At 46.5% G+C, this 118,449-nt stretch overlaps 1 protein-coding gene and 1 long non-coding RNA gene across 3 annotated transcripts; one reads left to right on the forward strand and one right to left on the reverse strand.

Annotated features, from left to right (window-relative positions):
* Positions 1-5,014: 5,014 nt before the first annotated feature.
* LOC140711530 (uncharacterized) lies at positions 5,015-15,777 on the reverse strand. Its single transcript, XR_012092815.1, has 3 exons — positions 15,597-15,777; positions 8,958-9,110; positions 5,015-5,159 (listed from the first exon to the last, which is right to left on the reverse strand). It is a non-coding gene; the product is annotated as an uncharacterized lncRNA (long non-coding RNA).
* On the forward strand, positions 15,430-92,085 carry DAP (death associated protein). Of its 2 annotated transcripts, XR_012092814.1 has the most exons (5): positions 15,454-15,799; positions 28,517-28,613; positions 88,359-88,401; positions 90,086-90,743; positions 90,780-92,085. XR_012092814.1 is itself a non-coding variant. In XM_007961216.3 (4 exons), exons 1-4 carry the CDS (start codon positions 15,745-15,747, stop codon positions 90,197-90,199), a joined length of 309 nt encoding a protein of 102 aa, XP_007959407.1. In that variant the 5' UTR covers positions 15,430-15,744; the 3' UTR covers positions 90,200-92,085. The 2 variants fall into 2 exon arrangements, 1 of the variants encoding a protein (XP_007959407.1); XM_007961216.3 differs by having other exon boundaries at positions 15,430-15,799; positions 90,086-92,085.
* The last annotated feature ends 26,364 nt before the right edge of the window (positions 92,086-118,449 follow it).

A 118,449-nucleotide genomic window follows, 5' to 3' on the forward strand; every position in this document is an offset into this window, starting at 1 on the left:
AATTGGATTCATGGAGATATGTTTCTTTTTCTCACACTTGTTTAGTGTTGCTGGTGTTAGATCAAGTCTAGCCTTTACTGTTCCATTAAAAAGTGACCATTTGTGATTACATATTTACAAAACTATATTCAGAAGGATATGTTTCAGATATTACATTTTTTCTAACAGTTCATTTCAGTTTTGAATAGAAGCCTTAAAATAGTTGGCCGGGCGCAGTGGCTCACACATGTAATCCCAGCACTTTGGGAGGCCGAGGTGGGCGGATCACGAGGTCAGGAGATTGAGACCATCCTGGCTGACACAGTGAAACCCTGTCTCTACTAAAAACACAAAAAATTAGCCGGGCGTGGTGGTGGGCATCTGTAGTCCAAGCTACTCAGGAGGCTGAGGCAGGAGAAGGGCGTGAACCTGGGAGGAGGAGGCTGCAGTGAGCCAAGATCGCGCCACCACACTCCAGCCTGGGTGACAGAGTGAGATTCCATTTCAAAAATAGATAAATAAATAAATAATTGAAAAAGAAAGGGTTAAAAATAAATCATGGAAAATCATAAAGTGATTCATTATCTGAAATACTTTCTCAATACAAAGCACTTTGTTTCCACTTCTTTGCTGGTACCTGCAAGTGAGCTAAAATGTGAAGGAAGGCATTTGTGATCTGATTTTGTGTCTACAAATGTTTATGCCTAACCTTGAGCTGCTGCCTTTGTTGGTGTGTGAAGTGATGCAGCAAAGCAGGGGTTGGCAAACCTTCCGCAAAAGGTCAGTCAATTTATTTTACTTTGGGGGCCAAATGTGTCTGCCACGACTCCCCAACCCCACCATTGTAGTCGAAAAGCAGCCATGAATAATATGTCAAGAAATGGGCATGACTGCGTTCCAATAAAACTTTACACGAATAGGCACCAGGTCAGACCTGCCTTGCAGGCTGCTGTTTACCAACCCTGTAGTAAACAATACTCAAATGTACTCTAGTTGAGAACAAAATGAAAATTAGTGATAATGGTACAGTACAGCTAGAATATTATTATTTCTGACACAGCAATAACGTGCCATGTATATAAAATGCTTCAACACAAATATGGGCAGATTATATTAACAAGTTGTACTGGCAATCACCATCCAAGTAGTGACCCCTGACCTGTGACTTCTCCTGTCATCTACAATCACTTAAAAAGCTGTCGAACCACTGGGGTGAGAGTGGTAAGATGTGAAATCTTCCCTTTGTCACCCTAATGATGAATTTCTACCTAGTCAGTTGGAACAGTGATACCATACATTTATTTGAGTTGATAATATGGCAAAAAAAATAATCATGGGGCTGCCCATGAAAATCCTATCTGTTTAGGAGATACAGGCAATATAAATGAAAGAAAAAGCTCCTAATAATAATTACCAAACCTGAAATCAAGGTAGAGGAAGACGCTTGCCCATGAAGATGTTTTAAGTCTGAATGTCCAGAAACAAGAGTCAGCCAAGTCGAAAGGTTGAAGAAGTCTGTCCAAGTCTTCTCATTCCTAATCCACTCACGGAAGCAGAGAAGTCTATTATTTCAGGCCTCGGGCTGACAGCTGCCAGGGCTTGCCCTTCCATTCTGTCCTTTACACCGCATCTCAGATATCCCAAAACTGAAACTCGACTTGGTGTGTGCCCTGCCTGCCGGCCTTTTCCTCCTTAAAGGAGAGTAACAGTGGGCAAGAGGCAGCAACCTCCACTAGCAGCATCACAACTGACCCCAGCCAAGAAGGACACCATGACATTCATGTTCTTCTTGTGCCTTTCAGGGAATCCATAAATCAGACCCATTCATGGCCACCTGGGAAAACACCAGGAGCTGTTTGTAATCACAGCACACGAACACAGCACCATCAGTCAATGTCTTCTCCTCAACTGTGATCAAAATTAATTTAAAGAGATTTAACTTTAAAAAGGAACATTGATGCGATGTTCATAAATCAATGAGCTAAATGTTAGTCCTCATAACTGTTATAAAATCAGTTAATGATCCTTTCTGCTGTAAGCACAATTCTTAATCATTAGCACCATTACACATAGCTTCTCTTGAAATGCATCACCCAATACATCACAACACACAGCACTCACTCTCTAAGCAATCACGTAAAAGAATAAGGAGATATCGGTAATTCAAAACTGCTGCAGGCTTCTGACTTCCTAGTAGGCAATAGTCCCCTAGAAACTATAGATTATGTGATAGTCAGCAGTTCTCAAACTTAAGCATGTATTCGAAACACCAGGAGGGCTTATGAAAACACGGATTGCTGCGGCCCAGCCCAGAGTTTCAGGTTTAGTAGTTCTATGGTAGGGTAAGAACTTGGATCTCTTTACAACCTCTCAGTGGTGTAGATGCTACTGCTCCAGGACCACACGAAGAACCACTGTTCTAGAGAAGGGGCCTACACACTCTCTCTAGAGGGTCAAATTAATACTTCCGCTTTACAGCCCATGTCACCTCCATTGCAACTACTCAATTCTGCTCTTGTAACACAAAAACAGCCACAGATCATACTTAAGTGAGTGATGTGGCTGTGTTCCATTAGAACATTATTTACAAAAATAGGCATGGACTGGACTTGTCCCTTAGCCACAGTTTACTGACACCTGCGAGAGAGAATGAAGGACTATCTTCAGAAGACTTGCCCGAATAACTGAAAGGGATAAGTGTTGCAAGCTAGCCTCTCCCTACCCCAAATTTCTTCTTGAAAGATCTTGCCTGCACATAACATAAAGCATGAATGCCATGGCACCTGACTTTTATCTTTTAAAATGTGTTCCAAGGAACTGTCCAGAAACAACACATTATATTAATATCAGAAAGCTTTAGAAACTGGATCATTATTCAGCATTTCAGTCTGTTTTAGAGGAGAATTCCAGAAGCCTACCTCTGTCACTTGTCACCATGTACTGTGTCAGCCTCCAATGGACTAGAGTATAAGCTCTGAGAGAGCTGAAACTTTATCTTCACTTTATAGAAAGGTGCCTGGAAAAAGGAAAGTGCTCGAAAATATCTTGTTGAATAAAAGAAAGTATGAAATCAACAAATCCCTTCCTGGCCTTTAGATTTCTAGATTTACCTTCAGAGCCTGGTAGACAAGTGTGCCTCCCTCCTCTCCATCACTACAGCCCTGGGACCGTAGGAACAGAAAAGAGACCAGGAGGGAGGCTCAGGGTCAGCGGATGTCTACCGAGACCACCACACTTGGGCTGATGATAAGGACAGACTTCCTTTGAGTCTCTCAGTTCCTGTACTTTGCTGTTTGGACCCTCAAGGACCACTCAGCTCTCCAGACACCTACGTGAAAGTTGGAAGTGGAAACAAACACCAGGGAACTGAGATCAAACAAAGCAGAGAGCCTAGGGCTGTTGATGGAAAGAGCTGGCTCCATGAGACAGGCAGACTTTAGTATCAGAAAGGCCAGCAAGGTAGGTAGGAGTTGAGGGGGAAAGGAGATGGAAAGCAAAACTTCCTGTTTTAATGAATTTGTTAGAACAGAAGCAACCTAAGTGTCCATTGACAGATGAATAAAGAAAATGGGACATCTGTGCACAATGGAAAACTATTGGGCCAAACACTGCAAGACCCCACTTACATGAGCAAGCCAAAACAGTCAAACTCATAGAAACAGAGTAAAATGGTGGTACCAAAGGCTGGGAGAGGGCAAGACATATCTCTTGGTATATTTCACAGTTTGCAAGACGAATACATTCTAGAGATCTGCTACACAGAGCCGTGCCTGTAGTTAGCAATACAGTATTATTCACTTAAAGATTTGTTAAGAGGGTAGATATCTCATTAAGTGTTCTTACCACCATAATAGAGAAAAAGCCATTAGAGGCTCTGTTTTTTATGTGCAGTTTTCAAGTTAGAACGGAGAAAAACTAGAACTGAGGTCTGAAAATCAGATTAGCAAGAGAATTTATATAAGATATAATCTGTGATGATGAACTAAATTAGTACGAGGTCATTTTGCAGCTGAAGTCTTTAACAATAGGCACAATTTATGAACACTATTCCCTACAAGGGGGAGGTTTAGGAACAGATGCAATTATCTTAAATGTGTTTTACAACTTGGAGTTACACAAGGTATGAGGTTAAGGGGTTACATTCCCAATGGGTAAAGTTAGGCTCTGGGGTAAAACACTGGATAATAGGAGTGCCCTCATCTCTTGAAATCAAATTTCAGAAAAACTTGGCAGGAAGATCAGTAACTTATGATAGATAACAGAGGCTAGTCAAATGTGACAGGGCTACTTGGTTAGCTCACTAAGTCGTAAAAGTTCTCTCCACTTCAGCTTACACCCAGGAAGGTCATGTACAGGATAGCACCTGAATCACAGTAGGTTCAGGCCCAAGAATGTTGCATGCTCTCTGCACCAGGTCTGGAATGGAGATCCAGAAGAGAGGAAAGTCATGGCTGAGCATGTCAGTCAGGGTGCTCCAGAGAAACAGAACCAATAGGGTGTGTGTGTGTGTGTGTGTGTGTGTGTGTGTGTGTGTCTGTGTGTGTCTGTCTGTCTGTATGTCTATCTCTGTGTGTGTGTCTGTGTGTGTGTGTGTCTGTGTGTGTGTGTCTGTGTGTATGTGTCTGTGTGTGTGTGTGTTGGTCTGTGTGTGTGTCTGTGTGTGTGTGTGTGTCTGTGTGTGTTTGTCTGTCTGTGTGCATGTGTGTCTGTGTGTGTGTGTGTCTGTGTGTGTGTGTGTGTGAGAGAGAGAGAGAGAGAGACAAAGAGATTTATTTTAAGGAGTTGGTTCCTGAGATTGGGGCGCTTACATTCAGTCTTTTTTCTACTAAGTTCTTCACCTAATTGGACGAGGCTCACCCACACTATAGTGAGTGCTCTGCTTTACTCAAAGTTCACCAATTTCAGTGTCTATCTCATCTAAAAAAGAGCTTCACAGATACATCTAGAATAACGTTTGACCCAATACCTGTGCCCCATAGCCCATCCAAGCTGACACATGAAATGAACCATCACATTGAGTCATCCACCGGCAGCGTCCTAGGAGAGGTCGTTTATTGGTGTTTCCAGAGCTTCCCTAGTTTTCTTTCTTTCTGAGGCTGCCAGAGTCCTCTCCTTAATTCTGTGAGCCCCTCCAGTACCCTGTAAATATTCCAACAAGAACTTGGAGTTGGTTTCTCCTTCTGAAACAAAAAGAGAAGGGAAAAGAAAAGGAGAATAACAACATTGTTAAGGGACAGAGGAACAGTAAATAAGCCAAACCCAAACTAAGCCTGACCCAGCATGTTATTCCCCAATATTTGTGCTGAGGGATGTCATGTCAAGCTATACCTTTGCCACAACCTTGCCTGGAATGCAAAGTGCAGCTTTTCTTTACCCAAATGCCCTGTGGTTCTTTGTTAAGGCCATGAATAGTCATGTTGTTAAGTCTCCAGTGAGCTACTGAAATTGTATATTTTCTTTTATTTTTTCCATGGTCAAAGGCATTTTATTAATTTGTGTCAGAGAAAAGCTTGTGGATGGTGCCCCAGAGGGTCCCTCCAAACCTGAAGGATGGCTTTGGGATTTGTTCTTATCTGGATTAATAGCAATCGTATTTCCCAAGCTTGGACCTTTTCTAAAACTGAGCAAGAACAGAGCGGGCTTTTCTGCAAACATACTGAGGACTAGGATCCAACAGAAGTCATTATTTACAACCCTCTCAAGCCTGCAAAGTCACACACACATACTTCACCCTGAATGGAATAAGTAATCAATTATAGGAAATCACTTGCTGAGAAGGAAGATGGTCTAAAAAGAAAATCAAGTAATTTCAGCAGGAAAAAAAAGGCTCTAAATTTTTTTAAGGAAATTACTTGCCGTCTCTAACCCTACAACAGTGAGAGCCAATAAAGCTGAGATGGCAAGAGCCCAGGGGTATCTTCCAGACTCATGCCCAGGCATAGGTTTGTTAGTATAGACTCAGCAATTATTGGGGAACTTTAAGGTATGATACAAAGAATTTAGCCCATGTTCATATTTAGTCCTATTATAGAGCTGAACTCACCAATAAATTAACTTAAATCTAATAAAGTGGCCATGCTTAAAAACCCTTTCTATCATGAGGTGATCAGGTTGACATCTTCAGTGATTAGACATGTTAATAACATGTACCCTTAACATAATGTGATTTAAAAAAAAAAAAAAAAAAAGGTCGCTATGGTATTCCTTCCAAAAACCTGTAACTCCTGTTTTTAACTATGAGAAAAACAAACACAAATTAAGGGACAATTTACAAAATAAGATAGCTAAAAAGAATCCTTGTCTGTCTTTGTCTGGAAGCCTGGAGGAACGTGCAACAGAATGTTACAAGTGGTCAACTTCACGTGCTGGTAGGATTGCTGATAAGTGGTGACTTGCTTTTTCCTTTGGACGTTAATCTGTTATTTAGATTTTCCAAAGTGTATTATTTTTGTATTTTTAAAAAAATATATTCATAAAAATTAATTCTTTCTTGAATGTAGTCAAAACATCCACATGGCCAGTGACAGAAGATACAACATCCTCCTTTGGAGGAAAAAATAACGCAGGCCAACAGCCTCTTCTTCGAGACCTTCTTCACTTCAAAGCCTGTGAAAACAGCCCTTCTAAAAACTGGTGTCACTAATGCTACCAAAACTCTGAGGTTGCCAAAACTACATTTAGGAGGCACATAGTACAGCACAAGGGCTGAGTGGTTCCCAGACAACGGGGGCTGCTGCTCTCTCTGGGGAGGACAAAACCCATGCATTCTTCCCATCTGAAGGGGTTAGCCCTGCACCTGTGAGTGTGCCTAGAAGAGGGGAGCCGAGAGCCCACCCGCTGAGCAGGCCACTGCAGGGGTGACGCCCACTCACCTTGCAGCCCCTGCCTATTGCAGGGCTGACATCCCCACTGCCTACAGGGTGGAGGTTGTTTCCTTAGTACAAGTCCTTTTTTATTCTTCATCTTAAATTAATAAGTGTCCAAGGAAGGAACTAGCACAGCAGTTTTCAAAGTGTGGTCTAGGACCCCTGGAAGTCCTCTAGATGCATTCAGGGTGTTTAGGAGGTCAAAACTGTTTATGATAATACTAAAATGTTCTTTGCTGTTTTTCACTCTCATTCTTTCTCCAGTCTATAGTGGGGTTTTTCAGGGCCTACACAAATGGCTATGGCAACAGACTGCAGATGCAAAGGCTGCCTTCTGTCAGCCAGTCTTAAGGTGGCACTTCCAGACCTTCCATTGCCTTTCTACACACAGCCTGCCTGTGAGTCAGCCTGGAAGAATTGGGATTTAGAAACCGTGGGCCACTGTCCCTCTTGTCTTCTCTAGTCCTCCCTGTGAAGGCCCACCTCCTGCTGCCTGTCAGCTGGAAGGCTGCCATCCACACTTCCTATCCATGAGACCTGCCCATTGTCTTCCACAAACAAGTGGGAATCTCTGTTCTAGAACATTTACCATGTTCTGCTTTGTAATATATGTTTACTTTGCTGTTTCTCTAAAATCTCTAACAACAAGTTATGTGCTTTGAGATCTGTATTTAGTTCTTTAAAGTTTACAAAGCATTCTCAACAGGCCATCACGTGTACTTCTTATATGCCTTCCAGAGGGGTGCACTATTGTGCCTGTCTCAAGGGAAGGGTGCTGAGACTCTGAGAGGGTGCAGTTTTCCCAAGGTAACACATGTGATGTGTGGTCAGGCTAGGGCTCAAACCTAGGTCTCCAGACCTAGAAGCTCTGTCATTTATAGATTGTACTTCCTCAACTGATCCCACATGAAAAGTCTGAGCAGAGGCTCATGGTCCAGGTAGAGGTGACCCCCCTCACCACACTTCTGATATTTGTTGTCTCACTTAATATGACATTCTCACACCTGAAGAGCCTTTTGAAAGGTTTTTATGCATTTTTAAGAGTAACAGAGTAAATCAATGTCCCAGTACCACCAAATTCTGTATCGTTTCTTTTTTTTTTAAATAAAAAAAAAGGTAAAAAAAAGTTCTTCAATTTCAAATTTCAAGCTCCTTTGAGATTATTTCATCTTGCTGAAAGGCTCTTTATTCTTGATGTTTGTCATGTTTATCTTTTAGACTTAGAGCAATTCATATACCTTTCTTAAAAATGTTATACAAGAAGATAAATGCTAAGACATAATATTGAATAACTATTTGAATCCTCAAGTAAGATAGGTGTTGTGGCCTCCAATATGGAAATGTAATTACAAAATGTGTAAGTAGCTTGCACAGGTCAAATAATGACTCAATGCAAGAGCTAGACATAAAATTATCCTTACCACTCCCCATTTCTCTGCTAAAACACATTTTTTTTATAAATAACTTACAAAGCATTTGAAATTGCCTAGAAAGTCAATATTCATGGTTGTATTACTCTCATCTTTTTTTTGCAGTTTCTATTTTCTAACTTTTAAATAAAGATAAGAGGAATATTTTGCCAAGGTTCAGACTGGTTTTTTTTTTTTTCTTGAAATACTGTTAACTAAAGTATAACCTCATATGTGACTAAAATTGATCTCCATGCTCTTTATTAGCTGTTGAATTACTTTTGAAAAATGCCTGAAAGTGTCACTGAGTGATAAGTTGAGGCCCAATGAAATTCCAAAGATCCCTCACTTGTGTGTGTTTGTGTGCATGCACACGTGTGTATATGTGTGTGTAAAATATATTCTATCATTTTTATTTGATTTTAAGATATGAATATCCTCTTAAAGTATTTTATGTTTATGTGTGTATGCAAATAAATTATGTTAAAATTAATTCAAAGCCTACACTACATAGTATAATAAGAAATATCCTGGATATTACAAAGCAAAGTCAAGAATGACTGATGCTCTTCCCTTATGAGCAAAATTAACAACGGAGGAGAAATCAGAGAAATCCTGGGTCATTGTCTTAGTCCATTTTATGCTACTACAACAGAATACTGGTGACTGCATAATTTATAAAAAACAAATATTTATTTCTCACAGTTCTGGAGGCTGGGAACTCCAAGGTCAAGGGTCCCGCATCTGGTGAAGGCCTTCTTGGTGTGTCATCCCATGGTGGAGGGTGGAAGGGCAAGAGAACACATGAAAGAAGAGGAAGGAGGGCTTAATTCATCCTCTTATCAGGAGCCCACTCCTGCGATAACAGCATAAATCCATTCATGAGAACAGAGCCCTCACGAGCCAGTCACTTATGAAAGGCCCCGCTTCTCAACACCATTGCATTGGGGATTAAGTTTCAAACACATGAATTCTGGGGGACACATTCAAGCCATAGAAGTAGTAAATAAGAATCCAAAATTCTCATCTATCAGACAACAGCACAAGAAGAAAGGAAATAGAAACCAGCCTGGAATAAGAAAGCAATATTCATTGAAGTGATTGTTATGTGGGATTATTTTAATACACACTGGGACTATTCTTGTATTTCATGAATGCTGATAAAAAGGAACTCCCTTTGCAGTAATAACAGTACATTCTCTATGGCTTACAAAACACTTTTAAATGTACAACGGATAAGATAGCAAGAGCTGGGTTCTCTTGGGTCTCGTCACACTAGCTACCAATCCTTGCACCAAGCTTAGAAAATCCAGCTACAGATCCAGTTTCTCCACTAAAAAAGGGCAGAGAACTCCCTGTGTCTCAGGATCCTGTGGGGGGTAAATGGGGTGACACGGAGCTGTCCAAACATAATCAGATTTAGTCAAAGTCCTTCATTCTCACAACCCTCCTGGGAGAGGCATTAGCATTCACATCTCTGACTTGCAGATAAGGAAACTGAGGCTCAGAAAGGTTTAGTGATGTAGCCACAGACTCAAAATACACACCTGGAGAAGAGAATCTGCATTTTCAGTTTCTTCTTCAAATCCTTTTTCTAGTGTTTTCAGCATTCGCAATAAGTGAATTCACCACCATTTGGGATTAGAAAACAGCCTATTTACAGGCGGATCATCTGAGCTCAAGAGTTCAAGACCAGCCTGGGTAACATGGCAAAAAACCCATCTCTATCAGAAATACAAAAAATTAACTGGGCATGGTGGCATGGGCCTGTAGTTCCAGCTACTTGGGAGGCTGAGATGGGACATCACTTGAGCCTGCGAGGCAAAGATTGCAGTGAACCGAGATCATACCACTGCACTCCAGCCTGGGTGACAGAGTGAGACCCCGTCTAAAAAAGAGAGTGAGAGAGAGAGAGAGAGAGAGAGAGAGAGAGAGAGAGAGAACAGCCTATTGAGAGAAGAAAAGAAAATGTTCCCAAAACTCTATTTAGAAATCAGTCCACAGCTGGAGGGAATGGAACTAGGGCTTAGAAAATCCAGCTTTGGGTCCCAGGTCACACTCACCAGAGTTGCATCCCACATAAGTCCAACAATCCTTCTCTTTTCCATTTTGTTTGTTTGTTTTTGTTTTCCTTGGTGCATGGGTTAACCTGCCTTACTCCTATTGTTACTGTGAGATTCAAATAAGATTATTCATTCAACAATTCTCATCCTATCTACTGAGTATGTACATCTACATAGAACATCTACATAGTACATCTACACCACCAGTGGGTGATGACTGATATTTATCCTCAGCATCTAGGACTGGAGGGGCTGGACACTCTCATGCATTCGTGCACACGTGTGCACACACATATGCACAAAGCATTTACAAGATAAAGCAAATGTCAGAAAAGATTAGTGGCCATGTGCCATCTACATGCTACATATATTTTTCATTCTCTGTTTAGTCATCATTGGCTACTCTTCATTTAGGTAGCAGTTGTGAGAAATTAAATGCATCTATGTTCTAGAATTACATGGAGAAAATATCTGTTGAATGCTTCTTCTGTGCCCACGATGGTTTTAGGTGCTGGGAATACCTAGTGGGCAAGATGGATTAGGTTTCTCCCTTCATGGAGCTGACATTCTAGTCAGTGGAGAAAAACAATAAGCCAGCAGACAGATAAATGAGGAATTTCAGATGAGGATGGAGTGCTATAAAGACAGGAAGACAGAGAGTGTATGAGTTGAGTGCCCAGGTTCTTCACATCTGATGGTCAAAGCAGGCCCCTTGAAAAGCTGATTCCAGAATGAGAAGGAGTTAACCACGCGAGGATCTGGAAGAGACGGCTCTCGGCGGTGTTGTGGGACTTTCTCCTTAGCCTAGCTAAAAACAGGGTCCTTGTCACATAACCATGAAAGATTAGGCTCCCAGACACTTGGAAGGGTGAGGAAAATGGAGTTTATTAGGCAAAAAGGAAAAAAGGGAAACAGGGACTCTCAGCAAAGCAAGAGTCGTGCTAGCCGGTTTCCCATCTCACAGATTGAATCCCAGGTTCCACCCGGGAACAGAAGACATCAGGCTCCTCTCCTCTGCAAAGGGCATGAATTTCTGTGACTCCACCCCATTCTTCCGGCGTGCAGGTAGTCAGAGTTTCTCTGGGGACCCCTTTATGCTTGGCTGTCTCAGTGGGAGTGGCTAATGCAGAGGCCCAAGGGGAAGAATTGGCTTGTCCTGCTAGAGGAACCTCAGAAAGGCCAGTGTGGCCAGAGGAGCCAAGAGGGATGAGCTCACAGTTGGGTAGGACCCCCGTCATGCAGGGTCTGGTACACTGTGTGTGCTAGGGGTTGCATTTGGCTGCCCATGAAGACACCAACCACAAGGACTTCATTTAATAGAAATTTGTTTCCCACACAACAAAAGAGTCTAGAGGAGGAGTCCATAGCTCTGAAGAGCCTCCATGGACCCTCAGATTCCCACATGCCTTTGACCTTTCTGCTGTGTTACCTTTAGCATGTGATTTTCATGCCTTTGATTGCCTCACAGTTGCAATATGATTGTTCTACCTTTGGCTCTCTGTCTGAATTCAAGGTGGTACAAACGATGAAGTCATCAGGAGAGGGGTGTCCCCATATTAAGAATGCAAATTTCCTCCAAAACCCCTCAGCAGATTTCCATGGTCAGAACGGTGTCACTTGGCCACTCCTAGCTACAAGGGAAGCTGAAAAATAAATGTCTTTTTTTTTTTTTTTTTTTTTTTTGGTCTGCGAAGTTCACTACCTTCTTTACAGTATTTCCTTCATTAGAAATGCTGTTGAGTAGGCAGATTATTCCATACTGCAATGAGTAGCTTGGATTGTATTCTAGAGAAGAAGCTATTTGCTGGTAGGTGGGAGAATCAGGAGTTCTTTGAACATGTGAAATTAACTTGGCTGTCACACTGTCAGGAGCAGACTGTACCTGAATCACATAGCACCCAAATATAATATGTTAGTGGCAGTGAATCTGTATGGGTCTGCAGCAACCTCCATTCTTGCCTCTTCAGAAGAATTCAACTGAGGGGTATAAAGCAGAAAGAGAGACTGAGGCAAGCTTTGAAGAAGTAGTGAATGTTTATTAAAAAGCTTTATATCTGGAACAAGAGGAAAGTACACTTGGAAGATGGCCAAGCAGGTAACTTTAGAGATCAGGTGCATGGTTTGACCTTTGACTTAGGGTTTTATACATTGGCATACTTCGGGGGCCTTGCGTCCCTCGTCCCCTGATTCTTCCCTTGGGGTGGGCTGACCACACGCGCAGTGACTTGCCAGCGCTTGGAAAGTGAGTGGGGGCTGTGTGTTTACTGGAGGTGTACACACCCTCACTTGAGGAAATCTTTCCTTACCAGCCCAATGCTCCTAGAAGGTCATATACCAGTTATGATATATATGCCATTTTGCCTCTTGATGTGTGGCAAAGAGATCTTATCAGGAAGCTGCTGATCATCACTTTCAGGTTTTTTCTATCTACTGGGCGACTGCCTTTCCCTGGCGCTGACTGCAACCGATTATTATTTTAGAGAAATGGTGTAACAACTTCTTGACCATCACCTGATGGTCACACAACATTTCTAGTGGTGTGGGTTGTGGGGAAGAGTCCTCTCCTGCCCTGCTCAGGCTGACTGGCTACCTACTGTACCACCACCAGAGTTTCCCAATCAGTACAACCCCGGGGAACAGGTCACAGCCAAAGATACACAACCTGGCAGACCTCAGGGCAGTCCAGGGGCCACCAGGGGCCCTCTGGAGCTCTGCTCCTTCCTGCGAAGGCTTCCCCCCACCCCCATCCCCCAGGGTTCCTTACCAATAGCGTTTGAGTCTAAGATGCTGTCGCTCATAACATGCAACTTTGTTTTAGGTGCCACTAAGGGTAAAAACACTACCAATGAAAGGACACCACCATGTGCTCTTTCAACTTAAAATTTTCATTTTATACTTCCAAGAAATAGTTCTTTAGGCTTAAGACGTAAGACATGAGTTTTTAATTATATAGCACCTTTGGACATACATAAAAAGGAAATTACTCATGAAATTAATCGGTTAGGTACCCTTAAACCTTCAAGAATGTGAGTGACGTGGTATCTCTTTAAAGAGGACCCCAGTATTAACTTCAGGATTCTCTTCCAAACTGCTGGCAAGTTTGGATGTGAATGCAAGACAATGACAAGCATGTCATGACTGCAGCCTGGCCAACAATTATCCTATTAGTGGTGTTGAAATGTGTGTATGGAGTGGGGAATGCAAGACCAGTGTATGCTATGTGCATTTCCACGTGTGCCCTGATGCATAAAGAGTTGCGCAGCACTGAGTTAGACAACAAATAGAGAAGCCAAGGTGGTGGTGGTGAGTCTGGAGTTCAGTGGAGGGGCAGAGAGAGAGAAATGAGGTTGCAGTTTTGGCACCAGTAAGCATCTGCAGGTGGTGATAGTGGTGAGTCTGGAGCTCAGTGTAGGGGCAGAAATAAATGGGGTTGCAGATTTGTCACCCGTAAGCATCTGCACGAAAGTTGTCCACACGGGGCTCCTCGTGACTATCTAGGGGAAGTCTGGATAGAGAAGAAGGCCAATGCTGAGCTGTGGGATACTCAAATGTTTATAAATCTAGAAGAGGGCGAACCGCCAAGCTGACAGAATGAGCAGCCAGGGTGGCCAGAGAACTGGAGGGTAAGGCAGTGATGTGGCACCTCTGGAGGAGCAAAGGAGGAGGCGATGGCCAGCTACATCAAGTGCCACTAAGAGCTTAAGTAGAATGAAAGTGGAAAATGACAGTTGGATCTGGCAGCACAGAGGTTCTAAGTGACTTCCACAAAAGGACCTCCCACGGTTGAGGGCAGCGCTGCAGAGCTTGATGAAAACCAGACAAACTGGACTGGAGGGAGTGACAAGAGATGAGCTCAACCTCCTTGAACAGTTTTGTTGTCAAAGGGAAAAGTACAGTCAAGAGAGGGGTTGTGTTTCCTTCGCTAGGGAGATTAGGCCTGTCTGAATGCGAATCCAGCAAGGGCAGTGTGCAAGTTAACAGCAGTTGCAAAGCACTGGGGCAGGCGGGAAGAACATGATCCAAGACACAAGAGCCAGGCATCAGCCACGGCAACAGGATGATGATGGTGAAAACCAAAAGCGTCTGAGACTGGTCTCAATTTAGGAAGTTTGTTTTGCCAAGGTTGAGGATGTGCAGTGACACACCCTCAGGAGGTTCTGATGACATGTGCCCAGGGTGGCCAGGTAACAGCTTGGTTTTATACATTTGAGGGAGACATGAGACATCAATCAATACATAAGATGTAGGTTGGCTCTTTAGGAGGTGAAATGTGAAGTGGGGACGTCCGGGTCATAGGTACATTTAAAGGTTTTCTGATAGGCAATTGGTTGAGCCTTATCTCAACACCTGGACTCAATAGAGGGGAATGTCCGGGTTGCATTAAGGAGTTCTGGAGAGCAAGGTGTTATCATGCAGATGAAGCCGGGAATACACTGCAAATGTTTCTTATCAGACCTAAAGAGTCGTCTATTATAGGGTCTCCGCGCGAATATTTGTGAGGCCATGTTTGACTTCCACTTCCCAGCAAGGCCTGAACTAGTTTTTCACGACAACTTAGAAGGCCACCAGCGGAGGGGAGGGTCCATCCGTTGGCTGCGGCGCTTACAATTTTATTTCTGGTCCATACCGGGGGAGGACAGGGCACAGAAACCACCCTCTGTTCCCCAGCGCTGGCCCTCACTCAGAAGGCAGGATCTCCGCTCGCATCCTCTTTTTACAAATTCCTGCTCTCTTGGCCCCCGTCGCTGGCATCTGGGCTGGCCTTTCCGCGCTTCATTAGGCCCTGCCGCGGCGGGGACTGAGGGCCTCGGGGACGGTTGCCTCCCCGCAGGGACGCCCCGGCCCTGGCCCGCATGTGGGGCGCCGTCACCCCGCCGTCGCTGCATAGCCGGGAGCCAGGCTGAGCGCGTTCGCTGCAGGAGGTATCCTCAGCTAGATCCTGCTTAACTTCCCGCAGCCAGCCGGGGACCCCGCCTCCCTCTGCTTCCTTCTCCCTCTCACTCCCCGACCCCTCTCTCCCTTCCCCCCGCCTCCCCCGCCTCCCCCGCCTCCCCCGCCTCCCCCGCCTCCCCCGCCTCCCCCGCCTCCCCCGCCTCCCCCGCCTCCGCCCTCGGCCACAGCGTCCGACGTGGCGCTGCCGGCTGCGCAAGCTCCGTATACGTGACTCGCGGCCCGGCGGGGCGGGCGGGCCGCGGTGACGTTAGTGCGCACGTCGTGGGTGGGCTTGGGTGCGCCACGTCGGCGCGCGGCCGCGCCCCCTTAACGGCAGTGGAGCTCGCTCGGTTCACGCGGCTCCGGCACCCCACACGCGCGCGTCGCTTTCCCGCCCGCTCGCTTCCCGGAGCTCACACCCGCGCTCACTCGCGCACTCCCACCTGGCCCGAGAACCGCGCCGCCGCCTCGGCCCCGCGGAAGCCCCGCCGCGCCATGTCTTCGCCTCCCGAAGGGAAACTAGAGACTAAAGCTGGACACCCGCCCGCCGGTACTGACTCGTTTCCCCTTTCTCTCCACGCGCGGGTGCCGGGGGCGGGCTCGAACCCGGGGGCGCCGGGCGGAGGCTCCGCGGGGAGGGCCCCGGCGGGCGCTGAGACTTGGTCCGCGCCCTGATGTCCGCCCGAGGGGCGCGGGTCGCGGAGAGCTCGGGCGCCCAGGCCCGGGACGAGCCCGCCTGAGCTTCGGCCCGGCTTGCCGGCGGCGGAGACGCGTTTCTTCGTAAGGCGCGCGGGCCGCCGCGTACCTGTGCGATTGCGCGCAGGCTCCGGTGCCTTGGGCGAACCCAGTTGCACAACTTATAACAAAGTTTTGGCGGATAATATTTACTTAGAAGGTACAAGTACAGATGTCTAGAAAGAAAGGAACAGGAACAATGAAAAGTCAGTGGTGTTAATATCATGGTAATGATTAATTAGAGGCTGCCAGCGTTTCATACCGATTCAAGAACCAAGGAGCGGAAATAATTTTTATCATTTAATCACTCAATATGACTTTCACCACCCGTTTCTTCCACATCCAGATTTTTTTTTCCCAAAGGTGCTTTTTCTCTTTTTGAGCAAATCCTAAACTTCTGAGCCAAGGAAGTTAACGCCAGGAAAGAGCGGTCTTTCTTAGAACCTAGGGATCTAAGCAGCCTTCATGCTCCTGCGACCACCTCTTCTCTCTGGGCACAGTTCCTGTTTGCACTTTGAACTCTGTCCAGACGGGTCTGTTTCCGTTTCTACTCTCCTTTCCAGTGGCATTCGGCCCATATGGAGGGACACTGGTGAGAAGATCAAAGGCCTTGGGTCTCAGAAGCCAAGTCACCTCAATGTGTGGATGCGTGGGGTTCTTTTAGGGTCTTAATAGCACACCTTAGTGTCATAAACTCAGTCTTCTAGGAACAGAAGTCTTTGAGAAACATGGCTTCTTTCGGTGGCACATTTGTGCCATTTTCTTGTTACAATAAAGATTCTTGGCCGGGCGCGGTGGCTCACTCCTGTAATCTCAGCACTTTGGGAGGCCAAGGAGGGTGGATCACTTGAGGTCAGGAGTTCAAGACTAGCCTGGCTAACGTGGTGAAAGCCCGTCTCTACTAAAAGTACAAAATTTAGCTGGGCGTGGTGGCGGGCGCCTGTAATCCCAGCTGTTCAGGAGGCCGAGGCGGGAGAATGACTTGAACCTGGGAGGCAGAGGTTGTAGTGAGCCAAGATTGAGCCAAAGCACTCCAGCCTTGGCGACAACGCGAGCGAGACTCCATCTCAAAAAAAAAAAAAAAATTACCATTATCCTTCTCTGCTGTCCTTTACTGTAGGGCGGGAATTCCTTGCCCCAGCACAACGAATAGGAGCGGTTCTTTAAATATGTTGCAGTCTAGAGTAGGCAGTATTTTTCGGTGGTGATGGAAGCTCTCTACGACAAAACTAACTGGCACTAGAAAAGAAAAATGTCTAACTGATGCCAAAGAACTTAAGAGGCATGGGGTTTTAGAAAATCATTCCACTGGGTGGAAAATGGGCTGTGGGGGAATTTGTGTTGCATTGGTTTTAAGGAAAAAAGAAAAAAAAAAAAGTACCTCAAAGGGAGATTTTTTTTTTTTTTAATGGGATTTCCTTTAAGGATAACTGACTTCCATTCTACCACAGCGGGTTCCTGGCCACCGTGGGGAGGAGCGCCTTGATTTCCACCTGGGGCAGGGCTGCCTCCAGGAACTGCCCTGGCCCTCCGCTCTCCAGGACCTGGGTTACATTAAAGCTATCTGTTGGAATGATGCAGAACCAAAGTACAGTAATTAAATTGTATACAGAGATATACCCATATGGAGGATTTTTTTGTTTTTTGTTTTGTTTTATTACTTTTTTTTTTGAAACAGAGCCTCAGTCTGTCACCTAGGCTGGAGTGCAGTGGCATGATCTTGGCTCACTTCTACCTCCGCCTCCTGGGTTCAAGAGATTCTCCTGTGTCAGCCTCCCGAGTAGCTGGGATTAGAGGCACCTGCCACCACACCTGGTTAATTTTTGTATTTTTAGTAGAGACCGGGTTTTACCATGTTGGCCAGGCTGGTCTCGAACTCCTGACCTCAGGTGATACACCCGCCTCAGCCTTCCAAAGTGCCCATATGGAGATTTTTAAGGTCAGAGGTATAAACTGTACATACTCACTCCCTGGGAAAAATTTCTTGCTGGACTCTGGTTCTCTTTGGATTGCAGAGTAAACAGCTAGGCTTTGTGGATTACAGAGTAAGTAGCTTATTTACCCCTCAGGAGGGAAGAGGCAGCTTATTTGTGCTAGTGTAGCAGTGAGCTTGGGTTCTAAGTTTGAGGACATCACTTCACGCTTCACTGGGACTCAGTTTCTCTCCTTTATGAAATGTGAGGTTTGGGCCTCGGGGCAAGTTGCAGGGAGGGGCTGCGTTTGCTGCAGTGACTCTCCTGGCCCTCTTCAGCGTCAGGGTACCAGCGCTGTTCATCCCACAGGTAAACTCCTCTAGTGACTTCAGGGCAGCTCCTTTAGACTTATGGGGTGAGCTCCTGGCTTGTGGCTGTCACCATCTGTCATCTGTCTCCTAGACTATAGTTAGGAGGAGGGTCCTGACAGCAGCACCCCTCAAATGTACTTTCCCAGGTGTTACAGAGGACTGTGTGTGAACCTTTTTTGGCAGGAAGCTCCGGTGTTCTTGTTTAGTCTGGCATTGCCAGAGAGTAGGCAGCTCTGAAGGGTAGATAGTTTAAAAAAAAAAAAAAAAAAAAAGCGGTCCATGGCAATAAAGGATAATCATCAAGGATTGCCAAGAGCACAGTTCATAAACCAAAATCACTGCCTTAAAAATGTTGAGAATGCTTTCATTAAGTGCTTAAATTGAATAACAGACTTGTGCCTCAGTGCTCAATCAGAAATAATAAAATTCTCTTACAGTGACTATCTTAATGTTCTTTTGTGTCTTCTCTTTATTGCTGTCTGGCCCATGTCTCCTGTACATTCCTGCAATCCCCTTGTTTTCCTTCGTCTCTAACCTTTGCCTGTCTGTCTGTCTTCTTGCTTCCAGGGTTGGGTCTTCTCCATCTCTTTATTCCCTGGGGTGGCACAAAATAATAAGCGCTCCTGAGTTTCCCCAGGGCCTCTTCTCACCCCTCACTGCCCCCATAGCATACCCGGCCCACACGTTCCTCGGCTCTGAGCGCTCTCTGCTGTGCACAGGGATGCAGGTGGTCCTCTCGGCCGGTTCCGGCAGCAGACTAGTGGGAACACTAATGAAGTTTGTTCAGTGTCACAATGTGCTGACACACTTCTAAGCACTTGGCACATTTAACTCATGAAATCAGCAGTCATCTTACTGTTGAGATACCGAGCACAGTGCCATTTAAAAACGTGACCCAGAGCCGAGTGCGGTGGCTCACGCCTGTAATCCCAGCACTTTGGGAGACCCGGGTGGGGAGAGCACTTGAGGTCAGGAGTTCAAGACTAGCCTGGTCAACATGGTGAAACCCCATCTCTACCAAAATTACAAAATTAGGTGTGATGGCTGCCTGTAATCCCAGCTACTCCGGAGACTGAGGCAGGAGAATCTCTTGAACCTGGGAGACAGAGGTTGTGGTGAGCCAGGATCACGCCACTGGACTCCAGCCTGGGCGAGAAGAGTGAAAACTTAGTCTGAAAAAAAAAAACCTTACCCAACTGTTTGGACTATCTGTTGCCAACTCACCTGAGCTGGTGACCTAGTGGGAGCAGCTAGAAAGGCTGTTGCCTTTTGGAACTTCAGCAGCCCGTCGGACGACTCCATCACTGGCCAGGTGCCTCCTCCCAAGGTGGGAGACAAATGAGGCAGTTTGTAAAGGCTTCTGAAGAGTGTTAGAGAAAGGTGCCATGCAAATACAGGTATTGTTATGTACAAGTGATGGATGGCATTGCATCACGTCCTGGCAAATGTGCTGTCGTCTGCAGTCCTCTGTATAAGTAATCCAGCCTTAATGATTTGAGACCTCACCGCTGCTCTTGACTACAAAATCTTTGCAGAGAAATGGGGTGAGACTGCTTGTTTGATTAGTTATTGCAAATGCAGATTAGCAAAGTTAGAATTTGCGGGATTCTTTCTGTTTCATCTAACAGCAGTCATAGCATTCCATAGCAGAAAGGGGGACCTAATTATAAGCCCTGCTATTACTCATTTCTGCCAGTCTTTGTGAGTCTGTGGCAGTGAGATGGGTAAAATTTCTTTGTTAAATACATTTTGCTGGCCCAGTTCCCCTCCATTTCCCAGTGGAGCTAAAACCATGTGTCAGTAGAGTTCTCATAAATCTGCTACATGATAGCTTTGAATGTTACTAATCTTACATATGGTTTTCTTTGAAAAGCAGACTCTACATCCCCTCTCAAAGTGAATTAAATGGAAATATAAGCACAATTGTATTTGTTTCAAGTAAAATGGAAAATAGACCGTGTTACTTTTTTTAGTAACTTCAAAGTAACTTAGTTCTTATACTAATTGATCCTTCAGACATGAGTTAAGGATGCCTTTCAAAACTCGAGTGTAATTCCCCCTGAATTTTCTCCCTGAATTATCTCCCTGCAGAAGGACTTTCAGATTATCGATCGCTAGAAACGGAAGACTAATTTGTCTTCTATTAACCCTGCGGTCACAGATTTGCTAAGCATAGTCCCAGTGTCAACCAGTCAGGACCATAGATTGAAGGGTCCAGATAAGAGGTCTGCTCTTGTTCCCAACATGCCAAGGAAAACAAGACCCCTTAGTTACCATGGTTTTTTTTAGAAGTTTTCTGTCAAGGCGGCCCCTGACATTTCACCTCTTCCCTAGCCTTTTTTTTTTTTTTTCCTCCAGACAGGGTCTTACTCAGTCTTGAGTGCAGTGGCATGACCTTGGCTCACTGTAACTTTGGCCCCCTGGGCTCAAGAGATCTCGCCTCAGTGTGCTGAGTAGCTGAGACTACAGGTGTGCACCATCATACCCAGCTAATTTGTGTATTTTATGTAGACACAAGGTTTTACTACGTTGCCCAGTCAGGTCTCAAACTCCTGGGCTCAAGCGATGTGCCCACTTTGGCCTTCCAAAGTGTTGGGACTCCAGGCATGAGCCACCACGCCCAGCCTTCTCTAGCCATTTTTGGTTATCTGTGCCTTCTCACGTCTTTAGTGAGTGTCCTTTTCATTTCAGCCAGTGCCCTGTGCATTCTTACTTGGTTTTGTGACTGCTTTCCCCTTCCCAGCTTCAGAAATCTTTTTTGTTTCTATAGAGAATATTCACTTTTGTATAAAGTACTAGATTAGGTATAGAAAATGGTACTTCGTCTTGTAACAAACAACCTAAATTCTCAGTGGCCGAACTAATCCAAGTTTATTTCTGTCCTGGGGGGCGGTCTTCTTAACAAAGAACAATTCAGAGGCCCAGACACCCCCTGCTGCATAACACTAGCTTTTCAATGTGTGGCTGCTGCAGAGGGGACGAGTGTAGGTCACCGTGCTGGGGTCTGTATGGTGTGGCCCGCAAGTGGTGTGTGTCATCACATCAGTTTCCTATGGCTGCTGTACCAAATCACAATACACTTAGTGGTTTTAAACAACACAGTTTTATTATGTTACAGTTCTAGAGGTGAGACGTCCCAGATGGGTCTCACTGGGCTAAAATCAAGGTATCCACAGGGTGACTGGTTCCTTCTAGATGCTCAGGGGAGAATCCATTTTCTTGCCTTTTCCAGCTTCTAGAGGCCGCCTACTTTCCTTGGTTCATGGCCCCTTCCTCCACAAGCCAAGGAAAGCTTCTTCAAAGGCAGCAATGACCAGTCACATCCTCACATTGCACACTCGAATCCCTGATTCCTCTGCCTCCCTCTTTCACATTTAGAGACCCTTGAGATTACATGGGCCCATCTGGGTAATCCAGAATAATCTCCTCACCTTCACAGTCTGTGATTCTAAGCACAGAATAGCAGTTTCCCTTCTTTCTTCCTCAGCTTAAGGTCAGGTGATTAGCAACCATAATTCCATCTACAACCTTCATTTCCCCTGGCCATGTAGCCCAGCACACTTACAGGTTCCAGACTGGGGGAACATGATGACATGATGCTCCCCACCAAAGTCACTTTTCCCCATACTGTTGGGCAGGACCCAGTTTGATGCCCCCAGTCCAACTACAGAGAAGCCGGGAGTGAGACTGGCGAACACCTAACTAGTCCTTGCCTCAACCAATTCCCAATGCCAGCTTTTCCAAAGCACCTCCAGGCAGCAGATCCTACTTTCCCCTAAACTTTCTGAAATCAGCCTCCCTATACTCAAGGATATACATGTAGCTGCTCCATGTACCTCCCAGCTTGAAAGGGGCCCAGTCAGCTGTCCGGCAGGGTGCCCATCCTGGGCCAGTCAGTACTGAATTTGTCCTTTGGGTCAAAAACCATGTCATGGATGGAACACACACTGCTGTGGAAGATGGAGTCAGGCATTACTACTTCAGACTTCAGAGTCAAAGCTCCATGGCCCAGGGGGGTCCCACTATGTCTCTGAACTTCATTCTTTAATGGGGTTGCTCCATGTAATTTAAGAGCCTTTTCACCTTCACAGTCTATGATTCTGAGCACAGAATAAATAGCAGTATGAAGCCAACAAGAGTGTAAATTCAGGAATGTATCTGGGGCTCCGGCTCATTTTTTAGCACAAACCATTACTTCTAGCTTATATGTGCACACGTGAAAGCTCCTATAAGGGCTCCACTTGGTCTGGGGGCAAGGTTCTCATTGGGATCTTCAATAACTTGTATCTGTTACTGGGCCAGACTGTCAGCACTCACTCTCTGCGTACGTTCTTACCGCTTCTCACCTGTTTATCCTCTCCACTTTTTAGGGTTCCCACCTTCAGGTGCATGGGCTTCCATAAACGTGAGTCTCCACTTGCCAGTGATTTTCCTCTCTCCTGGTGGAGTCATTCTTTTAACTAAGATAGGTCATAGTCTCTTGCTCTGTTCGCATTGGGAAGTTCTACCCACCTAATCTCACCTACCCCTTTGCTTACCTCCCAATACGTTGCTCTACCTAAAATCCTGTGGTTTAATCATAACCTGCAGCAGTGGTGGTTTTCTGTTTTGTTTTGTTCTTTCCACCAGAACAGTCCTCAGAACCTTTCATCTCTTCTTTTAGGTAGAAGAGCTTCCCTTTGAATAATATTTCAATAACTCTTCTCAGGCAAGAACAAAGGTAGCATATACTTGCGTGTCATGCTCCAGTACCTGCAGTGAATGCTTTTGGGACATTTGTGTGAATTAACAGCCCTTCCTAGCCCCCTGCTGTAAACCGCTCCCTGGTTCATGGGACTCTTCCAGTATTTCCCCTTTCTTCCCGCAGTAGCATTTTCTAGTGTGCTATTGAGCACTAGCAGATAGCAAGCCACCAGTGACTCCATCTTACAGCCAGGCATCCTGACACCTGAGGATGGATGCTTGGCTCAGGATCCCATGTAGTCATTTGCTTCCCTGGTGTTTGCTTACCTCCCGGATGTGACCATGGGTAAAGCTTCCTCCACTCCCCTTCCCATTTGGGCGGGCAGCTGCTCTGTAGAGAGCTTTTCATTTCAAATTCACCTTCCCTTATCTAGGTAGTGTAATAACCTGGCCCTATCTGTAGGCTGTTCCTTTGAGTTACTCTCAGAAGCCATGGTGCTCTGTTTCCTGGAAGGAGTCTGAGTAAGGAAAGGCTTACCTATGATTAAGGGTGGAACCCAGTCTGCTGCTTGCCAGCTGTGCGATTTGGGGCCACTGGCTTCTGCTTCTCCCTGCCTCAGGATCTACTCCGTGGGGCTGCTGTACAGTGGAAAGATGCGTGGACTCCACGTGGTTAGAGCAGTGCCTGGCACAGAGTGGTGATGAAGAGAAGTTGGATCTGTAATTCTCCAGAAGCTTCCTCACTTAGGTGCTGATGTGGTGACAGAGGTCCTGGTGGTGATCAGCACCACGGTGGGCAGGTGCTTTACAGGGCATGGCCTTCATTCCCCAGCAACCCATAGGGCAGTGCTCTTTAAGGAACTGCTGTGAAGAGAGGGTGAAGAACTGGAAAAGCACCAATGATTTGAGGACTCTAGAGGCCTCTCTAAGTACTAAATGTTAAATTAAAAACCCGTTTAATGAGACTAGCTAACAGTCGAGCACATCCCGTGTGCCAGGCCCTGTTGGAGGCATTTCATGTGTGCTAACTCATGTAATCCTCAGTTGGCCCTGAGAGAGGGGAACATTGTTACCCTTTCTTCATAGGTGGAAGACCCTGAGGCACAGAGAGCTTCAGCAACTTGCCCACACACAGCCACACACACAAGCACATATGTAGGCACACATGTGCATACACTTAGCACAGGCACATGCACACACAGGCAGAACTGGGATTTGAACCCAAGATTCTGGCTCCAGCATCTGTGTTCTTAGCCGCTGCACAGCATTTCTGCTAAGAGGAAGCTTATTCTTTACATTTGAAGCTCTCATTTGAATAACAATCACCACAATAAAAATCTGAGGTTTTTCTGTTTCTCCTAAAAATACTGATTTGCAAATCATTCTGCAAAGATTTCTGCAAAAGTAATTCTGCTTTTGTAGTTTTACAAATGAAGAGTTCTAGAGACAGTGATGCAACAATCACAATAAATATGTGCTGTCATATTTTTTGGCAGTATTGCAAGTTAAAATGAACCTGTCTCAGCTGTGAGTTATTATTATGATTATTGCCACTTTTTATTGCTACATTAATCACCAAACATACTGAGAGGGTTTAATGAAGTTAATTGCTTTTAGAAACTAAATTAAATGCAAGTGCTAATGCTGGGTGACTGAGCCCTGACATTGTGTGCTTATTTCAGTGGAGGAGTGGACAGGCTGCTCTGCAGGAGCTGCGGAAGACTTGATCATTTCAAATGTCACCTTGACATTCATCATTAGTTTTCTTTGTAGTTAGTTGCACAGCTCTTTTTATTTTTACTTTATGAACACATCTGTGAGTTATAGTTTAAAAGTTTTACGTGTGCCAAGTTGAAAAGATCCAGAGATCATTTTTAAATGGGCATCTGTATTATTGGTTCATCCTGCCTTAACAAAATACCACAGACTGGGTGGCTTAAACCACAGACATTTATTTCTCCCAGCTTGGGAGGCCGAAGTCCACGATCAAGGTGTGGGCAGCCCTGCTTTCTCCTGAGGCCTCTCTACTGGTCTTGCAGACGGCACTTTCTTGCTGTTTCCTCACAGGCCATTTCTTTGCGTGTGCACATCCCCGGTGTCTCTTTCTCTTATAAAGACACCATTTCTATTATATTAGAGCCCTACCTCAATTCCTTATTTTAACTTGATTATCTTTTAAAGACCCTCTGTCCAAATACAATTGCAATTTAAGGGTATGTCAGGACTTCAACCTATGAATTTTGGGGGTATAGTACTCAGCCCATAATAGCATCTTTCATCCATTTCTGATGAGCATGGGAAAGAGGTGGGATAGAGCGGGGAGGAAAGTTAATTTTTAAAGAGCATTTAGTGGGACAGTTCTTCTAAGCTCTTCCTTGGGCCCGAAACATTCATAACTCTGAGATCCTATGCTTCGAGAGAGTGGAAAATGGCCCTAAGGTGTGGATAATTGTATTTTCAGTCTCCATTTCTGATTGGGAGGCCAACTACGTAGGCTGGGAAATCTTAGATTAAAAAGCTGCCTGCAAATGGTAGTTCTCTTCTGTTTTGTCTTTGACTTTTTGCTTTTTTAAAAAAATTTGACCTTGAAGTGAAAGGAATTCCTAGAAACTCAAAACGAAGAAAGAACTGAAATTCAGACCTTTAGCATGAGAGGTGGGCCCACAGGAGGCAGGGAATAGCCAAGGCTGGATGCTCAGAGGCCACACCCCTGGGGAAAGGGTGGAAGAGGGAAACCTGCCGAGTGGCCCTGGGAGAGCCAGGAAGCTGGGCTGTGTCAGCCTGGGCTCCACATGGGGACAGAAGTCTCTTTGAGAATTTGTAAACAAAGGTTTGCGTTTACATGAGTTCTGTTCATATTTGCACTGTTTGGCAATTTGTCTTCTGAGAAATCTGCCTTGAAAAGGATTTTCAGACACCCATACTCCTGACTTGACAAAAATACATGTAGCATCTCGCCAGAGGGTTGCTGTCATCACAGGCCCCATAAGATCCTTACTGGTAAAGCCCAGTGAAGACAGATTCCTCCTCCACAGTCTCCCAGGACAAGAGCAAGAATCCACAGACAAAAACAGACAGCAGAATTAGACTCCAGAGGACTTTAGAAAATCAAATAATTGGATATATAACTAAAATGATTATATAAAGGAATTGAACGCACAAGAAAAGAATAAGACCCCATCAAATACAGACCTAGTGAATTTGAAACAAAAGCTCTAGGAATGAAAAATACAATGATTAAAAATCAATTGATGGGATATAGAGCATATTTTTGAGAGAATTACTGAACAGGATTCTGTTTCCTTCTGCCCCAAGTAGAATCTCCTCTCTGTTGATAAGAGGTATAGGCAGCGGGGAGATGTTAATTCTAAACCCACGCCAGCAGAGGAATGGTTTAAACACAGTTCTTCATTTTCCTTGCTCTTTTTTGCCCTTTTCTAACAGCCAGCTGCTGGGGCATTGCTGGTCCTGGGAGCAAATGTCACCATCTCCCTCCAGTCAGGGGCTGACAAAGTCTTCCAGGGAAATGGAAGACCAGTAAACCTGAAGCATGTAAGCCCCAGGCTGCCTCTCCCATTCTCCTGCCCGTTCATCAGCAGCATAAAGAAACTTGGCCTGGACTTTTGTGACTCAGCAGGGTCCACCCCAATTTAAAATGCCAGAGGACATGGTGTGGCAAGTTGACTGTATCATGATGTTAGCCATCTTGTGGCGGAGACTTGAAGGGTAAAGCTCAGTAAGGCCTACACCCAGAGCCTCGGGGGCCAATGACTGCAAGGAAAACGGCCCTGCTTTCTAGCCAGCACGCCACTCTCCCGAACACCTCTCTCTCAACAGTCTAAGGAGGTTTATCTCCTTTCTGCAAATGAAGCAGGGAATCTTTGAGAATCTGAGACTCTAGTCTGAGACCACATAGCTAAGGGCGTGGAGGAACGTGCTGACCCCAAAACACATGCTGGTGGCTACCATGTGAGCCTGGCTTTTTGGATATAGGGTCAGCCAGCTTTTCCAAATTCTGTTCCATGGAACACTGTGGTCTTGATGGAGGATAACTGGTATTATACCAAAAAAAAAAAAAAAAAAAAAAAGTTGTGTGGTCAGATAGGCTGGGGAGAGCCGGCATGCTCTATGCCTGCCGTAAGTCTTCCTCATGCAGGGTAGCACACTAAGGGCCAAGAAGGTCTCCCTTGGGGAAACCTATTTAATTTTGTTCAACCTAGCATTTCCCACTCTTATTAGATCCTAGGTCACCCTACCCCTTACAACACAGTATTAACATATTAGCCATAAAGGAATTGCAAATCAAACCACAATAAGAGACCATATCACACCCATTAGGGATGGCTATAATTAAAAAGACACACAATAGCAAGTGTTGGGAACATGTGGAGAATTGGAACCCACACACTGGTGGGAATGTGAAATAGTGTGGAGGCTTTGGAAGACAGCTTGGTGGTTTTCAGAAGGATGAATTCAGAGTTACCATGTGGCCTGGCAGTTCCATTTCTCGGTATATACTCAAGGAAATGAAAACATATGTCCATATAAAAACTTGTGTATAAGTTCTTCATAGCTGCATTGTTCATAATAGCCAAAAAAGTAGAAACAACACAAATGTCTAATTGACAAGTGGAGAGATACAATGTGATATATCCATGCAATAGAATATTATTTAACAAGAAGAAGAATGAGATACTTACATGTGCTATAACATGGAGGAACCTTGAAAATGCGCTAAGTGCACGGAGCTAGTCACCAAAGGCCACATATTTTATAATTCCACTTATATCAAATGTCCAGAATAAGCACGTTCAGGTGACTGGCGGCCTGGAGTTGGGAGGGGTGGAATGGAGGGTGACTGTTCATGGGTGTGGGGTTTCTGTTTGGGGTGATGAAAATCTCCTAAAACTGATTATGGCAATGGTTGTACAATTCTGAATGCACTCAAAGCCATTGAATTACACCATTTAAATGAGTGAATTGTATTCTACATGACTTACGTATCAATAAAGCTGTTTTTTGAAACTAAGTTAACATTGGCCAGCGGTAGGCTTTCACAGCACAGTTTGGGTAAAGCTGCAGTAGAAGTTTTGTTGCCAATTGCCTGGGCTCTGTGAAGGCACAGTAGCTGTCCCATGTCACCCATCACCATATCACCCCATCAAAAACATGTTCGATATTTGAGAAGGTAAATTTCAGAGGGGAGGGTTGAGGTGAGCCCTTGTGTTGAGGCTGTGGAGAACTGAAAGCAGCAGCCATGCTCTTTGTGTAGTTTGTGCCCTGGTTACATGGCTGCTCTTACAAAATACTTGAAAGGTGACCAAATAGAAAAGCAAGAGCCTTGGAAAGTTTCTGAGCAGATCTATAGTAAGAGATTATGTTGAGTGCTGTATCATTTTGAATTTACCCCGACAGCCTTGACCTTCCCTAGTTAATCATTGTCATTGCCAGATTCTCCAGACTAACTTGTGGCTATTGAGCAACCAAAACCTTTCCAACTGGTCCCCCTGATCCACAGGCAGCCCCATTTCCACATTAATCCCACTCTGTCTGTTTTCATTTCAGTGAAAGCTGGTGGAATGCGAATTGTGCAGAAACACCCACATACTGGAGACACCAAAGAAGAGAAAGACAAGGATGACCAGGAATGGGAAAGCCCCAGGTGGGACGATGCTGGTGACTTGAGCATGTTTCCCGAAAACCGTATTCAGTTAAACATTAACATTTGTTCTCTGTTCTATGATTCTGTTAACTCCTGGGCTATGTGGGGCCCTGTTCTGTGTATTTTTCCCTTCCTAATCAGGGAGGAGGGGGCTTTGTTCTCAGGGGAGAAATAGAGCCCCTAGAGGTCCTCTTCCCTGACCAGTTCCCATGAGCCCACCCTGTTCCCACCCCACATCCAGGGCTGGTGCCCCGTCTGTCTGCACAGTTAGAGACCTACCTCCACCTGCCCAGGTGCCTGGGTGTAGCCAGTGTGCCTTCCTTCCCAGAAGCCAGGGCAGGCCAAGCCAAGCAGGAGCAACTGCCTGTGGCCCCTTCGTTTTCTGATGGTGGACACAGCTGCGCGCCACCCTCTCCCCAACGCTAGACCACCAGAGTGGACAAAGTAGGCAAATTCTTGCACCTGTGAGTCTTTTGTACTCCAGGTTTCTGTTGTCATTCCAGAGAAACAAATACTAACAACTTCTGGGCAGTAGTTTGCAACTTAGGCTTCCATACTGAAATCACATGGAGACCCTTGAGAATTGCCACACTGGTTGAACCTCAGGGGTGAACCTGTCTGTCTGTGGAGCTGGGGCAAAAACTTCTGATTTAAGAATGGTTAAAGCATTTCTGCCCTCGGATCATCAGCCAGATCTAGAATTACAAGGCCATGCCCTTATGAGGACTGGGTGTCCTTATATGATACCTCTGCTCCCAACCCTCCTGGGGCCTGCACAGGGGTCTCCTTGCAGACCCCTCCTCCCACATTCAACACCTATTTTACTTAAAGGTTCAGATTTCCAGTTGGGTTCAGGGAGCTTGAAAGGAATCCATTTCCCTCGACTTTGCAATACGCAAACAGGCACCACTAACACACCTCTGCAGGAACTCGTCCACATAGAAGAAAGCACTAAGCTCTCTACTTATAGCTTGTCTCCAGATGATGTCTCGGCCAGAAGAGGAGAGGGTGTGGAAAGGGAAAGAGGCTGTGGAAAGAAGCTAACCTTGATTCCTGCGGATTAGGTGCATGCTTTTATTTCATTTCATTCCAGCAATCCTGAATAGTAGGTGATATTCTCCCCAGTTTGTGCACGAGGAAAAAGAACCCCAAAGAGGATATCAGCTTGCCCGTATCATGCATCTTGCTAGGTAATGGAGCAGGAATTTCAACCCAGTTCTCATGCAGTGCTCAGTGGGCTGGGCTTCCAAATGGGTACTTGCCAGGAGCAGGCACCCACATGAGGAAGTGGTGCATGTTCTTGGTAACCCTGCCTGTCTGCTTCTAAGTAGCCTTCCCCATTGAGTATTGTCTATAAAACCTCAGACAGTATGAGTTATGGAGCGGCCATGTGAGGGAAGGGCAGCATTTTGGGTGACGTTTCTGAGTGATTATTAGTGATTATTGTCCATTTTAAATCATGAGATTAGCAGTGTAAAGATTCAGTCCCAGTTCTGGTTTTAAAAGAAGGCAGTTTAAAGAAAGTGCTAGAATTTTCCGGGCATGGTGGCTCACACCAGTAATCCCAGCACTTTGGAAGGCCGAGGTGGGTGGATCACTTGAGGTCAGGGGTGCGAGACAAGCCTGGCCAACATGGGGAAACCCCGTCTCTACTAAAATACAAAATCAGTCAGGTGTGGTGGCATGTGCCTGTAATCCCAGCTACTCGGGAGGCAGGAGAATCACCTGAACCCAGGAGGTAGAGGTTACAGTGAGCCAAGATCGTGCCACTGCACTCCAGCTGTGGCAACAGAACGAAACTCCCATCTCACAAAAAAAAAAAAAAAAGAAAACACTAGAATTATTTTTCTCATTGACTATGTTCACAAAGCTGTGTTTGGAACATAACAGCATCAGCAACTCTCCTATAAGTTCACAGTTGTATATCTGAAAGACTTACAGCCTGGCTTATTTTGGAATGGAGAAATTTGGGGGTTTAGGAGGATAATACTGCTTTTAGGAGAATAAAACCTTGCACATACCACATAGCACCCCCAGTGGGGTCTGAGGCAGCATATTGTAATCTGTATGTGATGTTCAAACCGAATTAGATAATTTTTTTTAATTTAGGGACTCATGTCACTTAAGGTTAAGTTTTGCCTCAGTATAACTTATTAGGAAACCTTCCATTTTCCGAGCATTCTTGAGTTTGGGAATTGAAGCTAAGAGTGTGTAAGCTTGTAGTAATTTCCCTCTAAGAAACCTGGGGTGTCGTTGCCCTTCTTCAGAACCACCTGTTTCCCTAAGGAAGAAAGAGGGCAAGAGATAACGCCTTGCCTGGAAGAAAGAGTCCTGGAAAGTTAATGAAACACATGCTTTTCTTGGTGAGTTTAAGTGGAATAAGGTCCCAACAGCTAGTTCCCTGCCTAAACACAGTGTCAATATAATGAGAGGTAGCAATTTATTAGCAAGTTTAAAAATAAGGACAGAACAGGCCACTAGTTTTCTTTGTATTGATTTTTTTCATGAGTTGAAATGTAGCTTTTCTAGAAGATGAGCAATTTAAATAAATAAGCCAGAGGATGAACGGTTGAAGAGGAAAGATGGAGCACCCCAGCACTGTAGATTGTAGCATCTTATTTACCTTAAAGATTTGTTCTCTATCTCTAGAGAACCAGATATTTTGAAGCAGGCCCACTGCAGGATATGGTTTGCAAAGCACATGAGCAAGGCTTTTGTTGATATTGTTCCCTGCAGCCAAATTGCTAGGATACATTCCTGATGAGTGTGTTAGCACTTGTCCTCTTGACTTTGGCTTGGCTGTTTACTGCTGTGGGTTAAACAACTTGACACAGCATTTACAGAATGGGGTAAGCCTGTGTATACTCTTCAGCTATTGATGTAAGGTGCCAAAATAGCCCTTTCTAACACACTCCACCAGGCCTGGTACTCTGTGTAATAGTTTACTTTTACCACCGTGCACTCCCACTCCCCATTTCTCTGGTGGGCTGATTGAATAATCATAATGAATAATCATCATCACTTATTCTTCCAGAGTGCAATGAGCTTGGCCCTGTTCTAACTGCTGTGTTCATATTAATTCATTTGGTCTGTGCTACTACTCACTTTGTCATCATCCTATCTCAGAGCCGGTTATTATTGGCCATTACTCCCATTCTGAATTACTACTCTCTCTTCAACAGCTCTGAGAGTGAAGTGACTTTTCCAAGGGCACATGGTAAGTGGCAGCGCCAGCATTCCAGCGCTGGTGGCAGTTTCCGGATTCCCTACGCTCCTCTACAAGGCTTTGCTTACCCATTGAGCTCTTGTTTTGTGCTGGACACTTGCTAAGTGCTTCACGTTGGATTTAATGCTCACTGCACCCATAAGTTGGTATTACTGTGCCCATTATAGAGATGAAGAAAGCAAGGCTTAGGGAGGTTTCCAACCTAATGATATGTAATCAGTCATTGGCCTGGCCAGGGTTTAGCCTTGAGTCTGTCTTGATTTGGAAGCTCTTGCCGCTGATATGACATAAGTCCCTGGATCCACAGAGACTACAATCCTGATCTCTGTGTAAATGAAACTTATTGATTCTGGGGTTGCCCATAACCTTGTCTATGCTCCTGAAACCCATAATCCTACCCTTTTCATGCCTCATCATCAGTAGATGCTCTAATTATCACTTTACAGTAAGGTTTCAGGGGACTGGACTGGTTTTACTTTCGGTATGGAAAAGCCTACTTACTTGCAGAATGTATAAAACACTTAATTATCCTCTTGGAAATGTCTTATGGCATATGTGACTTTCCTATCCACATTACGCTGATCCTAAAGTTTTATATTTTGTAATTTTGATCCCAGTGTTGTTCAGATATGAAAATGAGTACCTAACACCAAATGCCAGTTTCCTCCTTAGCCGTAGATGTACATTTGCAACACTTCCTTTTCCTTGCCAGACATTTAAGACTAGTTTTAAATTTACTGAATCATCTCTGGTGGCTTCCTTCCCCATTAATTGGAAAATCAAATATGGATTACAGAGAAAAGGGACAAATGAAAGATTAAAGATGTTATTGTGTTGACAGGAAAAAAAACCCTGAAACTTTTACTAGTAGTTATTTTTCTTGCAATTGTTTATGCAACTCTTATTCCCTTGAATCTTGTAGTTTTCCACAGACTTAAACATAATTTCTTATACTTCCGAGTTGTTTTGAGATGCTGTGTTAAAAAAAAAAAAAATAGAGCCAAAATGTGAAAATGCTGCCAAAGAATTTCCATCAACCTGAGTTCTAGTTACTGGTGGCTCTTCATGTCCAGGAAGAGTAATAGCCTTCATTATTATTAGCTAATACTTCCCTGTGTGGCTGCTTGGTTCCATCTCAGAGCTGACCCAATTAAGGAAAGTGGTGGTTTTCAAGCCTTTTGTCAAGTGTCATAGATGAAGTAGCCAGTTTCATTATGTAAAGGAGAGACCGCAGACATAGAATGGACTTCAGGAGTCAGGGTTCACTACAGAAAACAGTTGAATGTCAAACAGTTACTGACATTCTGCCATAAACTGGGCTTGGTACAAGATATTAAGAAGGAATGGGTAACAGAAGGGGTAAACCAGAAAAGAGCAGGTTTGGTCACTGACAAGTGGTGGATGGGAAAGGGGTGGAAGGAAGGGAGAAACTGGAATGGGGAATAAGGAACAGTTCTTCCCTGAGCTTGGCTTTTTGCATAGTTCTGACCTAGAACCACGGCACTGTTTCACATACCTGACGGAGTAAGCCAACAATTCACATCAACCAAGAGGTGGGAGGGACCCAAAATGGCACACAAGCACTGACGGATTGAGGGGAGTGGGAAATGCAATTGCTTGATGTAACCAAATTGAGGGGAGTGGGGAGTTATTAAGTAACTTTGGAAAACAACATTTTTAAGTGGTTACTATAAGGCCAAAGACAATAAAGAACTATGCATAAATGGTGTATTTCAGTTAGTAAACAGGCTTCTTAAAGGGCATGGTTTAGCAATTCTGAAATTGCTTTATGTGAATACTAGGATTCAGCAAACAAAGAGCCAAGTTCCTCACTGTCAGAGAAAGAGGTTACAAATAGGAAAGGGAGAAGATCAAAATGAACTTGGTGCTGTTGGATGGGAACTGGAAGTATCTGTATGAACATATGGTTTGGATAGATGGACGGATGGATGGATGGTAGATACAAACATACCTATACAGATATACAGAAATGAATATGGATGAGAGGGTTAGTGTCATACCTGTATTTCCTAGCTTTGTTCACTGAGAGGGCCTGAAGAACTGACACCCATGCAGCCATAAGCATCCCTGGGGCCCAGATTGTGGTGTCTAAACACCATTCCCCAGTCAGAGGAACCAGGGTTCCTTGGAGAAGTAGTTGATTCCAGGCCACAACAGGAAAATTACTAGATAAGCCTGGAATACACTGTAGTGCCAGAACATAAGGAAGTTCTCCAGAAAGGTTTGGGGTGGGGCAGAATGTTACAGAAGCCCAGCTGAAGGATCTCCTTATATGGCCTTAGCTGGAATAATTTGCAACAAAGTCATAGTATTGGTTTTTTTGTTTTTGTTTTTGTTTTTGTTTTTGTTTTGAGATGGAGTTTCACTCTTGTTGCCCATGCTGGAGTGCAGTGGTGTGATCTCAGCTCACTGCAACCTCTGCCTTCCAGTTTCAAGCGATTCTGCTGCCTTAGCCTCTGAGTATTTGGGATTACAGGCACCCGCCATCACGTCCAGCTAATTTTTTTTGTATTTTTAGTAGAGATGGGGTTTCACCATGTTGGCTAGGCTGGTCTCGAACTCCTGACCTTGTGATCCACCTGCCTTAGCCTGCCAAAGTGCTGGGATTACAGGCATGAGCCACCAGGCCTGGCCGATAGTGTTAGATTTTAACCGATACGGTAAAATAAATATCCATGAGTCCATACTGATATAAATAATTGAATTAATAAGCCAGGAGAACAGATAGCTATTTTTTGTAGAAGAACTCCAGTTACTTAATGTGTAAGAAAGGAGGTAACTAGAATATCACCAGGAGGCAAACAGCACAGTAATTGTTGTAGACAGATCCACTGATGGATGTCAGAATTAATGGGTAAAAGTTTGAGGAAAAACACGGTATTTATGTAGTCAACAGGATATTTGCATAGTCTCAAAGTATCTTCCCCAATATATTTGTTAATTACAAAACAAAATGAAAAGAGTGTCTTTACCATGGATGCCATGAGAAGCACATTGTGTACAGTATGAAAACGGAAACAAGGCAGAGCACCACCTTCAGCCTCAACTGTGAAAATGCAGGTTGATTGTCACAAAAAATCCTATAAAAAGCCTTTGCTGCTCTACCTGTGTCTGTGAATGACCATGAAGGTGCAACGTGTGTTTGATTTTGGGGTTACAAATAAATTTTAGCAAGTAGGCAAGTTTACAAAAATGGAATACATAAATAGTAATGATGGACTGAACTTATTGTCTCGCCCTTTATAGAACAGCTTTGCCAACCCTCATTTTAACTTAGTCTGCCTTCAAAAACTAGTCTACTACTTTATAAACAACTTAAGAAACTTACAACAGTATACTTCTAATTACCACTCTACCCACTTTGTGTTTTATCATATACTTCTACCAGTACTATAAAAAATAATGTGCTGGTGATTACTTGACTCCTGGCCCTCCAAGAAAAAAATGTTAAAAGCCCCAATTTGTAGCATTTGTTATTTTTATAGTGTGAATACTCCTACTACAGCCGCCCCTCCCCCCCCCACAACCTGCTTTTTTTTGAGATAGGGTCTCATCTTGCCACTCAGGCTGGATTGCAATGGCATGATCCTGGCTCACTACAGTCTCAACTTCCTGGGCTCAAACGGTCCTCCCATCTCTGCCTCCCAAGTAGCTAGGACTAGAGGTGTACACCACCACACTCAGCTAACTTTTAAATTTTTTTTGTAGAGACCAGGTCTCACCACATTGCCCAGGCTGGTCTCAAATTCTCAAGCTCAAGCAATCCTCCTACCTCAGCCTCTCAAAGTGCTGGGATTACAGGCATGAACCACTGCACCCAGCTACAGCCAATTTTAAACTAACAACATGACATCACTAAACATAGACTTGTGAAGGCATGTATGTGAACAGTCAGCTCTCCATGCCAGTGTCAGCTCCAACACACCGCTGACTACAACTTCCACTTATATTGTTATTGTTTTTAATAGTAGCCTTTTAAAGATGTTTAAAGAAAGATAGATATGAAATATCTTTTAAAGATTCATTGTGTGCATCTAGTGTTCATTCTGTCTGGTGTCCTTTCTTTCTTCCCACCAGGTTTCTATCTGTTTTATTCTCTTTCTGAAAATATTTGTGATAGTAAATGTCTGCTGGAGATGAATTCTTCCGGGTTTTGTCTTTCCAAAAATGTCTTTGTTTTGCTTTTACTTTTGAAAGATGTTTTCACGGCCGGGTAAGGTGGCATTCCATTTTTTTCTGGCTTCCATTGTGTACAGTGAGAAGTCAGCCGTAATTCTTGTCATTTTTCTCTGTACGTAATGTTTCTGTTTACCTATGGTTACTTTCAAGATTTTCTCTTTATTTCTGTTTTTCAACAGTGTGTTTGTGATGCACCAAGTTTGGTTGTCTTTGTATGTATCTTACTTTCACTGAGTATTTTTGATCTATGATTTGGGGTCATCAGCTTGGAAAAATTGTTGGCCATTGTCTTTTCAAAAATTTCTTTGCTTCATTTTTCTCTTCTTTTTTTGAGACTCCAATTATACCCGTATTAAACCATTTGATATGTTCACAGGCCTCAGATGCTCTGTTTTTCTCCCCTTTGCCACTGACTCCTTTTTCCTCTTTTATTTCAGTGTAGATGGTTTCTTTTGAACCTGACTCTTTTCTCTTGTGCCTAGTGTGGTGATAAGTCCAGTGAAAGAATTCTTCATCTCTGATATCCTGTTTTTCATTTCGACTTCCATTTGGCTTTTAAAAATACATAGCTTCCATTTCCATGCTGAAATTTTCTGTCTTTTCACACATATTTGTCACAGTTACTTTAAATCTTCATCTGATGGGTCTGACATCCAGGCTTGGTCCTTTGTTCTGTTAACTGTTTGTTCCTTTACAATGGGTCACATCACTTCTTTGAGGGTCTTTTAATTTTAACTAAAGTAAAACCTGGTATGTAAAAGAATGACAGAGACAGAAATAACACTAGAAGCTGAAGTAAATAATATTTACATCAGTCCAGAAAACAGCATGCTTTTCTGTTCAAACCCATTCGTGTGTGTGTGTGTGTGTGTGTGTGTGAGAATTCAGTATTTATCGTTGAACCGGGTCTGGGCTGTGTTTCTGCTTTAGTTAGACTGAAGACTTCACAAACATCAAATTAATTGAAGGTAGGATTATAACCTTCCCACTTGTAGTGGCTTAGGATATGAGTGCCTCGAAGGTGTGTCTATTTTCCTGCCCTGCCGTTGGACTTCAACAGGCTCTGTGTGTATGCTGAGCCTTGTGGGTAAGAGCCTTTCAATTCCCCCATCCCTTTCCAACCAAGGTGGGCCTCTGCTTAGTCCTGGGTGAGGCCTAGAGTGCCAGTGGGAATCATAGTATTTGCCTCATGTGATTATAATTCACTGGTCAATTAGACAACATGTAAAAACACCTCAACCATCTCAGTCACATATTAAGTGATAGCTGTTATTACATCTTTGGGAATTTTTAAAACTTTTTATTTTGAAATAACTTCAGACATACAGAAAAGTTGCCCAAAAAAAAAGTACTAAAAAAATCCCATCTACCTCTTACCATATTCCCCATATGGTAGAATTTCCTCCCATTTCTTACCCTCACATATGCCTAAATCTACATCTGTCTGTTTATACGAACTTTCTTCTGAAGAGCCCTTTTACTCTGGAATACTTTAGTGTATGTTTACTAAAAGCAAGTACTGTATAATTATCAAAATCAGGAAACTAACATTGAAATAGTAGTGTTGCCTAATCTACAGACTCTTCAGACTTGGCCTGTTTTCCCACTACTGCCACAAATTTCAGTCCAGGATAATACCTTCATTCAGTGATATCTCTTTAGTCGCCTTTAATCTAGAACAGTTGTCCAGCTTTTTAAAATCTTTCATGACCTTAACATGTTTGAAGAGCATAGGTCATTTATTTGTAGGATGTTCCTCAGTTCAGTTTTTCTGATGTACCTCCACGATTGAATTCACATCCTGCTTTCAGGGCAGGGACCGCACGAAGCGAGGTCTTGTCCTCCACTCCCCATCTCATGGCCAGTGATGCGAGCTTTGATCATTAGGTTAAGATGGCATCTGCCAAGTTTCTTCTCTATCAGTTTACTATTTTACCCTTTGTAATTAATACGTATCTCACGGGGGAATACTTTGCAACTCTATTAATATCGTGTTTCTTATCAAACTTTCGCCTGCTACTTTGAGCACTCACTGATGATGCTTGCCTGAAACAGTGACTACTGTAGAGATACTGTATTTATTTCCCAGGGCTGCCTTAACAAAATGCCACAACCTGGGTGGCTTCAAATAACACATTTGTCATCTCAGTTCTGGAGTCCAGAAGGCTGAAAGCAAGGTGTTGGCAGGTTGGTGGCTTCTGAGAGCTGTGGGAAGCATGTGTTCCATGCTGCTCCATTGCTGGTGGTTTCCAGCAATCTCTGGCATCCCCTGACTTGTAGATGCGTCACTCCAGTCCTGTGCCTTTACATGGTTTCTCCCTTTGTCTCTTTACATCGTCTTTCCTCTTTGCATGTCTCTGTGTCCAAATTTCCCCTTTTCATAAGGACGCTGGTTATACTAGATTAGGATGCATCCTGATGACTTCATTTTAACTGGATTAATAAAGATCCCATTTCCAAATAAGCTCACATTCTGAAGTGCTGAGAGTTAGGATTTCAACATGCCTTTTTTGGAAGACGCAAGTCAACCCGTAGAAGATGCCAAATGGTGATCTATGGCAATTTTTAATGGTTCTCATTATTATCATTGTTAAGATAATAAACAGAAAATTTTAAACTTCAGTTAAAAGATGGCCCAGCCATGTGCCAGCTTAAATCTCAGGCCTGTATGCCTGGGAATTTTTATCTTTGAGCCATGATTTGCATGTTTGAACTTTAAGCCGTTTGGTGAACCAATTTCGACATCACCCTTAAGTTCCAATGTCACCTTTTGTATCCAGGCTAGTTGTCAGCTGCCTTTTAAAAGGGGCGTGTCCCTGTTCTCTATGATGCGGGTGGAGATTTCAGCAGACCAGGGATGCTGAGCACCGGCCAGCTGTCAGCTCCAGTGTGTGTTTGTTTGTTTGTTTGTTTGTTTGTGTTGAGACAGAGTCTCGCTCTATTGCCCAAGCTGGAGTGCAGTGGCATGATGTCGGCTCACTGCAACCTCCACCTCCCAGGTTCAAGTGATTCTCCTGCCTTAGCCTCCTGAGTAGCTGGGATTACAGGCTACGTGCTATGCCTGGGTAATTATTGTACTTTCAGTAGAGGCGGGGTTTCACCGTGTTGGCCAGGCTGGTCTCAAACTCCTGACCTCAGCTGATTGCCTGCCTCAGCCTCCCAGAGTGTTGGGATTACAGGCATGAGCCACCGTACCGGGCTCAGCTCCAATATTGTGAGTGCCCCGTGCTGGCAGGCAGGGTCCACCACTTGCCAGCAGCAGCTGACCCAGGTGCCGGAGTGCCGTGGGCCACAGAGCCCTGCCCTGGCCAAAGGCAGAGCCGCAACATGGCCTGGGCCCTGAGTGACATGGAATGTCTGTTTGAGGGGGAAGTGCTTGTCACTTCTTATGGACTGAGATGCCTCTTCCAGGGAGAAGCTGTATGGAAGGCACAGCAAGACCCCCAGAATAAAAAGCAGTCCTGATTTCATGGCAGCATAAAATAGTAACAAATAGCGCATCTGCCCTGGGAAGGAGAATCAGGAAGATTCCCGTTGCTTTTGGGCAACTCTTCCTGTCGGGTTTGTCAGACTGAGACTCAGAGACCAAGGCTGCAGGCAAAATGGGGCATTGCTGAAGTGTCACAGATTATGTGCCAGCAGGGGAGTGGTAAAAGTAAGTGTTTTGCCTGTGGCAACTTGGGCAGCAGAAAGTTGACAGAACAAGCACAAGCCCTCAAACCCCCTGACGGCAGCCGAGTCTGCTGGCAGCATCCGCTGCATGCGAAGCCCCATGCAGGATGACATCTGCGCGAGCGAGGCTGCCCAGGGAGAGCTGGCACCTGGCACCTCTCCAGAGGCTGCAGGCTGTCCTAATGGCAGCATTGAGATTGCCATTAGGACAAACCCACTCTCATCTCCACCCAGGTTAGAGTGGGCAGAACTTCCGGGCAGGCTGGCTGCCTCTCCGCCGAGAAGCAGCACATTTGTTTTCCTAGGGCTCCCATAACAAAGTTCCACAAACTGGGTGGTTTGAAAACAGGAATGTAGCGTCTCACAGCTGCGGAGGCCAGAAGCTTGAGATCAAGGTGTCGGCAGGACCACACTCCCTTTGCAGGCGTTGGGGAAGGTCTGTCGCGGGTTCTCCCAGCTTCTGGTAGTGCTTGGCTGGTGGCAGCCTCACTCTGCTGCCTTTGCCTGACGTTCTCCCTGTGTGCCTGTCTGTGACCAAACTTCCCCTTTTTATAAAGACACCCGCCCCATTGGATTAGGGGCCTACCCTTCTCCAGTATGACCTCTTCTTAACTAATTACATCTGCAACAACCTTGTCTAGATAAGGTCATGCCCTTAAGTACTGAAGCCTAGGATCTCAACCTGTGTTTCTTGGGGAAACGTAAATTCAACCCACAACAAGCAAGCAGACCTTGTGACACTAGGCATCAGCCGGCAGTTCCCGGCTCTGTGGGCATCCCAACAGCAAAGACAGCACGGTAATTTGTTAACTGTGATGCTTACACGGTAAATGATTCTCTCTTCCCCTGCGCCAGTGTTTACTGTTGCCCAGGCTGAGCCCTGCAGCAGCCGCTTTCCTGACCAGGGGCATGCTGTGTACGGTGGTGTAGCCCCACATTTGATCACACACTCCATCAATTAAGAAAAATGTTTTCTGGCCGGGCGCGGTGGCTCACGCCTGTAATCCCAGTACTTTGGGAGGCCGAGGCGGGCGGATCACGAGGTCAGGAGATCAAGACCATCCTGGCAAACACGGTGAAACCCCGTCTCTACTAAAAATACAAAAAAATTAGGCGTGGTGGCGGGTGCCTGTAGTCCCAGCTTCTAGGAAGGCTGAGGCAGGAGAATGGCGTGAACCCGGGAGGCGGTGGAGCTTGCAGTGAGCCAAGATCGCGCCACTGCACTCCAGCCTGGGTGACAGAGTGAGACTCCGTCTCAAAAAAAAAAAGAAAAATGTTTTCTGCATGCATCCCCAATATATGTATATTCATTTTAAAAGTATACATGTGCACTACACTGCCATTAGATAAGTTATGAAACATACACAAAATGGATGGTAAGATATTTGATAAAGATGAAATAAGCAATATTTTAAATGTCTTGCTATTTCTAGTGACTATCATTAACTAATCTCAAGGTCCAGATACCCTGGAGATGGGATTTCTCCTTAATAATTCAGGATGTAAATCTAAATTTCGAATGGGCTTCCAGGCAATTTTAGGTTTTGTGGGGCAGAGCTGCTGCTTGTCAGATGTGATTGGGTCGTTGACATTTGTAACATGGAGACCAGTGACGACAGGTAGGAGTGCTTCTCTTTGCTTATGTTCACTTGTGCTTGTATTGCGATTAACTTCAGCCTCCAGAGGTTATTTTTTCAGGAATTTTGTTTAAGCCACTTGTCCATTTGTAAAAGTCAGCTTAAATTCATTCTTAATTCAACATCTGAGCACAGTTTGAGGCACTTGGGATATATTCAGGATGATACTAGAGAATTGAACTCATTACCCCGTTAACCAGATGGAGTCATGGATATGTTGCAAGACACTGAAAGCAAGTGAAAGGCATGGAGGCTTGTGGGTGGCGGCCCCGCTGCTTCCCTGGGAGCTCTCAGGACCAGGAGGCTGGTGAGGGACAGTCTGCCTGGGGGCCACATAGTAAATAGTGGCAAAGCTTAATTCATTTTGTTTCTTTAGATAAAAAAATAAATATGAATAGAATATATCTTCATGTTTAGCTCATTTTCCCAGCTAAATAATTGCCTTCTTAAGCACAAGGGACTGCCTTAATCATAGATTAATTCATCATGGCCCAATACCACTTTTGCTGTTGTATATAATAGAAATTAAACATTTCTCCCAACACCTGTGGATATGTGTATTTTAGCATGATCAGTAGAAATTATACTGTGAGCATTTTAAGGAGTTTTGCCCAGAATCGCCCTATGAACACAGAGTAATAGCACTGTCAGGATTCCCAGTGAATCTAGCCTGATTCCTCCTCTCCTGGAGGTGGACGCCAGAGAAAGGCTTGAGGCTGGCAGGCAGTGAATCAAAGCCTCGCCACGGAGAGATGGAGCATATGGGTACCCATATGTCACGAGATCCTGGCTGAACTCCTTTGATTTGGGAATGAGAAAGAAAGTGCGGGCGGCCAGGCTTTCCTCCGGGGCCAGTGGCTGCTGGTAATAGGCTTTGAGACAGTGTTTGTACACCATCTGGCTACAAAACGGATGTGGAAACCAGGTGTGATTTATGAGCTTCCGAATGGCCCCTTCCTGCTGTCTCTCCTTCCACAGGTCCCAGCCTCCTTCGAAGATTGTCATACTCCCATCTACACCGGCAGGGCTCTTTTGATCTGATGGGAGGAGGGAAGAAAGGAAATGGGGCTCTCAGTTCTCCCTTCCAGGCTCTGCTCTGTGCGTCTGCACTGCAGTCAGCCTGTTGGAACGGACAGCTCTTTTGTTTTTATGGTGTGACTCAAAAGGTTGCACTATTTATCAGGAGTGTTTTCTTATTACATAAACATATGAACTGAATTTAAATCAACTCTCCAGTGCTTGGATTTTATAGAATGAAATATGTAATAATAACCACATCAAAGTAAGAGCCCTTATTGAGTTTATTACATTAAAATGACTAGGCCTCAAGTTTTTAAGTCCTTTTTATCTAAATAAGCCCTGTTGACTTCAATTGTCTCAGAAGGCATAGCACTCAGAAAACACTTGGTGAATCAGTAATAATCATCTTGGACTTTGATTCTGTAAAGATAATATAGTCAATTAACTTTATTACTTCTTATTTTCCAGTTGGTGAAAAAAAGTGAATGCAGTAGTAATCATGTTGGGGAAGAAAATTCTTTATCCTCACATGTTCTGTTGGGCCTTCCCTTCTCTCTAGGCAGGATGTTTACTTTGATTTTTGTGCACATCCCCTAAGGCAGGACTGTAGTCATTACTGTAGAATTAATATGGGCTGGAGTATCAAGGGTGGTGTTCTACTCAAGGGATTCTCATAGAATCAGCAGCTTTAGAGTTGGACATAACGTGAGGATCACTTAATCCAGGTGCTCCTAAGTGGGGGCCTTGAGAGGTGAGATGTCAGATTTTGCTAAAGATCCAGAAGGATCTAGATGCCAAAAGTGAAACATATATCGGGTAGCAATCTACAAAGTGTTTTGTGTTAAAAATTAGCCCTTGTCCTCTTCTGGGCATATATCGAAAGCAACAGGGTCACCAAGAGATATTTGTACACCCGTGCTCATAGCAGCACTGTTCACAGTAGCCAAGAGGTGGAAGCAACTCAACGTGCCCATCAACAGATGAATGGAGAAACAAAATGTAGGGTACACACGCGCACACACACAGGAATATTATTCAACCTTAAAAGAGGGGGAAATCCTGTCATATGCCACATCATGGGGGAATCTGGAGGTCATTATGCCAAGTGAAAGAAACCAGCTACCAAAGGAAAAATACTGCATGATTCTATGTATGTGCGATATCCAAAGTAGTCAGACTCATAGATACAGAAAGTTAGAATGGTGCTTACCAGGGACTGGGGGAAGGGGGAATGTGGATTAGTGTTTAATGTGTACAAAGTAGCAGATTTGCAAGATGAAAAAGTTCTGGAGATCTGTTTCACAACAATGTAAATATACTTAACACTACTAAGCTGTACACTGAAAATGGTGAAGATGGTAAATTTTGTGATATATATTTTTTAACCATAATAAAAATATTTTTAAAACAAAAAACAAGGCCCTTGCTGCTGTGGTAAGCAGTTTGGTGGAGCCTCAGAAAGCTGAACAGCATTTCCATGTGACCTGGCAGTTCCCTTCCTAGGTATATACTCAAGAGAACTGAAAACAAGTGCTCAAACAGAAGCTTGTACATGAATGTTCATCCCATCATTATTCACAATAGCCAAAAAATTGAAACAGCCCAAATGTTCATCAGCCGATGAGTGGAGAAACAAAACATGGTATCTTCATACAAAGAACAGAGTGGTTGATTAATGGTACGGTCACGGAGGAACTTTGAAAACATTGTGCTACTTAAAAGAAACCAGACACCAGGCCACATATTCAACAAGGCCATTTATATGAAATATCCAGAATAAGCAAATGCATAGACACAGGCAGCAGATGACTGGTTGCCAGGGGCTGAGGAGAAAAAGGGGAATGGTGAGTGGCTGCTTAATGGGTATCGATTGCTTTTGAGGATGATGAAAGTTCTGGAATTAGATGGTGGTGGTGGTTGCATAACATAGCGAATGTATTAAAAGCCACTAAATTGTACAGTTTAAGGTGGTTAAAATGTTCTATGAATGTTACCTCAATAAAAAGGAAGTCCTTATGCCTGACAATTGGGAACCATGGCTAGGTTCAGCCCGCACATTGTCATTGCTGAGAAAGTGGAAGCTCACTGTGGTGACAGGACTTTCTGGAGGGCCATGGCTGAACTCCTCAGGGACGTCAGGCCCCTTCAGGGTTGGGGAGAGAAGCATCTCATGCAGCCAGGCTGCAGGCCCAGGCAGCAAGGACACATTGACTCTTTGAAGAAGTCTCAGGATGGGATTGACCACAGGAGAGGTGGGTCCCTGGGACTCTTCCAGGGCCACTTCTCTGCCCTCCTCCTGGAGCAGCTGCCTCCACAGGCTGGCAGAGGGTTGGCCGTAGCGGATCCATGCTTCATACCCAGACAAGTGGCATTGAGAGGGAGAAACAGGCGTCTCCTCTTTCATCTCTTTTTAGGAAGAAGTAAAGCTTCATCAGAAGCCCCCTAGCAAACTCCTTGGCCAGAATCAGGTGATCTGACTATCCCTAAGTCAGACATTGCTACAGTTGCCTTAGATGTGCGGTTTGCAGTGGCATGGAGGTTGGGAAGTGAGGCACAAAGACCAGCACCACAGGCAGTGTGGCCGGGCAGAAGCCAGGCTCGGGAGGTCTCCTGGAGTAGTAGGGATGAGGAGGTGGCCCAGGTCTGTACAGAAAAGGAATGAAGTGCAGGGAGCACCGCTGAGCCAAATGTTAGGACCTGGAGCCTGGGCATTGAGGTTCAGGAACCCTCGCACAGGGCTTGGGATCTGAAGCCAATGTGGCTGGTAGCAAGAGATCAGAATCCAGGTCCAGGTTCTGAGGTACAACTGGCACCAGCCAAAGCTATGGAGAGATTCCTCCCTTCCCCCGCAGGACTCTCCATAGAGAAAAGATTCCCCCCCGACCAGGGCTCTCAGTAGAGAAAGATTCACCCCGACCCGGGCTCTCAGTAGAGAAAGATTCCCCCCGCCAGGGCTCTCAGTAGAGAAAGATTCACCCCGACCCGGGCTCTCAGTAGAGAAAGATTCCCCCCGCCAGGGCTCTCAGTACAGAAAGATTCCCCCCGCCAGGGCTCTCAGTAGAGAAAGATTCCCCCCGCCAGGGCTCTCAGTAGAGAAAGATTCCCCCCGACCCGGGCTCTCAGTAGAGAAAGATTCCCCCCGCCAGGACTCTCAGTAGAGAAAGATTCCCCCCGGCCAGGGCTCTCAGTAGAGAAAGATACCCCCCGCCAGGGCTCTCAGTAGAGAAAGATTCCCCCCGCCAGGGCTCTCAGTACAGAAAGATTCCTCCGACCAGGGCTCTCAGTAGAGAAAGATTCCCCCACACCAGGACTCTCAGTGCCCCACTCTTGTTGTAGACTTGTATAGGACAGGGTTTTGTGTCCTCATAATTTTTTCAGCAGCAGCCCTTGGCTATTTTCCCTGGCACGCACATCTGAGCACCTACTCACTGCACGTGGGCATTTGCTGATTCCCCTGATGTCCGTAAGTGCCTTGTCTGTGCCGGGTACTCTCTACACAGTGGGGACACATTGGTGAGCAAAATAAAATCCCTCTTCTCACAGGGCAAGCAGGCCACTGGGAACAACAGATGATAAGCACATGGACAGCTGAAGATGAGCTGTGGCAAGCAGACTTAGCAATGCTACAAAGAAAGCACAGAAGGCAAGGGGCAGTGAGGGGTCTTTATCTCCTGAGAACACCGCCCGTGAGGACAGCCTGATTGAATTTTTGTAACCACTGTTAATCGTAGCCAAGGCCCTCTGCAGAATGCATGTGAAAAAAGGAAATTAAAACAGATGCTAGGATAGCTGCCCCAGGACACAGCTGTGCAGTCAGTGTCCTTGTGGGCCCACAAATGCATGCAGAAGCTCACCAGGCAGGCTCTGGCAGCACCCGGATGTCCGAGCACGTCTGCTCCACTGTTAACTTGGGGTCGCCGTAAAGATGAATTTTCTGCTAAGGGGGACGAGAGTAGCATCTCTGTTGGACATGGCTTCAGGATGTATGGGCAAGCCTCAGGCTAAGGATCCTGCAAACTAGGCACGACCGAGAGTGTTTGGTGTGCTAGTCAGAATGTGGTTGGCTGTAGTTGCCCTGGCATTCTAGGTAGGACAACCGAAGAAAGAACACTGGAGAATAGGGGATGTCTTTGGTATTCCAAGAATTTGGCAAAACCTCTAACTAGATCACTTTGAATTTATGTAAGTCAGGAATAAAGATTATAAATGACGTCTGTTGAGCATTCCTTTGTTGCAGTTTCGGAGTGATAATGAAATTTAGGGCAATTTTGGCCAATCTAAATTAAGAGAAGTAATTGCTGTTTACTTTTTGGGGGAACATCGTGGGAGGTAGGAAATGAAGGGGAGGGAAGCTAAGATGATGGAGTAGAAATATACATGTTCTGATATGGGAGCCTATTTTCAAAGATGGAGGTTGGGTATAAAGTTTGTTTGATTATAAGAACACGAATTCGTTGCATTTATCTAACATTCCTACCTACAGAACAGCAGAGCATGACCTCTGTAGCTAAGGTTAACTTTCAGCCATCCTTCAGTGGGAAGTGGACATGAGGGAATTGTTTTGACATTTTTGAAACCTATACTCTTTGTGGGAAAAGTGTGGTTGATACCCTGCAATATTAAATAAGTTCTGTGGGTTGAGAAAAAAACTAGGACAATTAACAACATGGATGTTGTCAGTTATAACATGCTGTTTAATTAACATGAGAAAGTTGATACCCTTTGAACCTAAAAAATCACATAGAATTTTGACAGGTGGAAATATGGCGAGTCTGTACTGATTGGGGGAACAGCATCAATGTTCATTTTGAAAAAAGCACAATAAATGATGTCACTGATGCTGGGAATGGTGCTGGCTGGCCCTCTCCCCCTACCTTTTCCTCTCTGTATCTCTCCCCCCAGTTCACTCACACTTTGACACAAGGGTGCCACATGGGAGTATCTCTCCAGACCTTCTTCATGGGTTAGCCCCACAGCCCAGCCCTCTGCCCAGTGCTGTGGTCATGATCAAAAGTTGTGTCTAAGGCAAGACATGTTTTTCATAGTGTGTGATTAATTTGAACCCAGGAGTTTGGTGATTATATCTGTTTACTTGAACTTACTGGAAGGTCAGGTTTTCTCAAGAACAATAACAAATCAGTAATATCATCAATTAGTAGCACTGCTTTAATTTCTTAAACTCAGAATTGACTTGTCCATGCATCTGTTTATATTTAATTTCCCTGAAGCTCTGAAAATAGGGCAAAATAACATAGTCTTGGTCCATCAGAGGTCTTCTTCGCTGTCTTTTTGGCCTATCCCTTGGGCTCAGTCTAAATCTTTCCCCCAGCATTTTAAGTAACTCTACACTTAAGGATTCTAAAAAGTAGCAGTGATAGCAGAAAACCTAATACAGACTAAAAATGAATGGGAAGTTCATATAAGTCAATAATAAACACATCAAATTCCCAATGGATTAAAAAGAAGATTAACAAATAATTATCAAAAGAATAAATATTTATAAACAATTATTAGTAAATAAATACAAAAAATAAAATTTCACTTTCTGATGTCCAGAAAAAAAAGTAAGTTACGACTGCCTTCATGTTCTTTTCTTTGCCTATTAATCATAGCCAGTCAGCCTTCTGTATCTGTGGGTTCCCCATCGAAGGATTCAACCCACTGCAGAGTCAACCAACTGTGAACTGAAAACATTCAGGAAAAAAAATATGGATTATTGCATCTGTACTGAACACGTACAGACTTTTTTTTCTTGTCATCTTCCCTAAACAATACAGGGTAACAGCTTTTTACATAGCATTTACATCTTATTAGGAATTGTAACTAACTGGAGATGATTTAAAGTATATGGGAGGATGTGTGGAGGTTATACACAAATACACTATTTTATATCAAGGACGTGAGCATCTGTAGGATTGTGGTCTCCACAGGAGTCACTCTCACATGGATGCCAAGGGATGACTGCATAGATTGGATATCTCAATTTATACTCCCAGAAACATAGCAAATTGCCTACACACAGCACACCATTTTCATCCCTCAAACTCTGCTCCCCTTTCCATCTTGTTACTAGGCTCTCCTAACTTGGATACAGAGTTGTCCAAGCCAGAACCAGGGAATCAACATGTATTTCTCCCTCTCCCCAGTCCCCCACATCCAAACCCTCAGAATGAGGTCAGGCCCTTTAACATCAGGAGCAAGGCAGCAGGCCCCATCCCCACCACCCTGTCACGGCCGACTGTCAGGGCTCCCTGCCTGGCACTCAGAACCAGCCAATCTAAACATCAGGTCTCAGCTCGGAAGTCAGCCCCAGGAACGCTTTCCTGACAGCCCTGCCTTCATCAGGGTATGCTGACCTCTGTGTGTTCCCACAGGCACCTGGGACTTCCCCCTCATGACACTGTGGTTCCGCTGTGGGTAGTTCTCAGACTACAGGCTCCCCCGGGACAGTGGCCAGGTACTGTTGCCTGCTGTGTGCCAGCCACCCATTCTGACACATGGGCACATTGAGAGACCGTTCCCACGAACATCTCATGTTTCTGCACAGTCCAGGTCCTCTGAGCAAAGACATTTACAGCCAAGTTAATAATGTTTGTATAAGGAGGCATTTTAGGACAATACAGCTTACAGAAGTCTCCTTTCCGCTCCCCTGAAACAGTTGCTTACATTCCAGGATCAAGCTAAGTCTCTGTCTCTCCCTCTCGATAGTGGAGAGGGAAGGTCACCAGCAGCCCCGTACAAGGTCAGTGTTCCCTAATTCTGGGGTTTCTCTTCTGTGATGATTCCACTACATGTCTAGGTAACACTTGGCCCTCACCGTGTCACAGCACTGTGGGGACTGGCACTTAGCAAACTAGTGCCAAGATGTTCTTGCTGCTCTCTCTGACTCAGAGGTCTTGCACGTTCTGTTATGAACACCCATACACACGTGCACACACACACACCCACCCTTCCACACACACGCACACACAGTGACAGGCTGACGTGTTAGCTGACAAGTGGTATAAAACCTCAGGCCCTTCATAGTTTTGGGTGTAACGAGGGTAAGCTTGGAGGGTGATGTGACTTGCCGATTGTCCGTCAGCTAAGCCAAAGTGGCAGGGGCTGAAGAGCAGTCAGAACCCAGCCTCCTGCGCCAGGGCCAGCACCTTCACCGTCACATGTCTGCCTCCGCTGTGTGACCAAGGAGCCTCCCAGACTTTAATGTGCTTGCAGATCACCTGAGAATCTGGTCAGAATGCAGATTCTGCCTCAGCAGGGCTAGGGTGGGCCTGAGACTGTTTCTCCTGAGCTCCCGGAGTTCACGGTGCTGCTTCTTCCCCACCATGCTGTGAGCAGTGCTCATCTGAGACACGCGCGCCATCCCAGTCTCTGCAATGCAAGTGAAGCCTACACATTTCAGAAATGTGTGAATACTGTGTTAAAGGAGGAAAATGGTTCATGAACAGTTTATTCTTTCACTGTGGGTGAGTAATGATAATTTCCTAATTGGCCACCATATTTATAAGGACTCCAGAGTATAAATGACAACTGTCCAACAGGCAGAATTGAAGGTTTTTTTTCTCCATGGGACTTGAATCTATTTTGAAAGTATCTGTGATGTGTCCTGTTGAGTTTATGATTATGTCTCATCTTAATCGGGCCCTGGAGAATGAGAAGTTTAGAAGATTGTCCCTGGTATGACTTAAGCAATTCAGCAACATTCAGGAAGTCTAATAGCCAAATAACAGCAAATACAGCTATCTTTAGACCAGGTGCTTTACATACTTTGTCTTATTTAGTCTTCACATCCTACAAGGTAAGTGGTGGGACTCTCTTATGGTCAAGGACATCTAGTGAGAAAGACTAATGACATACCTGAGGCCATTACCAAAGTAACTGACAAATAAGATGTGAATCCAAATGTGTCTGACTCCAAAGACTTCCAGTCTCCTGCCCACCGTTTCTGCTCTGTTAACTAGTCATCTTTCCCCAAAGAGTTGTGGGGAAATTATTCAGAAGAAAGCCTAAAATCCTACTTCAAACGTTTAAACTGAGAGTCATCTTTTCAGCACTAGGGTTGTGTTATTAGGTACTGATTTGCATCAAACTCATTTAAGACAGAGGAGTTTCAGTGATTTTCCTTTTACCCCAATTGTCAACTGAAGCTTTGGGGCTTTACAAGACGCCCCGGCAGTGTTGGAGCAGCTCTGCAGTGGCACCGGCTTCTGCGGAGGCTCCCTGCCTCCACCGGAAGGTCAGCTGCTGCCCTGGTGAGTCTTCAGATCTTGCAGGCAGGAGCCTCAGAACCAGGAACACCATTGAACTCTCAGAAATCCCTGGCCCAGCGTGCAGGAGCCCACGCACCTCAGGACTAGAGATAGCCCAAGCTCAGGACCCGACGTAACTATGTCAGAGGCTAGCAATTGGAGACTTTCAAGGCACTGCAAAGAAAGGAAATTAGACTGGAAAAGTACAAATAAGAGGAAGCTGGAGACAGGGTAAAAACCAATGACTCACCTCTACCAAATTAGTGATGACTATCAGTGGAAAAAAAATAAGCCTGAAATGGGAAGGGTGGTGCCGAATGGGCCCAAAACAAACACAGCTGAAGAATGGAAGGTTTGTTTTCACTTTGCCAGGGATTCCAAATGTGATCAGAGATAGAAACAAATGCAGCCGTTTCCCAGCCTTAGTGAGGCCAAGCCCATGGGGTGTTGGGTCAGAGGGGAGCCTGAAGGGGAGAGAGGTGAGCAAGAAGCTCAGGTCAGCACGCAGCTGCAGAACTGCGCCTTCTCCTCCTGGGGGGAGGAGAGAGCTACACCCCCTTGCAGCTTTCGGGTTTTTGAGAGCTTGACTCTGTCCAGATGGCTGCGTACCCCAGTGAGAGGCCTGGGGGAGCACCAGCACTCTGCCCTCCAAGTCACTGGAGCCCTCATCCCTTAGGGACACAGAAACAGAAAGGAGGAATGTTTCCTCTGCGGCTTTAGTTTGACCCCACCCAGGCTGAGCCTTTAGTCTGTTAGTTCATTTACTGGTTATAACTTTTTGAAAATCCTGGACCACATTTATGACTCCTAAATCAAGCAATTTAGGTACACAGAGTCTGCAAGAGCCAGCCTCCCCTGGTCTATCTCGAAATGTGTGTAAAGCATTTAGTCTAGGAAAGCCCTAAGCTGATGGGCCCTGGGGTGCTGGCCCATTGCTCCTGGGTGGCCCCTGGTAAATCATGAACCTTTGGTGCCTGTTTCCTCATCTGTAGCACAAGATTTGTGCATGTGTCTTTCTCTTATGGGATTTTTATGGAGAAAAGAAAATGAGGGGAAAATAGGAATATCTGTAAGCTTTGAAAAGAACTAAAAGCACAGCACGAGTTAATAGCAGTCCCATATTCATGGGGTTCCTGTTATAGAGGTGGAACCTTGCTAGACTCTGAAGAAAATAAGAAAGTATAGGTCAGTCCTCAAGAACCTTCCAGAGATTGATTAATCCTCACCGAGGCCATCTGCATTCCTTTGGTGGCAGAGTAGTTCCTGGGTAGGTATTTATAAATCATTTCAGGCTTAAACAGGATTAGAGGTGCTGTGCTTTTAAATCGTTTTAATTTAGAGTTTTTACCGGAAATTATCTTATAACATTTTGAGGGTAGCACAAGGAAATGGATTGCCTTTGCTCTATGGTGCCTTGAACACATCCCAAAGGTTTACTTTTTTGCTATATGTTTTTTTCTGCACCCAAACGATGCACCATTTGTATTTTGGCATTTACTTCAATAATCTTCCAAGTAGACACCTGGCAAGTACACTTGGATAGCAAACAGTCCTCTAAGATGCAGAGCAAGATGTGCGAGTCTCCTTCTGTATCCTTAGGAGTTCTGTCAACACAGAAGTTGTCACAACTCAGCATTGTAATGAAGATGAAGATTATGGCATATAATAACATGTAGGACCGACTCAGACCGGAGATCTTTAATGAGGTAGGAGCTTGGTTTCACACGTTCTTTTGCTTTAATATCTGGCCTGGAGCCTGTGATAGAATCTCTCCTCAGAAAGGGCTACGTGTTAATTAGTGGCTGTAGCATACTGCCTTTTTCTTTACTTAAAATGCTCAAGAACTGTTTTGTTCCTTGCCTGGGTCGTCTTAATGATAGTTTCTGTATGTGCCTACATTCCTTCTCTGCTATTTCTTCCCCCGATATCCCAATGAAATGAGCTTCACAAGAGTAGTTTTGCTCGGATGACCCGAAGGAGCTAAGCACTATTTCCAAAGTTTTGCAGCCACTGAATTGTTCTTACAAGGCATCATGCTGCAAAACAAGGACTGGCCTAGAAGACCTGAGCTGACCACTGCACTGATAGCCAGTTGAGCGGCCCTGTGCACATCAAATTATATTTACAGGATAGACTATGTATAGGGAGTTGAATTAATTGCCATGGCTTTTACCATTCTTCTAATTTTTTTGACCTGATGGGCTATTATTACAGTATCTTCCGTCTCTATCAGTGTGAGTTTGTTATTTTAAGTGCAGTTTTACAGGGACTGAACGTTTAGCTTTTCTTTTTTAATTGCTTACTCTTTTAGAGGAGACAGTGACGGCAAGAGGGAGGAGACATGGCAAAATACATAAGGCATATCTGTCTATATTTCTTTGGCATTGACATTTCATCAAGGGACATGACTCTGAAAGATGGCTGTCCCTTCTAATGGCTGGACTTTGCAGCTGCAGTGGCCAGAAGCATAAAGACGTGTAAAGAGGATTTTTCGGTACATCGAACACTGAATGTCTTGCTATGCAGCTTCTGTGATTGATATTCGGTTCTGTGGGCTCCTTCCTTCCTAAGTGCAGTCTGTAAAGGATGGTGGGGAATAGTAATTTCAAGAAAGATTTGGCATGAGTATCAGTCGTTGGGTGGTGGGTGTGAGAAGGGCGTTGCTGTTGGTGGGTAGAGTGTCGTCACTTAGGTATTGTCATTTTCCCCCATATAGTTTTCATTAAGGTGACATTCTTGTGGCATCTGGGTCCGGGCACAGTATAGCAGCCAGCATCTGACCATCTGCAGTCGTGAATATATATATATATATGGCGAGAGAGAGAGTGTGTTTATTAAGTATTAACTTACACAATCACAGGGTCCCACAGTAGGCTGTCTGCAAGCTTCAGGGGCAAGAAGAGCCAGGTCCGAGTCTCGAAACTGAAGAACTTGGAGTTCGATGTTCAAGGGCAGGAAGCATCCAGCATGGGAGAAAGATGTAGGCCAGGAGGTGAGGCCAGTCTCTCGCTTCATGTTTTTCTGCCTGCTTCATATTTGCTGATGGCTGATTAGATGGTGCCCACTAGATTAAGGGTGGATCTGCCTTCTCCAGCCCACTGACTCAAATGTTAATCTCCTTTGACAACACCCTCACAGATGTACCCAGGATCAATATTGCATCCTTCAATCCAATCAAGTCGACACTCATTATTAACCATCACAAGTCCATCCCTTGTCAGCTTGAACCCATACACATTTCCTGAGATCATACATCTTCAAATAAATACAGTAATAAGGTCATAATTACACCTAACATAATACAGCTATCCTTTGTACAACCAGAAATGCACCGATCCCTGACCCAAATACTATTACATAAGGTTAACAATACTTAAATGCTGATGAGGTCAATAAATCTTATGTCACATGATAAAAGGAAAAGGAAATAAAATAAAGATATTTTCTTCGTACAAGCATATACATGCACAAACATGTTTTTAGCACAAGAAGGAGGAAATACTCATGACAATTACAGTCCCCATTTCTGGAGCCAGTCACATGGTCGTAGCTGGTATTGATGACTACCTTCTTCTACCCAGTCTGTATTCCCTTTGCCTTCAGCAAGCACCTCAGCAGGTCATGGTTTTTACCCTGGTGGAGTGACCCAAACCTTCATTCTTGAGGGGTCTGAGCCATTTGTAGTCCTGCCTGGGCTGTTGTAGTTTCCCATCGACCTTAATCACAGGGCATGGTAAGACTAAGAGATGCCCTAATAGATCTCCTGTGTTCCATGCATACTCTTCCTTACCTCCATTGTGGAGTAGTAGACTGATTTCATCTAGAGAGTCTAGGTCAGTCACCCCAGCCAACACTGTAACTCTCTTCTTAGCCTGTTGACTTAAGGTAAGAAGAGCCTAAAGTGTCCAGGCGGCAATCTTAACTCCAGTTGAATGAAATCATGGTTGTGTCTCCTGGTAGCAGCATTCCTCCCTTTGGAACTAAGACCTCTAGGCTAGCAGAACGTAATGTTGTGGAAACAGGAAGCAAAAATTTTGCCAGTGGATCATTAGGGGTGATGGTGAATGGTGCCACTCCCACTTCCACCCCTTAATTACTGGACCCGTGAATCCTGGCTGTGGGAGAAACAGTATCATATATTGGAGGCTGATTGAGAGCATACACAGCCTTCTGGAGAACTTTGCCCCAGCCCTACAAAGTATTGTCACCTAGTTGGTGTTGTAATTGTGACTTCAAAAGGCCATGGTGCCCACCCAATTAAGGGTGGGTCTGCCTTCTCCAGCCCACTGACTCAAATGTTAATCTCTTTTGGCAACACACTCACAGACAGACACACCAGGATCAATATTGCATCCTTCAATCCAATCAAGTTGACACTAACCGTCACAGTTAGTATAGGGGCCTATCCACAGATATCTAGACTTCAAAAGAGTGTACTTTGCACGATAGATGTGTTCCTGAAAAGTTTATTGTAAAGCACAATTTCTCTTAGTTGCATTTTATCTTCTTACCAACAGTTTCAGGGCTTATCCAGCTTCATTCTGCCCACTCTTTCTTCACCAGTGGAGCTCAGTTTCTGTGTCCCCTGTCACGTTCTCATCACCTTGAAAATGGGAAATAATTGGCAGGCAACCCTAGGACACCACACTTCTAAAATTGACCACAGCTATCAGCTAAAGGGAGCAATGGCAGTATGAGGTGGGCCCACACTGAGCGAGGTGGACATTAATGAAAGCAGCCCTGGGTTGATACTCACATCCTCTGCTGGAGAAATTAACAGCAGTGTTTATCTCTGCTAAATCTGGGCATGGTGTATCATTGAGAGGTTTCCTGTCAGGTCCAATTTGGGATCATCAAATTAATTGTTACATGTGATAAGCTGACATGCAAAGAAAGCGATAAGTACCTCAGTGCCTTGTTGGAATTCCATGGTGAGTTCCTAGGGCCGGGGGCATGAACGATAAATGAGGCTGATGGCCTCTCTGCCTACAGCAGCCTGTCCATTCTCTCTGTGGCATCGGAAAACTCACCCCTGTTTTCCTTGAGACCTTAGTTAACTCACTCACTTCCTAACAATTGTGTTAATTCTTCTTAGCATTTTTCTTTTCCTTCCGAGAGGTGCTATGTATCTAGAAATGACCCAGCAGCTTCTTCAAAAGTACCTTGCTGGGTCCTCAGGAACTGCCTGGTAATTGACCCACAAGACATTGCCAGTGTGCCTGTGTTTCTCAAGCTCAGAAGATTTTGCTGTAGGAACCCACTGGCAGCTCAGGCTTCTACTCCATGTCCCCAAGGGTGGAATGGTGCAAAGTGTGGCCAGGAGCTGTTTAGACCCGGAGTGAGTGGCACCTGGAGGTGGGTGGGGCATCAGCCTGATGGTTGGGAAGTTGCTCCTGTTGCTGTCCTGGGCCCTGTAATCTGGCTGCCATTCCTATTACTTCACAAATACTCCCTAGTGCAGGTACAGCAGCATCCTCCCAAGGACCAAACCCAAGGGACATCAGGCTACTGTGTCTTTAACCTCTCCAACATTCTACGTTTGGGGCCTCCTCCTCTCCTCCAAAAACAGGAACTCAGCAACTGTCCACATAACTCCCTGCACTTTGGGCACAAGCAAATTTAAGTCACATTCGTGGCACAACTCTGGAAGACACGGAGACCCTTATGGCCTGCATATTTGTATATTCATATGTGTTAATCCATTTTTGCACTATAGCAGTGTAAATACCTGGGAAATACCTGAGACTGGGTAATTTATAAGAAAAGAGGTTGAATTGGCTCATGGTTCTGCAGGCTGAACAGGAAACATGGCAGCTTGTGCTTCTGTGGAGACCTCAGGGAGCTTCCAATCATGGCAGAAGGCAAAGGGGGAGCAGGCGTCTCACATGGTGCGAGCAGGAGCAAGGAGAGCAAGAGGGGAAGTATTGCGCACATTTAAACAACGAGGTCTCACGAGAGCTCACTCACAACCACGAGGACAGTACCAGGGGGATGGTGCTAAACCGTTCATGAGAAATCCACCCCCATGATCCAGTCGCCTCCCACCAGGCCCCACCTCCAACCTTAGGGATTACGATTCGACATGAGGTTTGGTGGGGACACAGATCCCCATATCGCCGTGTATCTGAATATCTGTGCTTCCTCACTTTTCAAATCCTTTTGAATTTTTTTCTTTATATTTTTCCTGACTTTGTTTTTATTTGTATTACCTGTTTTCTTGCCGGAAGAAGTATGAAGTACAAATATCAAAATGTTACTTTAAATTGTAATTTTTTAAAGATTTAATAACAAGGTCTCCTGATAGGTCTGATCACTGCCATCACTTTAGAGTAGTGGTGAATGTCAACAGTATTTCTAGGTATCTGCAACAACAGGAATGTGATATAAAACTATGAATATCTGTGATTTCTGTTGATGAAAAAGTTACAGGCACTGCTGATACTGCTGAGTTCACCCTGAGAAGGCATGCTAAATATCAGTCAGATGTCAGCGGAGATAAAGATGGAGGGTTGGTTGGTTTGTTGGTTGGTTTTTCCCCAGCCTAGTTCATGGGTGTTCTGAATTTTATTTCTTGACCCATTAAATTAAGAATCTTTACCTTATACCTCCTAGATCTGTGTTATGTCAAAACATATATGTCTACTCCAATTTTTGATTACATCAGACAACTTTCCAAAGGTGTGGATCTCAGTGTGACTCTCACGGTTCTACACTCCATATGCCCTTTCCATGTGGAAAGAACCCACAGCCTAGTTTAAGTGATTCCATTGCAAGCCTGCATTGCTGTGAGTCCTAATCACCCTTTTCGCTGTCAAATATTAAGAGGAAATACATAGGCAGCCTGATGGGATCTTGACTGCTCCCTGATGTTCAGTTCTCAGACCTTTCTGCCTTCTTCTGTTCACCGTCCATTAGAGAACTTGCATGTTCCCGCCTTTGTCATCACCCGAATGAGGAATAAATGCAGCAGCACTTGCCCAGCCCTGCTTCCCCACCAGGGCACACCAGGCGTGCCTGCTGGCTGGAGGGATGACTCCTTCCTAGTCCAGCTTCACCTCAGCCTCTGGTGGATGGAGTGCACAGGGCTTGGGGCAGGAGACTTGTATTTGAGTCCCAGCTTTGGGACCTGCTGCCTGTGTGATTGTGGAAAACACTTCAACTCTCAGGGCCTGGTCTCTTAGCTGGAAAATGGGGGGTAAAACAGTAACCTCTCTCAGATGAAAAGATGCCAGCCTTGAGCAAGATAAAGCACGTTATGAATGGCTGTTGGTGGTGGTTCTCTGTTTCACTCTTCTGCCTCCCTCATTCCCTGTTCCTCCTGGGCTTGAAAATCAGTCATTGTGATCTCCTCCTCTGCTGCCCAGCCCAGTCCTCCTGTCATGCCTAGAACATAACTCCCATGAGGAAATGCTCCGACTGCCGCAGATCCTAGGCTTGGTTTGCCGCAGAACCTCTTACTGGTCACCTTGTCTTGGTCTTGCCCCAGTCCGGTTGACCTCCGATTCCGACATTAGGTTGTCTCGCCTGGGATTCCAGTTTCCCCAGCCCGTAGCCTTTACTCCCTAGGATCAATTATGGAGCCTGTGGCTTGGGAAGGTTGCCTGCAGAGTTCACCCTGAGAGGGCATGCTAAATACCAGTCAGATGTCAACGGAGATGAAGATGTAAGGCAAATTGGTTGGCTGGTTGGTCGGCTGGTTGACTGGTTTTCCCTCAGCCTGGTTCATGGGTGCTTGTGTCGTATGGAGGCTTGTACTAATGAGTAGATGCCTTGGGGTCCACCTCAGGCTTCTCCCCCCACCCCACTTCAATAGGAGCCCCACCTAGATTCATTGGATATTTTGAGGTTCATTCAGATTTGATGTTTTAAAACAGGATCTACTGCTGTGGAAGAAGTTGATAACCACTGAAAGAGTTCAACATCGTCATTCTGCAATTGAGTAACAGTAGCCCTGAGAAGCTAAGGGCATTCCCGCCAACTTCAAGGCTAATGTAGGGCCCCGCGGGGCTTCCCTTGCCCTGGTCTAGAACTCTCTCCCCTGTGCCATGTTGTTCTTATGGGCTTCTGCCCTTTGTAACCTGTCACTTAAGACCCTGCCCAGTCTCCCCCACCCCATCCAGCCCTCCTCACAGACATCACTGCCTACCTTTTCCATGAATCAGGACCTCAGAGGCCAAAATCTACTCAACAGAATACACTCAGTCCTCAGTCCTCCTCCACACCTCTGCTGCCCATCCTATGTGGAGGGGTCTCCCAATCCCCCCATACTGAATTGCACCAGTCCTTCCAGGCCCCACTGAAGTGGCTTTTTCAAAGCCTGCCGTTATGACCCCAGCCCACAGGAGCTTCTCCCATCTGAATTCTTTCTGCACATGCTGTGTGTGTCACTGTGTTAGTTTGCTAGGGTTGCATTAACAAAGTGCCACAGACTGGGTGGATGAAGCAGCATAAGTTTGCTGTCTCCAGTTCTGGAGGTTGGAAGTCCAAGACCAAGGTGTCAGCAGGGTTGGTTCCTTCTGAGGCCTCTTTCATTGGCTTGTAGATGGCCGTCTTCTCCCTGTGTCCTCAAATGGTCTTCCCTCTGGGCCTGTCTGTGTCCTGCTCTCCCCTTATAGGGACACTAGTCATACTAGGTGAGGGTCCACCCTAATGACCTCATTTTAACTTAATCACCTCTTTAAAGGCCCTGTCCCCAAGAAGAGTCATACTCAGAGATTCTGGGAGTTAGGACTTCAGCATATGAATATGTTGCTGGGAAGGACAGGGGTGAAATTCAGCCAGAACAGCCTCTCACTTGGCACATAGTGGTTGCCTGCCTCAAGTCTTTCCTGCCCTGCCTGGTCCTGTTTTTAAGGAAGGATTGTGTAGTATATTACTTTGTACCCACACAGTGCTTGCAAATGCTAGACACACGTCATTTTCCATTGAAAAACTAACTTACTCTTGAGTCCCAAACTTGGGTTTAATGAAGTCAGTGAATCAGCAATTCTTGAGGCTCTATTCAGAGCTCTGTTTGAGAAAGAGTAAACAGACGTCCCACCCAGAGTGAGGTGGCTGAGGTCTCATCAGGAAGATGGGGATAGACAGTTGGAGGGCAGGGTGGTGAGAAGCACCGACTCCAGGAAATAGAGGAAGTGCTGTCAGAGTTCAGAGGATTTTTAATGCCAATAGAGTAAGAGAGCGTAGAAGTCATCACTCTTACAGAGCATAAACGCTGGAGGAGACAGGTGCGCGTGTGTCCTCAGAGGACCAGTGTGGGGGCAGTCATAAGGAGAATCTTTCCTCAGACCAGGGTAGTGAGAGACCACCTTTGTCTCTAGTTCCACCGTGTCTGAGGCTGGCCTTCATAGAGGGTGAATGCAGACATGGATCGCTTGGCATCAGGGCAAAGTTCGAATGAAATTCTGATGAAGGTAAAAGCTCCAGGCCACCCCAGGTGGGTAGATTTCAGCCGCCAGCTGGGAGCCATGCACTACTCTTGGCCCTGCTGATCCCAGGGTCTGCTCGTACTGACCTTCCCCTTGCTGTGTACAGAAGAGCAAAACCCTTTTCTCTCCCTTCATTTCAAAACATGGAAGTGTGGACCCCCTGGCCAGATTTATTTCGTGTTGACAACTTCAGATGTTTCAAGAGTTCAAGTCTTAGATTCGCTGATATTTAATTAAAGACGTCAGTTGTTATTTATTAGCTGCGCTGCCTTTTCTCTTTGTCCCTTCTGTCCTCACACAATACGCTCCGGGGTAAATTCATTTCAGCCACAGTTTCTCACACCGTGCCTCCGCGGACAACCTCTGAGCCCTCACCACTTTCCCGGCTCAGCTTGGTGGTGTAACTGGGCAGCTTGATGCAGATGCCCAAGATCCCTCAGTTGCCCCAAACAATTCCATTTGCCCCTCCCTTTTGTACCTGCTTCTCACTGACTCCACAGTGTCCCTTAACACCTGGTGATTGGGACTCAGGCACAGGTGCAGGGCTGAAGGACACTCCCAGCCTGCTTGCTCTGTCACCTGCAGAAGCCAGGGCACGTTCCGCCATCAGGGAACCTTCTCCGGCCACCTTCCCAGGAGCTGTGCTTCCCACCAGCCCCTCCATCGGTGTGGACCCCCATCCCTTCCTCTGCACCCTCCAGAGCACACCCATCATCCCACCACCCTTCAAGACCCGATGCCAGAGGCCTCCTGACCTCACTCAGAGTGGTCTGTGGGCCCTAAGCCCCATGAAAGGCTTCTGTGGCCCCGTCATGGTTCTATCTGTGTTGGGGCTGTGGACACGTTTCCCAGGAGGCCTCTCAGTGCAGTGGGGTGAACACAGGGAGAACAGGAGCTAAACCTGCCTCTGCCAGGGCCATCTGTGGTTTGGGTCAGATAACTGCGACTCCCTGAGTCTTAGCTTCTCATCTTGGAGATGGGCCTGTGATACCCATTTACAGGACTTTTCAGGGGATTTGGTGCGATGGAGGCTGTGAAGGCTTCCGTATGGCCGCTTGCCAAGAGCAGGCCCTCAGAAGGGCCCTAGCCACCTCTCCCTGAGGCTTTGGGGCTGGATTGTTTTGGAGCCCAGGGAAGGGGAGGGGTCGTTTGCTGAGGAAGTGATTTTTCCCTGATTTGTTTCTGAAGGTGGAGGTGAGGGAAACTCCCAGGCAGCCTCTTTATGTGGGCACTGCTCCCTCATCACAGAGCCTGTCAGTCAGCCTTGAGCGGCGCCAGCATCACCTGGGGCTGGTTACACACAGATCGCTGGGCCCCTGTGTTTGAGGAAGGCTTATGTCATATATAGAAATGTGTGTTCTGACCAGTCCCAGGTGAATCCATGCCGATGCCCTGGGTCCCAGGACTCCACTTGGAACCATTGCCCTAAAGAATACAAGAGGGGCTACAGGCTGCAGTGCTCACCACTCTTCCCTTTGGGGGTATACCCTGGGACATGTTACAGGTGGGCATCAGCCTCTGGTCTGTTGCCCACATTTTACTGCCCTTGTGGAGGGTGGGAGCCCTGCTGTGCAGCAGAGTTCCAAGCCTGCTCCTTGGCTTCCTGTCGTGTGGTCGGAGGCAAGCAGCCTCTAGGATTCTCTCCTGGAAATTCATTATGCACCTTAGCTTGTGACCTGGCCTGGAGACCTTGCCTGCGAGAAAGTCACACAGCCCTGTTTAACCGTTTGCCAAACCCATCTGACCAGGAGGCAACCCTCTGGGCAGGCGGTGGGATGTTTTGAACACACCCGAGCAATGAGGTTGGATTTGAAAATCCTTTCAAGCTCTGCCCAGTGGTGGGATTGACGTACTGGGCACCCTTACCTATCTTGTTCCTCTGGGAGTGTCTTGCGTTTGGGTCTGGCACACCACACCACGCAGTAGTCACACTGTGTGAGCGCCACAGCTGCAGCATCACATAGTCAGACTTTTATTCATCTTTCCCCAGTAACTCGCCTGAGTTTTTATAGGAATGCATGTACACATCCTGAATAGCAAGCCTAAAAACATTTATAACGTGTACCTCATACAGTAGAACTTCAGCTCTTTGTGTTAATTATAGTGAATGGTAGTCAGATGTGCTTTTTTAAAATCCAGGTTATTAAATATTTATAAAGAAATGTGGTGGTGTTACTTTCATGATCAAGCTATAACATACACTTGTCTATTCCAGAGGTGCCAAGTGAGTTCCTCATAGAGGAGATGTGACTGAAAGCACAAGGGAAGATTACTTGTAATGAACGTATCAATTATTTGTAGATTTAGCATCTTCTGGTTTTAATATTCTTTCTACTATCTTGTTTATGTTGCCTATAACCTTTGACCCAATGTACATGAACTTCAAATTAGTGAAATCCAACGAAATAAGGTTTTACTCTGTCAGAAAAATCACTCACCCGACAGCAGGCGCAACTGTGCTCCTGTGCTCTCGCACCCTAGTTAGAGGTGCTGAGAACGTTTCACAGCGTCCAGAGCCTTATCTGTTGACCCAAACCCATTCCTATATGGGCCTGCAGCGTAGGAGTCCACCTGCACAACCGCACAAGGACTCTCCCCCATTGCTTACGATGACAGAGAAAAGTGAAAGCGTGGAAACTGTTGTCATTAATGACGTTTCAGAGGCGCCGTGCTTTTCACACTATACGCTATAGCCCGCTGGTGGGTCGTGAAGTCGGTTTAGTGGATGGAGATCAGCAGGGCTGGGACCATGCAGAAAATATTAGTGCATCCCAGGATACAAGGGGCAGAATTGTTTGTTTAGGGAGATGTGTGTGTGTGTCTGTGTGTGTCTGATATGTGTGTGTCTGATATGTGTGTATGTGTATGCATGTGTGCGTGTCTGTGTGTGTCTGCATGTTTATGTGTGTCTGTGTGTGCATATGTGTCTGTGTATGTGTGTATCTGTGTGTATATGTGTGTGTCTATGTGTCTGTGTGTCTCTGTGTATGTGTGTATCTGTGTATGTGTGTGTGTGCACTTGTGCCCACTGCGTCACACTGTAAAATGATCCAGGTTTTTATTGCTGGTGATGCTGAAACTGTAGGAAAGCCATTTGATAGAAAATCTTTTAAGCAATTACAGAGTAGAGAAGAATTAATAATTTGGTTTTAAAAGTTTTGTCCTCAAAGTGATCATTTGAGTTTATATACTCCCAAGTTATTTCTCTGCTCTGACAGCATATGCCCTTTATAATCTGCCTGTTGGTATATATGCCTGGAGTTGTAACAATGCTCAAGTTCGTATTGCCCATGGAATTCCTTTGTACTTAATATTAAAGGATAATTCAACTCTTCAGTGTAGCATCTGACTCTTAAGAATTTCAAGCCTAAATAAGAATAGAGCCACTTGGAGGTAGTGACAGTATGGGGTAAGGCACCAAATTAAGGTGATTCATGGAGAATTTAATCTAAAAGAGAACTGGATGATGAGCAGAGCCAGTGCTCATCCAGTACCACCTATCCATCACACTACCCTTGCACCACAGCACCTGTGCATCATGTGATTTCTACGCCACACCATCGGTGTGCCATACCACCCACACACCACACCACCCATGCATCACACCACACCACCCATGCGTCACACCACCTGTGCACCACACTGCTCACAAATCACACCACCCATGCATCACAACCATGCATCACACCACCTGTGCACCACACCACCTGTGCACCACTGTCCGTGCACTGATTGCAAATCACACCACCCATGCATCACAGCACCCATGCATCACACCACCTGTGCACCACTGTCCGTGCACTGATTGCAAATCACACCACCCATGCATCACAGCACCCGTGCATCACACCACCTGCACATCATACCGCCTGTGCACCGCACTGTCCGTGCACTGATTGCAAATCACACTACCCATGCATCACAGCACCCGTGCATCACACCGTCTACACACCACACTGCTCACAAATCACACCACCCATGCATCACAACCATGCATCACACCACCTGTGCATCACACCACCTGTGCACCACTGTCCGTGCACTGATTGCAAATCACACCACCCATGCATCACAGCACCCATGCATCACACCGTCTACACACCACAGTGCTCACAAATCACACCACCCATGCATCACAGCACCCGTGCATCACACCACCTGCACATCACACTGCCTGTGCACCACATAGTTTATGTACCATGTCACCCATGTATCACACCACCAGCTTTCCTGTCCTCAGCTGAGTGCTGGGGCCACATTGTGGTTTTCAATATGAGTCTTTAAATTACTCAAGTTTGTGCTGCTGTTGAGAAAAGGCAGAATCCACCCTTGGGCAGTTCTCCCATTCCCGAGCCCACCCATGTGTCTGCCTCTCAACATTTGCTCAGCTGACTAAGCTACACCTTTCAGATATCAGCTGAAATCTTGCTGGCCCCCCAAACCAGTGTAAACCCCTGCCCTATGCTCCTCTAGCACCTTGGCCTTCCCCTTCATAGCACTTGGCTTAAATGTAAATGCCCAGCTGATTTTTCATTATTCATTCGTCATTGAGCCCCAGCCTCCTCAGACATTGCAAACTGACCGACTGACTTGGGGACAGACCCATGGCTTCCTTTTAAAGCCAGTCCTCTCTGACTTCTCTGTGTGGGTTTTGAACTTAGCCTGCCATCCTTCCCTCTTATAGTTGTGGGAATTCAGATCAAGAAAGGAGGAAGGACGTGACCAGGTTACCTAATTACGGGAGGACACAGGAGGTTCGTGTTGTTCATGAAGGTGGACCTGAAGCATGCCGTGTGCATCAGGTTTTTCTGGGCTTTTCTGGAATGCTGAGCCCTTTTCTCCAGGGCAGTGCTCCCACCTACAGCATAGGATCAGGTGCACACATCTGTTGGCCTCTTCATTAGGTACAATTTAATGTGTTAAATTCGGATACTGTTTTTAGGTTAGTACAAGCATGTCCTTATCAAATCCCATCATCATTTTTGTCTCATAAACAAGAGACAAGAAATTCTTCCAGGTAAAATGTTTCTCAATTGCCTCGTCACTGGTTAGTAAAGTGAGTTTGTCTTAACAAGTCTGTCTCTGTCCGATTTTCTGACAAACCAGGTAACATTTGAATAAATTCTCAAGATTGTGCCCAAGCCGTATAAGGCGTTAATGTATTTGAGGTTTGGATTTGAAAGCATCAGCTGCAGTTAGGAGTCCAGGCTTTGGTGTCACACTTGTGAGTTTGGTTCCTAGCTTCTCCTCTTACTCACTGTGTAACCTTAGGCAGGTTATTCAGCCTCTCTGTGCAGGTGTCCTTATCTGTAAACGGTGATTATTAATAATACTTACCTAAGCTGACTGTGGTGAAGATTACATGAGTTAATGTGTCTCCAGTATATAGAATAGTTCTGGGCCCAGAGTCAGAAAGAAATACTAGCTATTATTAGTAGTATGTTCGTTAGTACTTGATGTATTTCTGTCATTTTATAGTCAAGCACCTGGAACTAAAAGTAATCCTAACACCCTGTAAGTGGATGGCTCTGGTTAATACAGAATACGTAGGCAAAATGTGTTTATGAAGACACTTCTGCCTGTTTTTGTTGTGTACTGCTTTCCATGTTGTGCTGTTGGATGCAAATGCTGATGTGAACTGAGCTCTCTGCAGTCCAGAGGGTGGAGGTGACTGTGGCTTCTTTCTCATCTACCTAAAATGATGCATGTTTGAGAAGTGCTTTGTTTCTAGGGCTCTCACATGATTCAGGGGCAGTAAATCCCCAAAGGAATGTCACTTTTGTACGGCTCATGGAACTAATGTCTCACCAAGCACACTTGGTCCAGCACACCCACCTAACCAAGGATTTCATAATTTCTGGAATTTCCCAACACATAGCTATATCAAATCATAACAAAAGAAAATCAGCACTCAAAGGTGTGACTGCACCTTACGTTTAAATCTGCTTCTCTCCCCGTGAAAGATGACACTGAGTAGGAAAAGAAAACTGCAGGAGGACAGAGAGCCTCTTAGACCAAAGTTGAGTTCTCCTTTCTCCATGAAAAATGCCCGTTGTCTGACAGGTTTTGCCCAGATAGTATGTACCGTGGGGGCATGCTGCGTGGAACTGCTTCTGTTTCATCACAAATGACAAAGCAACTGAAAGACTGGGGCCAAATGTACAGCCTTGTCCTCACACAGCAGTGGAGAGAGCCCAGGCTTCCGCCACACAGACTTGTCCTTCCAGTGACCAAAGAGCACATGGCCCAATGGTGGAGAAAAAGAGGATGGAGAAATGGATTCCCTAGCCCGGGGCCTCCGCTGTAGATCACTGTGGCCCCTCTTTAGCCTCTGAGGTAAAACTCTTTCCAAAACGTGTAAGCCATCTTTACCTCTACATAAAATGTGGAACACAATTAAACTCTGCCTTTAATACCTGTCTCATAGCCCTCTGTAGTGTGGGCCATAGTGGATTGATGCTAATGGAAGTTCTGCCCAAAAGGCTTCCTTATTCAAACACACTCAGGAAATGGGTGAAATGAAGTTAATCTGGTTTCCTTAAGATGGCTCAGAGCCCCAGTACACTAAGGGGCATTTCAGTCTCTCAGAGGAGGACGCAGGAAGTAGTGCTTCCAGAATTTAGTTGACCACAGGTTACTCAAATTGCATTGCAGGACGAGAGCCAGGCAGAATGTATTTTGGGCCACAATTCTGAGGTTGTGCATCCGACAGGTGTAGGAAGAGCAGAGCTTGCCAGAGAATTTGAGGACCCAGGTGCTTATCCTGGCTCCACTTCCTCCCATTCCCGTGACCACAGGGACTGTCTTCCTCTAAGCTGCTTCCTCACCTGTATGAAAAGGAGATCAGTGATGCTTGTGGGCTCCTGGCCCTGTACACTGCGCAGGAAAGACTGAGGGACCACAGGCAGTGGGCTCTGAAATCAGTGAAAGGCCGCACAAACAGAAGACAGGTATTGGTGCTCAGTTCTGTTGACCCAGAAAAGGCCAAGATACAATTTGGAGGAAATTCCCTGATTGCATGTGTTCTGTTCTGCTTTGCCAAGGGTTTCACTTAATTGGATGAATTCAATTTTACTCTATACAGATAAGTGTATAGAGCTGACCATGGCATCTCCATGTAATCCAGGAGTAATCTTTTTACCTCCTGACAGTTTTACTGTCTTATCTGTTTCTAATCCATTTCCCTTTCTTGGCAACAGACTGGGCGACAGCACAGAGACGCATAGGAAGTGGTGAGCGGAAAGTGCCCATGTCTCCAGGGCAAGCGAATACACATTCCAGAGCCCTCGGAAAACTGCAGAGGGCTTCGTGTTTTCACAGTGAAACCCATGGTGGCAAAACTTGAACTGATGTGAGGCTATTTATGGTCCCTGAATCCTACTTAGTGTAATATTCATACATTTTGCTGTAGAAAAATGAATGGATTTGAATATGGGGTGCTGCCCAAGTCCCTCTAGAGCTGTTCACTATATATGATTTTTATGACATGTTACCTTTATAAAACTTAAAAAGTCCCCAATTCTGAAATCTATGTAGCCCCAAGGGCTCCAGGTAGAAGAGATCGGGGACTATGAAGGAAACTAGGGTACAGAGGCACCTGTGGAGATGAAGGTCACCAGGCTGGCCTGGTATTTGACAGGCAGGACCTCCTGTTCCCAGGTTCAGGCGAGAGGTTGCCCAGCCCTCGGGATGCTGCTCTCGGTCACAGCGTGGTGCTGTGGATTCTCCGCATCCTCACCGCTGCTGCATTTGTTGTGAAGCTACAGAGACAAGCCAGTGCCTGGCCCCAGCCAGGCTGGAGAGGCCGTGAAGGCACATCCCCCCATCGAGGCCCTGTGCTCTCCTCTACGGGGGTCCCTGGGTGGGCAACCAGCCAGGGGAGGCTCCCTGTGCCCCCCACACCCAGGCTGCTGTGTACAGAAGCAATTGGCATGCACCCCAGGACACTAGCTACCGCCAAAGCCAGCAGTATTTTATGAGCCTTAAAAAATCTTGTTATACTAGTCTGTTATGAATTATTGAATTAACACTGCATATTTATAGCAGCTTCTTAATAGTTTAATAATTTATTCATCCCTTATGGATCCTTTGGTATATTTCTTTTAATTAATAGAGAAAAGAGTTTTTTTAGAGCTAACTTCACTGGACTACTTCCTCAGTGATGCTTCCGGAATACTAAAATAGAACTCTACACAGTTGTTCCAAAGCTTAAAGCACCTGATGCGCAGTAAACAGACCTGCCCACACAGGAGTCGGTGACAGCCCCCTGCCTGTGCATAGGGCTGCAGCTACTCTGTAGAAGCCCACAGCCAGCCAGGCCCAGCTCTCAGCCCCAAGGCTAGCACACTAGCGTTTCACAGCCTACGCTTGGATCGCGTGTCTTCTGAGACAGTTTAGGGACCATATTGTTTGCATCATCCATATTGTTTCTAAAGGGAAAAACATCTTTCTGTGTCCCAACAAGTAAGCTCCCTATTTTGGGAGCACCCCTGCTTTGTAAGGTGTGTCCTGCTGCCCAGAGTGAGTCATTCCTCACAGAGCCTGCAGCTGGCTCCTGCTCCCAGGTGCTTGGTGATAAGGGGAAATCAACAGAAACTGGCTGTTTGCCAACACTCACTTGCCGATGACTAAACCCAGAAATTGTGGGGTAGCCTTAGGTAAGGAGACAAAAGTTGAAAACTTAAGACCCGGACCCTTCAGGCATTTGAGACTCTGGCTGAGGAGGCAAGGCATGCCAGATCGTCTCTGCTCAGGGTAAGGGTGCACATCTGTCTGCATGTTACTGTCTCTTTTGCATGGGTATTTTTGGTCATGAGTGGCATCGCACTTTATTAAAAAGATATGTTTTCTTTACAAGATGAGCTACCTTTGATCCTTAGTCTTTCTCTGGTTTAGGCAAGAGTGTTGCAAAGGCATCCAGCTATTGTTGGCAGCTGCCAGGAGTTGCCATAAAGAAGGTAGATGGGGTTCTTCCTGTTCAATTTGTTAATTCAGGCTCGTGAATGTGTTCTTTGATAACACCCCATTCCTCTTTTCCGTACTGCCTCTAGCTTACTGTTTTTATCATTTAAGCTTCAACTCATGGTTCTATCACCATTCTCAAGTTTGACTTGAAAAGATCTTAAGTACCTGTTAGCCTGAGCTCCCTCTAAAGAGGGAGAAAAGCTAATCTTCCAGGTCAGTCTGGCAAAAGCTGGAGGAAGAGCCCGTTTGCCTGGGGACTCCAGATATCACCCCATAGCCAGCAGATCCAGCACAGCCAGATTGTCAGGTCACAAAAATAAATCCACTATCTCTAATCGCTCTTTTGCAAGCCTTTGAGGCGAGCAGGGCATGAGAGTTACTTATTCCTAAGAAATGAGCAACAAACAGTCCCAGCTAAGCACCCTGGTTCATTCACTGCCTGGCCACGACCACAAACTTGTGCTAAGCTGAGGGTCATTGACCAATGATGTCATTTGGTGCTCAGAGCATTTGTTGAATATATGTGTGCACCAGACCATGTGCCAGGCGCTGGGCACACAACAAATTCCACCATGGATGGTCCTCGACCTTGAAGGGGAGTCATGCGTGCAGAAGCTTAAAGCCATGTTGTGATAAGTGGGAAGTTCTTGTGGAAACACAGCTGGGAAAGTATAAGTCCTGCCCTTGGAGGGGCAGGAAAGTGATGGAAAGAGAACATGAGCCAGTCTTGAAGTTGCTGTTTATCAGCTGGCTCAAGTATCAAGGTGGAACCAAGCACAGGCAATCCGAGCATTTCTTCCATGAAAAATGAAACTTAAGAGCCTCGGAAAAGTTGAGGATCATACCAGAATTCCGTGTCTCAGCTTGGAGTGACCATGCAGCATATTTAGTCTGACATGCTTTGACAGTGAAAGAAAGCACTACTAGTAATAACACCAGGACGGATGCCTGAACCCAGACTGTCCCGGGGAATCAGGGATATAACCACCATCCTAGGGATAACTTGAGGCCTAATTTGCTGCCCTGAATGAAGTTCATTCTCCCTCTACTGGTCGGAGAGGAGATGGCAGGGGATTGGTTGCACCCCCCCACCCCACCTTTTTATTTATTTATTTATTTTAAGAAAATGATAGAAGACAAATGCAATGTCATCTCACATTGCAATCATTATTGGAAACTACAGTGCACAGTATGTTTGTACTTATATCCTTGAAAACCATTTTAGGGCTCACTCTCAGCCCCGTTACTGAACCATAAAGATGCTGGGTTTAAAAATATTCAAATTGGTTCCTTATTGAGGCAAATGCTGAGGAAAAGCAGCAGATTGCATCTTGAGCTTGAAAAGAACTCCTCTTTGACTTGCATTCTCTGTGATACAGCTGACTTCTTTTAAATCAGTGTTCTGAGTTAGTGCTCCCGTTCCATCTTCACCTGCCTTTATTAAACAAGCAACACAGAGGCAGATGACTTCTCTGGTGCTTTATGCGTGTATCTCACTTTAAACACTGCGTTTTTTGTTTCCTTGGAAAATAAACCCTCATAGCCAACGGTTGCTTCAGGTCTTGACCAAGTACCCACATGCCCCAGCCAGATGCCATGGTTTGCCTCCTGGGTGTTCACCTCTATGTAGGCTTCTTCCCTTTGGTTTCTAAGGTGACAGCTTGTTCATCAGATGCATGGAACAGCACAGACACAGGCATTTCACACCCGGCTACTCAGAGCAGGGGCCACATGGCCCAGCTTTTCTGGGAAAGGTCTGGTTTCACACATTCTCTCTTGTGCTGATCAGCCAGTGTGTTCTGGTTTGAGATAACAAAATGTAAAACCATAGGGCCATCTTACCTATAGCAGTGACCCAGAGAAACAAGGGCCCTGGATTAGTTTGCAAAGCAGTTCAAGTCAGCCTTGAGTCCTGTAATGCTGCAGAGAGCCCAGCACCCTCATACCCCAGCAGGGCTGGCCCCATCTGGGTGGTCGCTCCTGGGTCTCCAGCACCTAGCACTGGGTGGTTGCTCAGTGAATATTTTACCTGATAGAAGGGCCCAGGCACAGTGGTGGTGAGCACAGATCCATGCATGCTGACTGCCATGCCCCACACATCCACACTGCCCCTGGGGCTCCACAGTGCCAGTGAGAGCTCCCCACCAGAACCTGTGCCTCAACTGAAAATGTCCTTCCCTTCTTCCATCCCTAATAAGACTCCCCTTCCTACAGGTCCCAGCAGGTGTGAAAAGGAGAACAAAGAGCCTCCAGTTCCTTCTTTGGCCCCAACCTTAGTTTGCATTCTAATTCATTAACATTTGCAGGGCTGTCCTTAGAGATGGTAGTGGCAGTTCTCCTGAAATGCACTTGTGTTGTTCTTGCACTTTCTGTCACTTCTCTAGTGGGTCTCAGAAGTCAGATGGGTGGACTTACCTGCCCAGCCATGTGGAAGAAGGAAGGCTGTCATGTAGATGTCTACTCATGCATACCACCTCAAAGTGAGGATTAAACACTACAAATCAGTTCCCCTCTGATGTCTTAGTGGAAAGTTTCCATTGAGCCCTAATGCTCCCTAGAAGCATGTCACATCCTGCCCGTGGAGGGGCCCACCCAGAGCTCCATTCTGGTTACCCTTTTCGTGCTGGAGGCCATGCCCTCCAGGTGCATCTCAGCTCGGAGAGGAGTTCTCCAGGTCGCAGCTTGCTCTGTCCATCATCCAGCATCTGCCTCCTCACTTTGTAAATAACAAGGCATATGGATATCTTCACTGGTGAGATTTGCTGGTGGTAAAGCATGTTATCTGACTGCCCCATGGAAAGCAAAGGAAGCTGCCTCAAGGTAGGGGACCCCCCCCCCCCCCCCGGCCGCAGGGAACCTTTGGGAGAAGCAGGTGGGAGTGAGAGCTGTGGGCCTGGGGCCTAGTGCAGCACACACTGGACATTCCCCTTACTTCCTGCCCCTACCCTTTCATTCCTCTCTGGAAAGGCTCATTCGCCAAGTTCACAGAGATTCTGTGGTTCCCTATATGTCCTCAGGAGCAGCTGTGGGGGAGTTCTCATCCCTGATGAGGATCAGTCTTGTGGAAGTCCTTCCTGTCGATAAGGACATACTTAGTTTTCATGTGGTTGCCACGGAGACTGGCCACATCAAAACAGAGACAGCCCACGTTTCCAGAAACCCATGGTGATCTGCTTTTGCATTAGCTTCTGGGAAACCTCACAGGTGTGGCCTGATGGCCTCTTGCTATTTAGGGAGCCCTCTGGGACCAATCTTCACCTCAGTCCCTAACCCAGCATCCTATACAGCTTGTGAACACCAAATGCCTGTTAGTGGAGAGGAGGAAGAAGGTGACAGTGATAAGAAGCAGAGACAAGCTCTTATGTCCCTCTAGCAACTGGACAGGCAGGAAAAGTAGGAAATGCTCTAGAGATTGTGCAAATGCTTCCTTATTTTCAGGCATGCTTGATACTTATAAACACCATAGACAGACAGACAGGTAAGTAGGTAGGTAGGTGGGTAGATGTGAACAAATGTGAACCTGGAAGGGCCAGTCTTCTAATATAGATCCTTAGTGGCTCACTAGGTCCAGATTTTAAATAGAGCCAAGTGGCCATTTGCTGACTAGGAGTCATACAGGTACTCTGAATTTCCCCCAAAACCTGCACCTTTTTATCTTTGGGACTTTTAGCGCTCACCTGAACCAAACAACCAGGGCTCAGCTGTATCAGCCAATCAGAACTAAGCAAACTTCTTTTTTTTTTTTTTTGAGACAGAGTCTCCCTCTGTCACCCAGGCTGGAGTGCAGTAGAACGATCTCGGCTCACTGCAAGCTCCGCCTCCCAGGTTCACGCCATTCTCCTGCCTCAGCCTCCCAAGTAGCTGGGACTACAGGCACCCGCCACCACGCCTGGCTAATTTTTTGTATTTTTTGTAGAGATGGGGTTTCACCGTGTTAGCCAGGGTGGTCTCAATCTCCTGACCTCCTGATCCGCCCGCCTCAGCCTGCCAAAGTGCTGGGACTTCAGGCGTGAGCCACCGCGCCTGGCCCCATTTTTAAAATTTGAATTAACAGACCTGATTGGGAACCTGGGTAGGAACTTTTGCTCTAAAACCCAAGCCTTCCTTTGTTCTTTGGAACATACCTTCATTTTATATTGGAGGCTGTGTCTTCCTGGTTTGCAAACTGTTCACTGGAATAAAGTCTCTTTCCTCCAAATTCCTTTTTCAGAGAACTTTTGTTGACAGATAGATGATTGATTGATAGAATGACATCTACATATGTATATATATATAGTATGTGTGTGAATAAATGAATGAAACCAACTAATAAATAAACCACAATAAACCTTAGGGCCCTGAATATTAATTTACCCAGGAGAGACCCAGTCACTAGAGATCAGGGCATCATGAATAGTCAATATCAGGGAGTCGGTGAAGACTCTAATTAGTGACTCACAGTACATTTTCTCGAAACCCAAACTTTAGGGGACTTTGATGCTGGTCTATACCACAGCCTGCCCTACTGTGCTCCCATGCTATTCTAATATTCTGCAGTGTTTGCTATAAACGTGGGTGAAGGTAGGGCTGTTGGGTTGAATGTAAGTTGTCCTAACTCACTAGCTGGTTTTGAAAAGTGAACAGAATTGGTTGTGGGTTTAGTTTTCTGCCTATTTGACCCTGCTCTCTCTCGTTTTTTTTTTTGTTTTGTTTTGTTTTTTGTTTTGCTAAGTCTGGAAAAGGCCCAAGTCTTGGTATGATCTGAGGAGGGGCCTTAGGAGGGCTTGCAGAGCTAGCATTTCCAATCAGGTAGCAGCTGAATTTGCAGATCCAGAGACCACTGAGGCCACTTACTGTGTCAGCCTGGCTGGCTGGCGAGTAGCTGTGCTCTCAGCTCACCAACTCCCTCCCTGCTGTGTGTGGGAAAGGTGGATTAAGGATATAATTCCTGGTGAATCCAGCCACAGAGGAATCAGAAAGCCCTCCTCCATCATGCAGTGTCCCTGACTTGAGCCCACACTGTGCGTGGTTCTCCCAGGCCATGCTTTGACTCTTGCTAGATGCATAGCTCCGTGACTAAGAGATACCTGGCTGGAAAGTATCCTCATTACAAGTTAACTCTGGCATCTCTCTAATTCTGTTGCTGGTTCTGCATGAAAACGTCCTAGTGACAGCTGATCCCATTGAAGGTCAGCCACCTGTGCTTCCGGAGATGGAAGTAGACTCAGACCAGATGAGATTTCTGGTATTGGATTAGTGTGTGCTTCTTTCTAAGATGAATTCCATTGACAGTTGTCTTGTTGGATTTTTTCTACCTACATGATCATTTTCCCTTTTAGAATCATCATAGTTTTATCCTATTTAAAATACATACTTTGTACTTTGAACCATGGACACCCACCTCCCAAAAATTATACCATTTATCATATGACCCTTGACCCTGAAGATTGCATTTCAAAATATAGACAATTAATAGAGTGATTTTTAAAGCATCTGTCTAATCAGCATTGAGCAGTCACCAGCACCTTCCCATAATTGAAATTCCCAAGAATGACTCTAACACATGGACGTGTTTGGAATCAAAGATGGAACCGTTTTTAGGGTAAATGTTACATCCTGAAATCAAGCAACTTGTAAAGTTTTTAATACATAGATGATTGTTATACAGACTAATCATCATACCAATTGTCCTCAGCCCTGCTGGACAGCCGCGCATCTCTCCGTTGTAACGAGCTAACCATGTAATAAAGCACGGTGAGCAGGCACTTCCTAGGGCGGTGCCAGGAGCCTTTCTGAATCCTGCAAAGGACTGTATCCAACACCTGATCTAGCATCTTTAGAAGTGGCCCACCTACAGCCAAAGTCTCCCAATGGTGTAGCTTTGGAGCTACACCTAGGGGGGCTTCCCCCCAGTATCTTCCATGTTGCCATGTAGTTAAATGTGCACACTTTTTTTAAAATTTGCCCCTTGCCTTTAACGATAACCTACATTCTTCCTAAAAGTTATCTTCTCTGGAACATTTCATTAAGTAAAGGAAGCAGCCATTTTTGCTGCTTTATAGTGTTTGAATTGTTTAGGAGTGGAGGTGGACAGGGATTCCCACTCTTTGGTGCTGGGGGAAACTTTTCTCATAGTAATGTCCTCAAACCCTGCCCCATGGCACCGTGCAATGCTTAGAACAAAGGAGTGAGGAAACTCAAGGTGGGCACACTGGCATTCTTCAAAGAAGCCCTGAGAAACTCTGAAATTCCCCAGACTTGAAAGAAATGAGAGAGAGAGAAAGGAAGTGTTATGCTTTAGAGGACAAAAAGCAATGACTAGACTGTCTTTACATAGGAAACTAATTCATTACTTATCGCCACTAAACATGAGCTTGTCAGTGGATGTCTATTCCAAACACAGTGAATATACTATTTTATTTAAACTCCCTATTCTACAAAGTAGGAATCATTCCCATCTTACAGATGGACACTGAGGCTTTGAGAGGCTGCTCATCTGAACTGAGATTTGACCTCAGAACCATCTGTTTGCTAAGCCCAGGCCCTCAAACGTGCCATGACACTGCTTTTGTCTGTGGTTCTGAATCGCCTCTGACTCCTGTAGAGATGGCAGCAGAATGTCTGGGATTTCTACACCAGGTTGAGGCCTCCCCCTAACCCCCTACTCCCTCCCTCACTGTCAGGAAGCGGTGCCTGGGCCGTGCCCCTCAGATGTGGTCGCTCCTGTATGTGTGATAAATTTTGAGACTCTCAGTGGTGCAGGACCATCAGTACGTATTAAATCCATAAGATGTAAGAAGGGTAATTAACACTTCCTCTCATTATTTCCCCTTCTTTGCATCCGGGGAAATAGGTAGAATAAGGAAGAGCAGGAGGAGGGGAGGGAGGAGCCACACGCCAGACGCTGAAGTGGTCTGGGACGGGTAGAGTGCTGGGCCCACAGGAGCTTTCTAGAGCTGTGTCTAGAGGGAAAATGAAGGTCCCCGCCTGTTTAAACTAGACGCCCAGTCTGTGGCGCATGCAGAGTGTGGAACACGTCATCTACTGATGAGCCCTGTTCATCCTACACACTCAGAACTTGGGGTTTTAGCCTTTCCTAACTAAAAAAAAATCTCTGTGAAGTTTTGACATCTGGATCAACAATTAGCCAACCATCTGTGGGTGGAATGCTACCTGGAGAGAAATATTTCAGGACCCCCAAATGACAGCATCCTTCCCACAGAGACCCAGACCTGACCCAGACCCAGAAGAACAGGTTGGGGTGAGGTTTTGTCCTGAAATCACAGTGTCCTGGAAACAGTAGGTCTGAGGAAGGGGCAGATTGCTGTCGCAGCCTCTTTACTGAGGGATTTGAAGACACTGATTCCAGTCATATGACGCTACCACCTCACTGCAAAGAAGGTGCTGTTAGACCAGTGCGAACTCAAGTATTCTCCCCTAGAAGAGCGCCTGTGGCTGTGCCCTTTTGAAACATTTTATAAATGTCATATACCAAATTTAGAAGGAATTAGGTTCCAGGTTATTTTCTCTCGGGTTTAGAATTGTGTTTGCAGCGCTGGAGTTGAGTTCTATATACCTTTGGTCGGACTCATGTGACAATTAGCCACTCCTGGGGAGAAGGGGCACCTCGTGTCTAGGTGCCAGTAGCCCTTGCCCGCAGTGCCTGGCCAGGTTCCATTTCTCCTCGCGGTGGCCGAGCTGGCCGGAGCCTTCACGGGCTGAGAGGACCAGCAGTGCCATCTTGTGGGAATGTTGTCAGTGCTGAAGCCAGGCTGAAGGAGGGAGACGGCTTCACCTGTCACACTCTGAAGGACGTTGCCCAGAAATGCCTGGGTGCAGTCGAGTGAGACGTTTCCCTCTGCTCACCAGCCATGCTAATTATTATTTTGCTGTCCAGAAAATTAATAGCCCAAATAAATTAAGACCAAGCCAAGAAGGTATTTCAAGAACTAAAAATGGCAGGAATGGATTTGTTTTCCATCGACTTACTAGGAAATGTTTAAAAAGTCACCCCAGGTGGGACTATATTTTCCATAAACTCTGGAAGCGCAAAGCTATAGATTCCGAGCAGAGTCAAAACAAGAGTTTTGGAATTTGTTTCTAGGCTGCCCTGCAGGCTCCGTGCTTTCCTGAGGAGAGTGGACGAGGAGACTGCTTTTCCCAGTCAATGAGCGCCTGTGCTGGGCCGCAACCTAAGTCACCCCTTCATCAGTGCATGAGAAGGGCCCGCGGCCCCAGTCACTTTGTGCGGGCAGAAGCTGATCGAGGGTGCTCCGTCCTCCCACTGCAGTGCTCTAGCGTCATGTCCTCTCTGTTACACACGTGCTTAGCGCACACTGTGACTACCTTTCATCAGCACACAGTGGGCGAGGCCCAGGGGCCTTTTCTTCTGCACTGACAGAGGGTTTGATTCGAGGTGCAGCCCAGTTCTCAAGGTCATTACCCTGGAAGAGCAGTCTCTTTGCCTTCCCTCCTCAGGAAAGCACAGAGCCCACCAGGCAGCCCAGAAGCAAATTCTGAAACTCTATTTCGACCCTGTTTAGAATCTGTTGCTTTCTGCTGTATGTACGTGTGTGTGTGTGTGTGTGTGTGTGTGTGTGTACACATGTATACAGTCACCTAAGGAGGTAGGGTCTGTTGCTGTCCAGTTTTATAGACAAGGAAACTAAACGTCAGAAAAGCCAAACACCAGCTCACCAGCTTGTCCCTGGCAGAGTCAGGATTTTAACCTAGATCATCCAACACCAGAGCCCACACTCATGGTGTCCATTTGCCACTGTCCCTCCTTTCTGTGGTTCTGAATCGTCTCTGGACCTGTCGGCTGCCTCTGGATCTGTTGGATGGTTTGAAGCCTCCCCTGCATTTTGTTCCCAAGACTGAGGAACAGAGTTGTCTGAGATGGTGGAGATCTCAGCAACCCAACCGAAGAGCACAGCCCTTGCGCTTTCTCCCGGGCTCTGCCCCCAGGACCCCAAGCAGGATTCCAGCCTCTCTGAAGCACCATTTCTTCCTCCATCAAATGGAACATCGCCTGCCGAAGGAACTCAGATGAGCGAATGATTTATGTGGAAGTGCTTTGTGTGATAGTTAAATGCTAGAGACCTAAGTGATCATTTTTCAGGAAAAAAAAAAAATCCACTATCAAGTCAGAAAGTAAATCTTTAGGTAGATTTGAATGTATTGTACTGTCTGGTTGAATAAAGGACTCTCAGGTTACATTTAGATTGCTTACCTTAAAACTCTGCGTCTCTAAATCATATACAGAAGGCAAGCTAAAACTTGAGGCAGCTAAGCCCTTTAAAATGAGGGGACTGGGCTTGGGGCCAAGATTACATGCCCTGTACAGCCCTCGTTCCAAGTCTGGTTCCCAGCACTTATCACTGTGCAACCCTCAGGCAAATGGCTGGCCCTTTCTGATTTACCATTCTAATCTGTGAAATGGACAGCTCCTGCCTCACAGGCCCAAGAGAGTTAGATACATCACTTCTAAGGGGAGCGCCTGAACTCAGCAGCTGGTCCGTAGTACATACTGGTGATTGGTAAACGGTAACTTTTATCACCTGAGATCATTTCTATCCTTTAGGGAAAATAGAGCCCCAGTGGCTTATTAAAGGCCATGTGTCCCTGCCTTGTGTATACACACTTCCCACTGATAGAGGACATTTACATGAAGAGGAGACAGCATTTGCAGAGGATAACTTGAGTAGACTTCCATGAACCCAGGTCAAAACTAACATGAAAATGATTCTGTTACATACTACTCTCCAGTAATGCCTTTGCTGCCATTTTGATTACTTTCAGTGGGATCAGAGACTTGACCAGATTCCCAGTTTCACTATACTCCGTGCACAGGTGTGTGTGTGTGTGTGTGTGTGTGCATGTTTCTCCCCATCCCAGAATGCAACTGCGTGGTAACTAAGCTGACCCTAATCCCTACCAGGATGCTTGGGAAGGAAGAGGCTGACCAGTCAGATGCACATCGGACCCCTCGCTATTGCACAGAATCCTATTTTGGGGTGAAGAAGGGCACTGCATTTTTCCAAGAGTGCAGAAGCTCCCCCAGGGTTAAGGGAAGAAGGGTAAGGACCCCACAAAACTAGCTATGGTGAGCCAGGCTGGAGCAGGGCAGCAGATAGAAATTACTTTGTCCACAGGTTGCCTATCAGTAGCAATTCTGTTTGAAGATTATTAACAGTCGGTCCTTTTGGGACACCCGGATTCATTTTTTGGCTGACCTGCTCTCTGTAGCCCAGGAGAAAGTATTATTGCAATATCGGTGTCCTGTGGGGACTGAGTAGGTACATGTGGGGTATCACGTACAGTTCTAGGCAAAACTCTAGAAACCACACTGGAATGCAGTTGGGAGAATAGCTGAGAGAGTGAAGGAATTTGAAATCATGCCTTTGAGTCTGGGAAAGGGATGTTCTGGGGGCTTGTGGTAACCTTCTTCAAATATCAAAGGGCTGTCCTGTGGAAGAGTCGTTAGACTTGGGATGGGCGCTGGACTAAGTGCAAGAAGACAGAATCCGGGCCCCTGGGAGACATCCAGGCGGCCCCCACTGAAGGCCCTCAAGCTCTCGACTGCAAAAGGATGAAGGTGTAAATTGCAGCAGCCGTCTATCTGGTAGCGAACCTCCTGTCCAGCCCTAACTCACAGAGCGCGTCGCTTTACCCCTCTCAGAACTGGCGCAGAAACCACGCTGTCAGAGCCCCACGATGGCGAGGGAGGGAAACGAACGTTAGGTCTTCTCAATTTTTAATGAGTTAAGTGTTGGGATGGCAGTAATTTGAATATATTGAGTTAAATAGTTGCTGTATGGGAGTTTAGGGAAGTTTTAAAACTATGAATTTGGGTTTCTCCGCCCTTTCCACATTCATTTAAAGATGAGACCATCAAACTCAGTGTTGATGAGATCTGCATTCCGCAGGGTTACTCCCTCACTGAGCGTCTCTGGCACTTCATCCTGCCTGTCTGCAGTTTCCACAGAGTGCCAATACGGTGTAAATCTTCTTCATTAAGAAAATTTAGAAAATAGGAAATAGTGAACTTTTGTTAAGGACAAAGGGTCCTTTTCAGAGTTTGATGTGGTCCTTACCAGATGGACAAGAGAGACCCACGTGCACGCACAGCAGGTGGCTGCTTAGTCTGGGTGTGAAAAAGCTGCAGTTTCTGCTAGTGTATAGGAAGTGTTATCTGGATTCTAATCCTGGCTAATTCTGCCTGGCTTGCAGTTCCTTTACATTTAAATAAGTGTGATTTTTAAAGTCAGGAAAGGCCTGAGGATACGGGGCGGGCAGGGTTGATAGTTTTCACTCTCTCTGTTTCCTGAGAGAAAATAATGCTGCATCTTCAAAACAGCATCTGTCAGAATGATTTTCATCAGATCAAATAAATCCTCAAAGCAGCTCTCATACTTTATAGACTTGAGAAATGCAGGTTATACTTTGCATGGAAGCCTAATGGCATTTAAAATAGGTGTGTTTTGCCTGTACAGCCTTACACCCAGACTCTTGACCGGGGTTTCTCGCTTGTGAGATTTTGTTCAAGCTACCATGTCTCAAAGAGTTTAGTAACTGTTTTTACTATATGAACATCATAAATAATTATTTGCCAATTTAAGTTACTGTTAATTATAGTTGGAAAAAAGGATTGGGCTCTGAAGCCTTTGGGCCAAACTTGATGGAAACCTTCAGCAGCATACGCTGCGTCACGGTGCGAGTGATGTGAAGATACATATCGCCGCTAGACATCTTGGAAGAGGCCTGCCTTTTGCCATCTTTTCATGGGCAGCTGCCATATGTCCTTACAGCCGATTATGGCCTTTTCAGTTTTAGAGGAGAGAAGACTTTTGGGGGAGGACTTTTGGTTCATAAAGACTTTTAATGATTAATGATCAATACAGATTGATACTTATTATTCTGTGGCAGGGAAGCTTATTCTTAAAAATTAGTTGCTAAATCTAAACCACAGTACGATACCTCTTCACACCCATTAGAATAGAGCCTTTATCCAAAAAAACAAAACAAAACAGAAAACAACAAGTGTTGGCAGGGATATGGGGAAATAGGAACCCGTGTCCGTTGCTGGTGGGAATCTAAAATGGAACAGCCGCTGTGGAAAACAGGGTGGTGATTCCTCAAAAAGTTAAACACAGAATTACCATATAACCCAGCAATTCCACTTCTGAGTTACACACAAAATAATTGAAAGTAGAAACTCGAGCACATATTTATACACCCACGTCCATAGCTGCACCATTTGCAGCAGTCCATGTGTCCATCAGCAGACAAATGGATAAGCAGAATGTGGTCTGTCCGTACGGCGGAATGTTATTCAGCCTCAAAACGGAATTCCCACACATGCTGCCACATAAATGAACCCTGACAATACTATACTAAATGAAATAGGCCAGACACAAAAAGACAAGTACTGTATGATTCCACTTAACCTGAGATCCCTAAGATAGTTAAACGCATGGTGATGGCCAGGGGCTGGGAGGAGGAGAGAATGGGGAGCTAGTGTTTAACGGGGACAGACTTTCTGTTGGGAATGATGAAAAAGTTCTGGAAATAGATAAAGGTGATGATAGCATAATATTATGAATATACTTAATGCCACTGAGCTGTATACTTAAAAATGACTAAAATGGTAATAATTTGTAATTAGTTGCTGGGCTGACTGGGGTTTCTAAACGAAGTTAGAAGGGAGGGAGAGCTTGGACTGTCTTTAGGAATAACATTTGCCTGGAGCAGACCAGAGCTAAAGGAGACTCCTCAGTCTGGTGTCCTGTCACTTCCCACCAAGTTGCCTCTTGGGGCTCGATAAGACTTTCTCACGAAATACAATTCTTGAATATTGTGTAAAAAGTGCAGTCTTAAAGCAAGGACCTCACCTGTGGAAGTGCTGGATACACGGGGTTCTTTCTTTCAGTGCCTTATTTCTTACCGGCACCAAACAGAAGGGGGCGCTGAAGAACAGCAGTGCAGGATGAAGTCTCAGGTCTTCGTGTTGCTCTTCCCCAAGTTAATTGAGTGGAAGGCACACTGTTATGGTTGTGCGCCAAAAGACTGCTCTGACCTAAGCCACTGAGTGACTTTCCCTGTTCCTGCTCCTCAGCTCGGAGTCAGCCCTCAAGGTGTGCACGAGGGCAAGTTCATGGCCTTTCCGTCCTGAGTCCCTTTGACTGCAGCGCCAGACCCTCAGTCTTGCCATCACTCAGCCAAGTCGCCAGCACCACATCCAGCAGAATGACTGGCCACTTTGTATGGGATGTAGCACAAAGCACACCAACCCCTGGCTCATCGCCGCACCCAGCGGGCCTCACCTCACCCTGCACCACCCGATGGCTGGCAGAGGCACATTTCTTATGCTGAGCCTAGCATGATTTTCACTGACATGCCCTGCCTTTATGAGCAGAATCCAGCAAGCCACTAAAGCTCAGCAGATTCAGTCATGGCTCACCACAAAGGATCTATCTCTGTAAAATTTGGGGTTTTGCAAGGACAGCGCCATCTGTGAATGCCTCCTGTGGACTCTTAGAATCTGCAACCTGCAACCATGGCCCTGGACGCTCCTGGAATGAGCTGGGACTCGGCGGGGGGAGGGTCATTCTTATTCCTAGGGGTCTCCTTTGGCCCCCAGAGTCTCCATGGCCATTCAGCAGTTGTGATGGGACAGTGTCCTTGAGCAGCTCATGTGGGAGTGAGGTGCTAAATGTGGGTTTAGGAAAGGAAACAGCGTGAACTGGGAGTCAGAGGTCGGGTTCTTGGCCTCGGCTTCCATGTGTGTTTTCCAGCACTCAGGCTAGAGTAGAGTGGTCATGATCTTGTATCATCACTGTTCATATGCATTTCCCCTGGGACATACTCGAGGCATAGAACCCCACCCTTGTCGTGATCAATGCAGGAGACACCCAGAGGACATCATCTCTGAGGAGCACCGAGGGCAGGGAGGAAGGGTGGGACTGTGGCAGGTCCCTGAGTTCCAGACATCTGTCATCAGTGCACACAGGGGACCAGTGCTGGAAACAGACTCCTGATAGCCAGGTCCCCAGAGAGCCTCCCGTGGTAGCTACTACATAGTGGGACTGGGCTCAACCAAGGAGCCTGTCAGGAACACCCAACATGGAGGCCTCTCCAGGCTGGCACCCTGCTGCTGGACAGCACCTCTGCGCCCAGAGTTCCATCCACCTCTGCAAAGGGTGGCCTACTCACAGCGTAGTGAGTAGGTGGGATCTCCTTTAGCCCCCAGAGTCTCCATGGCCATTCAGCAGTTGTGATGGGACAGTAATTCTGTGCGTGTGTCAGTCTTTATAAATACACACAGTAATACAGAATTACAAGTGATTTTAACTTTTTTTGCTTGTCTGCTTTTCAATAATGAATATGTACAGGCAGACCTCAGAGATATTGCAGGGTCTGCTCCAGACCACCATAATAAAGCTAATATTGCGATAAAGTGAGTCCCACAAACTTTTTGGTTTCACAGTGCACATAAAAGTTTTGTTTACACTCCATTGTAGCCTATTAAGTCTACAGTAGCATTACGTCTAGCATTACATCTAAAAAACAATGTGCATACCTTAATTTAAAATTAAAAAACAATTAAAAATTCTGTATGCTGATGATCATCTGAGCCTTCAGTGAGGCTCAGTCTTTTTGCTGGTGGAGGGCCTTGCCTCAGTGTTGATGGCCGCTGACTGATTGGGCTGGTGGTTACTAAAGGTTGAAGTGGCTGTGGCAGTTTCTTAAAATAAGACAACAGGCCGGGTGTGGTGGTTCACGCCTGCAATCCTAGCACTTTGGGAGGTCGAGGTGGGTAGATCACTTGAGGCCAGGAGTTCAAGACCAGCCTGGCAAACATGGCGAAACCCCATCTCTACTAAAAATATAAAAATTAGCCAGCCATGGTGGTGTGCGCCTGTAATCCCAGCTACTCTGGAGGCTGAGGCATGAGAATCTTTTGAACCGGGGAGGTGGAGGTTGCAGTGAGCAGACATTGCACCACTGTACTCCAGCCTGGGCAACAGAGTGAGACTCTTTCCCTCTCTCTCAAAAAAAAGACAACAATGAAGTTTGTGACATAGATCAACTCTTCCTTTCAAGAAAGATTTCTCTGCAGCATACGATGCTGTTTGATGGCATTTTACCCATGGTAGAACTTCTTTCAAAAATGGAGTCAGTCATCTCAAACCCTGCCACTGCTTTATCAGTTAAATTTATGTAATATTCTATATCCTTTTTTGTTATTTCAACAGTGTTTACAGCATCTTCACCGGGTGTAGATTCCAGCTCAAGAAACCACTTTCTTTGCTCATCCATGAGAAGAAACTCCTCATCCTTGAGGAGTTTAATCACTAGATTGCAGCCATTCAGTTCCATCTTCAGGCTCCACTTCTAATCCTAGTTCTCTTGCTGTTTTCACAACATCTGCAGTTACTTCCTCCAGTGAAGTCCTGAACCCCTTCAAAGTCACCCATGAGGGTTGGAATCAGCTTCTTCCAAACTTCTATTAATATTGATATTTTGACCTCCTCCCATGAATCATGAGTGTTCTTAGTGGCATCTAAATTCTTTCCAGAAGGTTTTCAATTTACTTTGCCCAAATCCACCAGTGAATTACTTATTTCTTAAATAATGAGACTTGAAAGTTGAAATTACTTCTTGATCCATGGGTTGCAGAATGAATGTTGTCTTAACAGATATGAAAACAACATTAATCTCCTTGTATACTTGGTCTTGGGTGGCCAGGAGCATTATAAATCAGCAGTAATACTTCGAAAGGAATCTTTTTTTTGAGCAGTAGGTCTCAACAGTGGGCTTAAAATAGGCAGTAAACCTTGATGTGAACCGATGTGCCGCCATCCCAGCTCTGTCATCCCACGTATAGAGCACCCACAGAGTAGATTTTACGTAATTCCCAAGGGCCCTAGGATGTTTGGAATGGTAAATGAGCATTGGCTTCAAATTAAAGTCATCAGCTGCATTAGTTCCTAATAAGAGTCAGCTGTCCTTGGAAGCTTTGAAACCAGTCATTGACTTCCCCTCTCTAGCTATGAAAGTCCTAGATTACATCTTTTTCCAATAAAAGGCTGTTTTGTCAACATTGAAAATCTGTTGTTTAGTGTAGCCACTTTCATCAATGATCTTAGCTAGATCTTCTAGAGAACTTGCTGCAGCTTCTTCATCAGCAGTTGCTGCTTCACCTTGCACTTTTGTCTTCTGGAGATGGCTTCTTTCCTTAAACTTCATGAACCAATCTCTGCTAGTTTCCAGCTTTTCTTCTGCAGCTTCCTCACCTCTCTTAGCCTTCATAGAACTGAAGGGAGTTAGGGCCTCACTCTAGATTAGACTTTGACTTAAGGGAATGTTGTGGCTTGTCTTCTATCCAGACCACTCGAACTTTCTCCGTATCAGCAATAATGCTCTTTTACTTTCTTGTCACTCACCCCAGTGCTCACTGGAGTAGCATTTTTAATTTTCTCCAAGAACTCTTCCTTTGCATTCACAACTTGGCTATTTGGTAGAAGAGACCAGCCTGTCTGAGCTTCCGACTTGTCTTCCTCACTAAGCTTGGTCATTTCTAGCTTTTGATTGAAAGTGACAGACATGCGACTCTTCCTTTCGCTTGAACACTTCTAGGCCATTGTAGACAATTGTAGAGTTGCTAGTTGCCCTAATTTCAATATTGCTATGTCTCAGGGAGTAGGAAGGCCTGAAGAGAAGGAGAGAGACAGGGAATGGCTGGTCAGTAGAACTGTCAGAACACATGCGACAAGTGTTGATTAAGTTTACCATCTTATATGGGCACAGTTCGTGGTACCCCAAAACAATTACAATAGTAACATCAAAGATCAATGACCGCAGATCACCATAACAGACATAATAATAATGAGGATGGACGCCCATAGACCTGCTTATGCAGAGTTGCCACAAACCTTCAGTTCCTAAAGAAACACATTACCTGTGAACTGCAATAAGCCGATGCCATAAAACAAGGTACGTGTGTGTGTGTGTGTGTGTGTGTGTATGTGTGTGTGTAGAGGGGAGGGTGTTTACCTATATATGTACATAATTACTCAAGCTTCCTCAGCCACCTTTTAGGGCTCAGTTTGATGGGGAAGCTAATTCCCTTTATTATGCATGTATTCTTACTAGATTGACTATCTATGGATGACATTTTTATCAAGTTTCTGGAGTGGGGTGATCTGTATTTCCGCCTTTCAGAGCCTCGACAGATTAAAAAGCAAGTAAGACATGGAGACAGTGGAAGCCACTGTGCACTCCTGCTGCGGAAAGACGGCTGTGCCTTGTTGAAGATGAGAGTATATGATTCGCTGCCAGAGTGGGGCCATCCCTGCTTCAGGCTGTCATAGATGTTTAAAAGAACATTCCAAAGGCCTTTAAGAAACGTTGTGCTGCCATCTCTGTATTCCTTTCCAAATCTTTTATAAAACGTTAGAATTCAGACCACAGTTCCCGAGCTTTGGATGCAAACTCCTTGGCCTGAATCCCTGGAAGCCCTCCCCTGTTAGTGGCATCAGGCACCACAGCAGGGTGTGCTTTAAGAATCAAAATGAATTCAGTTATACCATGTGGCGGGGCTTAAACTTGAGCTGAGCTTACTCATCTCTGGCCGGCTATTAATCCTATAGCTAAATCATATACGTAAAGGAAGGGGAAGAAAATCCAACCTTGGTAACCATACAACAAACACTAAATAAAACCAAGGTCACGTATGGGGTATCTCTGTGCTGCTTCGTAAAACTTGAAATTTCTTAACCTTGCGAAGTAACATAAATTACTTGGGGGAGTTTCAGGTGCTTTTGGTAAACTCTTTGGGGAAGTAAACAGTCAGTGAACTTTCTGAATGCTGGGACTTTTGCCTGCAGCAAAACAAAACTAAGACAAGTGGATTCCTTAAAAAGACCACCAGCAGCAGAGGAGAAGTAGAGCTGGGAAGAGACAGGCTGGGGAGCTCAAGGGATAAATTCTACCCCCTCTGCCCAGCAGGGCTGGCCTTCAGCAAAACTGAGCCAAGAGGGAGATGCTGCTTCTCCACCCACCTCCGTGAGTGTTCCAGATGGACCGTGCTGTCCCAGCTGGGCTGACCTTGTATTCACCTCCTGCTCTTGGGTGCCTGTACCTCTTGGTGAAGCCATTTTGGAAGTGCACACACCTTATCCACTACCTTAAACTGTGTCCTGATGTTTTTAAATTTCGGCACATGTAGCCATCAAAAATAAATGTACAGAAGAGTATATAATTACATGGAGAGATGCTTACCATAGTCTTAGTTCAGAAGACAGATTACAAAACAGTGTGACTATTTTTGTAAGAAAAAAGTTAAGAAGAAGACAAGCACGTACATCTATGCATAGAAGGAAAGCCTGGAAGGATAGCGCCGTGTTAACAGCCGTGTTTCCCAGTGGTGGACCTGCTGGTGATTTGAGCCTGTTTGGGCTTCTCTGTTTTTTCACACTGGGCTGTATTGCTTTGGTACTGTATCCGTTCCCTCAATACTCCACCGTGTGGGTGAGCTCAGTGTGAGTTAACATGTCAAGAGGTGACACGTTTCCCAAGGACCTTATGTTTGTAATGCTCGGGGATTGATGGGGGATGGGAGGTTTGTGTTGGCTCTGGAATCTGCCCTGTGAGGATGCTGGAAGGGGAAGCCCAGGGTTGAGGAGGCAGTGAGAAAGTCTCCAAGTCCATGCCATGTAAAGCTACTTCTCCCCTGCTTTAGCGAAGCGCCTGTTTCATGATCTCATTAAATCAAAAGAATTGGGCTTGCCCACAGTTAAAATGTGTTGATTTAACCAAAAAACAAAAATAGGCTGGGCACGGTGGCTCATGCCTGTAATCCCAGCACATTGGGAGGCCAAGGTGGAAGGTTGGCTTGAGACCAGGAGTTCAAGACTAGTTTGGGCAACATAGCAAGACCCTGCCTCCGCAAAAATGAAACCATTAGCCAGGTGTAATGATGCACGCCTATTGTCCCAACTACTCAGGAGACTGAGGCGGGAGGATCACTTGAGTCTAGGAGTGGAGGCTACTGTGAGCTATGATCATGGCTCTGCATTTCAGCCTGGGTGACAGAGACCCTGTCTCTAAAAAACGCACAAATAGAAAGTGCTTGTTGGCAATTCGCTTGTAGTTGGCTGCAGTCTCTTTCTCTCTCATACTTGGGGCTGAACTAGCCTCAGGAGAAGGAGGCTCCCGAGCCCCGTAGTGTGGTCATTACAACAAATAATGCAGAGGAAGAGGTTCGCTCCCCATTCCGCCTCCACGCCCTCCAGCCTGGCTCTGCCACTGTGTCCCCTTTTTTGGACTGTTTTGTTAAATCTGCCTTTTCCCTTCTTGTTTTCCAGTCCACCTAAACCCACTGTGTTCATCTCTGGGGTCATTGCCCGGGTAAGTCTGGGAGCGTCTGCAGTGGGTTTGAGGCCTTTGCATGGCAGCATGGAGTCTTCTGGTTCCTTCTGGTTTTATTAAACTCTACCTGGAATAACCCAGCACCACTGCTCATCTTATCTGTGGCCATGGCTCTCTTGGTTGCCACATTTCCCCAGAGGGTGCTTCTGCAGACCCCAGGCCAGACTCACAGTTTGGGTCACATCCTTTACCTTTCCAGAGCCACCCTTTGGTGAGACCCAACATTGTGACTTCAGCACAGGCCTCCCACCAGTAAACCCATCAGTGAACCCCTGCCAGCGAACCCCCGCCAGTAAACCCATCAGTGAAACACCGCCAGCGAACCCCTGCCAGCGAACCCCCGCCAGCGAACGCCCACAGTATTGCCGTCCACAGGGCTGCTGTACTCAGGACATTCACTTTCTTATCAGAGGATGCCTGAAGAAAGTGCCAGTGTTGGGGACAGCCCACTGTTGGTGGAGCTGTGACCATAGCCAGCCAACCTGCCAGCCAGAGAAGTGCGGCTCCAGCCTGCTCGTGTGGGCCCCACTCTGGCCACACCCACAGTTGGCACAGAAGCCCATTGATCCCTCTGGAAAATAGCGGGTCCCTCATGAGACTGGGCAGGTCGAACCTGGCTCTGTCTCATAGGCGCCCTGTGCATTTCCTTCCCGGCCAGCGCCCCAGGCCTGGCTCACAGCTGTGGTGGCACATCTGAACTTAAGATCCTGGATTTGGTTCTGTCCTGCCCCCAATGTAAATAGTCACAGATACAAATGCAGCAGAAGAAAGCCCCCAGCATCCAAGTCAGTTCTGTGGGAGTCGTGTGTTCCTGTGTCTCACGGCATGGGGCAGAGCCAGTGAGCATTCTTGCTGTCCTGCCAGTGTGTGGGCCTCAGTACCACCTGCCATTCCCCGGTTCTGATGGCCTGGGCCCCCCTCACCCACAGGGGACAAGCTTCCACCTTCCTTTACCCACTCACAGTCCATGCCTGCCCTGCACGGACACTGGTGGGCGCTGGCCTGGGGCTTCCTCATACACGAACCCCATGCTTCCTGCAGGGTCATTGGTGGGCGCTGGTCTGGTGCTTCCTCACACATGAACCCCATGCTTCCTGCAGGGATGCTGTTGGGCGCTGACCTGGTGCTTCCTCACATACAAACCCCCTGCTTCCTGCAGGGACGTTGGTGGGCGCTGGCCTGGTGCTTCCTCACATACAAACCCCCTGCTTCCCGCAGGGACGCTGGTGGGTGCTGGCCTGGTGCTTCCTCACATACAAACCCCCTGCTTCCCGCAGGGACGCTGGTGGGTGCTGGCCTGGTGCTTCCTCACACATGAACCCCATGCATCCTGCAGGGACGTTGGTGGGCGCTGGCCTGGTGCTTCCTCACATACAAACCCCCTGCTTCCCGCAGGGACGCTGGTGGGCGCTGGCCTGGGGCTTCCTCACATACAAACCCCCTGCTTCCCGCAGGGACGCTGGTGGGCGCTGGCCTGGGGCTTCCTCACATACAAACCCCCTGCTTCCTGCAGAGATGCTGTTGGGTGCTGGCCTGGGGACCGCCTCACCCATGAACCCCATGCATCCTGCAGAAACGCTGGTGGGCACTGGCCTGGGGCTTCCTCATCCATGAACCCCATGCTTCTTGTTGATCAACCTGAGCTTTCTGTGTATCCTGACAGGGTGACAAAGATTTCCCCCCGGCGGCCGCGCAGGTGGCTCACCAGAAGCCGCATGCCTCCATGGACAAGCATCCTTCCCCAAGAACCCAGCACATCCAGCAGCCACGCAAGTGAGCCTGGACCCCACCAGCCTCCCCCGCGGCCGCGGCTCTACTGTACTTGGTATTTCCTTGACAGAGAAAACCAGCACTTTCTCCCAAATCCTGCTCTGCTGGGAAATCTAAGGCAAAACCAAGTGCTCTGTCCTTTGCCTTACATTTCCATGTTTAAAACTAGAAACCGCTCCAGCCCAAACCTTGTTTATGGGGAGTCCAGTTGGATGTCGTTTGAGGATGATTGCGCCCCTAGAGGTGCCATTAGCGGGATTTGCCAAGATCTGAGAAAAACTTTTAGCTTTAGTTCTGTTTCAGCAGTCGCCTGACATCCTTGTCTGTGGTCTTAAAAACAAGAAGGCACACATTTGAGAGGATGAGATTAAGGTTAGGGGAAAAGCTCAGCCATTGCATGCTTTTTAGTATTGGGACAGTAAAATCTTAAGACCTGCGGGAAAGTAAGAAATAAGGGAATCAGTTTGGGCGGCCCCCTCAGAAAGACCGTTAGAGGCAGGGAAGAGCAACGCCAAATTTCCCTCCCTCGTGAGATGGGGGATTCTGTGCAGGCTGATAAGGCACCCATGAGAAAAGCCAAAAAAGAGGCTGATAAGGCACCCATGAGAAAAGCCAAAAAAGCAGAGCGAGACTCCGTCTCAAAAAAAAAGCATGCATCTTAGAAATAGCCCCTCAATTCCAAGAGTCAACATGCCAAAAAATGAGGCTGGAGGCAGGTAGCTCCGAGGGAGGACTTCTGGTATGAGATCCCGGCATGGGAAGCCCAGCATCGCCTCAGCCCAGACAGGCTCCACCAGGAAATCAAGCAAAGCTGGCCTTAAGGAATCACCTCCTGAGCCACTTCAGAGTTCTGGAAGTGACCACAGACCAGGGTGGAGGAATAGACTTCTACTTTATTCTGGGACACTTGAGCCAGAGAGTTGAAAGCTTGGAAAGAGCAGATAAGAAACCTGCCCCTTGTTTCCCTAGGGACATGAGACACCACATTCCATTTGTGCTAGAAAAACCTGTCCACTGATGGGTCTAACTGTTCCAAACGCCTCCCACCCCGTGTGCACAGCTGCCTGGGTCCATCGTCACTTGGGTGCGTCACGTTGTCCTCTGATTTTTAGATGAATTTTCTGTCTAGAGATGTCCTAGTCTGCCCACTGGCTGGTGGCAGTAGAGTACCCTGCATCTCCGAAAAGCCAGAGGGTTCGCCTAGTCAGACGAAACTCCAGAACGGTGCTTGTGGAGGGCCTGACTGTCCTGCTCACCCACAGCCGATCTGCTGCAGGTCAGCAACCATGCATGAGCAGCTGCCAACCACCAGCCTTTCTGGTACTGTTCAGTTCACGTCTGCCTGCTGGTGAGGGCAGAGGCAGACCTGGTCAGACCCAGCGCCCATCCTCCCTGAGGGAGCACAGCACAGCCTCACACTTGAAAGGCAGTGTTTGGTTTCCCATCTAATCAACTTAAGGGAAGCCGGCGTGTACCCTTCAAGACCCTGTCGCCACCTATTTCCATCAGTTGGTATAAACTGAGGGTGGCTTTTAGAGACCCAAACTTGGTCAGCAGCGCTGCCGTGGAACACCCCAGCAAGTACCTCCCAGCCTGCCTTTTGGAGTAGCACCCAGGAGGGGATGCTGCGCTCCAGCAACACCAGGTCAGACCCGTGCAGACCCCTGCCCCTGCCGTTGCAGAAATCCAGAAGCAGGCTGAATGCTTCTCAGTCTTCAGCCGGAGGGAGGCTGTGATTTCCAGAGGTGTGCTTTTTATGTACTTTTAGCTAGATCTGGCATGCATCTGTGGGCTTTAGACCATTAAATCCAAACTGTTTGCCTAAGTGAGTTTATCAGTTGTTAATTTCAAGAATATTGATGATTTATAATAAAGCTCCTGCATTTCTCTCCAGCTTTGTTTTTTCTTGTAGATCAGAGATTCCCTTTTATATTTTACCAGGGTTGCCAGATGGTTTCAATAGAAATACAAATACCCATACATGTGTACATGATGGGCGTTTTCAAAACTTATTTTCCAGATACAGAAGTCGAACTCTTGGACACCTGGTGACTTGAGTCTAATTATCTACTTAAAATGTCATAACATGGAAAAGCTTAATACCATTGATTAAAGCATATTACTTGGGCCCAGCAGCTGGCCTGTGCCAGGTAGGCCCTTTGGGAACAGATGTAAGAGAGAATGATTCGTAGTAAGCCCAGGGGTGACAGTGAGCAGCTTTTGATGTACAAGACGTTTGCCTTAATCAGAAGGTGTCCTGTAACCCTTGTGAGAAAATAATCACAACTATTACACTGGCGATCCGGAATCAAACTGGAATTTGAGTGGGAGGGGTCTGAGGTTTTGTCACCCAGGGCTGTATTTGTCAGGGAGCACCAGAGGGAGCACCAGGGGCCGCATTCACAGCCCCCGCTTGGGTGTAGCTGGAGTCTACACCTCCAGCAACCCTGGCCTTGTCGGGTGTTGCCTCTGAAGCTGCTGCGTGTATTCCTGCCTCCTGTCTCCCATGCTAAGCTGAGCACAGGAACCAGGGGCATACCCATTTTCTGTCACTGGGCAGAGTCCGTTCTCAGTAAATACATGGTGGTGGCCAGAAATGCCAAGCATCCAACAAGCATGGAACAGAACCACCCCCAGGGCTCTCCACACCATTCCTGAACATCATCATCCAGTGTCAGTTTTCTATTGCTGCCTTAACAGAGTCACAAATTAAGCCACAAACTGTGTGGCTTAAAACAACGGGAGTGTGTTCTCTCACAGTTCTGGAGAGGTCTGAAATCAGTGTGTTGGCCAGGCCACACTCCCTCCGCAGGCCCAGTGGGACTTCCTGGCCTCTCCCAGCTCCTGGCGGCTGTGGCCATCCCTTGGCTTGTGGGCAGCATCACTCCGGTCTCTGACCCCGCTGTCACATGGCCATCCCCTGTCTGTGTGTCTGTCTCCAAATCTCCCTTGTTTTCTGAGGACACCAGTCATTAGATGAATGCCCACCCTATTCCAGTATGACCTCATCTTCACTAATTACATCTGCAGAGACTCTGTTTCCAATTAAGGTCACATTCAGAGGCACTGGGATTTAGGACTTCAACATATCTTTTGGGGGAATGTCATTCACCCAAGAACATCGCCTATGTACTGAAAAGCCAGAAACCTCACTCCCAGCTCACACCATTTGAAGAACAGTTCACTTAGTGCATTGCTTTTCTGCAAAAACTTTGCCGGGAGAACCTTTACCTGCTGCAGGTTTCCTGATACAGCATCTCTGGCCATGGCAGCAGCCCAAGCCTGGCTGCAGGAAGTACAGAGAAAAGACTGGAAGCAGAGACATAAAGGGACGGGACCCTCGGCTGCAGAGGCTGCCTGTCCCTGGGTCCAGTGGCTGTGGGATCACTTGCCGTCACATGTGTCCTCAGCCCAGAGTCACAGTGTTGCCACTGTGCTCCATGGACGGTGGTTATACCATTTGACAGGAGGAAAGACTGAAGCTCAGGGTCCAGTGTCAAAGCCACTGTTAGTAGATGGCCAATAAGCACATCAAAAGATGCTCAACGTCTTTAGTCACCAGGGAGATGCAGATCAAAGCCACAATGAAATACCACTTCACCAAGATGGCTAGAACCAGAAAGTCAATGACATGAGGGTACTGACAGGAATGCAGAGAAATTGGAACTCGTACAATGCTGTTGGGAGTGCAAAATGTGCAGCCACTTGGGAAAACAGTCCCATGTGAAAAAACAGTGAGAAAACCAGTTCCTCAAGTGAGAAAACAGTTCCCCATACAATTAAACACAGAGTAATATGACCCAGCAATCCACTCCTAGGTATATACACCCAAGAAAAATGAAACGACATGTCCATGCAAAAATGTGTAAACATGATTATAGCAGCATTACTCATAATAGCCAAAAGGAAGAAACAACACAAATGTCCATCCACTGAAGAATAAATGAACAAAATGTATAGCCACATAGTGGAGTACTACTCAGCCATGAAAAGGAATGAAGGACTGATAACACACAACAACATGGATAAAATTTGAAAACATCATGCTAAGTGAAAGAAGCCAGTCACCAAAGATCACATGTGTGATGTCATTCATATGAAATGTCCAGAACAGAGAAATCTATAGAGACAGTGCTTGCTTAGGGCTGGTATGGGGCAGGGGGAGTAGGAAAGTGATGGCCAAAGGGTACAGAGTCTCTTCTTGAGGTGATGAAAATATTCTAAAATCAACCATGTGAATACTTGCACATACCCATGAGTATGCTTTTTAAAAGCCATTGAACTGTACACTTTAGCCCATGGAGAGGGCAGCTTGGGGTTCTGAGGGAGGCAAGAGAGACTGGCAGTCAGAAACTCAGGGGAGCCAGTCAGCAGGACAGCAAGGAGCCATGTGAGGAAAGTCAAAGAAATGAGAAGACCTGGAAGGGTCAGTGTGGATGCTGAGACCCCAGAGACTATGAAACTGATACTGAAATCCTCAGGGAAGCAGCACATCCCGGGGCGATTAGATGATAGCAGTCAGGACCAGGAAAGGGCGAGCTTAAACAGAAGGCACAAAACACGGAGAAAGGAGACCTGTGAGGAGGACAAATGCTGACCTAAAAACCCCCACAGGGAGCAAGAAGCTCTGCTTAGCTGCTGCCCCTGGATTAGGGACACAGTGTGGGGGACAAGCTGTCCTTTGCTGCGCAGAGCCGGGGAAGACAGGGTCATGAGCACCTATGTGCCTTAATGGCCAGGTGGTGAATGGCAGGCTTGAGGAAGGGCGAGGGGGGATGGCACTGCACCGGGGCAAGCACAGGCTCTAGAGTCACCCCTGCACAGGCTCAAACCTCAGCTCTGCTGGAGCGAGAGGCTCCTCCATCAGCGTCTCTGGACCCCACCTACCCAATTGCAACTCTGCACTCGCAGAGCTTTGTGAGCATGAAAAGAAGTCATACACGCTAACCTCACGGTTAATACAGATGCTCAGTAAATGAGAGGCATTACTGGGATCACGAGGACAGGGGTCCCAGCATGGACAAAGGGTGCTAGAGGGGTACAGAGGTTTGCCGTTGGCAAGAAGATTCCAGAAAGGGATGGTTGGATCAATGCCACTCAAGATTGTGTTCAGGAACAATGAGGAGATGGAGAGGAGGCCAGGGGCCCAGGTGAGTGTTGGCGGAGCAGGGATGGGCAGAAGGGTGCTGGGCCCTAAGGACCCTGCAGGGGCCACCTGTCACCCAGAGGTCAGCGGCACATGCGTGCCTCTGGTTCCTGCATGCCATCCACCGCAGTCTTTGTTTGGGCTCAGGTGGCCCCAGCACAAAGCGCAGCCCTTTGAATGTTTTAACTGAGAAATTCTTTCATAGTGTTTGTGTCACTGGAATGATCCAAGACTGGAGGGGTTACCAAGAGGAGCACATCGTTTTCCAGTGCCCCTGACTCATTCATCTGGTGCCCCATGGGCCACAAGCCCTGAGCTCTCCCCTGCAACCACCCGAGAAGCAAGCAGCCCCTCCCTACACCTGCAGTGTGCCTCTGGGACACCCCTGTTGCCCCCCCCCCGACCCAGAGACCAGGTCCCTGGGGCCACCCTCTCTCTCAGCAGGCCCCTCCTAGAGGGAGAGGATCCCTGGGACATTTCCTTTCTGGGTCCAGGGAGGAAGGAGAACTGGGACGCTATTCAAATGTGTCCTGGAGTTCTGCCATTTTGACACCATTTCAAAGAACCTCCTTAGCTCCAGTTCAAACTAGAACCAGCCCCTGATGGAGCCAGTGCCTGGACCGCAGAACCCAGAAGCTCAGGCGGGGCTCAGGTTCAGGTGCCTCCTGCCACTTACTAGGTTTGGGCACAGGTGACCCCCCGTGTGTGTATCAGGAAGCTACAGGGTGTGATGTGCCCATGGCATGGACAGGAACCTGGCTAAGGAGACCGTGGAATGACCACCAGCCAAGTGGAGGGCGCAGGCCTGGATGAGCGCCACGCAGGCAGCCTGAGAAAGGGCAGGGATTGGAGGTGAGAGAGCAGAGCCATGGGGAGATATGGCCAGACCCAGCAGGTTTGTAATTCGTTGGTTATTGTTAAAGCATCTGCCACTGCCTCGGCAGCCCGTGCTATTCTGCAGTTCTGCAGCTTTTATCTTCACAGCTGCTGTGCTGGTTAAATACTTCTTTTTACAAATCCAAAAGTAAACTTCTCTTTCCCTAAGACTTGGCATCCTGCTGGCCTCTGCAATATAAAAACAAAAACAAAACAAAACAAAAAAAACAGGCATTTTGTAACCCTCCCAGGAGGCGCCTGCAGCCATATGCGCCTGAAGAACGGGGAGGGAGGGAGGGAGTGGGTGGTGGTGGCGAACCATGAGGCTTTGCGAACTTGAGACATCCTCATCACAGTTGTATTCACCGGGTCCTCCAGAGAAATAGAACCAGTGGGTGTGTGTGTGTGTGCACGTGTTTATCCATGTGTACACACACATGCACACATATAGGAAGAGACTTATTTTAAGGAATTGGCTCATGAGATTATGGAGCCTAGCAAATCCCATATCTTCAGGGATGGCAGGAAGCTAGAGGCACAGGAAGAGCTGGTGCTGCTGTTCAAGTCCGAAAGCTCTGCTGGCAGAAGTCCTTCTTGCTCAGGGAAGGTTGGTCTTCTGTTCTAGTCAGGCCTTCAACTGATTGGATGCGGCCCACCCACATAATGGAGTACAGTCTGCTTGACTCAGAAAGTCTACTGATTTAAATGTTAGTCTCATCCCAAAACGCCTTTACAGAAACATCTAAGATAATGTTCAACCACATATCTGGGTGTCATGACCCAGCTGAGTTGACACATAAAATTAGCTAATGTAAGTATTCATTGTGGCTGATTTTTCTCTTGTAGCAGGACGAGCCGCAGACAAAACCTCTCAGACCCCGAGTTGTAGAAGGAAGAAGGGCTTTATTCAGCTGGGAGCTTCGGCAAGCTACTGCCTTAAAATCCGAGCTCCCCGAGTGCACAAATTCTGTCCCTTTTAAGGACTCACAACACTGAAGATTTCATATGAAACGGTTGTGATTGATTGAGCAATCTAGGGGACACATGACAGGGGTTTCATGCACTGATAGAAACAGAACAGGGCAGGGAGTTTCACAACATTCTTCTATACAATGTCTGGAATTTATGAATAACATCAGTTTCTAAGTTATGAGTTGATTTTTAACTACTGGGTTTAGGCTGGGCAGACCCAGACCTGGTTTTGGGCCTGGCACCGGGCTGCTGTGTTTGGTTTTACTTCCTTGTTTCTTTATGAAAACAGGTACTGAGTATAAAACAATATAAAACAATGTGAGAGGGTCTTTTTCTTTCCTCACTCTGGGTCGTTAAAGCATCTTGGATGTGTTTTTACTTCGACCTATCTGCAAATCTTTACAACCTTCTGTCTAGCATTTGCCTTGCTCTTCTAAACAGAGTTTCTAAAATTCAATTAAGGGCATTCATGACAAGAGAAAATTATTTTCCCTCATCTTCCCCTTTAATCCTAAATATTCTCACAAATCCAACTGCCATGCTTTCAAAAAAATCTAATTTGTCAACTGGAAAAGCCCCAGCATGGTCTGCTATAATGAACTAATATAATCTGGAGGATTTGGAACTCTACCCAGAAGCCTGGAATGAGCTTTTGATTACATTTCGACATCACCATTCTGCACTGCCGAGGGTCACTTAAAAGAAAGACTCCAACATTTTGTAGCGTAAGGACTCAGTTTCCTGTGCAAGTCGCCAGAAACCCACTTGTGTTATTCTTTAAATAGGGATGTATTGAGAACATGGAATGTGCTTAGAGAGCTAATAATGATCTTCATTATTTCTAGGGCAATGATTGCCACCTGGGGGTGATGTTGCCTCCCAGAGAACATTTGACAGTGTCTGGAGGTTGCTAGTGGGTGGAGGCCAGAGATGCCACTAAAAATCTATCATAATGCAATTAAACAATCAAAAGCAAATTTCCCTCAACCTGGAATCCTGAAAAAAAAAAAAAAAAAAAAATACATGCGTTTCAGTGATGACAGCACGTTTCGTGGAAGCAACTGAAGTAGCTCAAGCTTGTTTGTGTTTTCCAGTTCCTGGAGCAGAAAATAGTAAATTGCTGTGATGCAGATTTGCTCCTGGACGCAGTGGAAAATTTTAGATAAAGCAAATCTTTGCCTTCAGGGAGAGTGTTCAGTTGCTTCTCCAGCTTAATGGTGGTTTTCTCAGTCACTGATACAAAAAAGAGCCAAGATCAATGCCCTCGGTGGCTTCCCAGCACACCCACCTAGGGCAGGAAGGACAGTCACACTGGCTTTTGGCTCAGCTATTTAAATATTCTCAAAAACAGGTCTAGAAACCTCTTTGCAAACAATGGCAGCTGCTTTCCAAAATGAACCATGTGTGCCTCAGGCTGATTAACCTCCCAGTTATCAGTGTGCATGGCAAAGGGATGAATAGCTGAGAGGAAAATGTGTGTGTCTGCGGAACAGCAGCATGAAAAGAAACCGGTGTAGGTAAAGATCTCCTTCAGGGCAGGGACTTTGGCCTTGTCCTGTGTCCCTGTCTGCTAGCAGAATTCCTACCTATCGCAGCCCCTCAACAAATCCCTGTTTCTATCACAGGAGTGAAGGCTAGATGTGAGCTCTGGGGGAATGTGGTCGTTTCTTACCATACCTGGCACTTAACCAAGCCTCCAAACTAACTGGACGATAGACCAGGAATGCTGGCACCCACTATTTCCGTCAGACTCTGAAAATGTTCAATTAGTTGGTTCCACTTTTAGCTGCAACATGTGCAACTAGATTGCGTCACGCATATATAAAAGACAAATTTCAGAGCACCGTCCAAAATCAAACTTTTCAAAAGATGCAAGTTTCATCACAAATTCCCTGCCTTCTATAGCAATGACGCCTCCATCGTCACCCAATGGGACCAGTGGCCAATGCAAGAAACTCACATCCTGAGACTTGCCCCATCACAGATAAGGCTGTGCCTAAGAAGACAGACTGGAGTGCAAAGCATCTCTAAACAACAACAACCACAGCCGTAATTAATACATGCATAAAAACAATACCTAAGAAACGGTGTTTGGGGTAATTATGAATCATTTCCATCTTGCATACTAAGGAAATCATCCCAAATTACTTTGTAATGTCACATCACATACATTTAACAGCCCTAACATGATGCTGAGGACTTCATATATGTAATGTTTAGTTTCACAGCTAAAGGATTTTCCCTGCCTTAATACTGTTTTTTTTTTTCAGTCTAATAATTATTCGGCCATCCTCATAGATGCTCTTAGTATATCAAAAGGATCCCAAAGAAAGTTATCCTAGGAAACAAAACCAAACCAAAAGATTGTTACTTTTCAGGTGCAACACGATTGCAGTGTCCAAGAAAGAGCATTAGATCACTAAACCAGCATTTTCTTCAAGGACAATTAAGTAACCTGAACACAATAAGACAATGACAAATGGGCATTTATTAATTAATGCTTTGTTTAACCCATATAAATTTAGTCAGAGTTATACTATTTCTTTCATTAATCACAAAAGTGTTGAAGTAGACGGATTTCCCACTGAAGGAGATTCTGGTCCTAAATCACCATCATCATGATCCCCATCACCATTATCACCATCATCATCACCAGCACCATGATCACCATCATTACCATCATTATCATTACTATTACAGTAATTACCATCATCATCATCACCCTCATCATCACCACCCTCATCATCATCACCATCATCCCCACCATCATCACTATCACCATTACCATAATTACCATCACCATCATCATTACCATTATCATCATCACTATCATCATCACCATCACCACCTTCATCATCACTATCACCATCATCACCACCATCATCACCAGCACCATGATCACCATCATTACCATCATTGTCATTACTATTACCGTAATTACCATCATCATCATCACCCTCATCATCACCACCCTCATCATCATCACCATCATCCCCACCATCATCACTATCACCATTACCGTAATTACCATCACCATCATCATTACCATTATCATCATCACTATCATCATCACCATCACCACCTTCATCATCACTATCACCATCATCACCACCATCATCACCAGCACCATGATCACCATCATTACCATCATTGTCATTACTATTACCGTAATTACCATCATCATCATCACCCTCATCATCACCACCCTCATCATCATCACCATCATCCCCACCATCATCACCATCACTATTACCATAATTACCATCACCATCATCATTACCATTATCATCATCACTATCATCATCACCATCACCACCTTCATCATCACTATCACCATCATCACCACCATCATCACCATCACTATTATCATAATTACCATCACCATCATCATTACCATTATCATCATTATCATCACCATCACCACCTTCATCATCACTATCACCATCATCACCAGCACCATGATCACCATCATTACCATCATTGTCATTACTATTACCATAATTACCATCATCACATCACCATCATCCCCACCATCATCACCATCACCATTACCATAATTACCATCACCATCATCATTACCATTATCATCACTATCATCACCATCACCACCTTCATCATCACTGTCACCATCATTACCACCATTGCTCTTGTCACCATCATCACCACCATCATTGGTCATCACTATCACCACCACCACCATCACTACCACCACCATCATGATCATCATTATCATCCTCCTCCTCACATTTATTGAACACTTACTATGTGCTAGATGCTCATAATAATCCTACTGGTAGACATTTTTATCATTGCTGTTTTACAGATAAGGAAACTGAGGCTTAGTGCGGTAAAATAATGTACTTCAATCACATAGCTAGTAGGTGGCAAAGCTAAGATCAATATGACAGCTATGATTTCTACCACAAACTTCTAAAGAGCAGGAAGCTCCACTGTCATTTTCACACATTTTTAATTGATTGAACCAATCAGTCCATCATTCAGGTGAAAGTAGGACCCCAAGAGTTAGAGGAACAGCTAGATCCTCCAATTGTCAACCATTTAGGTCAATAATTGGGGCCTCACAGGTGTCTAGGTCCTGCTCCCAGGATGGTAACACTGTAAGTCTGAAACCTATTAATCTTGAAGAGATATCATCATTGTCAATGATAACAATGACAATGACAATGACAGTGGGCCATATCATGAAAAGGAGGAAATCTTTAAAGATCAGACTTAAGTCCTGCTTTCACTGTACAGAAACCCAACTGTATGCTCTAGACCCTGTCTCTGTCAGTACCAAATAGGACCCCCTATGCACACATTGCAGGACTGGTCTTCAGGGGTCCTAGAACAGGGAACTGTAAGAGAAAGTCCTATGGGGCGAGCAGGTCTAGAATGGTGTAGAGCTCCAAAAATTAGAAAAAAGGATAGGGCTGCCTCCCTCTTGCCCCACAGGAGACGTTTCAGGGATGAAAACACAATTAAGAAACTGACTTTCTTGGCTTTGCTGCCAAGTTGCTTCCCAGTGTCCGTTCTTCCCTCTGTCTTTGGACTGGAGCCCCGTTATATACATGCCAGCAATTGGCCCAGTTCTGCTGCTCCATTTTCCAACCTAGCAGGTAAGTGTGGCTCATGACTGAATTCTAATCAATAGGCTATGTAAGAGGATGGTATCTTAAAAGGAGTTGACTCATCCAGAAGATTTGCCTGTTTTTCCCCTCTCACTTCTTCCTCCTGCCTGGAAAACAGGTGTGATGGCTTGTCCTCTAGCAGCTACTTTGGATCATGAGGCAATGAGGTAATGCCAGCTCCTTCCAAGGATGACTGAACAGAAGGAGCCTGAGTCCCTGATGACAGTGGCACCACCATGATCACCGCAGTCTGCCTCTCTGGACTTTGCTTATGGGGACACAAACCCTTAAGTATTTAAGCCACTATTTTCTTGGTTGTAACAGAAAAGTTCGGAGTACAGATTTTGAGGCTGAACACCCTGGGTTATATCTCAGCACCTTCACTCACTAGCATCAAGTCCTTGGATAGGTTACTTGACCTCTCTGTATCTGTTTCCCCATCTGTAAAACGAGCATGAAATGGTCTCTATGTTACACCGTTGTTACGTGACTGGCAATCAGAGGACCTAGCTGTTCCTCTAACTCTTGGGGTCCTACTATGGTAGGCACTTTTATAAGTATAGGCCATGATCATGATAATGACAGTGACAGTGACAATGATGATTACTGGATTTTCTGTGATATGCAGGTAAACCTGACCTGGTACATATGCTCAAAATGGCCGAGCCAGAATGGGTTTTCCCTTGGACAAAGGAAGAGACACTACTCTTCAATACCTTCCAGTAGCTTCCCTGTGAAGCTGTGAGCTCAGAAGAGCAGAGGCCGACCAGATGTGATGGCTCACACCTGTAATCCTAGCACTTTGGGAGGCCAAGGTGGGAGGATCAGTTGAGCCCAGACATTCAAGACCAGCCTGGGAAACATGATGAAACCCCATCTCTACAAAAAATACAAAAACTAGCCAGGCATGGTAGCACACACCCATAGTCTCAGCTACCTGGGTGGCTGAGATGGGAGGATCGCTTGAGCTTGGGAGGTTGAGGCTGCAGTGAGCCAAGATCCCCACCACTGCACTCCAGCCTGAGTGACAGAGCAAGACCCTGTCTCCAAAAAAATAGAGCAGAGCGCACTTTCAAGACAGAGCACACTGGAGCAACAGAAAATAACCCACTTAGCCAACTATTGGTTCAATTGTGCTAAGTCAGCATTCAAGTTGTGGACAATAGAAAGGATCTCCAAGGAGGTGTGGGGAAAAGGAGGGAAGAAAACATACAGAGACTAAAGGTCAAGGTTGAGGCCCCAGAGGGAGCATGGGTGCCCAGCAGGGGAGTTGGTGAAGTTGTCCCCTTGAGTGGGGCCTGTTGTGACTGACTCATCCTTCACCTTCTCTTTAACCTTCGTTGGGTAAGCTCTGCATCACTGGCTGTGGAAGCCAGGCTCCTGATTGCCTTTGAGGTTCTGCCATTTTCTACGTGTCTGTTCTCACGGCATGACCCTGTGATACAATCAGACCCAGTATCAAGTATGTCTACATGGATGTCAGTGGGCCTCTTGGGATTTGTTACCAGTGCAGCCTAGAGCCAGGTACATAGGAAAAAATGTGGCCTTGCCCACAGAGAGGTCTGGCCATTTCCCTCAGCTCTAGGAGGTGACTGATGGCATACCTGATAGGAATGTCTTTGTTGGTGGCAAAGGCTGGCCACATGGAACCTTAGCATAGAGTCAGCCACATCTGACAGTCTCAGGATAAGAGCTGGCCATGCAGGAAAGACCAACCATGGTGGCTTTGAGTTACACAATATATAGGTGGCCTTAGTGCCTGATTTCAATTATGTATGTGATCAATCAATCATTTGTTCATGCTTGCATAGTGAGGCCCCAGTAAAAATTCTGCACACTGAAGCTCTGGCAAGCTTCCTTGGTTGACAATACTCCATGCACTTGCCACACATCATTGGCAGGAGGGCGACGCATCCTTAGGACAGTGGAAGTTTCACATTTCAGACCCTCCCTGACTGCCCCATGCTTCTCTGCCTTTGGCTCATTTCTGTTGGTGCCCTTGCCCTGTATTCAATGACTATAATAGCTTTCACTGAGTTCTGTGAATCATTTTAGCAAACTCTTAAAGTGGGAGGTAGCTTGGGGAACCCTCCAAGCTTGCAGTTGCTGTCAGAAGTGAGGGCAGACTTGGAAACTGTGTCCTGAAACCTTACAGTCGGGGTGCCTGGTGCACCCATAACCTTTTTGGGAAACAGATGCAGACACAGGCATCAGATGGCTCCGTAGCCACCTCAGCCCCATTTCTTTATGTAGCTGCCTCTGGCCGAGGCCCTTCTCTTGGGGGAGCAGTTGCTGCCCGAGGGTCAGGGGCACGCCACGCTCTGTGCTCAGTCTGGGCAGAGAGTCTCGAATAAGACCCCCTTGCGTACTGTTTCATTGGTCAGAAATACAGGGGCAGTGGGTTGTGTCTGAGCAGGCTGTCACATGCCTTTCTCAGCCCTGATTTTCTGAAGCTTCCCATGTGTCCATAATTTCTTTATAAAAGCGGCATGATTTTTCCTCGCTTGGAGATGAGAAAACAAGCTGGACATAATGAAATCCTTCATCTATTGGCTGCGTTCTGCAGTCTAGAGGCAGCAGCAGGCCATGCTTGCTGGAGCTCTAGCCATGAGGATGCCAGCATGGGCTGCAGTTGGGTGCCACCTGCAGGGTGAAGGGCCGAGAGGAGAGGCTCCACCGTTTCACAGCCCACGTTTCCTGTCACCCTAGCTTTTCTCCTCGTTCCAAGTGGCTGGATGGTGGGAGAGCAGATTAGGGACACCATCCACCCCGGAGGGGTCCCCTCCTCTCAGAAGGCCCCAGGCCAGGCCTCTTCACCACGCCTTACTCTAGGCTCTGGGAGAAATGGGGGGCTTCTCCTGGGGGCTGCCCGCCTATTCTTACCAGGATTGGAAAGATTTGGGCCCAGATGGTCTGGGACGCTGTTGCTGGTACTGAGGACACCATGGGGTCTTCCAGACTGTGATGACAGCATGGCCCTGGGGCAAGGAGCGGGGGCATCTCTTCACCCGCTGGAAGGCCGTGCACGGTGTAAGGCCGTGCACCAGAGCCAGGGCTCACACAGGGCCTGGGGCAAAGAGCTGTGGCCTGATTCTCCTGGAGACCTATAATGGAAGGCGTGATCATTCAGAAGGATTTTAAACAGCAGTCCCCAACCTTTTCGACACCAGGAACTGGTTTCGTGAAAGACAGTTTTTCCAATGACTGGGAGTGAGTGGGTGGCCAGAGAGGGGGCAGCAGATGGTTTCAGAAGGAAACTGTTCCCCCTCAGATCATGAGGGGGTACTAGATTCTCATAAGGAGTGTGAGACCTAGATCTCTCGCATGCGCAGTTCACAATAGGGTTCACGCTCCTATGAGAATCTAATGCCACCGCTGATCTGACAGGAGGCGGAGCCCAGGCGGTAATGCTCGCCCACCCCCGCCGCTCACCTCCTGCTGTGTGGCCTTGGTCCAGGGGTTGGGGCCCCTGCTTTAAAACACAACCCACTGCAGGCTGTACTATGCTGATCTACCTTCCATCAAGAATCGCTGGGGGGTGGCGGAGTTTGGGGAACTGTTCCTGATCACTGGGAGAGTGTGGAGGCAGAGATGGAGAACTCCTAAGGACTGTCAGTCAAGGTGATGGGCACAGAGTCTATGCTCAGAGTGGCCCCCAGCATCGTTCTGTCCAGGACTGGCCCAGGCAGGGTTTGCAGCGAATTCAGAAATTCGCTCTTCTCTAGGACGTAACACCCTGTCAGAGTCACACAGAGAGTATGCATCCAAGGCTGGAGAAACTGTGTAGCCAGGGCTGGAACCCCCTGGGCTCTGCCCCAAAGCCCCCTCCCCACACAGCCTAGAATATGCGGACTGCTGCTGGGTTTCATTAAGCTGGCACAGTGCCTTCGTCCAGTCTGCTTTTCTGGGAGGAGAGCCAAGCCAAGCCTAATGGAGCAGGTACTTTCCGCGTTGCTGTCTACTGGAGGGCTGATTTCGCTGGTTGCCATTGTCATTTAATATGTCCCTAGTCAAACAATGCCCACATTGAAGCAGGCTAATCAGCAATGTCCTGCAGCACTTGGGAGGACAGCCACCTCCCACAGGCCAATAGGCAGCCCCTGGTGGCAGGTCACTTTTCTGACCCCTGGGCACAAGGGGTGAGGAGGTGGACCACTGCCCTGAGCCTCGCTTCTGGCTTCCTCCAGCTCCTGCTCCTCTCCCAGGAAGGCAGCTCTGTCCCTGGGAATGAGTCACTGCCAGAGATGTAGAGGGGAACAGGTGCCAACGGGGGAGCCGGAAACCCCAGCTGGGCCCTGGGCTCTGGAGCACGGAGTGACTGGAGGCCCTCTCTCCGCTCCTGCCTCTCTGTGGGGTGGAGGGGGCTTTCATCTGGGGTCACTGGGTGGGTTTGATCAGGTTCCAGCTGTGAACATTCTTTTAGTCTCAGGAATGGAAAAGCCCAGGCAGCCACAGCTGTGGGCCCTGAATAGTCAAGAATCTTAGAGCTGATGGAAAGTGAGCCGCTGGGCGTGGCAGACGGGTGGGGGCGGGTTAAAACTCCCTCCCTCACCTGCAAGCCTCAGTGACTGACCCTCGGGAAGATGACCCTGGCTGGTCCTGGGTTTTGTAGCCGTCTGTTACTTAGTTCGAAGCAGGACAGAGGAAGGCAGGACACCACCTTTCAGTGACCTCCAACTCTGCAGCAGCCTCGTTAAAGATCTGAGTTGAATTTCTGTCATTTAATTCAATTGTTATGCAAACCCTACCATCCCCACTTTACAAATGAGGACCCTGGGCATGGGAAATTAAATAACATGCCCACGCCCCACAGCCAATGCGGGCAGAGTTGCCCCACAGGCCATGCCGTGACTCCAAGGCCCAGGCTGCCGCCGCGGGGGTGAAGAGCTGGGCTCTGCTCACGGCCCCTGCTCAGTCGCGAGGCCTGAGTCAAAACGTGGCCCCGGCTCTGCTCTCTGTCAGCTCACAAATACCAGGTAGCAATTCCCGTGGGCCAAGCCCAGTTTAGGTGCTGGGACGGACGCATCATGGGGAATGGACTCCAGGCAGAAGAGTAGAGAAAATGCCATAAAGGAAAGAGGAGAGTGACGGGGGACAGTGCACTTCAAGGGGAGCTAAATTTAGCTCGGGGCCCGGCAAGGACCTGAGCAATGACACTGGGCTGAAGGCTGAGCAGGGAAAGCAGGAAGAGGAACAAGCAGGAAGAGGAACAAGCAGGTAGGCCACACCCCATGGGCCTCCAGGCCATGGGGCAGGGGCTGGGTGGTTTTTCTAGGTGCAACCAAAGACTGCTGGCAGGTTTTGAGCAGGACAGCGGCAGGATCCCATCCATACCCTCAACAGGTCCTCTGCCCATTGGGGGAAGGATGGATTTGCGGGGAACGAACGTGGAATGAGGCTGTTGTCAGAGAGGTGTGATGGTAGCTCAGGCTAGGCTGGTAGCAGAGAACGGGTGAAGGATTTGAGGTCTATTTCACAAATAATACAATATAAAGCCTGAAATTAAAATTCGAGATGTTTTGCTCCTGACACTGGGTGAACCCAGGAGAGAACGGAGTGGTCCAAACATGCGCTGTGCCCCCTGCTCTGCTGCCGTGGATACAGCCCTCAGCCAACCTGCCCTCCTGTCACCGGACCAGACGCAGTCCTGCTACCCCTGTAGAGCGGCTTCCATGGCCCACCAGCCCCTGCAATGTTCCTAACAAGCCGATTGTATCTTCCTCTGGAGATGGGGTGGGAGCACCCCACCTTCTCGATACCACAGAGCCTGCCTCGCCCAGGCCCTGGTTGTTCATGCTGTTCCCGCTGTGGTCTGACAGGCAGTGGCCTCCTCCCAGGCTGTGAGTGCGTGTGATAAATACACCACTGTTGATTAAGTGTGTCCGGTGTCGGGTGTTGGGTGTGCAGCCACCCCAATGCCCCGGGGTGGAAATGTCTCCCTCACACAGATGGAGAAGTTGCCATCAGATTTGCAGCTGGCCATGGTGGTGGGGCGAGGGCCCTCCCAGGCTCTCAGCATGCTGATTCAATAGTCTGTGGTAGTGGTGTGGGTTTAATTGTGTCCCCCCCCAAATATGTTCAAGTTCTAACCCATGTCCCTGTGAATGTGACCTTCTTTGGAAATAGGGTCTCTGTAGATACAAGCAAGTTAAGATGAGGTTGCACTGGATGAGGGTAGCGCTGAGCCAATGGCTGGTGGTCTTATAGAAAGAGGAATATTTGGACACACACACAAAGATGGCCTCGTGATGACAGAGACTAGAGCGATGCTGCCACAGGCCAAGGAATACCAAGGGTTGCCAGCAGCCGCCAGAGGCTGGAGGAGGTGGGAGGGAATTCCCCCAGAGCCTTCAGGGGGAGCGCCGCCCTGACAACATCGCGTGACCTTGAACTTCTGGCCTCCAAAGCTTTGAGAGAATACATTTGTTTCAAGCTATCCACGTTTGTGGTAATTGGCTAAGGCAACGCGAAGAAAGGCATACAGGTGGGGCTGGAGAACCTGCATTGCTACAATTTTCCAGGTGATGCTGATGTTACTGGTCCGGGGACCGCCCACGGAGAGCCACGGTGCAGGTAACTGCGGTTCATCACCGAGAAGATGAGAGTTGCTGCAACGTCTCAAGGGCCCCCTGGCCCTGAGTCCACGATGAGGACCAGCTTGTGGAGTTAGAGGAACACAGCCTGGGGCTGAGCACGTGGAGGAGGCCCTCAGGGGCAGCACCTGCAAAGCACGGGGAGGAAGCACAGGTGGCCGTGGTTCTACCACCCCACCTGCCCCCTCTCACCCTCCAACAGACACTGTGGGCTTAAATCAAGCCAGGAGAAGCTCGTGTGCACCTGGGAGGCCCTTTCAGATGCGGCTTGGCGAGGCAGGACTTCTCATCCCTTCAAATGGTCACCGTGGACTACGAGCAGGTCAGGGCCCCCGTCACGGGGTGAAGGGGCATTGGGGTGCTCAGGGCTGACACCAAGGCAGGCCCTTTTTGCAGGACACAGACCAGCCGTCTTTAGCCCAGGTTGGAGGGCGGCTTCCCCAGGTACCCCCTTGCACTGGGCGTGAGGACATTCCACAGCGTTTTTCAGTACAGGGCACCGGCTTCCCCGCATAGTTCGTGTACCCGAACCCTCCTGTCTCCCACGGCCCAGAGAGGGGCCTCCTGGTCTAGCTTCTCACCTAGGCTGTGGGGATTAATAAGGCTTTTCTTACGTAGGAACTGACAAAAAGGTGAAGTCTTTTCCTTGCAGCTGACCGATTCTTGATTTCTTGTTTTAAAAATACTGCTTTTGGAATATCAAGGTGTTTTTTAGTTGGATTGATGTATTTTAATTATTTTTACCCAAAAGAACCTATTAACCTTTTGCTGGGTTTCTGTTGGCTTTTTAAGGGAAAGCAGTAAAGGGCTTAGGCAGCATAAGGCTGGAAGTACAGGTGATGTGAGGGGTATGGCAGTGGTGGCCATCCTGCCCGGGGGCTGTCACCCCTTCCCCACTCCTGCCCAGGCCACACTGCTGGGGGAACAGTGACCCCTCAGGACTGGGAAGCCCCTGGCTGGCAAGCTGACAATTTCTGCCTGAGCAATTTGCACATCAAAGTTGTCATCAGACTGGAAGCTGTGGGGCCACTTTTCATGTCCCTGGATGGAAACCAGCCTGGACATCATCAAGGAAAATGGCAGGCATGACCTGCTGGGAGCAAAGACCACGTAAAGGGTCTTGGTGAAGGAGGAGCACAAGGGGCTATGTGCAAAATCCTCAGCGGACATTCTTGACCGCTTCAGCCCAGCGTGGGCAGACACAGCTGCGAGGCAGCTGGACTGGGCGAGCTCCCTCGGAAGGTGCTCCTGTCTTCCACAGGAAAGAACTTAGCACACGTGCCCCCAGTATCTCAGGAAGATGAAGGAGACAAGACCACCTTTCTCCTAGCCCTCCCCAACCCCATTTCCCTTTTCCCATCCCAGTTCTCTGGATTTCCTATGGGGATCCTCCTTTGTGTGTTACCTTCCTTTTCAATCATATTTCACCCAACACACAGGCACATTGGCTCTTTCACAAATGAGCACAAATAATCTCCCATAACAATCTCCCCCTAGGACAAAGGTTCATAGATAACATTTTATTCCCTATTTAGACCCTTCCTTAATAATCACATAGGATTATGATATTTAATGATTGAGACTTCCAATTTCCTACATTCAAAACGGAGCTTCCCAAATAAGTAGGGGCTGGTTGTTTTCAGTCCCATCAGATATAACCTAAGTGAGTTGTGTACACATGTACATGTCTTTCAGCTAAAGGGAAACAAAGTACCTATATGTCATTAGAAGAAAGTATAGAAGAAAAAGATTGTTCATTGGGGGTAGGAAAGGCCTTTAAAAAAAAAAAAAAAACAGGATGCAAATACCAAAACAAATAATAGTTGGTCAAATTTGACTAAATTATAATTTAAATCTTCTGCATTACAGAAGATAATAAGTGATAAAACAAGAGAAAATGCATGCCACATGAATGAAATATGATCCCAAATACTATCAACCTCCAGCAAAAATGACACCAAAAAAGCGAAATAAAAACCAAATGAGGGGACAGGTGCAGTGGCTCATGCCGGTAATCCTAGCACTTTGGGAGGCCGAGGCGGGCGGATCACTTGAGATCAGCAGTTTGAGATAAGCCTGACCAACGTGACAAAACCCGTCTCTACTAAAAATAAAAAAATTAGTGCCCGTAATCCCAGCTACTCTGGAGCCTGAGGCGGGAGAGTCACTTGAACCCAGGAGGCAGAGGTTGAAGTGAGCCAAGATTATGCTGCCACTGCACTCCAGCCTGGGCAACAAAGCGAGACTCCATCTCAAAAAAAAAAAAAAAAAAAAAACAACGAGATACAATTTTCTAACTGTTGGGAAAGGACCTCGCTTGCCCCCTGCTGGTGGTTGCGCACACCGCAGAGTTTTGAAAAGGCCGCCATGGCAGTGACTATGGCAATTAAAACACATATTCTTTAAACACTGGCAGATCTCACTTCTGCACTCCTATCTTAAAAGACATCCATTTGTGTATATAATTGGGTAGGTACAAGGATCTTCATTACTAGCAAATCGTAACAACCGGGACCATTTGAATAGTTCACCCATGAGAAAATGGTTAAATGAACCATGGTGCACTTCTGCTAAGGAATACTACACAGCAGTGAAAAAGAACAAAGTGGAGACCAACACGCCCTTCCCAAAACAGTGAGTGAATGGGACTCTATGTCCCATGGGGTCCTATTTGCACAGCACAGAGGGAAGAAGGCATTAAAAAGATATTTCTAGAAGGATGTACAAATAGCTGGTCTGAGGGACTGCCCTGGGGGAAGGTAAAGTCACTTTCATCTGAGAACTTGGTAAAATGTTTAGATTTTTTTTCCCCTCATATTTGTGACCTTGAAACCCTCCACAACTTGCGCTAATCATGCTTGCTTTCATGTTTTTTTTTTTTTTTTTTTTTTGAGACAGTCTCTCACCTCTGTCACACCCAGGCTGAAGTGCAGTAGTGTGATCACAGTTCACTGCAACCTTGAACTCATGGGCTCAAGGGATCCTCCTATCTCAGCTGCCCAGGTAGCTGGGATTAAAGGTGTGTGTCACCACACCTGGCTAATTTTTAATTTTTCTGTAGAGACTGGGTCTCACTCTGTTGGCCAGACTGGTCTTGAACTCCTGAACTCAAGAGATCCTCCTACCTGTAATCCCAGCAATCCCTTATTGGGATTACAGGTGTGAGCTACCACCCTGGCCCTACCTCCATGCTTAATACTGGTTTTCAGCAAACTCGTGCTATCACCTGTGGTGGCTCCAAGTTGCCTGCCCCAGGGCTTCTGATCCCCAGAGTCACGTGGGGTGGAAATGGGTTTTGCCCAGGGCATTCTGCTGCTTAATTGGTTGAAAACATTTCCAAAGACTTTTTGAAAGTTTGGAAAGGGCTAGCCAAGTGATGGTAATGGTACTATAGGCCTCATAGTTACTGAAAATATTTCTTTAAAGGCAATTCTACTTAAAATGTCATTTTTGCGTTCCACTTCCAGATTCCCACAGAACTGGTTGGATCAGGTGCTAGGAAGGTCCTGTTGTAGGTGGGGACACCAAGACATGGAATCTGGTAGAGTTTTAAGGGCCTCCAGTTATCTCATGCAAATGTCTGCAATTACTGACACTCTATCACTAGTCTGTACAGTGTAGAACACCTTTCTGTTCTCTTTTTTAGCTGTCAAAAGAAAATAAAACTAATATTTAAATTCTTTAAAAATCTCTCTAGCGACATATTTTAAGTAAAGAAACTGTTTCTATACAACCTGTACAGTATACCATTTAGGCAAAAGAACACACAGAAATTGAACTATATTCTTGTTTTTATGTATGTACATAAATTCATGGCAACACCCCTGAAGGATGCCCAGTCCTTCTGAGAAGAGGCGGATTGTAATGAGATCATCTGAACATGTGACAAACTATTTGTGGGGAACTCACAATTTTTAAATATTACCTTTGAAAAATAAAGTGAAAGTTTGTCACAATAAGGTACATGTCTATTTCAATGAAAAGAAGGGAGTGACATGAAAAAATCCTGGTAATTTCATTGTATCACTCTCTAATTTATACACACTTAAGTTTATTCAAATATCACAAGTTTGGCCCATAAGAATGTGTTTTAACAAGTGATTTTTTCTTTAGCCACAATTCTCCCACATTTTTACATTATCCCATTTTTTCCATATTTTTTTAAACATTAGTACATAATTTGTTAGAAGTTAAAAGGGAAAAACATTTTTTTCTGAATAATATCACATTATATTTAGCTTAAAGATTATTAACTTTTTGAATATCAAAAATTGAAGCTGCTGGGAATCACATTTATTTGTAGGTTCCCAAATAGCCCTGAGGTCTGAATAGGAAAATATCTTTTATAATCTATAACAAAACTCTCACCTCAAAATAAAACACTATGAAATTTACACAATTATATCTGTACTTAGTATCTTTACAATATCCAGAAACCTAATGGATTATTAGAAATGACAATGCAAATAGGTTTACATTCAGAAAAAAAGACAGCTTATACCAAGAGGACCTAACTTGCAACCTGGCACCCTGTGCAGGAATCTGTTCAATCCTTAGAATGGCCATAAAGTCATCTTTGTTAAAAACACAGGTCCTTGGACACCCCCAAATGCCAGGCAGACCAAAGACAATTCCAGTACATTGGCTTTTACAGTTCATCTGAATGGGGTATAATTTTCAAATTCCTTCGGATGCCCCGAAGGCTCACAGGGATGCTGGTCATATTTCTGGGACTGTCATCGCCTTTTGCAGCTTTCATCAGGTGTATCCATAGCTGTGCAGTTCTAAACCAGCTACTAGAACTTTTGCTCAAAAAACTGGTGTTAAGGTGCCTCCATACCTACCTCCCCAAACTTCTTAAAGCATCAGGCCAAGACGGACCATTGCTTTACCGGATGGAAAGTTTCGTGGGTTTTTTTTTTTTTTTTTTAATTTAAATACAATAGAAGGGTGTAGTATTATGACAAAACTAGTTCCTTCAAAAACCAAACTGTGTTAGCATTGATTAGAGTATCTAATACATAGGCAGACTTGGGGACATACCAGGGCTTCCTCAGGATAAGGTGTTGATTCTAAGGGTAACCTGTAGCCAAATGTCAAGGGCTGTAGGCTGAATTCTTGGGGAGCTCTTCCAGGCGTAAAGAATCCTCTTGGGCCTGGGCCCCTTGGGTTTGGGTTCCTCCGTGCAGCCAAGGTAGGGCAGAGGCAGAGAGATGGCCCAGAGCTGGCCAAATGGGTTCTCTATGAGCCGCCTGGGTCAATGCTGCCTTTCAATAAAAACCTGGACTATGATGACCCTAGCCGCGTTCTGTGCCACAGCAGGCGGAATGCTGACAGTGAGACCCCACTGAGTACACTGGACAACACACCATCAAAGCAAGTTCCATCTGACACTGCCCACAGCCAAGCTACAGCAGCATTGTAACCTTTGCCAGCACAAAGCCCAGTGTCCCTTTAGTTCATTTGTGTGTATGAGTACACACACGTGTGCTCGCCTGTGCACACACTCACACCTTAGTGTACACTGTCCACATCGGCACTGCCTGCTGCCGAGGGCTGTGCCTTTTATCAAGTCTTATTCAGGCTGGGTGAGCCTGAGGAAATTGTGTATGTAATACCGGCTTTCAGCTGAGTCGCTCGAAAATAAGTCAAAGCAATCCAGGTAGTGTTTCTTTTTCCTGTTTCTTTCAAAAACAACCTCCAGAGGAGATTTTTTAGTCACTTATTGAAAATGTTAATGAAGGAATCTGTGAGTGCAAGGGCACAGAAATGAGCAGCTGATTCAAGAGTTATACCAGTGCATAAGCAAGTTCCAAATGCACTGAGAGGCGTGGAGGGGAAGATGCAAGCAGCGCCTTGAGACACTGCTTTTGTTGTGAGCTCTCGGCAGCTCCCAGCATGACCGCCGCAACGGCATTCATCCCACTGCAGTTGTCATCAATGGGACTTTGTTTTAGAAAGATGTCATAGTCAGGGTCCCACCTGTCCTTCCCTGGACCGTGGCCCTCCAGGCAGTCCCAGGCAGGTGCCGGCTGAAGGGGCTGGTGTAGAAACCAAGGACCAGGCCCGAAGAAACAGGGTCCCCAGGTGTTTCCAAGGGGGAACGCTGATTGCCAGGTGCAGAATCCACACAGTTACCCACTGTGGGAGGCGGAGGGACCTTTGCAAATCCCCAGGGAGTGTGCTAGAATTTCCCCAAATACTGCAAAAGGGAAAAAGTGCTTGCACTTTATCATGTGAAAGACTAATGGTGTCTAGTAGCTGACACAGCACAGGGGGACTCTGACCACTCAGGAACAGTGAGCTGTGTCAGGACGGAAATTAGCAAGCCTGAGTCTCCGGCGCACCTGGGGAAAGAGTAGCGCAGGGTGCACATCAAGGCTGTGACTCAGTCCGCAGAGCACACTCGGGTCCCCAGGGTACGGATGAACAGCAGCCTTCCCACGTCATGTAGTGTGGACAGCGGGGCTGGGGGGAATGTAGTGCTCTTGCAGGCGGGCTACCAGGGATATGGCAGACCCACTTCCCATTCATTTCCTCTCTGGGATGCATTTCATCATAATCACTCGGTACCTACGCTTCTTCCCAACAGCCTGGAAACAGCAGGCTGTGCATCCTTTTCAGGCCTGGGGTCTGGCCCTACCCCAGGGGATTCTGTTTCACTCACAACAGCCTCATCTCCACTCCTGAGACCTGGTCACCACCAACAGCAGGGAGAGAAGCGGGCAGAGGGGCCCAGCATGGCTCTCCTGCATCCATAAATCCTATTTTCCAACCGACATCACGAACTCCCTCTCTTTCACTCCCAGGAGGAGCCTCTTGCCTCAGGAGTGGCCACGCTGAGATGCCAAAGCCATTGGAATTCTGATCTCCATAGTCCTGAGGTCTCCAGTGCTGCCAGGAGTCTGTCAGGAGGAGCTTGACAGGACGGAAGATGTCCACGATGTTCCCAAGTGCAGCCAAGGGGCAGCCTCTGCACACCGAGGTAATTCCAGATGAACGGCTCCATGCTGTTCCCTCCTCCTTTCTGGTGAGTTTAGTGCTAGGCTGACTGTAGAACACTTTATTCACAGAAAAGTAGAAAAAATTGTCACTCTTAGTTCATGTGCTCCAACGTCAGACCGGGAGCAGCCGGTTCTGGAGGGAAGAGCAAGGACTGGCCTATCTGTGTTCTCATCAGCCGCCTCCATGCACACGGAGGTGGATTTCATTGTTGCTGATACACATGTTCCATCCACAAGAGGCAACTCAGAGGGACTGAAGCGACTTCACACCCACCCCAAAGCCATTTCTGCCACCAAAGTCCCCGATCTAGAATCACCAAGGAAGTCTCCATCAAGGGTGAGCCCCAGGTATCTCGGTTGTTACCAGCAGCATCGACATTGTCTGAGAAATATTTTTTCTGTCCAGTTAAAGCATAATTTACTCAAACACTAAAAAGTAGTAAAATAGACTTCAACTTTTCCTCTATTTTTATATATAAATTTATATATAAATCCCTGAGAAGGTACCTGTCAACTTGAAATTCACTATCTACAGTTAATAAACATCAGGGTGCAGGTAGGGACCCCGAGCCCCATCCCTCTGCAGAGCAGGGGCTGCGCTGTCATGGCAGGAGAGCAAACCAGGTCTCCCTTCTGAGCAAAGAGGAGGGAGGGGGTGGGCGAGGCACAGCTGTGGAGGAATTCTAAGCCATCCGCGCAGACACTAGCAGGCCTGCCACTCATTCAGTCTGGGGTCTAGGAGGTCCCACCATGATAACCCCGCAGGGACACCACCCTGCCTCGCAGAGGCCCTGGCTTTTCTGTCCTTGGTAGACCTTAGTGTAGGTGGTTCCAGGGATGATCAAGAACTTAACCAGCTGGGAGAAGAACACAGGCAAAGGAAGGAAAGGCTAATGAGGAAGAAGAGATGAGGTGATGGGGGCAGGAGAATGTGGAGGCAAAGCCAGAGAGGGCACTGCCGTGGCCACTGACAGAAGAGGAGAAGGGGTCGGTGCTCATCGGTCCCCTCCTTCCTGAACCACATTGGGGATGCAGGGAGGGTGAGCCCTCGGTGAGTGAATGCAGCTGTTCAAAGCAACGAAAATAGACAAAAATGAAAAATGTTCTCTAAAGACACTAGGCTTTTGGACAGGCCACTGTGAGACCCCTGACTGCCAGATACCCAGCGGTGCTGAGTGGGGATGGGACAAGAAGCCTGCCCCTCCCAGCCCTGTCCACATCAGACCCAGGGGCTTGTGTCACCAGTACCGAGGGCTGGAAGAAAGGGCTTCCAAATGGCTCAGGAAGATGAGGGGGTGTTTCTCCCCACCTCTATGACCAGATGACCACACCTCCCCTGAGGAATCCCTTACCCAAAAGAAGTGAACATAATAATGTTGCTTAAGTATAAACTGGCCCGTCAGGTCACCCCGACACTGACTCCATGACACCCCCTCAAGGTGGCTCTGTTTCCCCATCATCTGGGCTTCCCCCCCGGTCTCCTGCACTCCCTGAGCCTGACTGGGGGCCCACTTGTCCCCTCTGTGCCCACTCCAAAGAGAACAAGAAACAAAGAGCAGAAGGCCCCCCCTCCCAGGTCGAGGCTAGAGGCTTGGCAACACTTCCTTGACTTGAAAAATTCCTCTACTAGCAAATCTGCTTCCACATGGCAAAAATGAGAAGTGCTGGGCCAGCAGCCATGAGCACAGCTGCAGGAGCTGCCTGGACCCGCTGCATGGGCCAAAGGGAAGGGCTGTCCACAGGCAGGCTATGGCTAGAATGAGTCTAGGGAGGGACTGGGGAGAGTCTCCAACTCAATCAGGAATGGCCCTTCTTTCAGTTGGGTCTGGCAGGTTTTCAAAATCCAATCTTTCCACTGAGGCCACACCACAGCTCCCCGGAAGGTCAGGCTTCCCTCCATGCAGCTGTCGTTTTCCCTCAAGTTGCAAACACTGGCCAGGTAACAGCAGCTTCCACTCACCAGGCAAGTGGCCAGCCCTCCTTCAGGTTTGCCAAAGAAATCCATGTCCTGCCCCACGCTTGTTGGCTCAGCAGGCTTTTCAAAATGCAGGTATCTCTAGAGCTGTTTTGTGGACACCAGGAGCATCACTGGACAAGCCCTTTGCTGGCCCCAGAGTATCCTGTGTACCTGGATGAGGCTGGAACACATCGGAGGCAGGGCTGCAACACGCCACTCCAGAACAGCGTGGGACCTGGGGAAATCACCAGTCGTTTGCTGTCCCATCACTGCTGTTCCACACAACCCTGGAGACTCTGAGCATGGGTTGTGGTGAGGTAGCAGCTGGGCAGGACCAGAAATGTCCATTTTTGATATGGAAGCAGCAGACACCCAGGCTTGGGGTAGAAGTGGGGGCTCCATACCATTCCCAGTGTCAGCTTCCCATGGTGGAAACAGGCAGGAATGCCTGGCAACCCACCAAGGGTCAGACGCCACGTCAGCCCAAGCAGAAGCTGCCTGATCCTGGCTGTTCCAATGACAATCAGACATTCTTGGGAAGGTGGAGCCTTTGTGGGAGCTCAGAATGGGTGTCCTCCCGAAATCACTGTGTTAGAGCCACAGTTCTCAATGCAGGCTGCAGTGCAGTCACCTGCAGAGCTTTAGGACGCTCCCAGGGCTCAGCTCCTGGGACCAGGACCTTGAGAACTTTCACAGCAGGGGTAGCCGGTGTTGAGAAGTGTGCCTGGGAGACCACGTGGCACTGCCTGGCTGGGTCCTCGGTTGACAGAGATGAGGGTGGGGCTCGTGGTGTCTTGGTAATGCTGTGAATTATGTACGTGTGGCAGGAAGGTGCCACATGCCAAAGGATTCAGAAAAGACAACCCCCAAAGATAACCGGTGTCAGTCACAGGCCCCACCTCCTCAAAGGGGACACGGCCAATCCCAACTTCTTGGCCACGAGAGTGACGAGTGACCCACAGTCAACTAATATCTGCAGTTCTCAAAGAGGGTCCAGTCTCCTGCAGCATTCATCACGGTGCCTTTCTGGGATTAAGGAGGAACTCACTGCAATCTGACCTTAAACACTGTATCATCA

Source organism: Chlorocebus sabaeus, chromosome 4 (assembly GCF_047675955.1).
Source record: "Chlorocebus sabaeus isolate Y175 chromosome 4, mChlSab1.0.hap1, whole genome shotgun sequence".
Classification (NCBI taxonomy): Eukaryota; Metazoa; Chordata; class Mammalia; order Primates; family Cercopithecidae; genus Chlorocebus; species Chlorocebus sabaeus.

Coding starts and splice junctions, on each gene's coding strand:
- DAP (XM_007961216.3), top strand. CDS start 15,745: ATGTCTTCGCCTCCCGAAGGGAAACTAGAGACTAAAGCTGGACACCCG. Junction 15,800..28,516: donor AGCTGGACACCCGCCCGCCG/GTACTGACTCGT, acceptor TTTTCATTTCAG/TGAAAGCTGGTGGAATGCGA. Junction 28,614..88,358: donor CAGGAATGGGAAAGCCCCAG/GTGGGACGATGC, acceptor CTTGTTTTCCAG/TCCACCTAAACCCACTGTGT.